The 144179-nt window shown below is 45.7% G+C and overlaps 1 protein-coding gene across 1 annotated transcript; it reads right to left on the bottom strand.

The window, feature by feature from the left end:
- Positions 1-40813: 40813 nt before the first annotated feature.
- On the bottom strand, positions 40814-136971 carry osbpl8 (oxysterol binding protein-like 8). The gene is given in 25 exon segments (XM_046296849.1): positions 40814-42324; positions 42485-42590; positions 45175-45280; positions 46115-46202; positions 46917-47102; positions 48252-48311; positions 48313-48342; positions 48344-48375; positions 54958-55047; positions 55741-55838; positions 57928-58026; positions 58335-58431; positions 59662-59760; positions 60020-60101; positions 60631-60815; positions 62389-62614; positions 64030-64192; positions 64788-64872; positions 69423-69626; positions 69898-69999; positions 70746-70826; positions 73377-73447; positions 94928-95173; positions 107481-107876; positions 136870-136971. Coding segments are annotated over 24 exon segments (3021 nt in total). The 5' UTR covers positions 107830-107876; positions 136870-136971; the 3' UTR covers positions 40814-42188.
- Between the last annotated feature and the right edge of the window lie 7208 nt (positions 136972-144179).

The following is a 144179-nucleotide window of genomic DNA, read 5'->3' as shown; positions in this document are numbered from 1 at the left end:
ATAATGAGCCTATCCTCCTATAGTTCCTCCCACCAGCCACCACTGCTGTGTGCATACTGTGTATCTGTGGGAATGCTACAGCAGGCCGACTTCTTTTTGAGCATTGAAGAAAAGAGACAATTGGCTTGATATTAGTGTGATGTATTTTTTATTATCACTTGGCACAGGATCACACAAAGGCCCTTCCTCTCCATTTCCCTCCCCTTTCAGATTATTATATAAAGGGCTCACGAAAAGTTAATACGCAACTTATTCCAGACACTTTGTTTCTTATCGCAGATGCCTTGGTCTTCTTCCGATGCACCAAAGCCACTCTGTAAGGAAATGGAGTCCTATCTGGGGAAACACCAACACCACAAACCACTGTTACATTGAACAATACCAACTTTAACCAGCTAAAGCATGTGTTCCAAATGTCCCCTTATTCCCTATATAGTGCACTACTTTGGACCTGTGGGCCCTATGTCGCACGTAGCAACACGCCAATGTTAAGTGCGGCAAGAGTTGACTTTCCAATGCTAATTTGCCTCCTCCGAATGGCTTTGCTGACAGTCAGTGATGAACTTAATCCACTTGTCTCCCGACACAGAGGATTTAGGGCATGCTCTGTTGTCTATCACAGCAGTACAAAGACATCTGTGAATTGGAGACTCATCTTGCTGTCAGAGGGGCACTCTGTCAGGCAGACACACTAGTGAAACCATGCACACAGTATGAGTTGAATGACTTGTTCTGTTGTTTTCTGTCTGTGTTCTATGTCCCTTCCAAATAATAAATACTATAATATTTGAGTAATTATTTTTATATGAAATCAATATAGAAATGAAAGAACATCTTAAAGGGATACTTGGGGATTTTGGCAATGAAGCCCTTTATCTGCTTCCCCAGAGTCAAATGAACTCATGGAAACTATTTTTATGTCTCTGCATCCAGTGTGAAAGAAGTCGGAGGTAGTTTCATCAGCCAATGCCAACTAGTGTTAGCTCAATGACTGGAAGTCTATGGTGTCTGCTAGAATGCTAACGTTAGAGAGAAACTTCCTTCAAACTGCACACAGAGACATAACAAATGGTATCCACGAGTTCATTTGACTCTGGGGAAGTAGATAAAGGGCTTCATTGCCAAAATCCTGAAGTGTCCCTTTAGTAACATATACCATTTAGCAGTTGCTTTTATCCAAAGCAACTTACAACAGTGAGGGCCTTTTTGTATGGGTATGAAACCAAATAATCTGGCATTGCTAGTGCCATTCTCTACCAGCTGAACCACACATCTTCAGGACAGAGGACCAAGTAATGACGCTGTATCAGGACAGGACAGAATACTACTGGTCTGGAATCATCACATCTGAGAGCTGATGCACACACTCCTCAACACCCACACACACAATCCTCAACACAGATACTCAGGGGGCACATGGTGGCTGGCTGCCTAGGGGAGAGAATGCTGTGCTGGCATAATGGGTCGTGACCTTCGAGTATCCTGTGTATGCACACACACGCTCTAAAGGAGAGGAAGAATAGAGGGAGGTTTGAAAGAGGAGAGGAGTGTGAGAGAGAAAGAGGTAGAGAGGGAGCAGAGGAAGCTGGCATCAGAGAGCCTGTCTGCCTGGCCTTCCCAGCTTACACAAGAGACTTGATAGATTCTTAACTAGGCTATAGCACATGATGTAAACCCTCATTACATAATTCCCAGTGAACATGTTTTTGGGAGGAAGAACAGTGACATGCAGATCTAGATGGGTCAGAGAGGGGGACAAACCATGTCCCTGTTACAGAGAGATTTAAGCCTAAACATGGACCCCTCTCATCCCCTCCCCCCAAATAATCAAGTAACATCTGGAGAGCTGGAGCAGTGAGATTCCCATAGGAACTCATCTGGGTTTTGAGATAGAGACAGACAGATACATAGACACACACAGAAAGACAGACAAAGAAAGGCCGACAGAGAGACAGAGACAGAGAGACAGTCCTCCCTAACAGCCTGATCACAGTGAGAACAGGACATAAACTCTTCCACCTCTGTCTTGACAGCCCTTAAAAATAGATGTGCCTGTCACACCCTGATCTGTTTCACTGTCTTTGTGCTCGTCTCCACCCCATTCCTCCAGCCTAGTGCCTAGTGGTTAGAGCGTTGGACTAGTAACCGGAAGGTTGCGAGTTCAAACCCCCGAGCTGACAAGGTACAAATCTGTCGTTCTGCCTCTGAACAGGCAGTTAACCCACTGTTCCCAGGCCATCATTGAAAATAAGAATGTGTTCTTAACTGACTTGCCTGGTTAAATAAAGGTTAAACAAAAAACAAAAAAATCCCAGGTGTCGCCCATCTTCCTATTATCCCCTGTGTATTTATACCTGTGTTCTCTGTTGCCAGTTCATCTTGTCTTGTCAGGTCTTACCAGCGTTCATTCCCGCCTTCCTGTTTCTTTTGTTCTGTTTCCTAGCTTCTCCCGGTTCTGACCATTCTGCCTGCCGTCCTGTACCTGCCTGACTCTGACCTTTCTGCCTGTCCTGACCCTGATCCTGCCTGCCGTCCTGTACCTGCCTGACTCTGATCACGAACCTTTGCCTGCCCCATGTTTGCCTGCCCCACTATTCTTCTTCCTCCTCTGCTTCCCTCACACCAAACACTTCTGTAATCCTTCTCACAGAGACAGGTTTTCATTAAAGTGTTGTGCAGCCAAGTATGTCCATCGCCGCTGGCCCCTAACCGATCAGCCACGTTCAGCAGAATTCAATTCAATTAGACCATGAAATACAAGCTCTCCCGAAATATATTTATATTTGTATATTTTCAAAATGTAACAAAACCTTTCTTACAATACAGAAGAAATACAACCAGTACACAACCTGACCATGACATCATAAAAGATGTCACTGCAACTAGTTTTACCTGCTGGGATGCAGTCCTCCTGACCCCCGACCTCCCTGTTTGATGACTTATTCATGTGTGTGTTCACCACCTCCCTTCAACACCTCTATCTAATTCCATCCAAATGCAGGAGACAAAGGCTGTATATCATTACTCTGTCATGGTTTCCTCTTCTCGCCTGCCCTTAATGATCACTGAATCAGATGAAAGCAATGGATAGACTCCCACCCTTTGGCTTTCACCTGGTTCTTACAGATCAGTGGTAATGAAGGGAAGGAGATGAGGAGAGGAAGCAAATGGAGCTTTCTTGTGAAGGGAGTAACTACCTATCCAACTCATCCACTGATATCCCAGTGAGGTTATAAGTGACTGTTAAAGTATCAGAGATGACAAGTAAACTCAACTTTCCATCTCCCCTAAAATAAACTCATTGTCATTTTGTGGCAGTCATTGACATTGTCACTCTACCTCTGCATTTGCACCACTCTCCTCTCTCACAGTACAGCAGTAGTAGCATGTATTGTTAGCTCCCAGTCATGGGCTGAATTGTATACCAACGATCTAAACTACACTTCCATTTCACAACAACAATACATGAGGTGGAATATTTAATGCAGCCAGATGAGAGAGGTACAGTGAGATCCGTCCAGTACTCTGTGTCCTCAAAAGTCACTGGTCTCCACATCAGGTACAGATGTAGGGCAGCAACAGGAAATGTGATTGCATATGTGAATTTTAATAGATTTGTGTAGGGGATGATAGGTTTTTTATTAGGGCTAAGTTGAATTTTAGAAGCCTTTTTAAAACTCAAAAACAGCACAAGTTTGCATTTTGTGCTGTGCATGAAAATTGTCAGGAACAAAAGAGTTATAAAATGAAGATCCTACATCTGTGTAGATAGAATCTGTGGGGCCACTGTGACCCTTGGCTGGCCCTGGGCCATGCAGGCTACCTACTCCCTCTGGCTCATATTTCGCCAACCGTCGTACAAAAATGAATATGACCCTGACCACCAGCTCGTCCAATAGGCAATCATCCAATTTTATCTTCATTCTAGTCTATCCCTCATTTTTAAGTCCTCCAGACTCACTGTTGTGATACTGAACGTTATGTTGTTCGACTACCCTTAATCACATTTTTGGAAAGCTTAACAAGACAAAAAACTAAAATATCATTGCTTTCAATTGGCAGTAGCTGATTGGTGGAGGCAGAACAAATCAAATCAAATTTATTTATTTATTTATTTCAAATTTATTTATATAGCCATTCGTACATTAGCTGATATCTGATGATATATGGAGATTATAACAGAACATGGCCAAGATGTTCAAATGTTCATAAATGACCAGCATGGTCGAATAATAGTAAGGCAGAACAGTTGAAACTGGAGCAGCAGCATGGCCAGGTGGACTGGGGACAGCAAGGAGTCAACATGTCAGGTAGTCCTGGGGCATGGTCCTAGGGCTCAGGTCCTCCGAGAGAAAGAGGGAGAGAAGGAGAGAATTAGAACTCACACTTAGATTCACACAGGACACCGAATAGGACAGGAGAAGTACTCCAGATATAACAAACTGATCCTAGCCCCCGACACAAACTACTGCAGCATAAATACTGGAGGCTGAGACAGGAGGGGACAGGAGACACTGTGGCCCCATCCGAGGACACCCCCGGACAGGGCCAAACAGGAAGGATATAACCCCACCCACTTTGCCAAAGCACAGCCCCCACACCACTAGAGGGATATCTTCAACCACCAACATACCATCCTGAGACAAGGCTGAGTATAGCCCACAAAGATCTCCGCCACGGCACAGCCCAAGGGGGGGGGCGCCGACCCAGACAGGATGACCACAACAGTGAATCAACCCACTCAGGTGACGCACCCCCTGCAGGGACGGCATGAGAGAGCCCCAGTAAGCCAGTGACTCAGCCCCTGTAATAGGGTTAGAGGCAGAGAATCCCACATAAAGGAAATAGCAGCTCCCTAGATGTATGTTTCAAGGTTTCAGCATGGCCCGCTTCAAATCGCATGGGATTTGTTTTCTCTGTATTTGCGTTCCAAATACTTCTTACAGATCAGTGGTAATGAAGGTAAGGAGATGAGGTATGGCAACTGCTCGGCATCTGACCGTAAGGCACTACAGAGGGTAGTGCGTACAGACCAGTACATCACTGGGGCCAAGCTTCCTGCAATCCAGGACCTATATACTAGGCAGTGTCATAGACTGTTTTCTCTGCTACCACACGGCAAGCGGTACCGGAGCACCAAGCTTTGGACCAAAAGGCTCCCCAAGCCATAAGACTGCTGAACAACTAATCAAATGGCCACCGGACTATTACATTGACCCCCCCCTCCATTTGATTTGAACACTGCTGCTACTCGCTGTTTATCATCTATGCACAGTCACTTCACCCCTACCTACATGTTCACATTACCTCAACTAGCCTGTACCCCTCCACACTAACTCGGTACTAGTACCCCCTGTATATAGCCTCCACACTAACTCGGTACTAGTACCCCCTGTATATAGCCTCCACACTAACTCGGTACTAGTACCCCTGTATATAGCCTCCACACTGACTCGGTACCAGTACCCCTGTATATAGCCACACCACGGTACCAGTACTGTATATAGCCTCCACACTAACTCGGTACTAGTACCCCTACTAGTACCCCTGTATATAGCCTCCACACTGAGTACCAGTACCCCTGTATATAGCCTCCACACTGACTCGGTACCAGTACCCCTGTATATAGCCTCCACACTGACTCGGTACCAGTACCCCTGTATATAGCCTCCACACTAACTCGGTACCAGTACCCCTGTATATAGCTCGGTACTCCCCTGTATATAGCCTCCTAACCGGTACTAGTACCCCCTGTATATAGCCTCGGTACTAGTACCCCTGTATATAGCCTCCACACTAACTCGGTACCAGTACCCCTGTATATAGCCTCCACACTAACTCGGACTAGTACCCCCGTATATAGCCTACCACTAGTACCCCTGGCCTACTACTCGGTACCCCCTGTATATAGCCTCCACACTAACTCGTACTAGTACCCCTGTATATAGTACCCCTGTATATAGCCTCCACACTAACTCGGTACTAGTACCCCTGTATATAGCCTCCACACTAACTCGGTACTAGTACCCCCCTCCACACTAACTCGGTATAGTACCCCTGTATATAGCCTCCACACTAACTCGGTACCCCTGTATATAGCCTCCACACCCCTAGTACCCCCTGTATATAGCCTCCACACACACTAACCCCGGTACTAGTACCCCTGTATATAGCCTCCACACTAACTCGGTACTAGTACCCCTGTATATAGCCTCCACACTAACTCGGTACTAGTACCCCTGTATATAGCCTCCACACTAACTCGGTACTAGTACCCCTGTATATAGCCTCCACACTAACTCGGTACTAGTACCCCTGTATATAGCCTCCACACTAACTCGGTATATAGTACCCCTGTATATAGCCTCCACACTAACTACCCCGTATATAGTACTAGTACCCCCTGTATATAGCCTCCACACTAACTCGGTACTAGTACCCCCTGTATATAGCCTCCACACTAACTCGGTACTAGTACCTAGTACCCTATATAGCCTCCACACTAACGGTACTAGTACCCCCTGTATATAGCCTCCACACTAACTCGGTACTAGTACCCCTGTATATAGCCTCCACACTAACTCGGTACTAGTACCCCTGTATATAGCCTCCACACTAACTCGGTACTAGTACCCCTGTATATAGCCTCCACACTAACTCGGTACTAGTACCCCTGTATATAGCCTCCACACTAACTCCACACGGTACTAGTACCCCTGTATATAGCCTCCACACCACTAGTACCCCCTGTATATAGCCTCCACACTCGGTACTAGTACCCCTGTATATAGCCTCCACACTACTAGTACCCCTATAGCCTCCACACTAACTCGGTACTAGTACCCCTGTATATAGCCTCCACACTAACTCGGTACTAGTACCCCTGTATATAGCCTCCACACTAACTCGGTACTAGTACCCCCTGTATATAGCCTCCACACTAACTCGGTACTAGTACCCCCTGTATATAGCCTCCACACTAACTCGGTACTAGTACCCCCTGTATATAGCCTCATTATTTTGTTATTGTGTTACTTTTTATAATTTTTTACTTTCGTTTTGTTGTAAATATTTTCTTAACTCTTCTTGAACTGCACTGTTGGTGAAAGGGCTTGTAAGTAAGCATTTCACGGTAAGGTTGTTGTATTCGTTGCATGTGACAAATAAAGTTTGATTTGAAATGGCACCCTATTCCCTACATAGTGCATTACTTTTGACCAATCCTTGGTTAAAAAGAAAAGAGACAGACATGCTAGTCTTTAATCCAGGGGTAAAAAGAAAAGAGACAGACATTTACATTTAAGTCATTTAGCAGACACTCTTATCCAGAGCGACTTACATGCTAGTCTTTAATCCAGGGGTAAAAAGAAAAGAGACAGACATGCTAGTCTTTAATCCAGGGGTAAAAAGAAAAGAGACAGACATGCTAGTCTTTAATCCAGGGGTAAAAGAAAAGAGACAGACATGCTAGTCTTTAATCCAGGGGTAAAAAGAAAAGAGACAGACATGCTAGTCTTTAATCCAGGGGTAGAAAAGAAAAGAGACAGACATGCTAGTCTTTAATCCAGGGGTAAAAAGAAAAGAGACAGACATGCTAGTCTTTAATCCAGGGGTAAAAAGAAAAGAGACAGACATGCTAGTCTTTAATCCAGGGGTAAAAAGAAAAGAGACAGACATGCTAGTCTTTAATCCAGGGGTAGAAAAGAAAAGAGACAGACATGCTAGTCTTTAATCCAGGGGTAAAAAAAAAGAAAAGAGACAGACATGCTAGTCTTTAATCCAGGGGTAAAAAGAAAAGAGACAGACATGCTAGTCTTTAATCCAGGGGTAAAAAGAAAAGAGACAGACATGCTAGTCTTTAATCCAGGGGTAAAAAGAAAAGAGACAGACATGCTAGTCTTTAATCCAGGGGTAAAAAGAAAAGAGACAGACATGCTAGTCTTTAATCCAGGGGTAAAAAGGAAAGAGACAGACATGCTAGTCTTTAATCCAGGGGTAAAAAGAAAAGAGACAGACATGCTAGTCTTTAATCCAGGGATAAGAAGAAAAGTACCACATCGGCTGGTCCGGGCTGGGTGTTGTCTGCCCAAGCCATTGTGGTGTAGCAGACACAGCCTGACATCACTACGTCAGTGGTTTCCCAACTTTCTTTGTGCCATGTGAAATTTTGTTAATGGGCAATTCAACGGTAACAGAATGATGCTCAGATTTTTCACTTTAAAATGTATGCCAAACAAAAACCAATGATTGTAAAATTAAACAAATCATACAACTATGCACAAGGATGACTTTAAACAATTTCTGAGTGAAGAATCTCAGCATCATTCTGTTCTGTGGAATTGCCTTCATGTCTTCTTAGTATAACAGTTCCACCCTGTTTGTTACATAAACAGTTGTAATCTGATGAGGTTACAACCAAAATATGACCTCTTGCGCATGACATCTTGACCTTGTTATGAAAAAGTAACCTGGTCTCAGAGCATTCTGTATAATTCTATATGTAAATTCGCACACAGTTAATCTTATCGACCGAATGCAGAATTCTTTGTTTTTCACACAGGAACAAAAGACATGCGAAATATCTTGCTGTGTTTTATAAAAAGCAGATATAAAATGCTTTTTCTTGGAATTTCAACTAATTTTGTGCTTCAGTTGAACTTCTCCATTGGGATGAGAACTCCCAAACTGGCATTCTATCAGCAGACAGCACTCTGACTGATGTGTAGCTACCGTTCTCCATCATTCTATCAGCAGACAGCACTCTGACTGATGTGTAGCTACTGTTCTCCATCATTCTATCAGCAGACAGCACTCTGACTGATGTGTAGCTACTGTTCTCCATCAGCAGTTCTCCATCATTCAGCACTCTGACTGATGTGTAGCTACTGTTCTCCATCATTCTATCAGCAGACAGCACTCTGACTGATGTGTAGCTACTGTTCTCCATCATTCTATCAGCAGACAGCACTCTGACTGATGTGTAGCTACTGTTCTCCATCATTCTATCAGCAGACAGCACTCTGACTGACAGTGTAGCTACTGTTCTCCATCATTCTCATTCAGCAGACAGCACTCTGACTGATGTGTAGCTACTGTTCTCCATCATTCTATCAGCAGACAGCAGACAGTTCTCCATCATTCTGCACTCTGATGTGTAGCTACTGTTCTCCATCATTCTATCAGCAGACAGCACTCTGACTGATGTGTACTGATGTGTAGCTACTGTTCTCCATCTGTTCTCCATCATTCTATCAGCAGACAGCACATTCTGACTGACTGATGTGCTACTGTTCTCCATCATTCTATCAGCAGACAGCTACTGTTCTCCATCATTCTATCAGCAGACAGCACTCTGACTGATGTAGCTACTGTTCTCCATCATTCTATCAGCAGACAGCTACTGTTCTCCATCATTCTATCAGCAGACAGCACTCTGACTGATGTGTAGCTACTTTTCTACTGTCCTTTAGTGGTATAGCCAGCTTACTTTTCTCCTGTAAAATACAAGATTAACTTTAAGAAAAACATGAAGAAATGTAGCTGGTTACATTCTTTCTATGATAAACATCCAAAAAAGACCTTGCTTTTTCATTGTAAGCTCATTTACTTGTGTGGCTGCCAGCCAAATAGTGTTGCATTTCTGTTGTCATCTGATAACAATGAAGCTGTTTTCTGTCGAAAGTGTTGCACTAATGTATTTTCTGTGAAGGAAAACTATAGCTGAACGTACCTGATCACTCTGTTGAAGCAAAAAAACACTGTTGACTTTCAAAATAAAACAACCCCTGTCAATACACAGCTGGTCTCACCTGCTCCAGCTTTCTCTCGCTATTTATAAACAAACATGGTTCAACTGTTCTGGAGAACCACGGTAAGCTTCATAACGTAAAATAATGTGCCAAGTGAAATGAAGAACACAATCTGCTTTAGCTCCTAATGTATTGCAAAGTTTACTGCACATATTGACTTAAAAACTGGACTGGAAAAATACATATTTTCTTGGCTGTATCAGAGACCAGTTGGATGTAACCTGGTTCTCAACCAGAAAACATCCAGTACAAACTGACCAGGACTCGCCAATGGGTTTAGACCCATCATTTTGAAACCAGAGACCAGTGCCTCTCAACTTATAAAGTCTGCTTGTGCCAAGTTAGAATTACAATGTCCAACCTGGCGGTAACCTGCCAACCTGAGGAGTAGAGGTGTGAAACATATGTGTTTAACTCTGGGAATAAAACTGAGCATCAGGTGCTATTTCACCTTCTCAAGGCTAACTCAACTCCCTGGCTGTACCATCAAGAGGCACTATTAGGCAGAGGGATTGAGGCAGGCATGGAGAGACCTCCAAAGCTAGGGGAGTGGAGAGCTCTCCCATTCCAGTGCACTGATAACAAACACTGCTTCCCACACAGTCTAGACTCTCCTCTCTCATCGTTCCATTGACTCACTCTCCCACATTATTCTCCTTGTACTTCCTCAACTCTGTCAGAAACAATATGGCCTCCTCTCCGATGAGGGCTGTCGATGTGGGCGTCCAGCTTATCCACAATGCAGAAACATCTTGTTCTACCCAGACATGAATTACTGGAAAGATGTGGATGGATGATGACATCATTGTGAATTAGTGATTATGTTTGTGAGCAGGAGGTCATGCAGAGAATATGATTTACCTAACTCCGGCTCTGTGTGTTGTGGGGATTGGGGAACACATTTTCCCCCAATTTGTTTTAGCCAGTAAGGATGCACCACAGGTAGCTTGGGTGCCAGTCTAAGAAATGTTCCCTCTGATAGGGGTCTGAAAAATACATCTCAGGCCTGCACCAGGCTGCACCACAAGTATCTCTTAAAACAAAAATTGACAACTGAAAATAACATATTTTTTGGGAGATTAGAGGCCCTGTCTGACTAGACAACAACAACAGCATCATCATGTTCTGGGTCTGAATAAACATCAGAACACACGTTACCGTTACCCCAGCAAGGTAACATCCCACCATCCACAGCAAATGCAAAGGGATCTGTTCAAAGCAGTCTGCAGCCAAGGGGCGGCTGCTCCTCTCCAGACACAATGGGTAGATGATTGTCTGCAGACTGTGGGACGTCAAGGAGTCCATGAGAGGAAACGATGGGGAGAGGGAAAGGATGGGGAGAAAGTGAAAGATGAGAGGAGGAGAGGAGAACCCACAGCTAGTGATGAGGAGGAGGAGAGACAGCTAGTGAGGAGAGAACCCACAGCTAGTGATGAGGAGGAGAGGAGAACCCACAGCTAGTGATGAGAGGAGGAGAGGAGAACCCACAGCTAGTGATGAGCTAGTGATGAGAGGAGGAGAGGAGAACCCACAGCTAGTGATGAGAGGAGGAGAGGAGAACCCACAGCTAGTGATGAGAGGAGGAGAGGAGAACCCACAGCTAGTGATGAGAGGAGGAGGAGAACCCACAGCTAGTGATGAGAGGAGGAGAGGAGAACCCAGCAGTGATGAGAGGAGGAGAGGAGAACCCACAGCTAGTGATGAGAGGAGAGGAGAGGAGAACCCACAGCTAGTGATGAGAGGAGGAGAGGAGAACCCACAGCTAGTGATGAGAGGAGGAGAGGAGAACCCACAGCTAGTGATGAGAGGAGGAGAGGAGAACCCACAGCTAGTGATGAGAGGAGGAGAGGAGAACCCACAGCTAGTGATGAGAGGAGGAGAGGAGAACCCACAGCTAGTGATGAGAGGAGGGAGAACCCACAACCCACAGCTAGTGATGAGAGGAGGAGAGGGAGACAGCTAGTGATGAGGAGAGGAGAACCCACAGCTAGTGATGAGAGGAGGAGAGGAGAACCCACAGCTAGTGATGAGAGGAGAGGAGAACCCACAGCTAGTGATGAGAGGAGGAGAGGAGAACCCACAGCTAGTGATGAGAGGAGAGGAGAACCCACAGCTAGTGATGAGAGGAGAGGAGAACCCACAGCTAGTGATGAGAGGAGGAGGAGAACCCACAGCTAGTGATGAGAGAACCCACAGAGTGAGGAGAACCCACAGCTAGTGATGTGAGAGGAGAGGACAACCCACAGCTAGTGATGAGAAGAGGAGAGGAGAACCCACAGCTAGTGATGAGAGGAGAGGAGAAGCCCACAGCTAGTGTGATGAGAGGAGAGGAGAACCCACAGCTGGTGACACAGCTAGTGATGAGAGGAGAGGAGAACCCACAGCTAGTGATGAGAGGAGGATAGGAGAACCCACAGCTAGTGATGAGAGGAGAGGAGAACCCACAGCTAGTGATGAGAGGAGGAGAGGAGAACCCACAGCTAGTGATGAGAGGAGGAGAGGAGAACCCACAGCTAGTGATGAGAGGAGAGGAGAACCCACAGCTAGTGATGAGAGGATAGGAGAACCCACAGCTAGTGATGAGAGGAGAGGAGAACCCACAGCTAGTGATGAGAGGAGGAGAGGAGAACCCACAGCTAGTGATGAGAGGAGAGGAGAACCCACAGCTAGTGATGAGAAGAGGAAAGGAGAACCGACAGCTAGTGATGAGAGGAGGAGAGGAGAACCCACAGCTAGTGATGAGAAGAGGAAAGGAGAACCCACAGCTAGTGATGAGAAGAGGAAAGGAGAACCCACAGCTAGTGATGAGAGAGAGGAGACCCACAGCTAGTGAAAGGAGAACCCACAGCTAGTGATGAGAGCTAGTGATGAGAAGAGGAGGAGAACCCACAGCTAGTGTGATGAGAGGAGGAAGGAGAACCCACAGCTAGTGATGAGAGGAGAGGAGAACCCACAGCTAGTGATGAGAGGAGAGGAGAACCCACAGCTAGTGAGGAGAGAGTGAGGAGAGGAGAACCCACAGCTAGTGATGAGAGGAGGAGAGGAGAACCCACAGCTAGTGATGAGAGGAGGAGAGGAGAACCCACAGCTAGTGATGAGAGGAGAGGAGAACCCACAGCTAGTGATGAGAGGAGGAGAGGAGAACCGACAGCTATTGATGAGGAGGAGAGGAGAACCCACAGCTAGTGATGAGTTCTCCCATCCAGCTTATCGCTGAAAGAAGGAGATACAGGAAGTGGAAATCAGCTAGTGATAAAGAGCAGAGTTGGGGGTCATCAGCTGCATCACTACAGGGTAGACCTGGGGGTTATCACTGAGCATCACTACAGGATAGAGCTGGGGGTCATCACTGCATCACTACAGGGTAGACCTGGGGGTTATCACTGCATCACTTCAGGCAGAGTTGGGGGTCATCACTGCATCACTACAGGGTAGACCTGGGGGGGTTATCACTGCATCACTACAGGGTAGACCTGGGGGTTATCACTGCATCACTACAGGGTAGAGCTGGGGGTTATCACTGCATCACTACAGGGTAGACCTGGGGGTTATCACTGCATCACTTCAGGGCAGAGTTGGGGGTCATCACTGCATCACTACAGGGCAGAGTTGGGGGTCATCACTGCATCACTGCTGCATCATTACAGGGTATAACTGGGGGTTATAACTGCATCACTACAGGGTAGAACTGGGAGTTATCACTGCATCACTACAGGGTAGAACTGGGGGTTATCATTACATCACTACAGGGTATAGCTGGGGTTATTACTGCATCACTACAGGGTAGAACTGGGAGGTACAGAGCTGGGGGCTTTCACTGCATCACTACAGGGTTGAGCTGTGGGTTATCACTGCATCACTACAGGACAGAGCTGGGGCAACAAAAATTCTGAAAAAATTCTGAAAAACGCATGTGAAAAATGTTATAAATTGATTTGCATTTTAATGAAGGAAATTCGAGATTTTGTCCCACTCCTCTTTGCAGATCTTCTCCAAGTCATTAAGTTTTCGAGGCTGACGTTTGACAACTCAAACCTTCAGCTCCCTCCACAGATTTTCTATGGGATTAAGGTCTGGAGACTGGCTAGGCCACTCCAGGACCTTAATGTGCTTATTCTTGAGCCACTCCTTTGTTGCCTTGGCCGTGTGTTTTGGGTCATTGTCATGCTGGAATACCCATCCACGACCCATTTTCAATGCCCTGGCTGAGGGAAGGAGCTTCTCACCCAAGATTTGACAGTACATGGCCCCGTCCATCGTCCCTTTGATGCGGTGAAGTTGTCCTGTCCCCTTAGCAGAAAAACACCCCCAAAGCATAATGTTTCCACCTCCATGTTTGACGGTGGGGATGGTGTTCTTGGGGTCATAGGCAGCATTCCTCCTCCTCCAAACACGGCGAGTTGAGTTGATGCCAAAGAGCTCCATTTTAGTCTCCTCTGACCACAACACTTTCACCCAGTTGTCCTCTGAATCATTCAGATGTTCATTGGCAAACTTCAGATGGGCATGTATATGTGCTTTCTTGAGCAGGGGGACCTTGCGGGCACTGCAGGATTTCAGTCCTTCACGGCGTAGTGTGTTACCAATTGTTTTCTTGGTGACTATGGTCCCTGCTGCCTTGAGATCATTGACAAGATCCTCCCGTGTAGTTCTGGGCTGATTCCTCACCGTTCTCATGATCATTGCAACTCCATGAGGTGAGATCTTGCATGGAGCCCCAGGCAGAGGGAGATGTTTTGTGTTCCTTCCATTTGCAAATAATCACACAAACTGTTGTCACCTTCTCACCAAGCTGCTTGGCGATGGTCTTGTAGCCCATTCCAGCCTTGTGTAGGTCTACAATCTTGTCCCTGACATCCTTGGAGAGCTCGTTGGTCTTGGCCATGGTGGAGAGTTTGGAATCTGATTGATTGATTGCTTCTGTGGACAGGTGTCTTTTATACAGGTAAGAAACTGAGATTAGGAGCACTCCCTTTAAGAGTGTGCTCCTAATCTCAGCTCGTTACCTGTATAAAAGACATCTGGGAGCCAGGAATCTTTCTGATTGAGAGGGGTCAAATACTTATTTCCCTCATTAAAATGCAAATCAATTTATAACATTTTTGTTGTTGTTATTCTGTCTCTCACTGTTCAAATAAACCTACCATTAAAATTACAGACGGATCATTTCTTTGTCAGTGGGCAAACGTACAAAATCAGCAGGGGATCAAGTACTTTCTTACCTCACTGTATATAGGATTGGAACATTTTACTCCATAGAAATTCAATTCCTAGAAGGGACATAGCACACCAGACCACAGTTCACCCATTGCCCACCCAAGGAGTTATATTTCTATGGTTGACTCATCCTCTCGAATCAGGTGTGTTACTGCAGGGCTGGACCAGGGAACCAAACCCTGCTGTACACAGACAGGGGTGGATGGGTTGCAACCATCCTCCTCCATGTCAGAGCAGACCAGCAAGGAAGCTGTAATAGTCTTCATTATTCTGACTACATACATCTCAGGTGAGATTGGGCCTCACATCAGACATGGTGAGTGTGTGTGCAGTGTTTGCACACTACCCAGTGTGTGTGTATGGATAGTGTTAGTACATTACCCAGTATGTGTGTATGGTTAGTGTTAGTACACTACCCAGTGTGTGTGTATGGATAGTGTTAGTACATTACCCAGTATGTGTGTATGGTTAGTGTTAGTACACTACCCAGTGTGAGTGTATGGATAGTGTTTGCACACTAACCAGTATGTGTGTATGGTTAGTGTGCGTGTGTGAGTGCGTGGAGTGGATGTTCCTTCCTTCCCAAGCTGGAGCTGCAATATGGTGAGTTTTTATACCGTAACGATTCACTTTCCCCAATTACAGCAACACAAAGCTATGGCTCAATCTCAGCAATTGGTTTCTCAGTTTCTACAATGGTAGAAAAGCATGTTTAAATCAGTGACAACCATTTCATTGTGCACAGTTCAACAATCAACAGTAATTATTAGTAAATGTGACTGGTTAAAGTGTCACAGATCCCTCTAGAACTTACATTACACACACCTGTCCCCTATTCCCACTGATTAGTACTAGTATAAGTGTGCCCTTTGGTTTCCATTGGGCTGTCCATTATTGTTCCCATTTCTGCTGATTGTGTGAGTACCTATGCATTGGTGCAGTTGTTATGTTGCATGCTTTATATATTGTGTATTACGGGTATCGCCCCGTGGCGTTCAACAAGGTTTACCCTCGCTCTTTTGGTTGGGTACAGCCCAGTGTTTTTGTATATGTGTTTGTTTTGGGTGTATTAAAAACCCCTATTGTGTATTCCTCCGTCTGTCTCCAAAATCCTTTATACCAGCGTGACACAAACTAGTCAAAGACAAAGCATTTTCAAAATGCCCAAACCCCTAATGGGGTAAAATAAATCAACTAAATGTAATGTAACTAAAAGACACTGGTGTAACTGGGTTGAAGTTAGGGTCTCCTGCATGCCACAAGACTGAGAAAGAACCTAAGCATTAGCTTGGGGAACTATTGCATGTCTTCAGATCTTAGGCAAGGCATCACTGGGGTGTCGTTCACCAAACCACCTCTGTTACATAAGGAAGTGCACAATCACTTTCTTTAATTTTAGCACTGCTAAACATTTAAATATACATTTACTGAATGTTTTCCATTGGCAGAGCAACACAAATGAAAGATGACATGAGAGAACAGGGAGACAACTGGATGCGACATACACACACCCCTAGTCTGTGTGACAGGTCTATCTTGGTGGGGCCAGAGAGCAAAAGTCAAATGAATAGATGAGGAGGGAGTCCCAAATGACACCCTATTCCCTCTTATTCTCCCTATGGGCCCTTGTCAAAAGTAGAACACTACAGTATATAGGGAAAAGGGTTCCATTTGGGACTCAGCCCATCTGAGCCACAGAGATGTCATTTAAAAGGTGGATCTTAACACACTGTTTTTATTTATCCTAGCTGCCTCTCCTGTGCTCTGTTTACATGTGGGGGAAAATATAAATCAGGTAACCTTAGATGATTAACATCAGGTAACCTAAGATGATAAACATCAGGTAACCTGAGATGATTAACATCAGGTAACCTGAGATGATTAACATCAGGTAACCTGAGATGATTAACATCAGGTAACCTGAGATGATTAACATCAGGTAACCTGAGATGATTAACATCAGGTAACCTGAGATGATTAACATCAGGTAACCTTAGATGGCTAACATCAGGTAACCTTAGATGATTAACATCAGGTAACCTGAGATGATTAACATCAGGTAACCTGAGATGATTAACATCAGGTAACCTGAGATGATTAACATCAGGTAACCTGAGATGATTAACATCAGGTAACCTAAGATGATAAACATCAGGTAACCTAAGATGATAAACATCAGGTAACCTTAGATGGCTAACATCAGGTAACCTTAGATGATTAACATCAGGTAACCTAAGATGATAAACATCAGGTAACCTTAGATGGCTAACATCAGGTAACCTGAGATGATTAACATCAGGTAACCTGAGATGATTAACATCAGGTAACCTGAGATGATTAACATCAGGTAACCTGAGATGATTAACATCAGGTAACCTGAGATGATTAACATCAGGTAAACTAAGATGATAAACATCAGGTAACCTTAGATGGCTAACATCAGGTAACCTGAGATGATTAACATCAGGTAACCTGAGATGATTAACATCAGGTAACCTGAGATGATTAACATCAGGTAACCTGAGATGATTAACATCAGGTAACCTGAGATGATTAACATCAGGTAACCTGAGATGATTAACATCAGGTAACCTGAGATGATTAACATCAGGTAAACTAAGATGATAAACATCAGGTAACCTGAGATGATTAACATCAGGTAACCTGAGATGATTAACATCAGGTAACCTGAGATGATTAACATCAGGTAACCTGAGATGATTAACATCAGGTAACCTGAGATGATTAACATCAGGTAACCTAAGATGATAAACATCAGGTAACCTTAGATGGCTAACATCAGGTAACCTTAGATGATTAACATCAGGTAACCTAAGATGATAAACATCAGGTAACCTTAGATGGCTAACATCAGGTAACCTGAGATGATTAACATCAGGTAACCTGAGATGATAAACATCAGGTAACCTGAGATGATAAACATCAGGTAACCTTAGATGGCTAACATCAGGTAACCTGAGATGATTAACATCAGGTAACCTGAGATGATTAACATCAGGTAACCTGAGATGATTAACATCAGGTAACCTGAGATGATTAACATCAGGTAACCTAAGATGATAAACATCAGGTAACCTTAGATGGCTAACATCAGGTAACCTTAGATGATTAACATCAGGTAACCTGAGATGATTAACATCAGGTAACCTTAGATGATTAACATCAGGTAACCTGAGATGATTAACATCAGGTAACATTAAATGATTAACATCAGGTAACCTGAGATGATTAACATCAGGTAACATAAGATGATTAACATCAGGTAACCTAAGATGATTAACATCAGGTAACCTTAGATGATTAACATCAGATAACCGTAGATGGCAAACATCAGGTAACCTTAGATGGCAAACATCAGGTACCCTAAGATGGCAAACATCAGGTAACATAAGATGATTAACATCAGGTAACCTTAGATGATTAACATCAGGTAACCTAAGATGATTAACATCAGGTAACCTTAGATGATTAACATCAGGTAACCTTAGATGATTAACATCAGGTAACCTTAGATGATTAACATCAGGTAACCTGAGATGATTAACATCAGGTAACCTAAGATGATAAACATCAGGTAACCTTAGATGGCTAACATCAGGTAACCTTAGATGATTAACATCAGGTAACCTGAGATGATTAACATCAGGTAACCTTAGATGATTAACATCAGGTAACCTGAGATGATTAACATCAGGTAACATTAAATGATTAACATCAGGTAACCTGAGATGATTAACATCAGGTAACATAAGATGATTAACATCAGGTAACCTAAGATGATTAACATCAGGTAACCTTAGATGATTAACATCAGATAACCGTAGATGGCAAACATCAGGTAACCTTAGATGGCAAACATCAGGTACCCTAAGATGGCAAACATCAGGTAACATAAGATGATTAACATCAGGTAACCTTAGATGATTAACATCAGGTAACCTAAGATGATTAACATCAGGTAACCTTAGATGATTAACATCAGGTAACCTTAGATGATTAACATCAGGTAACCTTAGATGATTAACATCAGGTAACCTAAGATGATTAACATCAGGTAACCTGAGATGATTAACATCAGGTAACCTGAGATGATTAACATCAGGTAACCTGAGATGATTAACATCAGGTAACCTGAGATGATTAACATCAGGTAACCTGAGATGATTAACATCAGGTAACCTAAGATGATAAACATCAGGTAACATTAAATGATTAACATCAGGTAACCTGAGATGATTAACATCAGGTAACCTGAGATGATTAACATCAGGTAACACAAGATGATTAACATCAGGTAACACAAGATGATTAACATCAGGTAACACAAGATGATTAACATCAGGTAACACAAGATGATTAACATCAGGTAACACAAGATGATTAACATCAGGTAACACAAGATGATTAACATCAGGTAACACAAGATGATTAACATCAGGTAACATAAGATGATTAACATCAGGTAACATAAGATGATTAACATCAGGTAACATAAGATGATTAACATCAGGTAACATAAGATGATTAACATCAGGTAACCTTAGATGATTAACATCAGGTAACCTTAGATAATTAACATCAGGTAACATAAGATGATTAACATCAGGTAACCTGAGATGATTAACATCAGGTAACCTGAGATGATTAACATCAGGTAACACAAGATGATTAACATCAGGTAACACAAGATGATTAACATCAGGTAACACAAGATGATTAACATCAGGTAACACAAGATGATTAACATCAGGTAACACAAGATGATTAACATCAGGTAACACAAGATGATTAACATCAGGTAACACAAGATGATTAACATCAGGTAACACAAGATGATTAACATCAGGTAACATAAGATGATTAACATCAGGTAACATAAGATGATTAACATCAGGTAACATAAGATGATTAACATCAGGTAACATAAGATGATTAACATCAGGTAACATAAGATGATTAACATCAGGTAACCTTAGATGATTAACATCAGGTAACATAAGATGATTAACATCAGGTAACCTGAGATGATTAACATCAGGTAACCTTAGATGATTAACATCAGGTAACCTGAGATGATTAACATCAGGTAACCTAAGATGATTAACATCAGGTAACCTGAGATGATTAACATCAGGTAACCTGAGATGATTAACATCAGGTAACCTAAGATGATAAACATCAGGTAACCTTAGATGGCTAACATCAGGTAACCTTAGATGATTAACATCAGGTAACCTAAGATGATAAACATCAGGTAACCAAGATGATTAACATCAGGTAACCTGAGATGATAAACATCAGGTAACCTTAGATGGCTAACATCAGGTAACCTGAGATGATTAACATCAGGTAACCTGAGATGATTAACATCAGGTAACCTGAGATGATTAACATCAGGTAACCTGAGATGATTAACATCAGGTAACCTGAGATGATTAACATCAGGTAACATAAGATGATTAACATCAGGTAACATAAGATGATTAACATCAGGTAACATAAGATGATTAACATCAGGTAACATAAGATGATTAACATCAGGTAACCTTAGATGATTAACATCAGGTAACATAAGATGATTAACATCAGGTAACCTGAGATGATTAACATCAGGTAACCTTAGATGATTAACATCAGGTAACCTGAGATGATTAACATCAGGTAACCTGAGATGATTAACATCAGGTAACCTGAGATGGATTAACATCAGGTAACCTGAGATGATTAACATCAGGTAACCTGAGATGATTAACATCAGGTAACCTGAGATGATTAACATCAGGTAACCTGAGATGATTAACATCAGGTAACCTAAGATGATTAACATCAGGTAACCTAAGATGATAAACATCAGGTAACCTTAGATGGCTAACATCAGGTAACCTTAGATGATTAACATCAGGTAACCTGAGATGATTAACATCAGGTAACCTTAGATGATTAACATCAGGTAACCTGAGATGATTAACATCAGGTAACATTAAATGATTAACATCAGGTAACCTGAGATGATTAACATCAGGTAACATAAGATGATTAACATCAGGTAACCTAAGATGATTAACATCAGGTAACCTAAGATGATTAACATCAGGTAACCTTAGATGATTAACATCAGATAACCGTAGATGGCAAACATCAGGTAACCTTAGATGGCAAACATCAGGTACCCTAAGATGGCAAACATCAGGTAACATAAGATGATTAACATCAGGTAACCTTAGATGATTAACATCAGGTAACCTAAGATGATTAACATCAGTTAACCTTAGATGATTAACATCAGGTAACCTTAGATGATTAACATCAGGTAACCTAAGATGATTAACATCAGGTAACCTAAGATGATTAACATCAGGTAACCTGAGATGATTAACATCAGGTAACCTGAGATGATTAACATCAGGTAACCTGAGATGATTAACATCAGGTAACCTGAGATGATTAACATCAGGTAACCTGAGATGATTAACATCAGGTAACATAAGATGATTAACATCAGGTAACCTGAGATGATTAACATCAGGTAACCTTAGATGATTAACATCAGGTAACCTTAGATGATTAACATCAGGTAACACAAGATGGCAAACATCAGGTAACACAAGATGATTAACATCAGGTAACACAAGATGATTAACATCAGGTAACACAAGATGATTAACATCAGGTAACATAAGATGATTAACATCAGGTAACATAAGATGATTAACATCAGGTAACCTGAGATGATTAACATCAGGTAACCTGAGATGATTAACATCAGGTAACACGAGATGATTAACATCAGGTAACACAAGATGATTAACATCAGGTAACACAAGATGATTAACATCAGGTAACACAAGATGATTAACATCAGGTAACACAAGATGATTAACATCAGGTAACACGAGATGATTAACATCAGGTAACCTGAGATGATTAACATCAGGTAACATAAGATGATTAACATCAGGTAACATAAGATGATTAACATCAGGTAACATAAGATGATTAACATCAGGTAACCTTAGATGATTAACATCAGGTAACATAAGATGATTAACATCAGGTAACCTGAGATGATTAACATCAGGTAACCTTAGATGATTAACATCAGGTAACCTTAGATGATTAACATCAGGTAACCTTAGATGGCTAACATCAGGTAACCTTAGATGGCTAACATCAGGTAACCTTAGATGGCTAACATCAGGTAACCTAAGATGGCAAACATCAGGTAACCTTAGATGGCAAACATCAGGTAACCTTAGATGGCAAACATCAGGTAACCTTAGATGGCAAACATCAGGTAACCTTAGATGGCAAACATCAGGTAACCTTAGATGGCAAACATCAGGTAACCTTAGATGGCAAACATCAGGTAACCTTAGATGGCAAACATCAGGTACCCTAAGATGGCAAACATCAGGTAACACAAGATGATTAACATCAGGTAACACAAGATGATTAACATCAGGTAACACAAGATGATTAACATCAGGTAACATAAGATGATTAACATCAGGTAACATAAGATGATTAACATCAGGTAACATAAGATGATTAACATCAGGTAACCTTAGATGATTAACATCAGGTAACCTAAGATGATTAACATCAGGTAACCTTAGATGATTAACATCAGGTAACCTAAGATGATTAACATCAGGTAACCTAAGATGATTAACATCAGGTAACCTGAGATGATTAACATCAGGTAACCTGAGATGATTAACATCAGGTAACCTGAGATGATTAACATCAGGTAACCTGAGATGATTAACATCAGGTAACCTAAGATGATAAACATCAGGTAACATTAAATGATTAACATCAGGTAACCTGAGATGATTAACATCAGGTAACACAAGATGATTAACATCAGGTAACACAAGATGATTAACATCAGGTAACACAAGATGATTAACATCAGGTAACACAAGATGATTAACATCAGGTAACACAAGATGATTAACATCAGGTAACACAAGATGATTAACATCAGGTAACACAAGATGATTAACATCAGGTAACCTGAGATGATTAACATCAGGTAACATAAGATGATTAACATCAGGTAACATAAGATGATTAACATCAGGTAACATAAGATGATTAACATCAGGTAACCTTAGATGATTAACATCAGGTAACCTTAGATGATTAACATCAGGTAACATAAGATGATTAACATCAGGTAACCTGAGATGATTAACATCAGGTAACACAAGATGATTAACATCAGGTAACACAAGATGATTAACATCAGGTAACACAAGATGATTAACATCAGGTAACACAAGATGATTAACATCAGGTAACACAAGATGATTAACATCAGGTAACACAAGATGATTAACATCAGGTAACACAAGATGATTAACATCAGGTAACACAAGATGATTAACATCAGGTAACACAAGATGATTAACATCAGGTAACACAAGATGATTAACATCAGGTAACACAAGATGATTAACATCAGGTAACATAAGATGATTAACATCAGGTAACATAAGATGATTAACATCAGGTAACATAAGATGATTAACATCAGGTAACATAAGATGATTAACATCAGGTAACATAAGATGATTAACATCAGGTAACCTTAGATGATTAACATCAGGTAACCTTAGATGATTAACATCAGGTAACCTTAGATGATTAACATCAGGTAACCTGAGATGATTAACATCAGGTAACATAAGATGATTAACATCAGGTAACCTTAGATGATTAACATCAGGTAACCTTAGATGATTAACATCAGGTAACCTTAGATGATTAACATCAGGTAACCTTAGATGATTAACATCAGGTAACCTTAGATGATTAACATCAGGTAACCTTAGATGGCTAACATCAGGTAACCTAAGATGGCTAACATCAGGTAACCTAAGATGGCTAACATCAGGTAACCTAAGATGGCTAACATCAGGTAACCTTAGATGGCAAACATCAGGTAACCTTAGATGGCAAACATCAGGTAACCTTAGATGGCAAACATCAGGTAACCTGAGATGATAACATCAGGTAACCTAAGATGGCTAACATCAGGTAACCTAAGATGGCTAACATCAGGTAACCTAAGATGGCAAACATCAGGTAACCTAAGATGGCAAACATCAGGTAACCTGAGATGATAACATCAGGTAACCTGAGATGATTAACATCAGGTAACATAAGATGATTAACATCAGGTAACCTAAGATGATTAACATCAGGTAACCTAAGATGATTAACATCAGGTAACCTAAGATGATTAACATCAGGTAACCTTAGATGATTAACATCAGGTAACCTTAGATGATTAACATCAGGTAACCTTAGATGATTAACATCAGGTAACCTTAGATGGCAAACATCAGGTAACCTAAGATGGCAAACATCAGGTAACCTTAGATGATTAACATCAGGTAACCTTAGATGATTAACATCAGGTAACCTAAGATGATTAACATCAGGTAACCTAAGATGATTAACATCAGGTAACCTAAGATGATAACATCAGGTAACCTAAGATGATAACATCAGGTAACCTAAGATGATAACATCAGGTAACCTAAGATGATAACATCAGGTAACCTAAGATGATAAAATCAGGTAACCTAAGATGATAAAATCAGGTAACCTAAGATGATAACATCAGGTAACCTAAGATGATAAAATCAGGTAACCTAAGATGATAACATCAGGTAACCTAAGATGATAACATCAGGTAACCTAAGATGATAACATCAGGTAAGGGGGGGACATTTTTTTTAGAACAGAAAGTAACAATACCTAGGTTTCCCATTGAGGAAGAAATGTGTTATCTAGTATTCAAAATACTTATCATTTGTTTTGTTTGTGGATAAAAAGCTAACAAGAGATGGAGAGTGGAGCTTATTGATATAACAGAAAGGTCTATGAGACAATACCGGTATCAAATGAGACGATACCGGTATGGAATGAGAAGACACCGGTATGGAATGAGACGATACCGGTATGGAATGAGACGATACCGGTATAGAATGAGACGATACCGGTATAGAATGAGACGATACGATACCGGTATGGAATGAGACGATACCGGTATGGAATGAGACGATACCGGTATGGTATGAGACGATACTGGTATGGTATGAGACGATACCGGTATAGAATGAGACGACACCGGTATAGAATAAGACGATACTAGTATAGAATGGGACAATACCGGTATAGAATGAGCTCATCAGGTTTTGAAAGAAATGTTGAGCTTCAGAAGCAGCCCTTCATTGTGCCCACAGAGGGCTGAAACTGACTGAAACATATCCAGCTAATCAGTTTGCTTGCCAGAGAAGAATAGACCTGAATCCAACACATATTCTATGTCCCAAATGGTATACTCTCCCATAGGGATCTGTTGAAAAGTAGTGCAGTCTATAGGGAATAGGGTGCCATTTGGGATGCACATTGCATACATAGTGAGCGGTGGTGTGAGTAAGTGCCAGTAGCTGTACAGAGGGGGTACCACCACGACACCACCCCATAGCTGTTCCTCTGGCTAAAAATAGCATCCGGCTCAATGAGATTTACAAAACATGCGGTCATCCAATGTAGGATTCCACGCATCAAACCTCACTGTAGAGGGAGGGAATAGAGATGCCCCTGTCAGGCAGAGAGAGAGAAGGGAGAGAGAGAGAGAGAGAGAGAGAGAGAAGGGAGAGAGAGAGAGAGAGAGAGAGAAGAGAGAGAGAAGAGAGAGAGAGAGAGAGAGAGAGAGAGAGAGAGAGAGAGAGAGAGAGAGAGAGAGAGAGAGAGAGAGAGAGAGAGAGAGAGAGAGAGAGAGAGAGAGAGAGAGAGAGAGAGAGAGAGAGAGAGAGAGAGAGAGAGAGAGAGAGAGAGAGAGAGAGAGAGAGAAAAAGGAGGAGGGGTGCAGTGTGAGTGAGCTGACTATCTAGCTGTATGGTCTAGATAGAACTGTCCGGCAGTCGCTGCATTGAATGCTCTGTGCATGTCTGTGGTGGGCCGGGGCAGGACTAGTAAAATGGAGTAATGCTGCGCTAATCCTGCTCTGAATGAGAGCCTCGCTGCAGCAATTCTTTTATGTGCTGGCGATCCCACAGGGGATAAATACACTGCTGAGCCAGCTCCCCGTCCCGCCCCAAACACCAACGCAAACGCTGCAGATTACCCTCTCTCTTTTATGTTGGTTAAGGGCATTCCTGGCTTTGGAGGGAGAGGGGGAAAGGTAGAGAGGAAGGGGAGGGCGCACCCCTGTCGAATGAGTCAATGGTATCAGGGGTCAGATACATAAAATATATGTGTGTGTGTACTGTATCCCAAAGTACTCTCCCAGCCTTTATATAGCCTTGTGTCCTTGTCACCTGTTGTGTGTTAATAAAAGTAAGAACGGTTGTGATGCACCATTACTTGAAAGCTCTAATTCTGCCTGTCCACTGCCAGGATGCTAGCTGGCAAGGAGGATGTTAGTGGAGAGTAGAGATGAGGAGGAGAGGGGGAGAGAGTAGATATTTGGAGCAGGGAAGAGGAGAGCAGGAAGGAGGAGAGGGAGTAGAGATGAGGAGGGAGGAGGAAGGAGGAGGAGAGAGGGAGGGAGTAGAGATGAAGAGGAGAGAGGGAGGAAGTAGAGATGAGGAGGAGAGGATTACAGAATCTTCAGCATATATATATATATATATATATATATAAAGGTGCTTCCCCATCTCCTTTCTTTTTTTTTTTTTCCTGCCATGTCCTCCCTCTCTTTCTCCACCCCACGTCCTCCCTCCCCCTCTTTCTCCACCCCACGTCCTCCCTCCCTCTCTTTTCTCCACCCCCGTCCTCCCTCCCTCTCTTTCTCCACCCCACGTCCCTCCCTCCCCCTCTTTCTCCACCCCACGTCCTCCCTCCCTCTCTTTCTCCACCCCACGTCCTCCCTCCCTCTCTTTCTCCACCCCACATCCACCCCTCCCTCCCTCTCTTTCTCCACCCCACGTCCTCCCTCCCTCTCTTTCTCCACCCCACGTCCTCCCTCCCTCTCTTTCTCCACCCCTCGTCCTCCCTCCCTCTCTTTCTCCACCCCCGTCCGTCCCTCCCTCCCTCTCTTTCTCCACCCCACGTCCTCCCTCCCTCTCTTTCTCCACCCCACGTCCTCCCTCCCTCTCTTTCTCCACCCCACGTCCTCCCTCCCTCTCTTTCTCCACCCCACGTCCTCCCTCCCTTTCTTTCTCCACCCCTCGTCCTCCCTCCCTCTCTTTCTCCACCCCACGTCCTCCCTCCCTCTCTTTCTCCACCCCACGTCCTCCCTCCCTCTCTTTCTCCACCCCACATCCCTCCCTCCCTCTCTTTCTCCACCCCACGTCCTCCCTCCCTCTCTTTCTCCACCCCACGTCCTCCCTCCTCTCTTTCTCCACCCCACGTCCTCCCTCCCTCTCTTTCTCCACCCCACGTCCTCCCTCCCTCTCTTTCTCCACCCCACGTCCTCCCTCCCTCTCTTTCTCCACCCCACGTCCTCCCTCCCTCTCTTTCTCCACCCCACGTCCCTCCCTCCCTCTCTTTCACCACCCCACGTCCTCCCTCCCTCTCTTTCTCCACCCCTCGTCCTCCCTCCCTCTCTTTCTCCACCCCCGCGTCCTCCCTCCCTCTCTTTCTTCACCCCGCGTCCTCCCTCCCTCTCTTTCTCCACCCCACGTCCTCCCTCCCTCTCTTTCTCCACCCCGCGTCCTCCCTCCCTCTCTTTCTCCACCCCGCGTCCTCCCTCCCTCTCTTTTTCCACCCCGCGTCCTCCCTCCCTCTCTCTCTCCACCCCACGTCCTCCACCCCTCCCTCCCTCTCTCTCCACCCCACGTCCTCCCTCCCCCTCCCTCTCTCTCTCCACCCCACGTCCCTCCCTCCCTCTCTCTCTCCACCCCACGTCCTCCCTCCCTCTCTCTCTCCACCCCACGTCCTCCCTCCCTCTCTCTCCACCCCACGTCCTCCCTCCTCTCTCTCTCTCCACCCCACGTCCTCCCTCCCTCTCTCTCTCCACCCCACGTCCTCCCTCCCTCTCTCTCTCCACCCCACGTCCTCCCTCCCTCTCTCTCTCCACCCCACATCCTCCCTCCCTCTCTCTCTCCACCCCACGTCCTCTCCCTCTCTCTCTACCCCACATCCTCCCTGCCCTCTCTCTCTACCCCACGTCCCTCTCTCTCTCTACCCCACGTCATGATCTCTCTCTCTCTCTCTCTCCACCCCACGTGGGAAAACAAGAGAATGTGGGTACTGAGGATGGATGTCATTGGCCTGCCAGGCAGCATATGTGGTTAGGATGGCAGCAGCCTTGCGAGATGCCACCCTTGCACAGACAAGCAGACACACAGAGAGAGAGAGAGAGAGAGAAGCAGCAGAGAGCTCTGCAGCCTTGAGCTGGCACGGTTGAGGAGCAGACAGGGGCGGGTAGCTTAGCAACAGTGACACAGGCTACACCAGGACGTGTGAAATATGCCTAATATGGAGATTTGGTTGGTAAAGAGACAGGAAGAGAGCCCAAAATAAACTATTCTCTACGCACTGATTCAGACAATGACCAAGCTCAGTGTATCAGGCATAGGTACTGGATGTGGGTCGGTGACTCATGTGATTAGTAATCTTGCCTGAGATCTGAAGACTTGCATTAGCTTCCCAATATAATGACCAGGCCTTAGCTCAGTGGTCTAACAGTGTTGTGGTGCACAGGAGACCTGGGTTGAAAACCCAGAGGGACATACAGACACATAATACACTATGAAAGTGACACGCCATTTTCTATGGAGTAACCTAGTAGTCTTCAGAGACAAAACATTATAAAAGCCATCTGGCAGAAGTAAATTCATCCACAAACACAAATATTATTTTATATGCATCTTTAAAATGACTGCGTTTTAACAAATTGTATGATATAATCGTCAAGCCTAATCTAAAGATTAGGGTATTGACTCTGGTAGAATGACTTTCACAGGATATCACCTGTAATAATAAAGAGGCATTTAATGCATTTTGCCACAACTTTGGAAGTATGCTTGGAGTCATTATCCATTTGGAAGAGCCATTTGCGACCAAGCTTTAACTTCCTGACTGATGTCTTGAGATGTTGCTTCAAAATATCCACATCATTCTCTTACCGCATGATACCATCTAGTTTGTGAAGTGCACCAGTCCCTCCTGCAGCAAAGCACCCCCACATCATGATGCCATCTACTTTGTGAAGTGCACCAGTCCCTCCTGCAGCAGAGCAGTCCCTCCCCCACATCATGATGCCATCTAGTTTGTGAAGATGCACCAGTCCCTCCTGCAGCAAAGCACCCCACATCATGATGCCATCTACTTTGTGAAGTGCACCAGTCCCTCCTGCAGCAGAGCAGCCCCACATCATGATGCCATCTAGTTTGTGAAGTGCACCAGTCCCTCCTGCAGCAAAGCACCCCCACATCATGATGCCATCTAGTTTGTGAAGTGCACCAGTCCCTCCTGCAGCAAAGCACCCCCACATCATGATGCCATCTAGTTTGTGAAGTGCCACCAGTCCCTCCTGCAGCAAAGCACCCCCACATCATGATGCCATCTAGTTTGTGAAGTGCACCAGTCCCTCCTGCAGCAAAGCACCCCACATCATGATGCCATCTAGTTTGTGAAGTGCACCAGTCCCTCCTGCAGCAAAGCACCCCACATCATGATGCCATCTAGTTTGTGAAGTGCACCAGTCCCTCCTGCAGCAAAGCACCCCCACATCATGATGCCATCTACTTTGTGAAGTGCACCAGTCCCTCCTGCAGCAAAGCACCCCCACATCATGATGCCATCTAGTTTGTGAAGTGCACCAGTCCCTCCTGCAGCAAAGCACCCCCACATCATGATGCCATCTAGTTTGTGAAGTGCACCAGTCCCTCCTGCAGCAAAGCACCCCCACATCATGATGCCATCTAGTTTGTGAAGTGCACCAGTCCCTCCTGCAGCAAAGCACCCACATCATGATGCCATCTAGTTTGTGAAGTGCACCAGTCCCTCCTGCAGCAAAGCACCCCCACATCATGATGCCATCTAGTTTGTGAAGTGCACCAGTCCCTCCTGCAGCAAAGCACCCCCACATCATGATGCCATCTAGTTTGTGAAGTGCACCAGTCCCTCCTGCAGCAAAGCACCCCCACATCATGATGCCATCTAGTTTGTGAAGTGCACCAGTCCCTCCTGCAGCAAAGCACCCCCACATCATGATGCCATCTACTTTGTGAAGTGCACCAGTCCCTCCTGCAGCAAAGCACCCCCACATCATGATGCCATCTAGTTTGTGAAGTGCACCAGTCCCTCCTGCAGCAAAGCACCCCCACATCATGATGCCATCTAGTTTGTGAAGTGCACCAGTCCCTCCTGCAGCAAAGCACCCCCACATCATGATGCCATCTAGTTTGTGAAGTGCACCAGTCCCTCCTGCAGCAAAGCACCCCCACATCATGATGCCATCTAGTTTGTGAAGTGCACCAGTCCCTCCTGCAGCAAAGCACCCCCACATCATGATGCCATCTGTTTTGTGAAGTGCACCAGTCCCTCCTGCAGCAAAGCACCCCCACATCATGATGCCATCTAGTTTGTGAAGTGCACCAGTCCCTCCTGCAGCAAAGCACCCCCACATCATGATGCCATCTAGTTTGTGAAGTGCACCAGTCCCTCCTGCAGCAAAGCACCCCCCACATCATGATGCCATCTAGTTTGTGAAGTGCACCAGTCCCTCCTGCAGCAAAGCACCCCCACATCATGATGCCATCTAGTTTGTGAAGTGCACCAGTCCCTCCTGCAGCAAAGCACCCATCCACATCATGATGCCATCTAGTTTGTGAAGTGCACCAGTCCCTCCTGCAGCAAAGCACCCCCACATCATGATGCCATCTATTTTGTGAAGTGCACCAGTCCCTCCTGCAGCAAAGCACCCCCACATCATGATGCCATCTAGTTTGTGAAGTGCACCAGTCCCTCCTGCAGCAAAGCACCCCCACATCATGATGCCATCTAGTTTGTGAAGTGCACCAGTCCCTCCTGCAGCAAAGCACCCCCACATCATGATGCCATCTAGTTTGTGAAGTGCACCAGTCCCTCCTGCAGCAAAGCACCCACACATCATGATGCCATCTAGTTTGTGAAGTGCACCAGTCCCTCCTGCAGCAAAGCACCCCACATCATGATGCCATCTAGTTTGTGAAGTGCACCAGTCCCTCCTGCAGCAAAGCACCCCACATCATGATGCCATCTATTTTGTGAAGTGCACCAGTCCCTCCTGCAGCAAAGCACCCCCACATCATGATGCCATCTATTTTGTGAAGTGCACCAGTCCCTCCTGCAGCAAAGCACCCCACATCATGATGCCATCTATTTTGTGAAGTGCACCAGTCCCTCCTGCAGCAAAGCACCCCCACATCATGATGCCATCTATTTTGTGAAGTGCACCAGTCCCTCCTGCAGCAAAGCACCCCCACATCATGATGCCATCTATTTTGTGAAGTGCACCAGTCCCTCCTGCAGCAAAGCACCCCCACATCATGATGCCATCTATTTTGTGAAGTGCACCAGTCCCTCCTGCAGCAAAGCACCCCCACATCATGATGCCATCTAGTTTGTGAAGTGCACCAGTCCCTCCTGCAGCAAAGCACCCCCACATCATGATGCCATCTAGTTTGTGAAGTGCACCAGTCCCTCCTGCAGCAAAGCACCCCCACATCATGATGCCATCTATTTTGTGAAGTGCACCAGTCCCTCCTGCAGCAAAGCACCCCCACATCATGATGCCATCTATTTTGTGAAGTGCACCAGTCCCTCCTGCAGCAAAGCACCCCCACATCATGATGCCATCTATCTTTTGTGAAGTGCACCAGTCCCTCCTGCAGCAAAGCACCCCCACATCATGATGCCATCTATTTTGTGAAGTGCACCAGTCCCTCCTGCAGCAAAGCACCCCCACATCATGATGCCATCTATTTTGTGAAGTGCACCAGTCCCTCCTGCAGCAAAGCACCCCCACATCATGATGCCATCTAGTTTGTGAAGTGCACCAGTCCCTCCTGCAGCAGAGCACCCCCACATCATGATGCCATCTGTTTGTGAAGTGCACCAGTCCCTCCTGCAGCAAAGCACCCCCACATCATGATGCCATCTAGTTTGTGAAGTGCACCAGTCCCTCCTGCAGCAAAGCACCCCCACATCATGATGCCATCTAGTTTTGTGAAGTGCATGATGCCATCCAGTCCCTCCTGCAGCAAAGCACCCCCACATCATGATGCCATCTGTTTTGTGAAGTGCACCAGTCCCTCCTGCAGCAAAGCACCCCCACATCATGATGCCATCTGTTTTGTGAAGTGCACCAGTCCCTCCTGCAGCAAAGCACCCCCACATCATGATGCCATCTGTTTTGTGAAGTGCACCAGTCCCTCCTGCAGCAAAGCACCCCCACATCATGATGCCATCTGTTTTGTGAAGTGCACCAGTCCCTCCTGCAGCAAAGCACCCCCACATCATGATGCCATCTATTTTGTGAAGTGCACCAGTCCCTCCTGCAGCAAAGCACCCCCACATCATGATGCCATCTATTTTGTGAAGTGCACCAGTCCCTCCTGCAGCAAAGCACCCCCACATCATGATGCCATCTATTTTGTGAAGTGCACCAGTCCCTCCTGCAGCAAAGCACCCCCACATCATGATGCCATCTATTTTGTGAAGTGCACCAGTCCCTCCTGCAGCAAAGCAGCCCCACATCATGATGCCATCTAGTTTGTGAAGTGCACCAGTCCCTCCTGCAGCAAAGCACCCCCACATCATGATGCTGCCAACCCCATGCTTCACGGTTGGGATGGTGTTCTTCGGCTTGCAAGCCTCCCCCTTTTTCCTCCAAACATAACAATGGTCATTATGGCCAAACAGTTCTATTTTTGTTTCATCAGACCAGAGGACATTTCTCCAAAAAGTACCATCTTTGTCCCCATGTGCAGTTGCAAACCGTAGTCTGGCTTTTTCATGGCGGTTTTGGAGCAGTGGCTTCTTCCTTGCTGAGCGGCCTTTCAGGTTATGTTGATATAGGACTCATTTTACTGTGGATATAGATACTTTTGTACCTGTTTCTTCCAGAATCTTCACAAGGTCTTTTGCTGTTGTTCTGGGATTGATTTTCACTTTTCGCACCAAAGTACGTTCATCTTTAGGAGACAGAACGCTTCTCCTTCCAGACCAGTATGATGGCTGTGTGGTCCCATAATGTTTATACTTGCATACTATTGTTTGTACAGAGGAACGTGGTACCTTCAGGCATTTGGATATTGCTCCCAAGGATGAACCAGACTTGTGGAGGTCAACAATGTTTTTTTTTTAAGTCTTGGCTGATTTATTTTGATTTTCCCATGATGTCAAGCAAAGAGACACTGAGTTTGAAGGTAGGTCTTGAAATACATCCATAGGTACAACTCTGATTGACTCAAATGAGGTTAATTAGCCTATCAGAAGCTTATACTAAAAAGCATATACTAAAAAGCCATAACAAAAGACATAATTTTCTGGAATTTTCCATGCTGTTTAATGGCACAGTCAACTTAGTGTATGTAAACTTCTGACCCACTGGAATTGTGATACAGTGAACTATAAGTGAAATAATCTGTCTGTAAACAATTGTTGGAAGAATTACTTGTGTCATGCACAAAGTAGATGTCCTAACCAACTTGCAAAAAAACACAGAAATTTGTGGAGTGGTTGAAAAACAAGTTTTAATGACTCCAACCTAAGTGTATGTAAACTTCCGACTTCAACTGTATTTTGAACTAAGCTAACGAGGCCTTTATAAGTTATGTGCTTCAATTATCAATGGTTACAAACCATACATTTTTGTAGCAACTGCAGATTGCCCTTTTAACCCAACTGAAACCATACCTAACCTCAACCCATAACCTTTGTTCCTAATCTAACTCTAACCTTAATTAATTCACCCCTATGATGATGATTCTTCTTCTAGTTGAATAAACACTTCCTGTACTAAAACAAAAGAGCAGCAGACTTCAGAAATATGACCAACTCTTACATATCATGGGAATGTGTTAGAAGGGGACAAGCACACCCAAACCTTGTGTTGGAGCTCAGACACCACAATCACATGGTGGGAAGATCTGAACCATTCTACAGGGACGAAGGTATAGCCAATTAGAGTCACTTCAACCAATCACATGGTGGGAAGATCTGAACCATTCTACAGGGACGAAGGTATAGCCAATTAGAGTCACTTCAACCACTCACTTGGTGGTCTCTTTCATCTCTTAACCAAGGGAGATATGTGTGTGTGTTTGTGACAGGTGGGAGGAGGGCGCTGAGCCCTCGGTCCGTGGGCGCTGGCCTCCCAGCATGCATCAGCAGACAGAAGGATTAAGACATAATATAGAGGTCCAGCTGTTCAAGCTCTGGCCTCAGCAGAACACCATGTCACCCAGACTGTGGACTGACTGACACACCGTGGCTGACACACCGTGGCACCGCTCTGCACAATGTCACCCAGACTGTGGACTGACTGACACACCGTGGCAGCATCAAGCTCTGGCCTCAGCACAACACCATGTCACCCAGACTGTGGACTGACTGACACACCGTGGCAGCATCAAGCTCTGGCCTCAGCACAACACCATGTCACCCAGACTGTGGACTGACTGACACACCGTGGCAGCATCAAGCTCTGGCCTCAGCACAACACCATGTCACCCAGCATCAAGCTCTGGCCTCAGCACAACACCATGTCACCCAGACTGTGGACTGCTGACACACCGTGGCAGCATCAAGCTCTGGCCTCAGCACAACACCATGTCACCCAGACTGAGGGACTAACTGCACCGTGGCAGCATCAAGCTCTGGCCTCAGCACAACACCACCTCACCCAGACTGAGGGACTGACTGACACACCGTGGCAGCATCAAGCTCTGGCCTCAGCACAACACCACGTCACCCAGACCGAGGGACTGACTGACACACCGTGGCAGCATCAAGCTCTGGCCTCAGCACAACACCATGTCACCCAGACTGTGGACTGACTGACACACCGTGGCAGCATCAAGCTCTGGCCTCAGCACAACACCATGTCACCCAGACTGACTGACACACCGTGGCAGCATCAAGCTCTGGCCTCAGCACAACACCACCTCACCCAGACTGAGGGACTGACTGACACACCGTGGCAGCATCAAGCTCTGGCCTCAGCACAACACCACCTCACCCAGACTGAGGGACTGACTGACACACCGTGGCAGCATCAGCTCTCACCAGTCACCCTCTGGCCTCATCAAGCTCTGGCCTCAGCACAACACCACGTCACCCAACACCACCATGTCACCCAGACTGAGGGACTGACTGACACACCGTGGCAGCATCAAGCTCTGGCCTCAACAGAACACCACCTCACCCAGACTGAGGGACTAACTGACACACCGTGGCAGCATCCCAAATGGTACCCTATTCACAATAGTGAACTATCTTTGACCTCAGCCCACATACAGTAAATTGCATCCAGCCAGCATCCAACTCTACCTCAGGTGTTCATATTACATTTTCACATAATATCCAGGTTGGAATTATGGACAGCCTCCTGGGGCACTCTGATAACCAATCAGGTCACCCCTTAAAATTAAGAGAGGCGATGCTTGGCACTTCCAAATCAGAGGTTGTAGAGTACGAGTGCTGAACTAGGATCAGGTGTCCTCTGTCCATGTAATCTTCATTGTGTTTTGAGGAAACACACCCAGGTCACCACGCCCCTAATCTTCGAGACACGTTAGACGGGTTCAGTCCACTTCCAGGGTAGTCTGGTGCTGATAGGAATTGCATATATTCTCAACACTCCGGGGTGAAGGTTCCTCTAGGTACTGACCTAGGATCAGCTTCCCCTATCCCAATCATAACATAAACATTAGTGGGGGAAATGCAAAAGTGATCCAAGATCAGCATCTAGGGGCAGGTTCTTAGTACCAATTGCGATCAGAGTGAAACTGACACAGGCAGTACAGCAGTGGAAGACAATATGATCGCCTCCTTAATTCTATTCCTCAAACCCATGACGCCCCAGAGAGTCACTGTGGGATCAGAACCCTGGTACACCACAAAGAACCAGCGGCCATTTTAGTGGAAGTGTGAGAAGAGAGCCTGCCTAATCTGTGTAGTACAGGTGTGGCCATGCTACGCTTCCGCCTCCATCTGAAATGATCACACCAACATCTGGCCCATTTTCAGTCTGGCAGCCTTTCCTCAGTCAAATAAAAGCCTAAATGTACACAGAGACAGTAGAAACGTGCACGGTGCACCCGTGCACGGCATTATAGCTGAGATTGAAAAGGACAGCCTTCCCGAACTATGACCCAGCATACGCTAAAGGGAAGCTAAAAGCTTCAGCGGCAGCATCAGTTACCCCTGTTACAATTTGATTACTGCATAATTCAGTGGGCACAGCTCTGAGCCCTACCGCCACTCAGTGCTCTATCAGCATGCATCCATCATTAGCCTTATCCACAGATCGGTTGGGCCTTCGTGAGTCATCCTCTGTGTCCCAAATGGCACCATATTCCCGAAGTAGTGCACTGTATAGGACATAGTGTTCCATTTGGGATTCACACATCATCACAGCCTGACTAATCTGTCACAGGAGCCTTAAGTCACCCTGCCGAGGCTTTGAGGTGACACGTTTGAGCGAATAGTTTTTTTAGGGTTTGTGTTAATGGTGGTTAAACGCTACTTAGAACGGCCGAATACAAACTATGATGAATGATGTGGTCAAAAGGTAGGACACACCCACTCATTCAAGGGTTTTTCTTTATTTTGTACTATTTTCTACATTGTTTATCCTTTTAAGCATGGAAAAAATACCATTTCAGACAGATGTTTCAAATCCTTAACCCGACTTGGACCACACACCCTCTCCACCGAATAGCAGGCAGGGGAAGCAAAATGGTGGTTGCTTTGCAACGCTTGCAGTTAGCCACTGATTCCTTCCAAACCACCCATTGTTGAGTTTGCAATTTCCGACTTGTTGAGTAATGTTTATGTCCAATGGCCGATGCGCAAGAAAACCTTTTATTTATAATTTATCTTCATATGACAAGGATTGAAAAGGATTTGCTAGTAGATTGTCGACGTGATTCATGATGACTGCTTGTCTAGCTTGCTAGCTAAGATTTTGAAAGTAACATCAGTTCAAAGCTGCGGTAGATATAACGTTATTTGACATTTTATCCGTGGCCAATGACCTTGAGCCTTCTTGGATGGGCACTTCTAATGTAAATCTATGGCAGCACCCAAGGGGACTTGAACTGCTTGGCTCTCTCTTTAACGATTTTGCGGTGACGTAGTGTCCCCATGAGTGACAGAACACTGAGCCAATCACGGCGCCACTAGACAAGATTACCAACACCTATTCCACTGGCTGTCCCTCCACCACAGAAAGTACTGTGCTAGGCCGAAACACCTGCATTTTGGAGCTGCCTTACTCAAGAGAGAGCATGTTCGTACTACAGTTTCTTCTTTTACATGGTTTGCAAACTGATATGTGACATGAATTAATGTGAAAATAACATGCAAAACAGGCACAACAAAATAATAATTTGTAGCTCAACAGGTGGGGCTCAAAAAGCCCACCTGCCCTGAATGTCGGGTCACCCCTGGTCCTAATACTCCTGAAGTGGCTTCCTTTTCTGGTGTCCTTGTCTTCACCACAGCCGAGAGGTGAGGGGTCTCTTTGGGGTTTCACCATAGTGCTGGCACCTGACAGGTCAAGTTATTAGTGTTTGTGAAGGAAAGATGAAAATGAAGACAGGAAGCTAGTGTATTTTATTGGGACATGGCCAGCCAGATGCTGGAATGGGAGCTAGCCACCGGCCTCTTAACTTTATGCTAGATGGGGACTGTGTGTGTACAGACCAAAGTTTAAATATATTTCTTATCTTTCATATACTTAAGTTGCACTTCATTGAGCTTGTCTGGTGCAACAGAACCAATGGAATAGTCCCAAAAGTGCAACCCTTCCCATCTGGCACCCAAAGCAGGTTAAAGGAAGTACCTGCTACTACACGTGTTGATATGCACTTCAAAGGATCTTATAACGGTTTGTTTTTTATTACCATGATGTTTTTACAACTGCCTTTTGTATTTATATTGATGTGTGTATTTTCTGTAATTCAGGTCTTATCTGTAAAAGAGACCATGGTCTCAGTATGACTCTGATCAAATGAAGGTTAAATACACATGAATACACTTGGACCTGAGTGAATAGTTGTTGTGTCTGACCTATAATCATCTCAGGCAAACGCAATGATGAATACATGTCTAGAGGTGGGTTATGCCAGGCAATGCCAATGGTCTGAGCAGTTTCAACTGTGCCCTCTAGTGACGACAGCCATCTGTTACATGGATATCCAGAAAGGTGTTCTAGCAGTTTCCACAGAACTCCTGTCTACAGAGGATGGATATATCCCATTTGGTGGATGGATACCCCATTTGGCGGATGGATACCCCATTTGGCAGATGGATACCCCATTTGGCTGGCGGATGGATACCCCATTTGGCTGGCGGATGGATACCCCATTTGGCTGGCGGATGGATACCCCATTTGGCGGATGGATATCCCATTTGGCGGATGGATATCCCATTTGGCGAATGGATATCCCATTTGGCTGGCGGATGGATACCCCATTTGGCGGATGGATACCCCATTTGGCGGATGGATACCCCATTTGGCGGATGGATACCCCATTTGGCTTCCAGGCGAAAATAATACAGCAAGGACACAGAAGCAGAACAAACACAGTAATAAAAACCCTAAATACATCTTCTGTTCTCACGATCATTATCTCAGTCATCCTCCCTCCCACCCTTTGTCCAACAGCGATCCTAGAGTTGTAATAGGTCATTATGTTTTGTCCCTGTTGGGATCTGTTACCACAACACTAGTTCACAGGTTCACAGACTACAGTACATGGTCTATTACAGATTATAAACTGGGTGGTTCGAGCCCTGAATGCTGATTGGCTGATAGCCGTGGTATATCAGACCATATACCAAGAGTATTAAAAAAACATTTATTTACTGCTCTAATTACATTGGTAACCAGTTTTTAATAGCAATAAGGTACTTTGGGGGTTTGTGGTATATGGCTAACATACCAGGGCTAAGGGCTGAATCCAGGCACTCTGTGTTGCGTTGTGCTTAAGAACAGCCCTTTGCTGTGTTACTTTGGCCATATACATCACACCCCGTGCCTTATTGCTTAAACATATCATCCCTCAAATGAGTTCACCAAAGTGTGTCTTTATAGCTGACCGGCAACATAGTTCACTGACCAGAGGTTATATAGTTGATTGGCCCCATACAGACAAGACAATAAAGACGTCATTTTGATTTTATTTGGGGATGTGGCAACATAACTTTCAGGAAGGTGTTATTGTCATACAAATACATACCAGAGAGACCAGGGATGTCCTGGTACAGAGAGACCAGGGGTGTCCTGGTACAGAGAGACCAGGGATGTCCTGGTACAGAGAGACCAGGGGTGTCCTGGTACAGAGAGACCAGGGGTGTCCTGGTACAGAGAGACCAGGGGTGTCCTGGTACAGAGAGACCAGGGGTGTCCTGGTACAGAGAGACCAGGGGTGTCCTGGTACAGAGAGACCAGGGGTGTCCTGGTACAGAGAGACCAGCGGTGTCCTGGTACAGAGAGACCAGGGGTGTCCTGGTACAGAGAGACCAGGGATGTCCTGGTACAGAGAGACCAGGGGTGTCCTGGTACAGAGAGACCAGCGGTGTCCTGGTACAGAGAGACCAGGGATGTCCTGGTACAGAGAGACCAGGGGTGTCCTGGTACAGAGAGACCAGGGGTGTCCTGGTACAGAGAGACCAGGGGTGTCCTGGTACAGAGAGACCAGCGGTATCCTGGTACAGAGAGACCAAGGATGTCCTGGTACAGAGAGACGAGGGGTGTCCTGGAACAGAGAGACCAGGGGTGTTCGGATACAGAGAGTCCAGGGGTAGGTCCCAAATAGCACCCTATTCTCTATATGGTACACTACATGTATTTTAGGGCTCTGGTCAAAAGTAGGACACTATTTTTGGAATAGGGTGCCATTTGGGATGCAAAAAAGGTCATTTGACAATGAACTCAAGTCATCGAGGGGTGACCGCAAAACGACATGGAACAGAATCATATCAGCGGTATCGTCTGTATAAATCAACACTGAAAAGTGAGGGGAAATAAAACAATGGAGCAAGAAAAAATGTGCCACATAGAAAACAAAAAACAGAAAGTGATTTTCATTATAATGCAACACAATGAACAATGACAAGGAAGAGGAGCCATGTTGTTCCCCTGGTTTTGGTGCCTTGTGAAGAGAGAGAGAGGGAGAGAAAGAAAGAAAGAAAGAGGAAATATGGAGAGATGATTTGGAGAGATAACCTCCTCTCTCCAAGTGGCAGGAATCAGCTTCCAGAATTCCCAAGGCAGCGTAACCACAGCAACGCTGGGAGGGGCCAAGCAGGACTCTTCTCTAAGGCTTGATATGGCACGACCACTCCAAAACACTGGCTATTGCTCGCCCTTACACTTCTACTGTACCCCTACCTACTCTCTCACTGTCCCCACCCCTCCCAATCACTACCCCCCCCCGTTAGCCCCAAATATCCATCCACCCACCAAACCCCTATCCTCACCCCATCCTTAACCTCCGTTAGCGCCCCCCAAAACCCCAGTCCCACCTCTAACCCCCCATTAGCCTCAAACTTCCACCCACCCCCAAACTCTCAGCCCCACCCCTCTCAATCCCTATCCCCCCATTAGCCCCACCCCCAAACCCCCACTCTAGAAGGCACGGGTGTTATTTTCTTGTGACCACATTCTAAACGTCTGGTTTGGATGAGTGAACGACAGTGACGAGGCGATGACCACAGACACACACAGAGTGGGCAGCCCACAAAGACACCGAGGTAATGGGGTATTGATAATGCCAGACTGGCTTGTTCCACAGAGGGTCTTGTCTGTGTGAAAGAACGTCTCTTTAGGAAAGAACACAACTGCTATGAGTGAGTCAGTCCGTTAGCTATGTACACAGGAAGTGGACTGACGGCCTATACTAGACCTGAAACACTGCATCTGGCAGATTTTCACTACATCTAGTTGATTTCTGACTGGCTGACAATGTTGAGTTACTATGTACAAAAGTCTATGAACAGCCTGGGGACTCTACTGTCTACTAGGTGTCATCGTGATGTTTACACACTATCGTGGAAAGGGATCAGCTGAACATTCATCCTACCGTACATGTTAACCACACAGCAACAATTCATGTCAAGCATCTAGTTTATACAATTGACCTTGTCTACAAATTTGAGTGGAACGATTCAAATCGATTGATTACAATTACCTTCTTTTTCTTTTGTTTGCCGATTCCCCGTCAAGCTAGGGAACTCGAGCCTTGTCAAAGCTTCAAAGGAACGTCACATATATTGGACCGCTTAAATCTGTTCTTCTCCCTTCTCGTATATTTTTTAACTAGAGGTTCTACTCACAAAGGACACACCAAACAAACAAAACAAATGAACATTCTTTAAAAATTTTTTTGAATGAAAGTAATTTTTCTTCAAAAGTCTCAGTGTAAAATGTTCCCTGTAGTTGGGGAGGCGGGTGAAATGGGGGCAATGTGAAATGCAAGGAGCGGTGTCCGTTAGCAAAATTAAAAATGGCCGCCAGATGTCAATGTCTTCTCCAAGGCCCAGTTGACGACATCATGACGCCGGCTAAGGCCGAACGCTGACCTCAACTTCCCTTCAGTCCTGGCCGGGGCCACTCCCCCTTTAAAAATACATGGATCTTTAAACAGGTACAAATAAATAGAAATTAAAAACTATTTCAGTTTTTTTTGAGGAGCCTCTTTCAGGAATGCTTGCTTTGAAGACGTGTGTGTGACAATGGTGGCCCGTCTGAGGACAGTGGAGCAGGGTCAACTCAGTAGAGAGAGAGAGAGAGAGAGGGTTGAGGCAGAGCTACTGGGTGCTCTTGAAGTTCATTCACTTCCAGACTGTTTCTCTTCCTTAGCCTGGACAAACCCCCCATCAGTCCTGTCTCTCTCTCTCTCCATCGGTCTCTCTCTCTAACTCCATCTGTCTCGCTCTCTGTCAGTCTGTCGGCTGCTACTTAAACAGGAAGTTGATGAAGACCTGAAGGAGGATGAGGAGGATGATGATGGCGTAGTCGCGCTGCTGCAGGAATCCGCCCTCTGCTGCCGCCTGGCCCGCTGTCGTTCGGGAGCGCAGCACACCGATGCTCCTGGAGATGTAGGCGCACACACACGCAGACAGAGTCAGTGAGGGCTCAGTCACAGGAATTATATGCACAACCACAAACTCACAATGCATAAGTTGGGAACAATTGAATCCTCACTCACTCAAAGACCACACGCACACACACATGTTTGAACGACCCTCACTTGTAAATGTTCTCCTGTGTCTTCTTTATAGAATCAATGGCACTTTGAAGTTCACTAAGGTCTGGGCCCTTTTTCCTTAACCGGCTACTGTGCTTGCTTTTGAGTCCTGAAATGCACAAACAGCAACAATCAGCTGTAACAAAGAGTTAATAACAAATGTTAAAGTAAATGTCCAGTGAAAATGTCACTTTTAAAAGTACATTTTATGTTAACTTACACCCAAATAATATTGTTGACTCGTCCTATAGTCGTATTGGAGGGAAAAAAACACTGAATACCTCCAACTTGCATCTCAAACAGACTTGATATTGCTTGTCATTTCCTCAGAGTATGATGTCATACTCCTGAGGGGGATGAGCTGGCCAATCAGCGGTCTACTCTCTCTATTGACTATTTTTTATGACTGGTATACGCCCACACCATTGTGCTGTTGGGGTACACCCACACCATTGTGCTGTTGGGGCGTATGAGTGTGTATATGTATTGGGTGTATGATTGTGTATGAGTATATATGTAGGGGGGTGTATGAGTGTGTATGTGTGTGGGGGGTGTATGAGTGTGTAGATGTGTCTGGGGGGTGTATGAGTATATATGTGTGTGTGTGTGGGGGGGGGTGTATGAGTGCGTATATGTGTGGGGGGGTGTATGAGTGTGTATATGTGGGGGGTGTATGAGTGTATATGTGTATGCGGGGGGGTGTATGAGTGTCTATGTGTGGGGGGGTATGAGTGTGTATAAGTGTCTGTGGGGGGTGTATGAGTGTCTATGTGTGGGGGGGTATGAGTGTGTATGTGGGGGGTGTATGAGTGTGTATGTGTGTGGGGGGTGTATGAGTGTGTATGTGTGTGGGGGGGTGTATGAGTGTATATGTGTGTGGGGGGGTGTATGAGTGTGTATATGTGGGGGGTGTATGATTGTATATGTGAGGGGGTGTATGAGTGTGTATGTGTGTGGGGGGTGTATGAGTGTGTATGTGTGGGGGTGTATGAGTGTGTATATGTGGGGGGGTGTATGAGTGTGTATGTGTGTGTGTGGGGGGTGTATGAGTGTGTATATGTGGGGGGTGTATGATTGTATATGTGGGGGGGGTGTATGAGTGTGTATGTGTGTGGGGGGTGTATGAGTGTGTATGTGTGGGGGGTGTATGAGTGTGTATATGTGTGTATATGGGGGGTGTATGAGTGTGTATGTGTGGGGGGGGGTGTATGAGTGTATATGTGTATGTGTGTGTGGGGGGTGTATGAGTGTGTATATGTGGGGGGGGGTGTATGAGTGTATATGTAGGGGGGTGTATGAGTGTGTATGTGTGTGGGGGGTGTATGAGTGTGTATGTGTGTGGGGGGGTGTATGAGTGTGTATATGTGGGGGGTGTATGAGTGTGTATATGTGGGGGGTGTACGAGTGTGTATATGTGGGGAGGTGTATGATTGTATGTGGGTGTATGAGTGTATATGTAGGGGGGTGTATGAGTGTGTATGTGTGTGGGGGGTGTATGAGTGTGTATATGTGTGGGGGGTGTATGAGTGTATATGTGTCTGGGGGTGTATGAGTATATATGTGTGTGTGTGTGGGGGGTGTATGAGTGTGTATATGTGGGGGATGTATGAGTGTATATGTGTGTGGGGGTGTATGAGTGTGTATGTGTGTGGGGGGGGGGGTGAGTGTGTGTATGTGGGGAGGTGTATGATTGTATGTGGGTGTATGAGTGTATATGTAGGGGGTGTATGAGTGTGTATGTGTGTGGGGGGGTGTATGAGTGTGTATATGTGTGGGGGGTGTATGAGTGTGTATGTGTGTGGGGGCGTGTATGAGTGTGTATATGTGGGGGGTGTATGAGTGTGTATGTGTGTGGGGGTGTATGAGTGTGTATATGTGTGGGGGGTGTATGAATGTGTATATGTGTGGGGGGTGTATGAGTGTGTATATGTGTGGGGGGTGTATGAGTGTGTATATGTGGGGGATGTATGAGTGTGTATGTGTGTGGGGGGGTGTATGAGTATATATGTGTGTGTGTGTGTGGGGGGGGGGTATGAGTGTATATATGTGTGGGGGGCGTATGAGTGTGTATGTGCGGGGGGTATGAGTGTGTATGTGTGTGGGAGGGTGTATGAGTGTATATGTGGGGGGATGTATGAGTGTGTATGTGTGTGGGGGTGTATGAGTGTGTATATGTGGGGGGGTGTATGATTGTATATGTGGGGGGGGGGGGGTGAGTGTGTATGTGTGTGGGGGGGTGTATGAGTGTATATGTAGGGGGGTGAGTGTGTATGTGTGTGGGGGGGTGTATGAGTGTGTATATGTGGGGGGTGTATGAGTGTGTATGTGTGTGGGGGGGTGTATGAGTGTGTATGTGTGGGGGGTGTATGAGTGTGTATGTGTGGGGGGTGTATGAGTGTGTATGTGTGGGGGGTGTATGAGTGTGTATATGTGGGGGGTGTATGAGTGTGTATATGTGGGGGGTGTATGAGTGTGTATATGTGGGGGAGTGTATGTGCGTGGGGGTGTATGAGTGTATGTGTGAGGGGTATATGAGTGTGTGTGGGGGTATATGAGTGTGTGTGGGGGGTGTATGTGTGTGGGTGGGGGTGTATGAGGGGTGGGTCGTTGTGTTGCAGCATTGGGATTGTATGTATATTAATGTGAGTGGTATTGTAATATTGTTGGTATGTGTGTGTGTGTGTGAGACATACGCTCGCTGCCGGAGGAGTCCTGGCGGTCAGGTTCTGGGGAGGAGCAGCCACTCTCAGGTTTCTTGGGCTTGTCACTGTGCTTGTGCTTTCTTTTGGTCCCTGTTACCTACACACACCAAGGACACACACATCAACACAGAGCCACACACACCAGCCACCAAATCAACACAAACACCACAGAGAAGACGACAAAACCAAAGATACCTACACAAAAACACTCACGCACCGCACACACACGCTTGTACACCTACGAACAAACACACAGAAACTACGTAAATAGCTGCAATTAGGAACATAACACAGACACAAACACGCGCATGCACACACGCGCGCACACACACACACACACACGCACAGGCACGCACGCACAATAACACTTGCATCACATGCTAATCAGTAGCACAGCAAAATGAGGCATGCGAGCCAATCGGCCACATCCAGTGAAACTCCAAAAACAACCAACAACACAGTCAGTTGCAACTCAAATGAACTAACCAACCAAATGAACTAACCAACCAAATGAACTAACCAACCAAATGAACTAACCAACCAAGCACCTATTAAAGCACTTAAAGCGCTCAGAGACATCAACAACCAGCCTTCTTAAAAACGAAAACAGAATTATCCAACATGGCGGTAGGTGGTGGGGAAACAGTCAAAACAAAATGGCTGTACGAGACAACAGGCGGGGCGGCGTGGCCCACACGGAACACAAGCAGCCACAGGCGATGGTTGTGAATGGAGCTGGAGAAGACTTTTAGAGCAAGCTGCAGTGGTGGCTGGTGACAAACTGAAGTGGAGGAGGTGGAATAAAAAAAAATCAAGAAGTATAAAAACAACTCAGGGAGCGCTGTTCGGTTGGCCAACCTACCTGGCACTTGCAATTGCCATCCCTCCTGGGGCCCTGGTTACTGAGACTAATTACACTGGCAGAACGTACCATAGGGGTGCGGTGCCGCACTTTAGTCTGGATCCAGCCGTCTTTCTCAAACTGAATCATATCATTCAGCGGATCCCACGGCCGGGTGCTGCGGACACACACACACACACACACACACACACACACACACACACACACACACACACACACACACACACACACACACACACACACACACACACACACACACACACACACACACACACACACACACACACACACACACACACACACAGAGAGAGAGACTGAGAACATTACATAAGCAGATATTACAGTCTGTTGGTAATGTTATACCAACATGTTGTTGTAACACCAGGTCCATCCATTAGGTGTCACAATCCTCCTGTTGATCAGCTCTGGGGTCAGTTCAGATGCAGAGACTTCACATATAAGGTTTTGATGCTACTTCTTGGTCGTCATAGTAATGGAAGCATTGATAAACTAATACAGTCGAACATCTCTATAAACGTTAAAAATAACCTCAAGTTATTCCTGGCTCTGCCTGTCAATAGAGAATTTAGTTACATAACATCCACTAGATGGCTCCTCTCCTTCAATATATCAACATGGGAGTAAGATGCATTTGACCACAGACAGGCATCGAAGGTCAGTCTCACATTTCACCCACTCATGGCTAACATACAAATATGAGGGAGATAAGCTGATCCTTGAACTGTAACTTCTACTCAACTTCAACTAATGGGTCACGTACCAAATGGCACCCTATTCCCTATATAGTGCACTACTTTAGACCAGAGCCCTATGGGGAATAGAGTGCGTGAATTGGAGATAAAAAACTCACTCGGCATATCTGTAATGCCACTCTCCGGTGACGGGGTCCTGTTCAAAGAGCCCGGGCGCCCAGTCCTCACACTTGGCCTTGCGCTCGCGGGTTGACTTCCTCTGAGCCTCCTCCAGGATAAACTTCTCATTGGTGGCCTCTGTCTGGTCCTTGTTGTTGATGGCCCTCGTTACATGCTGCCATAACCTGGGAGGACGGAGGGAGAGACATAGGGAGAGGGAGAGAGAGTGGGGGAGATAGAGAGAGAGGAAGATATTTTTATTTAGAGAGATATATATATATATATATAGAGAGAGATATAGATATATAGAGAGATATAGATATATAGAGAGATATAGATATATAGAGAGATATAGATATATAGATATATATATATATATATAGAAATATATATATATAGAAATATATATATATATAGAAATATATATATATATAATATATATATATATAGAAGGAATGAGATGGTGAATAGAGGACAGGAGGAATGAGATGATGAAGGGAGAGAGGGGGAATAAAGAGCCAACGAGGGAAAGGAATGAGATGATGAGGGGAGAGAGGGGGAATAAAGAGCCAACGAGGGAAAGGAATGAGATGATGAGGGGAGAGAGGGGGAATAAAGAGCCAACGAGGGAAAGGAATGAGATGATGAGGGGAGAGAGGGGGAATAAAGAGCCAACGAGGGAAAGGAATGAGATGATGAGGGAGAGAGGGGGAATAAAGAGCCAACGAGGGAAAGGAATGAGATGATGAGGGGAGAGAGGGGGAATAAAGAGCCAACGAGGGAAAGGAATGAGATGATGAGGGAGAGAGGGGGAATAAAGAGCCAACGAGGGAAAGGAATGAGATGATGAGGGGAGAGAGGGGGAATAAAGAGCCAACGAGGGAAAGGAATGAGATGATGAGGGGAGAGAGGGGGAATAAAGAGCCAACGAGGGAAAGGAATGAGATGATGAGGGGAGAGAGGGGGAATAAAGAGGACTGAAAGAAAAGAGTCTAATCAAAGTAATGACTGGGACGTCGGGTTTGAATAAAGAGCTTCTTTTAGTAAGAATACTTGTTCAATTAGATTTAAAACCTTTGTTTGGGTACAGAGCAATGCAGGTAAGATGCTGTCTGAAGATCAGCCACAATCACTAAGCACCTGCACATGAGGGGCGTTATCTCTCTCATTCCTCTCGCAAAGCATTCTGGAACTTGCAGTCAAAAAGCGTAATTCAATTCAAACCAGGGAAATTACATATGCAAACAACTGCAGGGGAAATATCTCCAGATACAGATCAATGAGCCAACTTAAACATGAACTCTGTAACACATGAAAGTTACAACACTTCATACCTCTCAGACTCATAGTCTCCCTGGTCCTCAGGAGGCACGGTGCAGCGTGTCAGCCTGGACGAGCTCTGCAGTGGGGTTCCAAAACGATCCACCACCCGGGATCGTTGATGAAGATTTCACTGTCCTGGAGGAGCCACACACACAGGAAGACCCAGTTAAAAGAGCCCCCCCCCACAAACACACCTTCAGGGAAAAAACATTAAATGATGAACACACACAGAGAAATACAAAAACATCTACACACCAAGCAGACAAACGTTCAATCACTCACCAAATTGTCTAACATCCTATTATCTGCCAACAACCACTGCTTCTTATTAGACACAAAGTGCTCCATCACCCTGACTTCCCAAAACAACCTGGCTATGTGCCCTGGTCAAAAGTAGTGAACTATATGGGGAATAGGGTGCCTTTATGGGATGGAACAACCTGGCTATGTGCCCTGGTCAAAAGGAATGAACTATGAGGGGAATAGGGTGCCTTTATGAAATGGAACAACCTGGAAAGTGCCCTGGTCAAAAGTAGTGAACTATATGGGGAATAGGGTGCCTTTATGGGATGGAACAACCTGGCTATGTGCCCTGGTCAAAAGTAGTGAACTATATGGGGAATAGGGTGCCTTTATGAAATGGAACAACCTGGCTATGTGCCCTGTCAAAAGTAGTGAACTATAGGGGGAATAGGGTGCCTTTATGGGATGGAACAACCTGGCTATGTGCCCTGGTCAAAAGTAGTGAACTATAGGGGGAATAGGGTGCCTTTATGGGATGGAACAACCTGGCTATGTGCCCTGGTCAAAAGTAGTGAACTATATGGGGAATAGGGTGCCTTTATGGGATGGAGGCAGTGGTAGTGATGTTTAGGTACAGCTAATCTGACTGCTGAGCCAACTCAGACAGTCCTCCTAAACAGGCTGATGAGAGCTGCATTGACCGATCTGAGGACATGGCTAACACACACACACACGCACGGACAAGGAATGCGCATGACACACACGGAACCGACCGGGGTAATTACCCAGAAAGCCAGGGGAAGGTGTGAGATAGAATGACTGAGATGATAGTTATGCAGAGGAGTGGTTGGTTGTAACATTGACCCATTTATCTGTCTGTCAGTCTGTGTCTGGTTGTCTGTCAGTCAGTCTGTGTCTGGCTGTCTGTCAGTCTGTCTGTGTCTGTCTGTCTGTCAGTCTGTGTCTGTCTGTCTGTCTGTCAGTCTGTGTCTGTCTGTCTGTCAGTCTGTCTGTCAGTCTGTGTCTGTCTGTCTGTCAGTCTGTGTCTGGCTGTCTGTCAGTCTGTGTCTGGCTGTCTGTCAGTCTGTGTCTGGCTGTCTGTCTGTGTCTGGCTGTCTGTCAGTCTGTGTCTGGCTGTCTGTCAGTCTGTGTCTGGCTGTCTGTCAGTCTGTGTCTGGCTGTCTGTCAGTCTGTGTCTGGCTGTCTGTCAGTCTGTGTCTGGCTGTCTGTCAGTCTGTGTCTGGCTGTCTGTCAGTCTGTGTCTGGCTGTCTGTCAGTCTGTGTCTGGCTGTCTGTCAGTCTGTGTCTGGCTGTCTGTCAGTCTGTGTCTGGCTGTCTGTCAGTCTGTGTCTGGCTGTCTGTCAGTCTGTGTCTGGCTGTCTGTCAGTCTGTGTCTGGCTGTCTGTCAGTCTGTGTCTGGCTGTCTGTCAGTCTGTGTCTGGCTGTCTGTCAGTCTGTGTCTGGCTGTCTGTCAGTCTGTGTCTGGCTGTCTGTCAGTCTGTGTCTGGCTGTCTGTCAGTCTGTGTCTGGCTGTCTGTCAGTCTGTGTCTGGCTGTCTGTCAGTCTGTGTCTGGCTGTCTGTCAGTCTGTGTCTGGCTGTCTGTCAGTCTGTGTCTGGCTGTCTGTCAGTCTGTGTCTGGCTGTCTGTCAGTCTGTGTCTGGCTGTGTCAGTCTGTGGGCTGTCGGTCAGTCCGTTTGTCCTGTCACCAGTCCGTTTGCCTGTCGTCTGTCCGTTTGTGAAGTCTGTCTGTCTGTCTGTCTGTCTGAGGCCCAGCTTGAGAACACAGTAAAAGCCAGCTGGATCCAGCAGAAACCCAAATAACAAAAGCATTAATTGATTAATTGATATTGATTATGATATACTGTGTACGCAGCCTGTCACCATGACAAACTAACAGATATTATGATATACTGTGTATGCAGCCTGTCACCATGACAAACTAACAGATATTATGATATACACGCAGCCTGTCACCCTGACAAACTAACAGATATTATGATATACTGTGTACGCAGCCTGTCACCATGACAAACTAACAGATATTCTGATATACTGTGTATGCAGCCTGTCACCATGACAAACTAACTGATATTATGATATACTGTGTACGCAGCCTGTCACCATGACAAACTAACAGATAATGATATACTGGCTATGCAGCCCTGTCACCCTGACAAACTAACAGATATTATGAATACTGGGTGCAGCCTGTCATGACAAACAACAGTCTCAGTTTGACCTTTGGGGTGGAAAATAACTTTCCAGTGAAGCTTTAAAAACTAATTCAACGCATGTGGGCTAGGGGGCAGTATTCGGAAGTTCGGATGACAGACGTGCCCAAAGTAAACTGCCTGTTACTCAGGCCCAGAAGCTAGGATATGCATAGCTGGTAGCATTTGATAGAAAACACTCTAAAGTTTCAAAGACTGTTAAAATAATGTCTGTGATATAACAGAACTGATATGGACAGGTGAAAACACGAGGAGAATCCACATTTCTTTTTTTAGGTCACCACCCATTCAAATGATTGTCTATGGGACATTCAAAGGAATTCCTCCCAGATTGCAGTTCCTATGGCTTCCACTAGATGTCAACAGTCTTTAGAAAGGGTTTCAGGCTTGTTTTTGAAAAATGAGTTAGTAATTTAAGTTTTTCAAGGTGGCTCTCATTTGGACTGTAGTCTTGTGGGGCGTGGATGAGGTTGAGCACTGTTATTGATCTGGTTTGAACATACTACATTGCATCTTAAATGTTATCGTTTCTTTACATATCAGGGAACCTGAGGATTGATTTGAAACGTTGTTTGACTTGTTTGGACAAAGTTTATTGTTAACTTTTGGGTTTCCATTGTGCATGTTCAGTCGGGTGGATTACTGAATCAAACGCCAACTAAACTGACTTTTTTGTGATTTAAAGGACTTTGTCGAACAAAACAACCATTTGTTGTGTAACTGGGACCCTTCGGATTGCAAACAGAGGAAGACCTTCAAAGGCAAGTGATTTATTTTATCTCTATTTAACTTTCTATTTAACTTTCTGAACATTCAGTCTGTAGTCCACTTGTCATTCAATCTCCTTTGCATTAGCGTAGTCTCTTCTGTAGCCTGTCAACTATGTGTCGGTTTATCCCTGTTCTCTCCTCTCTGCACAGACCATCAAACGCTCCTCACCGCGTGTCTGTCACCCTCTTTGTGGTCCCTGGCTGACCCACGTGGAGTTCAGGTCTGTAGCCTCTGGAACTGCCAATCTGCGGTCAACAAGGCAGAGTTCATCTCAGCCTATGCCTCCCTCCAGTCCCTCGACTTCTTGGCCCTGACGGAAACATGGATCACCACAGACAACACTGCTACTCCTACTGCTCTCTCTTGTCCGCCCACGTGTCTGCACACCCCGAGAGCGTCTGGTCAGCGGGGTGGTGGCACCGGGATCCTCATCTCTCCCAAGTGGTCATTCTCTCTTTCTCCCCTTACCCATCTGTCTATCGCCTCCTTTGAATTCCATGCTGTCACAGTTACTAGCCCTTTCAAGCTAACATCCTTATCATTTATCGCCCTCCAGGTTCCCTCGGAGAGTTCATCAATGAGCTTGATGCCTTGATAAGCTCCTTTCCTGAGGACGGCTCACCTCTCACAGTTCATTACTTTAACCTCCCCACGTCTACCTTTGACTCTTTCCTCTCTGCCTCCTTCTTTCCACTCCTCTCCTCTTTTGACCAGCCTGTCACCTTGACTCACAAGGCAGGCAATACGCTCGACCTCATCTTTACTAGATGCTGTTCTTCCACTAACCTCATTGCAACTCCCCTCCAAGTCTCCGACCACTGCCTTGTATCCTTTTCCCTCTGCTCTCATCCAACACCTCCCACACTGCCCCTACTGACAAACGTCCCAACCAGCTCTTCTGATATCTCTCCTCTTCCATCCTATCATCTCTTCCCTCCGCTCAAACCTTCTCCCACCTATCTCCTGATTCTGCCTCCTCAACCCTCCTCTCCTCCCTCTCTGCATCCCTTGACTCTCTATGTCCCCTATCCTCCAGGCCTGCTCGGTCCTCCCCTCCCGCTCCGTGGCTCGATGACTCAAAGCTCACAGAACAGGGCTCCGGGCAGCCGAGCGGAAATGGAGGAAAACTCGCCTCCCTGCGGACCTGGCATCCTTTCACTCCCTCCTCTCACATTTTCCTCCTCTGTCTCTGCTGCTAAAGCCACTTTCTACCACGCTAAATTCCAAGCTGCTGCCTCTAACCCTAGGAAGCTCTTTGCCACCTTCTCCTCTCTCCTGAATCCTCCGCCCCCTCCCCCCTCCTCCCTCTCTGCAGATGACTTCTGTCAACCATTTTGAAAAGAAGGTCGACGACATCCGATCCTCGTTTGCTAAGTCAAACGACACTGCTGGTTCTGCTCACACTGCCCTACCCTGTGCTCTGACCTCTTTCTCCCCTCTCTCTCCAGATGAAATCTTGCGTCTGAACAGCCCAACAACCTTTGACCCTATCCCCTCCTCTCTTCTCCAGACCATTTCCGGAGACCTTCTCACCATGACCTCACCTCGCTCATCAACTCATCCCTGACTGTTGGCTACGTCCCTTCCGTCTTCAAGAGAGCGAGAGTTGCACCCCTTCTGAAAAACCTACACTCGATCCCTCCGATGTCAACAATTACAGACCAGTATCCCTTCTTTCTTTTCTCTCCAAAACTCTTGAACGTGCTGTCCTTGGCCAGCTCAGCTCTCCCGCTATCTCTCTGAATGACCTTCTTGATCCAAATCAGTCAGGTTTCAAGACTAGTCATTCAACTGAGACTGCTCTCCTCTGTATCACGGAGGCGCTCCGACAAACTAACTCTCTCTCCTCTGCTCTCATCCTTCTAGATCTATCGGCTGCCTTCGATACTGTGAACCATCAGATCCTCCTCTCCACCCTCTCCGAGTTGGGCATCTCCGGCGCGGCCCACGCTTGGATTGCGTCCTACCTGACAGGTTCCAACCAGGTGGCGTGGCGAGAATCTGTCTCCTCACCACGCGCTCTCACCACTGGTGTCCCCAGGGCTCTGTTCTTGGCCCTCTCCTATTCTCGCTATACACCAAGTCACTTGGCTCTGTCATAACCTCACATGGTCTCTCTTATCATTGCTATGCAGAACACACAATTAATCTTCTCCTTTCCCCCTTCTGATGACCAGGTAATCGCATCTCTGCATGTCTGGCAGACATATCAGTGTGGATGACGGATCACCACCTCAAGCTGAACCTCGGCAAGACGGAGCTGCTCTTCCTCCCGGGGAAGGACTGCCCGTTCCATGATTCGCCATCACGGTTGACAACTCCATTGTGTCCTCCTCCCAGAGCGCCAAGAACCTTGGCGTGATCCTGGACAACACCCTGTCAACATTCTTAACATCAAGGCGGTTTCCTGTAGGTTCATGCTCTACAACATCCGCAGAGTTAGACCCTGCCTCACACAGGAAGCGGCGCAGGTCCTAATCCAGGCACTTGTCATCTCCCGTCTGGATTACTGCAACTCGCTGTTGGCTGGGCTCCTGCCTGTGCCATTAAACCCCTTCAACTCATCCAGAACGCCGCAGCCCGTCTGGTGTTCAACCTTCCCAAGTTCTCTCACGTCACCCCGCTCCTCCGTTCTCTCCACTGGCTTCCAGTTGAAGCTCGCATCCGCTACAAGACCATGGTGCTTGCCTACGGAGCTGTGAGGGGAACGGCACCTCAGTACCTCCAGGCTCTGATCAGGCCCTACACCCAAAAAGGGCACTGCGTTCATCCACCTCTGGCCTGCTCGCCTCCCTACCACTGAGGAAGTGCATCCCGCTCAGCCCAGTCAAAACTGTTCGCTGCCCTGGCCCCCAATGGTGGAACAAACTCCCTCACGACGCCAGGATAGCGGAGTCAATCACCACCTTCCGGAAACCTGACTCTTTTGTGAATTTAGGATAGGTTAAGTAACAAAACTAAGTTTTTGCACTATTGTTAAGTGACTGTCCCACTGGATGTCAAACAGGTGAAGACCAATTTCAAAGGCTCTGGATAAGTGATTTATTTAAATGTAAATGTAAATGTACTTTTGTGACACCTCCGCTGGTTTGGAAAATGTTTTAAATGCTTTTGTATACAGGGCGCTGTCCTCAGATAATCGCATGGTATGCTTTTGCCGTAAAGCTTTTTGAAATCTGACAAAGCAGTTGGATTAACCAGAAGTTAAGATGTTAAACAATGTGAGACACTTGTATTTTCATGAATGTTTAATATTACGATTTTTGTATTTTGAATTTCGCGCTCTGCAATTTCACCGGATGTTGTCGAGGTGGGTCACTAGCACCCCACCTAGCCCAAAGAGGTTATTAAAGAGAAGCGTAGGGTCGTGTTCATTAGGGCACCAACGTTTGCAACAGAAAACAAAAATAAGCATTTCTAGTCCCAAACTGTTTGTCAGTTTTCCTTCTGTTGGAGACATAATGAACTTACCCAGTGTCCCTCCAGCGTAGCCAGCACCTCCTTCCCCAGCTTGATCTTTCCAGAGACCTGGTTTACACTGTCATTGTTACCCAAGAACGGCTGAAAAGAGAGGGGGAGGGTGACGCTTTATGTTACAGCCCTGTTTAACCTGGTTCTTACCTGGTATTTACATGGCATCAAAGTGGAGACATGGTTACCATGTTACATGGCACCAATGGATCATTTCTGGTAATGACCTCAGAGAATCCAACCGTCTTGGTAACTTCCTGGTACCAAATGGGACATATTGATGCTTGTATCTTAAAAGAAACAACTGTGTACATAGCTACTAATCTAGCTATACTATTACTCTAGGAAGCTACCACTTCAACAAGTACTATATAAGTTTTACCTGGTAAGTAGAAGGCTGTAAAATAAAGTGTTCCAGAAAGGAGGATTCATCACATTAGTGTTCAAGATGCAGCACAGGGGTGGGTCAGGCAACCCTCCTCTTGGATAGGTACTGGGTATGCAGGCTTTTGTTCCAACCCCACTTTAAAACACCTGATTCAGATAATGAAGGTCCTGTTGAGCAGCTAATTAGAAGAATCAGTTGTGCTCCATTGGGGCTGGAGCAAAAGCCTGCAGGTGGGTCCTGTAGCTCTCCAAGATGAGGGTTGTCCCCCCTCCCTCCCATCTACAGCTTCATTAGAGTTTATAGGACTAAAACTGCTTAATGCAGTTTGAAGCTTTTGTTCATTAAAGACTAAAAGCCAAATGATTGAGGCTAAAGAACAAGTTATTTCCTCCTACCTTGAGTTTGAACTCAAGCTGGGCACTGTATCCTGTCTTCTCACAGGCAATGGTGATCTGGCCAGCCAGCTCCAGAGTCATGGTGCCATACAGGATGCCTGAGAGAGGGTGGATAGTTACTATACACTACAGTAGAGATGGTGCCCTACATAGGGAGGATAGTTACTATACACTACAGTGGAGATGGTGCCCTACAGAGGGAGGATAGTTAGTATAGACTACTGTAGAGATGGTACCCTAGAGGGAGGATAGTTAGTATACACTACAGTAGAGATGGTACCCTACAGAGGGAGGATAGTTAGTATACACTACAGTAGTGTGCAGTGTAAGGGTTTATTCAATTTAAATGAATTCCATTCAGGAAGTAAACTGACATTCTGATTCCAATGTTCCCCGTTCCTTTCATATTGACTGATGTGAAATGGTATTGACCCCAACCCTGGTAGTGTGTGAATCAGGACTGATTCAGTTAGTAGTGAAGTATATTTCCAGTATTACAGACTTTCCAGTCAGTCTGTATGACTAGAGACGTCATGTTGAATCTACTTCCTATGTAGAAGAAAGGGACGTGTTGCTTCAGGGTTGGGCTCAAGGCAGTCAATTCAGGAAGTGATTTGAATTGAAAATCCAAAATGTTTAATACTTCTGACATAAACAGCTTCTCCTTTTCAGATTATTAAAAAGTCATTAAAAATAGATGGACTCCTTTTAAATATTGAATTGTAATTTCAGTTTACTTCCTGAATTGACTGACTTCAATTTAGTTGGGCATATATCATTCTAAGGGTATTCATGTAATGTGTGTTGCTTTCACAGTAAGACTCCAGTCAGTAAAAGATGTCAGACCTTAATGCAATGTGTGTTGCTTTCACAGTAAGACTCCAGTCAGTAAGAGGTCAGACCTTAATGCAATGTGTGTTGCTTTCACAGTAAGACTCCAGTCAGTAAGAGGTCAGACCTTAATGCAATGTGTGATGCTTTCACAGTAAGACTCCAGTCAGTAAGAGGTCAGACCTTAATGCAATGTGTGTTGCTTTCACAGTAAGACTCCAGTCAGTAAGAGGTCAGACCTTAATGCAATGTGTGATGCTTTCACAGTAAGACTCAGTCAGTCAGACCTTAATGCAATGTGTGAGCTTTCACAGTAAGACTCCAGTCAGGTCAAACCTTAATGCAATGTGTGATGCTTTCACAGTAAGACTCCAGTCAGTAAAAGATGTCAGACCTTAATGCAATGTGTGTTGCTTTCACAGTAAGACTCCAGTCAGTAAAAGAGGTCAAACCTTAATGCAATGTGTGTTGCTTTCACAGTAAGACTCCAGTCAGTAAGAGGTCAGACCTTAATGCAATGTGTGTTGCTTTCACAGTAAGACTCCAGTCAGTAAGAGGTCAGACCTTAATGCAATGTGTGATGCTTTCACAGTAAGACTCCAGTCAGTAAGAGGTCAGACCTTAATGCAATGTGTGTTGCTTTCACAGTAAGACTCCAGTCAGTAAGAGGTCAGACCTTAATGCAATGTGTGATGCTTTCACAGTAAGACTCCAGTCAGTAAGAGGTCAGACCTTAATGCAATGTGTGATGCTTTCACAGTAAGACTCCAGTCAGTAAGAGGTCAAACCTTAATGCAATGTGTGATGCTTTCACAGTAAGACTCCAGTCAGTAAAAGATGTCAGACCTTAATGCAATGTGTGTTGCTTTCACAGTAAGACTCCAGTCAGTAAAAGAGGTCAAACCTTAATGCAATGTGTGTTGCTTTCACAGTAAGACTCCAGTCAGTAAAAGAGGTCAGACCTTAATGCAATGTGTGTTGCTTTCACAGTAAGACTCCAGTCAGTAAGAGGTCAGACCTTAATGCAATGTGTGATGCTTTCACAGTAAGACTCCAGTCAGTAAGAGGTCAGACCTTAATGCAATGTGTGATGCTTTCACAGTAAGACTCCAGTCAGTAAAAGAGGTCAGACCTTAATGCAATGTGTGATGCTTTCACAGTAAGACTCCAGTCAGTAAGAGGTCAGACCTTAATGCAATGTGTGATGCTTTCACAGTAAGACTCCAGTCAGTAAGAGGTCAGACCTTAATGCAATGTGTGTTGCTTTCACAGTAAGACTCCAGTCAGTAAGAGGTCAGACCTTAATGCAATGTGTGATGCTTTCACAGTAAGACTCCATTCAGTAAGAGGTCAGACCTTTGCAGTGGGCGTAGGGCATGTTCATGACGTAGTCTTCTCCTCTGTTGAGAAATGTGAGCCGAGCCTCTCCATCCAATATGGCCGACAAGGAGTTTCCTGCAAAGAGACACATCATCATGACAACACCCAGGAAAGGGTGTTAACACAGATAAAACATTTGTTGGGTGCTCCTTTATAATTATTATTATTTTTGTTTTCAGCAGAAATGTGTTACCATATATTCACTTCCCACTTTTAACTAGACATGCCCGACGTATCTATCTATATGCATTTGCTGTTTGGTAGGTGTGTGTGTGTGTGTGTGTGTGTGTGTGTGTGTGTGTGTGTGTGTGTGTGTGTGTGTGTGTGTGTGTGTGTGTGTGTGTGTGTGTGTGTGTGTGTGTGTGTGTGTGTGTGTGTTGTACCGTAGAACTTGGACTTGGCCAGGATGCTTCCGCTGAGACAGAAGCCGTCCTTCCTGTTACTGACGTAGAACGCTGACACTGGAGGATGATGGGACACCTGACAGGGAGAGAAGGTGATTGGTCTAAGGTCAGGAGGACAGGTACTGGAAGCTAGCCCTGATCATAGCCAGTCTACCAGAAGATGTCATGTTGTAGAGTCTAGACCTTCTGAGAACCTATCACATTCCTTCTTTCATCCATCCATCCAACAACCCATCCATCCACCAACCCGTCCAACCATCCATCCATCCACCAACCCGTCCAACCATCCATCCATCCACCAACCCATCCATCCATCCATCCATCCATCAACCCGTCCAACCATCCATCCATCCATCCACCAACCCGTCCAACCATCCATCCATCCATCCACCAACCCGTCCAACCATCCATCCATCCATCCACCAACCCATCCATCCATCCATCCATCCATCCACCAACCCGTCCAACCATCCATCCATCCATCAACCCGTCCAACCATCCATCCATCCATCCACCAACCCGTCCAACCATCCATCCATCAACCCGTCCAACCATCCATCCATCCATCAACCCGTCCAACCATCCATCCACCATCCACCAACCTGTCCAACCATCCATCCATCCATCAACCCATCCAAACCATCCATCCATCCACCAACCCGTCCAACCATCCATCCATCCATCCACCAACCTGTCCATCAATCCACCAAACAATGGATTCACCAACCCATCCATCCATCCATCCATCCACCAACCTGTCAAACTATCCATCTATTCATCCACCAACCCAACCATCCATCCACCAAACAATGGATTCACCAACCCATCCATCCATCCATCCATCCATCCACCAACCCATCAAACCATCCATCCATCCACCAACCCGTCAATCCATCCATCCATCCATCCACCAACCCAACCATCCATCCAAATCCATCCATCCATCCATCCATCCCCATCCATCCATCCATCCAACCATCCATCCATCCATCCATCCATCCATCCATCCATCCATCCATCCACCAACCCAACCATCCATCCATCAAACAATCCATTCACCAACCTGTCGATCCATCCATCCATCCATCCACCAACCCATCAAACCATCCATCCATCCACCAACCCGTCCATCCATCCATCCGTCCATCCATCCATCCACCAACCCGTCGATCCATCTATCCACTCCCCCACACATTCATAATTTATATACTAACTACAACGTGAATGAATTGCTCAAATGTCAGATTAAAAACCCCAATCAGACAATCACATACTAGGGAGCAGTCTCCCCTCCTGGCTCTGTTACCTGTTCAGAAATGTAGAATGTCTTGCTGTTGGTCTTGCTATGGAGCCACATGCAGCGGTAGGTCTCACCGATGATGGGGTTATATGGCTTCTTCAGGCCCTGGTTTTCAGAAGGAGGAAAAACTGAGCTTTAGATACGTCCGCTGAATGGTAGAGATACCGAGGGACATCTTGTCACATCCAGAACAGAGTCGTGTTCATTAGGCACCTAACAGAAGAAATGGACTGAAATAGAGGGACTACCAGGTCCTATCCAGTAAGAAACACTTACTTTTCTTTTTTAGAAAAATGTTTTCCACTGTTTTCCTAATGAACATGACCCTGCTGAAACTGTGATTTTAAGTGAATGTTCTAATCACCTGTGGCTTTTTGTAGAATCCAGAGATATACCACTTCACTACTTTCTTCATCCTGTTGTAGGCATTCTCCTCCACAGCTGCCCTGGAAATGATCAACAACAAATCGCAATGAGGACCTAAATCAAGTTAAAGATACATCTTTGAATATTTGTCTGTATCTTTGGCAGGTCTGACTATACTGTCCTACTATATAAGACCTTTGATTGGTCAGCTTGGTAGTACTGTCCCAGCAGGGAATACTAGTTAAAATTACATCATTACAACCGTAGTACTGACTCAGAGAGGAAGTCGGCATGGTAGCAGTACTGACTCAGAGAGGAAGTCAGCATGGTAGCAGTACTGACTCAGAGAGGAAGTCAGCATGGTAGCAGTACTTACTCAGAGAGGAAGTCAGCATGGTAGCAGTACTTACTCAGAAGTCACCATGGTAGCAGTACTTACTCAGAGAGGAAGTCAGCATGGTAGCAGTACTTACTCAGAGAGGAAGTCACCATGGTAGCAGTACTTACTCAGAGAGGAAGTCACCATGGTAGCAGTACTTACTCAGAGAGGAAGTCAGCATGGTAGCAGTACTTACTCAGAGAGGAAGTCACCATGGTAGCAGTACTTACTCAGAGAGGAAGTCGGCATGGTAGTAGTAGTCGGACAGCTTGTCCAGGAAGGAGCGTGGCTCCAGGATGAAGGTGGGCAGGACCACTTTAGACAGGTCCATCCCAGGCCTGACCTGCTTCAGCAGCGTCCAGATCAGAGACTTATTCTCCTCCGACACAGTCTCTGTCTGGGAGGCCTCACCAGCCTGGGACACACACATAGAAAGGTTTGGTGATTTACTGTACACACCACACACACTTTCATATTGCAATGAATTCTGGGGTTCTGACCGGGTCCTGAATTCTGGAATTCTGACCGGGTCCTGAAGCCGCTTCAGCAACTGTAAAGCCAACATCGTAGCTGTTGCGCCAAGAGATCCACACCTGTTGATGAGGTTTCTAGGTGATGGGCTATGTAAGGTCACAGTATTCACATAGGGTTGGAGTATATACCTATATGATACAAGCACATTATGGAGTTGCTCCAACGTGACATTATTCAGTTTGAACATCTCTCCTGTCTGAACAACTTCATCAGTTATCAATCAGTTCATTATTCACATCTTTGCTCTTCCCATTTTAGCATCTGCTGGCTGTATGATTCCAGCTATCGAAAATGACAATTCTAATTCACCACAGAACAGCTGGGAGGGATTTCACGCAGGCAGGCATACAAGCGCAAACATCCCCCTCTTTCAAATATAATTTCTTCAAGCCCTGCCTGTGGCACTTGGCTAAGGCTATATTAATAGTGCTGAAGATGTCAGAATCATGAACAAATGATTTACGAATCTCCATCAAACCTCTGAAGACTTGTTGTAAGTCCAATCCTAACGGAGTGCGGTTTTGTCACGTATAACATTCTACATACTGCAGCAGAACTGTGGCAGAAGAGATGCACATCCTGATTACTTGTCTATTGCAATTGAGGTTCCAACGTGTCAAAATAAAAGAGGTTAGACAATGGGACATGAGATAGAGGGTTAGAGAGAGATCACAGACAGGCTGATTTAAGGGCTGTCTGAGGCTTCACTCTGAAGACTGCTGCCCACACAGACACACACACGGACACACACACGGACACACACACACACACACACACACACACACACACACACACACACACACACACACACACACACACACACACACACACACACACACACACACACACACACACACACACACACACACACACACACACACACACACACACACACACACACACACACACACACACACACCACTCTTGATGGACGCCTCGACTCTGCTTCTTTCACTTCTCGTTCATAAAGTGTAGCGGCAGCTAGCCTAGCGGTTAAGACTGTTGGGCCAGAAACTGAAAGGACTCTGGTTCGAATCCTCGAGCTGGCAAGGTGGAAAAATCTGCCGTTCTGCCCTTGAGCAAGGCAGTTAACTGCTGCCCAGGCGCCGATGATGGTGATTAAAGGCAGCCCCCCACACCTCTCTGATTCAGAATTCATTCACTTCCCAGTATCATCTAACTCTTACTCATCTTAAACGAAGGTTTATCAAGTGTTCGCACTGTGTTCAAGGAAATGCCACTTATTTTCTCTTAAGAATATTCTCTGAGGTCTTAAATCTTAAACAATAACAAATCAAGCTGATTCTCTTCAATGTTACTGAGTCAAACTTTCCTTGGGGGAAAATTCTCACATCGCTTGTCCAATCAGATGCATCTATACAGAGTAAGCTGGGCTCAGTCCCCCTGACCAATAAGAGCCAGCGGTACTGACTACGCTCATCATCATTCCTCACCTCTCCCAGCTCCTCCTGGGACTGTTCCAGGTACGGAGTCTCCTGCAGGGCCTCGTTGGGGTCAAGGTCAATGTAGGAGTCATCCTGACGTTCCGACGTGTCACTGTCACTCTCCTCGCTCTTCCCCAGACCCTCCACGTCTGACTCCTCGTGGTCCTGCTCCCCCTCCCGGTCCGACTTGTCTGAGTACAGGTCCGGGTCCTTGAACTGGTCACTGTCGTTGAACCTAGTGGGAATAACAGGGAGGATGGATTCAAAGGACAGTTCACACTAAACACTTTTTCTGCTTAACACAATCATCACAGTTTTTGCTCTGCACTGAAAGTGCATCTAGAAAACCTGACTGCTGCTGAAATGCAAAACAAATTGGTATTGTACTAACAGTGGACTAATGAACAAAATACTGAAAGATAACTTGCCACTACCAATAGCACGGTGCATGAATACAGAGCTCCTCATGCCTTACTGCATAAAGCTCTTTTTGAGCAATCCCTGCAGAGTTGACAAAAGCACAGACATTCTCCACAGCAGCCAAATCCCCCAGTACAACACAGATCCTTTGAAAGTTCAAAGCCTCAAGAAGACAGTGCTCTCCTCTCCAAAAGGAGAACACATGCAATCTTTATAAACTACAATCAACTCCGATGCATTCACAGATAACAGATACAACCAGTCAGACAACCAGTCGTCTCAGGGGAAATGTATCCTCACAAAGCACATGGAAATAGACCACAAGAGCTCAAACAGACTGCAGACGAGAGTAGAATACAGATTTGCTGCTCCACATAGAGACACAGAGAGATGGGTTCAGACCAGGCTTGTAACAGCTCCACATTCAAATAGACAACTAATCACGGTTTCAGTCTGAACTGAGTCATGGGTGTTGCTGCAGAGGCTGGAACCAGAGCTTGCATACCCAGTAGCTCTCCAGAGGACTTTTCACACTACTGAGCTGTATCGCACTGGCCTGGTTACACATCCAACATAGATGAACCCTGCTGAGGAGGACAGTTTGGTATTAAAACATCTGATCTAGAAGAAAAAGAAACGCACACCTATTAAGATGAGGTGCTGGCTAGCGGAGTAGAAAACTTGAAAATAAAAGAGAGCCCGCTCAGTTTGACGAGGGTTGTCAGAATAGAGTTGGAGAGCCGTGGCTGGGCTAGAGCGAGAGACCGTACTGTAGGCTGGGCTAGAGCAGAGAGACCGTACTGTAGGCTGGGCTAGAGCAGAGAGACCGTACTATAGGCTGGGCTAGAGCAGAGAGACCGTACTGTAGGCTGGGCTAGAGCAGAGAGACCGTACTATAGGCTGGGCTAGAGCGGAGAGACCGTACTGTAGGCTGGGCTAGGCTGGACTAGGAGCAGAGAGTACTGTAGGCTGGACTAGAGCAGAGAGACCGTACTGTAGGCTGGACTAGAGCAGAGAGACCGTACTGTAGGCTGGGCTAGAGCGGAGAGACCGTACTGTAGGCTGGGCTAGAGCAGAGAGACCGTACTATAGGCTGGGCTAGAGCAGAGAGACAGTACTGTAGGCTGGACTAGAGCAGAGAGACCGTACTGTAGGCTGGGTTAGAGCAGAGAGACCGTACTGTAGGCTGGGTTAGAGCAGAGAGACCGTACTGTAGACTGGCAGACTCACTGGAAACCCTGCATGTTGTGGGCTCTCAGCAGGCTGTAGAAGTTAATTTGGGAGCTCTCCCCGGCCGTGCTGGCCAGCTCCTCCTTGCCCTCGCGGATCATAGTCCGCTTCAGGAGGCCGGAGCACTTCAGAGCCAGCTCCAGAGCATCCATCCAACAACGGCCTGGTGGAGAGGAGACAGGGGAGTTGACAGGCTACACTAGAGTCCTACACACATACAGATAACCACACACACATGGAAGAACACACATACAGATAACCACACACACATGGAAGAACACACATACAGATAACCACACACACATGGAAGAACACACATACAGATAACCACACACACATGGAAGAACACACATACAGATAACCACACACCACATGGAAGAACACACATACAGATAACCACACACACATGGAAGAACACACATACAGATAACCACACCCACATGGAAGAACACACATACAGATAACCACACCCACATGGGAACACACATACAGATAACCACACCCACATGGAAGAACACACATACAGATAACCACACACACATGGAAGAACACACATACAGATAACCACACACACATGGAAGAACACACATACAGATAACCACACCAACATGGAAGAACACACATACAGATAACCACACACACATGGAAGAACAGGAAACACACACACACACAGATTGCAGACACTAAAGCATTCAATCATTGGTGGGAGAAAACTATATTGAACCAATTTGAAAACACATCAGCATCCTGTCTCTTACCGTCTGACTCAGAGGTGGCACGGAAGATGAGATGGCTGCCGGGTAATGGCTGTGTGATGGAACCCACCGCCTCTCCTTTAGGACCCTGACACACAGAGAGAGAGGAGGAGGGGGGGGTCAGGAGGGGGAGGAGAGAGAGGAGGGGGAGAGGAGGAAGGGCGGGGGAGAGAGAGAGAGAGAGAGAGAGAGAGAGAGAGAGAGAGAGAGAGTGGAGAGGAGAGAGAGAGAGAGAGAGAGGACATGGAGGGGGAGGGAGAGAGAGAGAGGAGATAGGAGGAGGGGGGGGGAGGGAGAGAGGGAGATTGGAGGAGGAGGGGGAGGAGAGAGAGGAGGGGGAGAGGAGGAGGGGCGGGGAGTGAGAGAGAGGAGGAAGGGGGAGAGAGAGAGGAGGAGGGGGAGGAGAGAGGAGGGGGGGAGGAGAGAGAGAGGGGGAGAGAGGAGGGGGGGAGAGAGAGAGGAGGGGGGAGAGAGAGAGGAGGAGGAGAGGAGAGAGAGAGAGAGAGGAGAGAGAGGAGAGAGAGAGAGAGAGAGAGAGAGAGAGAGAGAGAGAGAGAGAGAGAGAGAGAGAGAGAGAGGCGGGGGGAGAGAGAGAGAGAGGGTTTGGTAAACATCCACTCTGGAACCTTATACTACCACTATGGCACTGACAGCGATCACCAAGCCAAAGCCCATGGGAAGGTGTGTGTGTGTGTGTGTGTGTGTGTAGCTGAACATGACTCCTCACATTCCCCTAGGGTGAAAGAATGGGTCCTGTTGGCAAGTCCCTTTGACAACACTGATGTTCAGTTTGGCCGTCCAATAGGGAGGGTGCTTTGTTTAACAACCCCTTTAATGATTGGTGGGAGGGTCATTCATATGGCGTACATGCATCCCAATGGCACCATAGTCTGGTTCTTATTATGTAAATATTCTGTAAGTAGTAAGCATGTGACAAATAAAATATGATTTGATATTCCTATTAAGTGCATTACTTTTGACTAGGGCCCATTGATTCCATTTGGGATAAACCCATAGTCCATTTTACAGTGGTAAGGGTGTTGTCACGCCTTGGTCATTGTATTTTGTGTTTTTGTTATATGTTTGGTTAGGCCAGGGTGTGACATGGGTTTATATGTTGTTTTCGTATTGGGGTTTGTATTATTTGGGATCGCGGCTGATTAGGGGTGTTGTATAGGCTTGGCTGCCTGAGGCGATTCTCAATCAGAGTCAGGTGATTCTCGTTGTCTCTGATTGGGAACCGTATTTAGGGAGCCATAGTTTCGCTTTGTATTTCGTGGGTGATTGTTCCTGTCTCTGTGTAGTGTTTACCAGATAGGCTGTAATAGTTTCACGTTCCGTTTTGTTGTTTTTGTATTTTGTATCAGTTATTTCATGTACCGCGATTACTTCATTAAAGTCATGAGTAACCAACACACTGCATTTCGGTCCGACTCTCTTCCTTCAACAGAAGAACGTCGTTACAGGTGTGACATGTCGTGCGTACTAAAGACAAAAGGTTTAGGGCAGGGTTCCCCAACTGGGGCCAGTGGGTGGTTTTATTTGGCCTCCCAAACATAAAAAAAAAAAAATAGACATATTCTTTGTTGGACATAAAATAATGGTAATCTCCAATTGATTTTTAATTAGGAAATCTGTTCTCAAGTATAAAATAGTTATGTGATCGTAAGCAAATGTAAGCAAGGTTTGAAATGATGATGTTTTAGTTAAATATTATATCTGTTTGGGCTTCTTGCGGTCAATTTACAGTCTACTAATTATTAGTAATTATGTTCCGACCCCCGACCAGTCGCTCAACAATAATAAAAGCATCCCAGGGCTGAATCTAGTGGATGATCCCTGGTCGAGGGGGTCTCGTTACACTGTCACTACTACCCTCACTACATACTTATCCCAGGGCTGAATCTAGTGGATGTATCGTTACACTGTCACTACTACCCTCACTACATACATATCCCAGGGCTGAATCTAGTGGATGATCCCTGGTGGATGATCCCAGGGCTGAATCTAGTGGATGATCCCTGGTCGAGGGGGTGTCGTTACACTGTCACTACTACCCTCACTACATACATATCCCAGGGCTGAATCTAGTGGATGATCCCTGGTCGAGGAGGTGTCGTTACACTGTCACTACTACCCTCACTACATACTTATCCCAGGGCTGAATCTAGTGGATGATCCCTGGTCGAGGGGGTATCGTTACACTGTCACTACTACCCTCACTACATACTTATCCCAGGGCTCACTACTACTACATACTTATCCCAGGGCTGAATCCGAGGGGGTATCGTTACACTCACTACATACTTATCCCAGGGCTGAATCTAGTGGATGATCCCTGGTCGAGGAGGTGTCGTTACACTGTCACTACTACCCTCACTACATACTTATCCCAGGGCTGAATCTAGTGGATGATCCCTGGTCCCAGGGCTGAATCTAGTGGATGTATCGTTACACTGTCACTACTACCCTCACTACATACTTATCCCAGGGCTGAATCTAGTGGATGATCCCTGGTCGAGGGGTATCGTTACACTGTCACTACTACCCTCACTACATACTTATCCCAGGGCTGAATCTAGTGGATGATCCCTGGTCTAGTGGATGATCCCTGGGGTATCGTTACACTGTCACTACTACCCTCACTACATACTTATCCCAGGGCTGAATCTAGTGGATGATCCCTGGTCGAGGGGGTATCGTTACACTGTCACTACTACCCTCACTACATACTTATCCCAGGGCTGAATCTAGTGGATGATCCCTGGTCGAGGGGGTATCGTTACACTGTCACTACTACCCTCACTACATACTTATCCCAGGGCTGAATCTAGTGGATGATCCCTGGTCGATCGTTACACTGTCACTACTACCCTCACTACATACTTATCCCAGGGCTGAATCGTTACACTGTCACTACTACCCTCACTACATACTTATCCCAGGGCTGAATCTAGTGGATGATCCCTGGTCGTTACACTGTCACTACTACCCTCACTACATACTTATCCCAGGGCTGAATCTAGTGGATGTTACACTGTCACTGTCACTAGGGCTACCCTCACTACATACTCACTATCCCAGGGCTGAATCTAGTGGATGATCCCTGGTCGAGGGGGTATCGTTACACTGTCACTACTACCCTCACTACATACTTATCCCAGGGCTGAATCTAGTGGATGATCCCTGGTCGAGGGGTATCGTTACACTGTCACTACTACCCTCACTACATACTTATCCCAGGGCTGAATCTAGTGGATGATCCCTGGTCGAGTATCGTTACACTGGGGTATCGTTACACTGTCACTACTACCCTCACTACATACTTATCCCAGGGCTGAATCTAGTGGATGATCCCTGGTCGAGGGGGTATCGTTACACTGTCACTACTACCCTCACTACATACTTATCCCAGGGCTGAATCTAGTGGATGATCCCTGGTCGAGGGGGTATCGTTACACTGTCACTACTACCCTCACTACATACTTATCCCAGGGCTGAATCTAGTGGATGATCCCTGTTACACTGTCACTACTACCCTCACTACATACATATCCCAGGGCTGAATCTAGTGGATGATCCCTGGTCGAGGGGGTGTCGTTACACTGTCACTACTACCCTCACTACATATTTACATGGTAGATGAAACAGTGCTGTCACTCTAACTGAGATTTATACTGTGACAATTTCACAGAGAGGAACCTAATGTGATAAAGCAGGTAAAACATTCAGCGATTATTATTTGAAATGTGAAGAACCTTCAGCTAGACTATTTAAATGTTAATTGTGTTAACATTATGTTAACATTCTTATTGACAGGGCAGGAAAAGGGGGAAAAAAAATCAACATTGAATTGTATTTAATTGAAATGAAAGAAGCAGAACTTTGACCCGGATGTGAAGGATGAAAGCACGTCTGGCTAATCAAAAGGTTTTATCTTGTGGTAATTGAATAGTCTTGAGCACCAGTCTCTTTAGCTAACCTTGCACTCCTTGTCATTGTGGTTGGAATTGCAGTATGTATTTAGTTGGAGAATTTAGATGTGAGCCAGCAACTTTTGAAAGACTGGTTTTGTTTGGACAAACAAAACACGGTTGCTTAGCAACAGGATACAAACAGGATACAAACTCGGCAACAGGATACAAACTCGGGTAGCTGTAAAAGGGATGGAATCAGGATCAAGAGAAAATGATTGAATGTTCACAAGTGAAGATGGCAGAAAGGCCATGGCGTAGGGAGTGGATTAGCTAAAGAGAGTGGTACTCAGGTTAGTCAGTTCATGTCTGAACAAAAATGTACTTAGGCAGTATTATACCAGAGTATTATACCAGAGTGCAGACAGATTGATGTTTTTGTTCTACATTATCCTGTCTGATCCAGCATTTGGGACAAGGGGCTTTTACAGATGTGCTCATACCACTCCATTAAATGAAATGATGTCTCCCTTACCTAAAGGCCATTGTGCAGGTCTGACTAGAAACTCTATCGCTCTCCATCTTATCATCATTATTATCTGAAGTTGTGGAAGCCATCGCCCAACAGATCACCTTGAATTAGTTGTTGTTGTTTTTAAAAGAGACTTTGAGACGCTGTTCTAATGAAAAGCTCTATATAAAATAAATGTACTATTTTTATTACCTTGACTGCCCAGATGGACTGCTCCAGAGGGTGGAAGAGTTTGAAACAGAAGCCGTCCTTCTTTGAGGGTCTCTCGATGAGCTCGCAGGCGTTGAGCAGCACCGTGCCCACCCACTGGCCGTTCTTATGGGTCTTGTAGATGAGAAGAACCCCCGGCTTCAGCACACACCACAGCTTGGTCCAGCTCTTCAGAGTACCCCGGATCTGAGGTGCAGACACGTGGCCAAACACACACACTCAGACATAAAATACACCAAATATCATCATGTCTAATAAACTATGTTCAAATATATATTTATTTTGTTGGAAACGTCTATCAACAAGGGCACTTGTGAAAATTCTGGAGAAACTTCAATAGATTATAGCAGATTCTTATGGCTTTATAGTTTGTTGCATACAAAGTAATATTCAAGTAATTGCAGCACATGGCCCACGTTGTGTACAGTCCAGAAACAAGAAGCAGGGCAAGTCGAACCTTGAGCCAGTCAGCCATGACAATAACAGAGGGGTCTGTGATGGTGCTGAGGAGCTCCTTGGTGGCTCTCTTCTTCTCCTCACGGTAGTTCTTCTTCTGTACCTGCAGGGGCCACACACAAACATCACGCTACAGTGTTTCCCCTAGCTGTACCTGCAGGGGCCACACACAAACATCACGCTACAGTGTTTCCCCTAGCTGTACCTGCAGGGGCCACACACAAACATCACGCTACAGTGTTTCCCCTAGCTGTACCTGCAGGGGCCACACACAAACATCACGCTACAGTGTTTCCCCTAGCTGTACCTGCAGGGGCCACACACAAACATCACGCTACAGTGTTTCCCCTAGCTGTACCTGCAGGGGCCAGGGGCCACACACAAACATCACGCTACAGTGTTTCCCCTAGCTGTACCTGCAGGGGCCACACACAAACATCACGCTACAGTGTTTCCCCTAGCTGTACCTGCAGGGGCCACACACAAGCATCATGCTACAGTGTTTCCCCTAGCTGTACCTGCAGGGGCCACACACAAACATCACGCTACAGTGTTTCCCCTAGCCGTACCTGCAGGGGCCACACACAAACATCACGCTACAGTGTTTCCCCTAGCTGTACCTGCAGGGGCCACACACAAACATCACGCTACAGTGTTTCCCCTAGCTGTACCTGCAGGGGCCACACACAAACATCATGCTACAGTGTTTCCCCTAATGTCTAGAGTCCTGTCCAGGGGTTGTACTTCTACATCAAGCTGCCTCACGCAACAGAAACAGGGCCGTTCTGACAAGCTACTTACTATAAGATCATCCTTAGGCTGGTCTCTGCTGTAAGTCTCCCTACTTACCTTGAGCGACTCCTTCTTGGTGAGCTTGTTACCGGACGACGAGACATCCTTGTCAGAGCCATTGTAGAGCTTGGACTCTGACTGTGGAGACATGGAGGAGGAAGTGAGCGTATAGTCAGCTGGGAATGGCTCACTAGTACCCTTCTAACCTGAGACAAACAGTCTCCATCTGGTGACACTAGGACAGAAGTCTTACTGTATTACTGGATGTGATGGGCATGTGGGGAGCTGTCTGGCCCAAACTGGGAATCTGTCTGGTCCAAACTGGGGAGCTGTCTGGCCCAAACTGGGGATCTGTCTGGCCCAAACTGGGGATCTGTCTGGCCCAAACTGGGGAGCTGTCTGGCTCAAAATGAGGTGGGTGGGTGCTACACATTGGCGGTTGGATGAGGTGAGTTACCCCTCTTACTATGTAAAGCACTTTGAGTCCCTGGGAAATCATTATTCCCATCCAATAGACTGCTGTATTAGAGTTGTCTGGGCGCCACTCAAACTTTAGCACCAGTCAGTTTGATTGACCCGATCATACTAGGTACACACACACTGATCTGGTGTCTGGAGGCACCCTTGGCATTTTTGGCTTCTGAAGTGAATGTCAATAAAGGAGCCTAGAGAGTATCCTGACACCTGGAAGACAACAACAGGCCTCCGATACCACCATGATAACAGCCCCCAATGGAAGTCCTGCAATAGTAATAGCAGTCTCAGTTGAGGCTACCACGAACAACGCTGTGGGCCTTACCTTATGCCCTGCTCAGCCTGTCAAGCCCTTTGTTTAGTCCTGCGCTAGGTTGGCTAACGCTAACCAAGGAGCTGGATTCTACACAGGCATGACTCTTAGCTGAAGCCAGGGCCTAATAGAGTTCTATTAGCAGAGAGTAGACAGAGAGAGCAGGGGGAGAGCTTCATGAGGCAGGGCCACTTAACGGCTCAGAAAAAAACTGATAGGTAGAGGAGAGGGGGGGAGAGGAGAGCAGAGCATAGGAGAGGACTGGAGTAAAGAGGAGAGAGTAGAGGACTGGAGTAAAGAGGAGAGGACTGGAGTAAAGAGGAGAGAGTAGAGGACTGGAGTAAAGAGGATAGGACTGGAGTAAAGAGGAGAGGACTGGAGTAAAGAGGAGAGGACTGGAGTAAAGAGGAGAGGACTGGAGTAAAGAGGAGAGGACTGGAGTAAAGAGGAGAGGACTGGAGTAAAGAGCAGAGGACTGGAGGAAAGAGGAGAGGACTGGAGTAAAGAGGAGAGAGCAGAGGACTGGAGTAAAGAGCAGAGGACTGGAGTAAAGAGCAGAGGACTGGAGTAAAGAGCAGAGGACTGGAGTAAAGAGCAGAGGACTGGAGTAAAGAGCAGAGGACTGGAGTAAAGAGGAGAGGACTGGAGTAAAGAGGAGAGGACTGGAGTAAAGAGCAGAGGACTGGAGTAAAGAGGAGAGGACTGGAGTAAAGAGGAGAGGACTGGAGTAAAGAGCAGAGGACTGGAGTAAAGAGCAGAGGACTGGAGTAAAGAGGAGAGGACTGGAGTAAAGAGCAGAGGACTGGAGTAAAGAGGAGAGGACTGGAGTAAAGAGCGGCGGACTGGAGTAAAGAGGAGAGGACTGGAGTAAAGAGCGGCGGACTGGAGTAAAGAGGAGAGGACTGGAGTAAAGAGGAGAGGACTGGAGTAAAGAGGAGAGGACTGGAGTAAAGAGCAGAGGACTGGAGTAAAGAGGAGAGGACTGGAGTAAAGAGCAGAGGACTGGAGTAAAGAGCAGAGGACTAGAGTAAAGAGCAGAGGACTGGAGGAAAGAGCAGAGGACTGGAGGAAAGAGGAGAGGACTGGAGTAAAGAGGAGAGAGCAGAGGACTGGAGTAAAGAGGAGAGGACTGGAGTAAAGAGGAGAGGACTGGAGTAAAGAGGAGAGGACTGGAGTAAAGAGGAGAGGACTTGAGTAAAGAGGAGAGGACTGGAGTAAAGAGGACTGGTATTTATGTATATATTTATGCTGTCACTGTTTTATTATTGGAAAAACAGAACAGCCGCTGCCTATAGAACAAATATACCATTGTAGCGTGGGTTCAAATCCAGCCCACTGCTATTTCAGCACACTCTCCTCTCTTTCTCTCTCCTATTCAATGGAATCCACCAACCAGGATTTCTATAAAACCTTGGATGTTTGGGAAATTAACCAGAATTTTGCAACCCTAGGCCTTAGTTTTCATTGGAAGTTGAACAGTGGGTTCTGTTGAGAGAGGCCTGGAATGGTTGGGTTTCTGTTTTTGATGATGGTTTGATGTACATGTGATTAATAATGAATGAAGCTCACAGCTGTGGCGAGGTTGAAATTGTTGGCTTGTTCTTTTACAGTAACTCCTTTACTCCCTGGTCTCATTAGGACTGTCTTACACACTGAAATGGGTTTCATCAGCACCCTCCCTTCCTACTCTCCTCTCCTCTACTACTTGCTCATAAAGAGTTGAAGGTAAAGCATGAGGCTTTAATGGTTGGGGACTTTGGCGAAATAAATAAAGTTGATTTCAAAGGTTTCTGCTTCAGAGTGAGTGGATGGGTATGTTTTCTGTCCTTGTACATCCTGTAAAGAGAGAAAGGAGAAAGAGCTGTGAGAGGAGAGGTCTGGGGTGTATTTTTGGACTGTACCTTGCTCTTGGATATGGAGTGAGACGAGTCCTCTTTCGGAGGCAGGGAATCTTCTTTCCCCCGATCGAAACCTGAAAAGAGAGAAACCAATCAGCCCAAACGCCCTCCATGTGTCCCCGAGGCAATGAAATGGTGTAGGGTGAAGTTGCCCCTAGATGCTGATCTTGGGTCAGTTTTGCATTTTCCCCACCAATGGTTAATCGGATTGGTGAAGTGGAAACTGATCCTAGATCTGTACCTAGGCGAAACTTTACCCCAGAGCCACCTTCCGTCAGCAAGGTCAGACTAAATGGAGAGTACTTTCCAGCAAGCCAACCACAGCTGAGCTCCTCCTTTAAAGTGGCTGTTGTGAGAGAACAGCAGAAGTCCCCTGTGTACAGGCCCTGCTCTTTACCAGAAGGCTCCAGGCCCTCTGAATATTTAATGGCCAGTGCCTCCTTCCTCACAGCCCATTTTGTAATGAGCGTCAGGAAGGACAGACACAGAGGCACACAGTTATAGACTGATAATATCATTTGGATTAGTGATGTGGGACAAAATGTATAGTTACATATCACAATATTATTTTGGATGATACATCAACATTTGACTCAAAGTAGCGCTACTGTAGGAAGAGTTTTTTTCATCCTATAGCTTGTTCTCCATCTTCTTTTGAAATAGTGAGCCAACATGTTTTCAGTACTTTCATTTCCCTGACCAATCGAAACTCATTTTCTCATGCTCTCTCTTGTTTCTGCAGCAGACATAAGGTGAGAAATATGTTTGGAATATCAAATCGATGGAAAATCAGTATCGAATCACACTACATATAAAATCACAATACATGTACACTACCGGTCAAAAGTTTTAGAACACCTACTCATTCAAGGGTTTTTCTTAATTTATTTACTATTTTCTACATTGTAGAATAATAGTAAAGACATCAAAACTATGAAATAACACATATGGAATCATGTAGTAAACAAAAAATGGTTAAACAAATCAAAATATATTTTATTTTTGAGATTCTTCAAATAGCCACACTTGGCATTCTCTCAACTAGCTTCACCTGGAATACTTTTCCAACAGTCTTGAAGGAATTTCCACATATGCTGAGCACTAATCCGACTAATCCCAAACCATCTCAATTTGGTTGAGGTTGGGGGATTGTGGAGGCCAGGTCATCTGATACAGCCCTCCATCACTCTCCTTCTTGGTAAAATTGCCCTTAACCAGCCTGAAGGTGTGTTGAGTCATTGTCCTGTTGAAAAACAAATGATAGTCCCACTATGCGCAAACCAGATGGGATGGCGTATCCCCACACCATAACACCTTCTCCTTAATGCTTTACGTTGGGAAATTCACATGCAGAGATCATCCATTCATCCACACTGAATCTCACAAAGACACAGCGGTTGGAACCAAAAATCTCCAATTTGGACCTCAGACCAAAGGACAAATTTCCACCGTTCTAATGTCCACTGCTAATGTTTCTTGGCCCAAGCAAGTCTCTTCTTATTATTGGTGTCCTTTAGGTAGTGGTTTCTTTGCAGTAATTCGATCATGAATGCCTGATTCACACAGTCTCCTCTGAACAGTTGATGTTGAGATGTGTCTGTTACATTTATTTGGGGTGCAATTTCTTAGGCTGGTAACTCTAATGAAATTATCCTCTGCAGCAGAGGTAACTCTGTGTCGATCATTCCTATGGCGGTCCTCATGAGAGCCAGTTTCATCATAGCGCTTGATGGTTTTTGAGACGGCACTTGAAGAAACTGACAAAGTTCTTGAAATTTCCCGTATTAACTGACCTTCATATCTTAAAGTAATGCTGGACTGTCATTTCTCTTCGCTTATTTGAGCTGTTCTTGCCATAATATGGACTTGGTCTTTTACCTAGTAGGGCTATCTTCTGTACACCCCCCTATCTTGTCACAACACAACTGATTGGCTCAAATGCATTAAAAAGAAAATCCATTACACAAATGATATTTTAAAAAGGCACACCTGTTAATTGAAATGCATTCCAGGTGATTACCTCATGAAGCTGGTTGAGAGAATGCCAAGAGTATGCAAAGCTGTCATCAAGGCAAAGGGTGGCTACTTTGAAGAATCTCAAACAAATGAAAATACATTTGATATTTAACACTTTTTTGGTTACCACATGATTCCATATGTGTTATTTCATAGTTTTGATGTCTTCACTATTACTCTAAGATGTAGAAAACAATAAAATAAAGAAAAACCCTTGAATAAGTAGGTGTTCTCGAACCTTTGACCAGTAGTGTATTTGCACATAAGTATCAAATCAAATGCACCAAATACAATTGGTGTAGACTTTATAGTGAAATACTTGCTTACGAACCTTTCCCGAAGATGCAGAGTTAAAAAATTATAACAATAAAGAAATACACAAGAATGGAGCTACACACAGGGAGTACCAGATCAATGAGGAGTTATATACAGGGAGTACCAGTACCAGATCAATGTAGAGTTATATACAGGTATTACCAGTACCAGATCAATGTGGGGCTATATACAGGAAGTACCATATCAACGTGGATCTATACACAGGGAGTACCAGATCAACGTGGAGCTATATACAGGGAGTACCAGATCAATGTGGAGCTATATACAGGGAGTACCAGATCAATATGGAGCTATATACAGGAAGTACCAGATCAATGTGGAGCTATATACAGGAAGTACCAGATCAATGTGGAGCTATATATGGGGAGTACCAGATCAATGTGGAGCTATATACAGGGAGTACCAGATCAATGTGGAGCTATACACGGAGTACCAGATCAATGTGGAGCTATATACGGGGAGTACCAGATCAATGTGGAGCTATACACAGGGAGTACCAGATCAATGTGGAGCTATATACAGGGAGTACCAGATCAATGTGGAGCTATATACAGGGAGTACCAGTACCAGATCAATGTGGAGCTATACACAGGGAGTACCAGATCAATGTGGAGCTATACACAGGGAGTACCAGTACCAGATCAATGTGGAGCTATACACAGGGAGTACCAGTACCAGATCAATGTGGAGCTATACACAGGGAGTACCAGTACCAGATCAATGTGGAGCTATACACAGGGTACCAGTACCAGATCAATGTGGAGCTATATACAGGGAGTACCAGATCAATGTGGAGCTATATACGGGGAGTACCAGATCAATGTGGAGCTATACACAGGGAGTACCAGATCAATGTGGAGCTATATACAGGGAGTACCAGATCAATGTGGAGCTATATACAGGGAGTACCAGATCAATGTGGAGCTATATACAGGGAGTACCAGTACCAGATCAATGTGGAGCTATACACAGGGAGTACCAGATCAATGTGGAGCTATACACAGGGAGTACCAGATCAATGTGGAGCTATACACAGGGAGTACCAGATCAATGTGGAGCTATATACAGGAAGTACCAGATCAATGTGGAGCTATACACAGGGAGTACCAGATCAATGTGGAGCTATACACAGGGAGTACCAGATCAATGTGGAGCTATACACAGGGAGTACCAATACCAGATCAATGTGCAGATGTAGGAGATATTTGGTATAGTGGTAACATTGTATCGTGAGGTCAGTTCCCAGCCCTAGTTTGGTTTTATGAGTCAGATAGTCAGGCTAAGTCCCAAATCACACCCTATTCCCTACACACTATATACAGGGTACCAGATTTTTAGGATGCAGATGGTACACACAGCGACATGACGCCCACAGGAGACAGGCTTCACCAAGTCCACAAGATACATTGGCATTTGGAAAGTTACGGCACTTTCAGAGATGACATGGGATTTCTCTGTCAGGGGCTAAACACCTGGCCCTGATAATATAACCTTATAGCCCACTAATTCTAATCCAGGTTCCCACTAATGCTCCCACTAAGATGAAAGTAGGGGAAGTTCAACTGTGTTCACCACATGTGTGAGTTCAATCACCTGCATGTTGCACGGCAAGGGAGCTTGTGAATAATTCATTAGGATTGCGTCCCAAATTCTCTTTAGGGTCCATATGACTCTGGTAAAATGCAGTGCACTATATAGGGAGTAGGGATGCATCCTAGATCTCAGCAGTCTGAAAAGCTGATCAGTATGACAGCTGTCTTAAAGTGTTGTTTCTGATTCACTGGTGTGAGATTGACAACATCTGATAGAAAATGAGCTGTGATTGACACAGCCCCCTGGTGCCAACCACACACACACACACACACACACAGAGAGAAATAGGACCTTGTTTGTGCCAAAGCAGATTGCCAGAACACTAACAGGAGGAGAGAGAGGACGTTCTCAATCTGCTGTACTCACTGCAGCCATTAAGAGACGACTATGAGAGATATCCAAGGTTAAGCTGCTCAAACAACCAGCCTGGATCCAAACAATGCATAGATCAACGTCAACATCTGATCTGAGATCTGACATTAACAGATTCTGTCGAACTTGACAGGTCCTCTTCAGGGATTTATCGCTAAATGCCTTTCGGTTGACAAACATCAAACTAAAGGGATTATTAAGTAGTCAACCCGTTACTCTGTGATAAGGTCCATTAGTGAGAAATTCTAAAGCTTTTAAAGATGGACTGCAGTGGTGTAGATAATCATTCATAGCCTACTGTAGTCCTGGGCTGGAAAGCAGCAGGGTATCACAGCTACCGCTCAATGCTATATATTACAATTTACGAGGAGAGATTTACTGCTCGCTCTGATCTCTTCACTGCTGTATTACAAGGATAAATCAGTGTGGTAACAAGCTCCAAATCATTGGGCTCCAGCACGAAGCAGCTCTCCTGCTGTAAAACAAACAGAGACAGGGCCCCTGTCTTTATCTGTGTCAAATTAATGCCCGCTGTAAAACGCACCTTACGTCATTAACAGGTGGAGAAGGGACACGTTGAGCATCAGAGGCCAATGCTCTGGTATGGATTCTACAGTTGTGGCCAAAAGTATTGAGAATGACACAAATATTAGTCTGCTGCCTCAGTTTGTATGACGGCAATTTGCATATACTCCAGAATGTTATGAAGAGTGATCAGATGAATTGCAATTAATTGCAAAGTCCCTCTTTATTTTATTTCACCTCTATTTAACCAGGTAGGCTAATTGAGAACAAGTTTTCATTTACAACTGCGACCTGGCCAAGATAAAGCATAGCAGTGTGAACAGACAACAACACAGAGTTACACATGGAGTAAACAATAAACATGCATTTGCCATGCAAATGAACTGAATCCCCCAAAAACATTTTCACTGCATTTCAGCCCTGCCACAAAAGGACCAGCTGACATCATGCCAGTGATTCTCTCGTTAACACAGGTGTGAGTGCTCGCGAGGACAAGGTTGGAGATCACTCTGTCATGCTGATTGAGTTCGAATAACAGACTGGAAGCTTCAAAAGGAGGGTGGTGCCTAGAATCTTCTTCCTCTGTCAATCATGGTTACCTGCAAGGAAACGCGTGCCGTCATCATTGCTTTGCACAAAAAGGGCTTCACAGGCAAGGATATTGCTGCCAGTAAGATTGCACCTAAATAAATAAAAAATCAGATCATCAAGAACTTCAAGAAGAGCGGTTCAATTGTTGTGAAGAAGGCTTCAGGGCGCCCAAGAAAGTCAAGCAAGCGCCAGAAGCGTCGCCTAAAGTTGTGGGATCGGGGCACCACCAGTACAGAGCTTGCTCAGGAATGGCGGCAGGCAGGTGTGAGTGCATCTGCACGCACAGTGAGGCGAAGACTTTTGGAGGATGGCAGCAAAGAAGCCACTTCTCTCCAGGAAAAACAAAAGGAACAGGGATTGGACTGCTGAGGACTCCGATTGTTTGGGGCATCCGGAAAAAAAGCTTGTCTGGAGAAGACATCAGTCCTGTGTCATGCCAACAGTAAAGCATCCTGAGACCATTTATGTGTGGGGTTGCTTCTCAGCCAAGGGAGTGGGCTCACTCACAGCCATGAATAAATAATGGTACCAACACATCCTCTGAGAGCAACTCCTCCAAACCATCCAGGAACAGTTTGGTGATGAACAATGCCTTTTCCAGCATGATGGAGCACCTTGCCATAAGGCAAAAGTGATAACTAAGTGGCTCGGGGAACAAACCATCGATATTTTGGGTCCACGGCCAGGAAACACCCCAGACCTTAATCCCATTGAGAACTTGTGGTCAATCCTCAAGAGGTGGGTGGACAAACAAAAACCCACAAATTCTGACAAACTCCAAGCATTGATTATGCAAGAATGGGCTGCCATCAGTCAGGATGTAGCCTAGAAGTTAATTGACAGCATGCCAGGGCGGATTGCAGAGGTCTTGAAAAAGAAGGGTCAACACTGCAAATATTGACTCTTTGCAACAACTATTTGTAATTATCAATAAAAGCCTTTGACACTTATGAAATGCTTGTAATTATACTTCAGTATTCCATAGTAACATCTGACAAATGTTACTATGGTCCTGATATGTCTCCTGAGATCTCCTACCACAACCACCTCAACATACGCAGCACAATCAAGAGCTACTATTGAGGGTTGTCAACAATTACAATATGTATTAGGCCTATGAAATAGAATGATTATTACAAGACTGATCGCCTCACAAGCAGAATCAAAAGCTGCTGTTGGGTTTGAAAAACAACACGCTATGTCATATATATGGACGTTTTAAACAACATGTCTCGTTTTGTGGAGATCCGGGGACAATGTCGTGGGATGAAAAGACAACAGACTGGAGAGGGGCCCTTGAGAGGCTCCTCCAGGCTCCACACATCCTCAGAACCCACTGAACAAGCTCATCTCCATGGAGACAAGGTCGATAAGTGGCCCCAAGTGCACTTAAAAGGACCCTTCCTATTTCCAATATATGGTCTAGGGCACTAGGGTTGGGTCGGGGAACACTCAGTGAGACTCTAGGGTTTGTCTCCTCCATCTTCAAAAAGGAAATTGGTTATGCAAGAACACCATGTCATTACCAAAACCCAGAGAAAGGGGAGAGAGAGAGAAGAGATATGTTTTTAGGCTTGAAGGAGAGGCTCTTGGGTAATCAGGCTACTCAAAGCCTATTCACTGCTATCTTGCCTGCCTTATTGTGCAGACGGACAGTTCACACACACACACACACACTAAAGGCATGGACAGACCGCTAGGATTGTCGAACATCCACCGGCCGAGATTAATCAGCACCTCTGAACAGAGTGCCGGTCGTAACTTGCAAACCGATTCTACATTTACAAACGGGCAAAAATGACGTCTGTCAGTCACCAACGGCTGGTAACTACAACACAAAGCTCCGACAACAAACAAACTAATGGCAAATGAAAAGGCTGCTTGGTTACTGTGCAAACTGACAATGGGTCTGGTGAGTTCTCCTTTAGACAACAGGACAAAGAGACCATTCAAAAATTTGACGTGCTGTTTAAAGTACTCTTAAACAACTTGTTTTTATTTACATTTTATTTAAACTTTATTTAACTAGGCAAGTTAGTTAAAGAACACATTCTTATTTAAAACGACGGACTACACCGGCCAAAGCTGGGCCAATTCTGCGCCACCCTATGGGACTCCCAATCACGGCCGGTTGTGATACAGCCTGGATTCTGTAGTGACACCTCAACCACTGAGATGCAGTGCCTTAGACCACTGCGCCACTCGGAAGCACAATCCCAATTCAATTCCTAGCCCCTACATCACTTTAACCCTGTTGCATACACCCATCCAATCTTTTCAGATCTATCAGGGGAAATGGGCTGGGAGCTAGGAGTTGATTTGGGACTGGGCCTATATCTAGGAGCTGATTTGGATCTGGGCCTATATTGAGTTGATTTGGGACTGGGCCTATATCTTGCCCTCTTTTGGAGAACCTTGTCCTAAAATAATGGCTGATTTGCAACTGGGCCTATATCGAGTTGATTTGCAACTGGGCCTATATCGAGTTGATTTAGGACTGGGCCTATATCTTGGAGCTGATTTGGGACTGGGCCTATATCTTGGAGCTGATTTGGGACTGGGCCTATATCTTGGAGCTGATTTGGGACTGGGCCTATATCTAGAAGTTGATTTGAGACTGGGCCTATATCTCGAAGTTGATTTGGGACTGGCCCTATATCTAGGAGTTGATTTGGAACTGGGCCTATATCTAGGAGTTGATTTGGGACTGGGCCTATATCTCGGAGTCGATTTGGAACTGGGCCTATATCTAGAAGTTTATTTGGAACTGGGCCTATATCGAGTTGATTTAGGACTGGGCTTTTGGAGAAGTTTGTCCTAAAATAATTGCTGAATTGGGATGTCCGTGCTAGTCTGTGTGTGGTGTGGTGTGTGTGGTCTGTCTGTGTGACGTGGATCTGAGATTAAAGTGAGCTGTGGTTTAGCAGCAAGCATTAAATCCAGAGGTGCTGACCACAGTGGCTTTCTTCTGTGATGAGTGTGGATGGTGTGGACGGAGAAAGACCCAGTGTGTGTGTGTGTGTGTGTGTGTGTGTGTGTGTGTGTGTGTGTGTGTGTGTGTGTGTGTGTGTGTGTGTGTGTGTGTGTGTGTGTGTGTGTGTGTGTGTGTGTGTGTGTGTGTGTGTGTGTGTGTGTGTGTGTGTGTGTGTGTGTGTGTGTGTGTTAAAGTGAGTGAGTGAGGTCATGCAAGATCAGCACAATCACTTATTTTCCTTTTACTGATCACATACCATCATGTCCTCAACAAGGGACTGGGTGATATTGATGTATTATCAAATGTCCTCAACAAGGGACTAGGTAATATTGATGTCTTATCAAATGTCCTCAACAAGGGACTGGGTAATATTGATGTATTATCAAATGTCCTCAACAAGGGACTGGGAAATATTGATGTATTATCAAATGTCCTCAATAAGGGACTGGGTAATATTGATGTATTATCAAATGTCCTCAATAAGGGACTGGGTAATATTGATGTATTATCAAATGTCCTCAATAAGGGACTGGGTAATATTGATGTATTATCAAATGTCCTCACTAAGGGAGTAGGTAATATTGATGTCTTGTCATGTATCACCAAATGTCCTCACTAAAAAGGCTAGTCAGTAGTCTACATGCTAGTCCTATAAAAGGCTAGTCAGTAGGCTACATTATATTAGTCCTATAAAAGGCTAGTCAGTAGTCTACATGCAAGTCCTATAAAAGGCTAGTCAGTAGTGTACATGCTAGTCCTATAAAAGGCTAGTCAGTACATTATATTAGTCCTATAAAAGGCTAGTCAGTAGTCTATATTATATTAGTCCTATAAAAGGCTAGTCAGTAAGCTACATTATATTAGTCCTATAAAAGGCCAGTAGGCTACATTATATTAGTCCTATAGGCTAGTCAGTTATTATATTAGTCCTATAAAAGGCTAGTCAGTAGTCTACATTATATTAGTCCTATAAAAGGCTAGTCAGTAGTCTACATTATATTAGTCCTATAAAAGGCTAGCCACAGTAGGCTACATTATATTAGTCCTATAAAAGGCTAGTCAGTAGTCTACATTATATTAGTCCTATAAAAGGCTAGTCAGTAGTCTACATTATATTAGTCCTATAAAAGGCATTATATTAGTCCTATAAAAGGCTTATAAAAGGCTATCTACATTATATTAGTAGTCTACATTATATTAGTCCTATAAAAGGCTAGTCAGTAGTCTACATTATATTAGTCCTATAAAAGGCTAGTCAGTAGTCTACATTATATTAGTCCTATAAAAGGCTAGTCAGTAGTCTACATTATATTAGTCCTATAAAAGGCTAGTCAGTAAGCTACATTATATTAGTCCTATAAAAGGCTAGTCAGTAGTCTACATTATATTAGTCCTATAAAAGGCTAGTCAGTAGTCTACATTATATTAGTCCTATAAAAGGCTAGTCAGTAGTCTACATTATATTAGTCCTAAAAAAGGCTAGTCATTATATTAGTAAAAAGGCTAGTCAGTAAGCTACATTATATTAGTCCTATAAAAGGCTAGTCAGTAAGCTACATTATATTAGTCCTATAAAAGGCTAGTCAGTAAGCTACATTATATTAGTCCTATAAAAGGCTAGTCAGTAGTCTACATTATATTAGTCCTATAAAAGGCTAGTCAGTAAGCTACATTATACATATATCCCTGGCATGTTACATCATTTATGCAGCAACATACAATACATTTTTGGGCTCCCCTTGTTGTGCTGTGCGCACTTGATTAGGAAGGTGGCGCAGCGGTCCTTCGTGGGCAGATTTTGTCATCAAACTTGTAACTCTATGGCAGCACCCAAGGGGCTTGAATTTTCAAGCTCTACCCGTAGATTTTGCAGTGATTTAGTGTCCCCGTGAGTGACAGAACACTAAGCCAATCACAGCACAACTAGAGAATGTTGTGTTGTGTCGTGGCTTTGCACTACTTTTGATAGAGCTTTGGTCAAAAAGCAGTGCAATACATCGGTTATAGGGTGTCACTTGGAAAGCTCTCATTCTGAAGGCTCTATGAAGAGATGTGCTAGAGAGAAATGGCTGACTGGTTGACAAAAAGCTCTCTGTAAACCTTACTGTCATCCATCTACCTTGTTAATAATAATAATAATAATATATGCCATTTAGCAGACGCTTTTATCCAAAGCGACTTACAGTCATGTGTGCATACATTCTACGTATGGGTGGTCCCGGGAATCGAACCCACTACCCTTTAAATGAAGACTATCTGTCTGGATAGGTTGAGTCAACTGTCTAGCAGGGCCAGACAATGTTTATTCATTCAAATGAAATCCATTTAATATATCACCTCCCTTTAAGGATATTGGACGTTGGAGGGATGTTTGGTTATTTGGCTGAGGAGTTTCAGATGAGGCATCTTTGTGTGCGTGTGCATGTGCGCGCGTGTGTGTGTGTGTCAGGGTTTTTGACCGGCAGCATTTTAAATTACCGGACATGCATTGGGTGCGGTGCTAACCTGATTAGGGTGTCGACCCACGGAGTTCAGAACGACAGAAATCACATTTCGTTTATGATCATTCATCTTAAGAGAACATGATCCAGGATGCAACGGCGTGCCTCCTTCTTACCGAATTCTGATGTGCACTTTGAAGATATCTACTTTTCCTCAGCAAACAAGACCAGCAATGGATCACTTGACTCACTTGCCTATGTTAGTCTACTATCCCCCATAGTGGAAAAGTTGATCTATTATAATGGTCAGCTTGTCGTTCTGTGTGAGAAAGAAATAGCCTATTCTAAACAGACTGGGGCCGTTGTGGGACGATAGATCCCAAATTCATACAACCAGTAGGCCTAAGATACATCCCAAAAAACGTTCAAAAGCAAAGATGTTCATGCAACAGATCGTTAGGGATATATAAACGCAGTAAGCTTTGTGCGAATGTTCCCTCCATAACGCAATTAGCGGAAAACAGTCAAAAGCACACCACACATGCACGTGGTTTCATGAGGCAGAGATTAAAATATCAGTTAGAAATGTGGAAAGAGGGGAGATCTAAAGGCAACCAGCCTGGGTTGATAATATAACAGGATTGTGTCTTTGGCTACCGCACAATGAAAGAAAGTTTCTTTGAAAAACAATAGAACATGAGAGAAAGAGGCTACTGGTTGCAATGGCACATGGAAGTCTATATAAAATAATTGCCTGCACGTTTGGTTGGATTTTGGCAACTTTGAAGCAAGGCAAGACATGCCTCACAATATGTAGTAAAACCTTCAAGGTTTCAAACCATTATATTCTATTGGTGGGGCAAACTCCCCTATTTTATTTTTCCCGATGCATGCCAGCAAAGCCACGACACAACACAACATTCTCTAGTTGTGCTGTGATTGGCTTAGTGTTCTGTCACTCATGGGGACACTAAATCACTGCCAAATCTACGGGTAGAGCTTAAAAAATTCAAGCCCCTTGAGTGCTGCCATAGAGTTACAAGTTTGATGACAAAATCTGCCCACGAAGGACCGCTGCGCCACCTTCCTAATCAAGTGAGCACAGCACAACAAGGGGAGCCCAAAAATGTATTGTATGTTGCTGCATAAATGATGTAACACGCCAGGGATATATGTATACTGTAGCTAAGAAAGTAATACTAAGTGAATGTTGTGTAGTAAGCTGTTAGGTGCCCAAGTGCCTCAACAGCCTACTGTTCTGACTTGGATATCCACATGTAGTGTCACGCCCTGACCATAGAGAGCCCTTGTTTCTCTCTGGTGTAGTAGGTCAGGGCGTGACTAGGGGTTATTGTAGTTTATCATTTCTATGTGGTATTCTAGTTTTCAAATTTCTACGTTGGTGTGCTTGGTATGGTTCCCAATTAGAGGCAGCTGGTAATCGTTGTCTCTAATTGGGGATCATATTTAGGTAGCCGTTTTTCCACCTGTGTTTGTGGAATATTGTTTTTGAGTTAGTGCATGTTGCACCTCAGTACTGCACGGTCGTTGTTTGTTTCTGGTTTTGTTTGAAAAGTTTCACTAAAATAAAGATGTGGAACTTTAATCACGCTGCGCCTTGGTCCGTCTCTCCACACGTCCGTGACATGTAGCCGGTTTTAGAGATATGTAATCATTGAATATTGTACGACCTTTCATTGTCTGCTGATATGCTCCCTTCATTTATCCTATGGTTCTGACTTGGTGTACAGGGAGAATACTGTAATAAGCCCATGTTTTGAAATGTACAGCAACAGATTTCAGAAGGGCTGAACAAATAGTTATTTTGACTACGTCTGTCCTAGCTCGCTATTGAATGTCTTAAAATCGAAATTACACATGGCCTTTTATCCGCTCATCATCCCCTTACTCCATAGTTTGTACATTCACATATCAGCTATGTTTTTTTAAAGGCAGTAAATGAGGCTGAATGAACTGTTTCCCTGCCAGACAAGGCTCCGCTGAGAGCCAGGTGTAGCAGTGGTAAGGATTCACTCCATGGTGCTGAAAAGAACGCTCTGCTGCTGGGACAGTTTTATGTCGGCCCTAACAGTTTGTGGGAACTGTTTGTCACCGTTGTAGTGCAATTAATGTATTGTTTATTGTTGTGCTGTGCTGTGTAAAGGCTTTGCTGGCAGTTTGCCCCACCAAGATTGACATGCTAAAATAAATGAATTCACAATAGGATCATTATATCTTTGGGGGACAAGGTCTTATGCTTCACATTTCTCTCTGCTTTTCCTCCAAAGAAACACTCAACATTCTCCCTACATAAACCTAGAACTTAGGCTGACAAGAAACCAAGAAAGCCAATGCTAACCAACACAAACCAATGCTAACCAAAATGGCTTTTCAACAGTGACATTTGTTTGTTTGTCGTTTGTCAGCTGAAACCGGAAGCAAAAAGTTCTCAGGCTTCACCTGTTCTCTGCTTTTCCCCTGAAAAACGGATGCTTGTGGTTTCTGACTACCCACTGAGGGTGTACCAACGCTAACCAAAATAACATTTCAACAGTCAGAGTTCTTTGTTCCCTCTTCTCCGTAACTAAAGTGAATATAAACACCCCTATGAAGATGTTTCTGTAGAACCAACCGCAAACATTCTGATGTTCTGAAAGAGCTGAAAAATCTGGACCCCTACAAATCAGCCGGGCTAGACAATCTGGACCCTTTCTTTCTAAAATTATCTGCCGAAATTGTTGCCACCCCTATTACTAGCCTGTTCAACCTCTCTTTCGTGTCGTCTGAGATTCCCAAAGATTGGAAAGCAGCTGCGGTCATCCCCCTCTTCAAAGGGGGGGACACTCTTGACCCAAACTGCTACAGACCTATATCTATCCTACCATGCCTTTCTAAGGTCTTCGAAAGCCAAGTCAACAAACAGATTACCGACCATTTCGAATCTAACCATACCTTCTCTGCTATGCAATCTGGTTTCAGAGCTGGTCATGGGTGCACCTCAGCCACGCTCAAGGTCCTAAACGATATCTTAACCGCCATCGATAAGAAACATTACTGTGCAGCCGTATTCATTGATCTGGCCAAGGCTTTCAATTCTGTCAACCACCACATCCTCATCGGCAGACTCGACAGCCTTGGTTTCTCAAATGATTGCCTCGCCTGGTTCACCAACTACTTCTCTGATAGAGTTCAGTGTGTCAAATCGGAGGGTCTGCTGTCCGGACCTCTGGCAGTCTCTATGGGGGTGCCACAGGGTTCAATTCTTGGACCGACTCTCTTCTCTGTATACATCAATGAGGTCGCTCTTGCTGCTGGTGAGTCCCTGATCCACCTCTACGCAGACGACACCATTCTGTATACTTCCGGCCCTTCTTTGGACACTGTGTTAACAACCCTCCAGGCAAGCTTCAATGCCATACAACTCTCCTTCCGTGGCCTCCAATTGCTCTTAAATACAAGTAAAACTAAATCCATGCTCTTCAACCGATCGCTACCTGCACCTACCCGCCTGTCCAACATCACTACTCTGGACGGCTCTGACTTAGAATACGTGGACAACTACAAATACTTAGGTGTCTGGTTAGACTGTAAACTCTCCTTCCAGACCCATATCAAACATCTCCAATCCAAAGTTAAATCTAGAATTGGCTTCCTATTTCGCAACAAAGCATCCTTCACTCATGCTGCCAAACATACCCTTGTAAAACTGACCATCCTACCAATCCTCGACTTTGGCGATGTCATTTACAAAATAGCCTCCAATACCCTACTCAACAAATTGGATGCAGTCTATCACAGTGCAATCCGTTTTGTCACCAAAGCCCCATATACTACCCACCATTGCGACCTGTACGCTCTCGTTGGCTGGCCCACGCTTCATACTCGTCGCCAAACCCACTGGCTCCATGTCATCTACAAGACCCTGCTAGGTAAAGTCGCCCCTTCTCAGCTCGCTGGTCACCATAGCATCTCCCACCTGTAGCACACGCTCCAGCAGGTATATCTCTCTGGTCACCCCCAAAACCAATTCTTTCTTTGGCCGCCTCTCCTTCCAGTTCTCTGCTGCCAGTGACTGGAACGAACTGCAAAAATCTCTGAAACTGGAAACACTTATCTCCCTCACTAGCTTTAAGCACCAACTGTCAGAGCATCTTACAGATTACTGCACCTGTACATAGCCCACCTATAATTTAGCCCAAACAACTACCTCTTTCCCAACTGTATTTAATTTATTTATTTATTTTGCTCCTTTGCACCCCATTATTTTTATGTCTACTTTGCACATTCTTCCATTGCAAAACTACCATTCCAGTGTTTTACTTGCTATATTGTATTTACTTTGCCACCATGGCCTTTTTTGCCTTTACCTCCCTTCTCACCTCATTTGCTCACATTGTATATAGACTTGTTTATACTGTATTATTGACTGTATGTTTGTTTTACTCCATGTGTAACTCTGTGTCGTTGTATCTGTCGAACTGCTTTGCTTTATCTTGGCCAGGTTGCAATTGTAAATGAGAACTTGTTCTAAACTTGCCTACCTGGTTAAATAAAGGTGAAATAAAAAATAAAAAAATGAAAACATCCTTTTTCCATCCAGTCCCAGTGAGACGGTCCGTACCATGATGCTGTGAGGGGGGTGGCATGGCACCGTATTTGCACCCTGAACAACAGATATGATGATCTTTAGGGATGGATCATTATATAAGACAGTGAAGTGAACATTGTGTGTGTGTGTGTTTTTGTCATGTCTATGGATGGAGTACACACACACACACACACACACACACACACACACACACACACACACACACACACACACACACACACACACACACACACACACACACACACACACACACACACACACACACACACACACACGGAATGACAGCTTTGATGAACACTGACACTGTCACCATGTTTTCGGGAAGAACCGAAAGGTTCCCTAGCAACAGCTGGCCTGACGACAATTGGGGAAGGGTGAAAACATTACCTGCTATACGCACTAGGACAAAGCCTCAATTTTGAGTTTTGTGGGCATAAATCAATGTGCAGTCAGGTATGCTGTTTGCTTTACATTTGCCATGGCAACAAGGTCACCACCACCATTTTGGTGGTAGATAGAGCAGCACAGAGCAGCACGGAGCAGGCTGGAGCAGCACAGAGCCAGATGGAGCAGAACGGGAGCAGGATGGAGCAGCACAGAGCAGCACGGAGCAGGATGGAGCAGCACGGGAGCAGGTTGGAGCAGCACAGAGCAGCACGGAGCAGGATGGAGCAGCACAGAGCCGGATGGAGCAGAACGGGAGCAGGATGGAGCAGCACAGAGCAGGATGGAGCAGCACGGAGCAGGATGGAGCAGCACAGAGCAGCACGGAGCAGGATGGAGCAGCACAGAGCAGGATGGAGCAGCACAGAGCAGGACGGAGCAGAACTGGAGCAGCACAGAGCAGCACAGAGCAGCATGGAGCAGCACGGAGCAGGATGGAGCAGCACGGAGCAGGATGGAGCAGCACGGAGCAGGATGGAGCAGCACAGAGCAGGATGGAGCAGCACAGAGCAGCACGGAGCAGCACAGAGCAGCACAGAGCAGGACGGAGCAGCACGGAGCAGGATGGAGCAGGACGGAGCAGGATGGAGCAGCACGGAGCAGGATGGAGCAGCACGGGAGCAGGATGGAGTAGAACGGAGCAGGATGGAGCAGAAAGGGAGCAGGATGGAGCAGAACGGAGCAGGATGGAGCAGAACGGGAGCAGGATGGAGCAGAACGGGAGCAGGATGGAGCAGGATGGAGCAGGATGGAGCAGGATGGAGCAGGATGGAGCAGAACGGAGCTGTGTGCCAAAGTGGTTGCAATGATGTCATTAAGACATCTTTTGGTAAACAGTCTATTTCACAACCAGAAAAATAAATCTCTATCTGGTTGTAATCTGACCAGATAACAAACTAAATATGCCATCTTTCCCTGGATGTAACAGAGACCAGTTGGCTATAATCTGCATGACATCATTAGACAATCTCAATCAGAAAACCACATTACAAACAGAAAAAATGGTCATGTTCTTAATTTTGTCCAGTAGGATAGCATGGTGCAGTGCTACAGTGGGATAGCGTGGTGCAGTGCTACAGTGGGATAGCGTGGTGCAGTGCTACAGTGGGATAGCGTGGTGCAGTGCTACAGTGGGATAGCGTGGTGCAGTGCTACAGTGGGATAGCGTGGTGCAGTGCTACAGTGGGATAGCGTGGTGCAGTGCTACAGTGGGATAGCGTGGTGCAGTACTACAGTGGGATAGCGTGGTGCAGTGCTACAGTGGGATAGCGTGGTGCAGTGCTACAGTGGGATAGCGTTGTGCAGTGCTACAGTGGGATAGCGTGGTGCAGTGCTACAGTGGGATAGCGTAGTGCAGTGCTACAGTGGGATAGCGTGGTGCAGTGCTACAGTGGGATAGCGTGGTGCAGTGCTACAGTGGGATAGCGTGGTGCAGTGCTACAGTGGGATAGCGTGGTGCAGTGCTACAGTGGGATAGCGTGGTGCAGTGCTACAGTGGGATAGCGTGGTGCAGTGCTACAGTGGGATAGCGTGGTGCAGTGCTACAGTGGGATAGCGTGGTGCAGTGCTACAGTGGGATAGCGTGGTGCAGTGCTACAGTGGGATAGCGTGGTGCGGTGCTACAGTGGGATAGCGTGGTGCAGTGCTACAGTGGGATAGCGTGGTGCAGTGCTACAGTGGGATAGCGTGGTGCAGTGCTACAGTGGGATAGCATGGTGCAGTGCTACAGTGGGAGGCAGGCATGTAGCAATCTCAGGAGTTTTTAAAGCGACCGGTATTGCTCCTAAAACCTGTTGCACCATTTACTTCAGAACATCAGAGGTCATTGTGCCACATCCACAGGACAGTGGGAGGGGTTAAAATACACATTTCCTTTGCTAAATGGAAAATAAACAGGAAATCTGCTGGATTAATGATATACAGTACCCGTCAAAAGTTTGGACACAACTACTCATTTATTTGTTCTATTTTCTTCATTGTAGAATAATAGTGAAGACACCCAGAGTGTGCAAAGCTGTCATCATGGCAAAGGTTAGCTACTTTGAATAATCTCAAAAATAAAATATATTTTGATTTGTTTACCACTTGTTTGGTTATTACATGTGTTTCTTAATAGTTTTGACGTCTTCACTATTATTATACAATGTAGATAAATGTAAAAGTAAAGAAAAACCCTTGAATGAGTATGTGTGTCCATTGATTGTTGAAGGATATAAATGTACAAATACGTCATGAGCATAGTTCAACTGTCTTACCCCATCAGAACCACAAATATAAGATGTTGGGTTCTAATGTATAGCCAGAAGACAAGGTTAAAACTTCTTATGGCTGGGTATTGAGTAGCTTGGATGAATAAGGTGCCCAGAGTAAATTGCCTGCTCCTCAGTCCCAGATGCTAATATATGCATATTATTATATACACTCAGAAGGTTCTAATACTGTTTGAATGATGTCTGTGAGTATAACAGAACTCATGTGGCAGGCAAAAACCTGAGAAATCTGAAGTTGGTCGATTTTCAACTCAGCCCCCATACAGTAGGATTTTGGTCATTTTTCACTTCCTAAGGCTTCCACTAGATGTCTTTAGTCTTTAGAAACATGTGTGATGCTTCTACAATGAAGGGGGGGCTGAATGAGAGGGGAATAAGTCAGAGGTCTGCCAGCAGTCACGCACTGGTGACGCGCATTTCACATGAGGGGTATCTCCCGTTCCTTTGCTTTTCTGAAGACAAAGGAATTCTTCGGTTGGAAGATTATTGAAAATTTATGTTAAAAACATCCTAAAGATTGATTCCATACATCGTTTGACAAGTTTCTACGGACTGTAACGGAACTTTTTGAAATTTCGTCTGCAACTAGTGAACGTGCTTCGTGAGTTTTGATTTGTTTACCAAACGCGCTAACAAAAGTAGCTATTTGGACATAAATGATGGACATTATCGAACAAATCAAACATTTATTGTGGAACTGGGATGAAGATCATGAAGATCGAAAAGGTAAGTGAATATTTATAATGTTATTTCTGACATCTGGTGACTCCAACATGGCGGATATTTGTATTTGTTCTCTGAGCGCCGTTCTCAGATTATTGCATGGTTTGCTTTTTCCGTAAAGCTTCTTTGAAATCTGACACAGCGGTTGCATTATGGAGAAGTGTATCTAAGGTTCCATGCATAACACTTGTATTTTCATCAACATTTATAATGAGTATTTCTGTAAATTGATGTGACTCTCTGCAAAATCACCGGATGTTTTTGGAACTACTGAACATAATGCACCAATGTATACTGAGATTTTTTAAATATAAATATGAACTTTATCAAACAAAACATACATGTATTGTGTAACATGAAGTCCTATGAATGTCATCTGATGAAGATCATCAAAGGTTAGTGATGAATTGTATCTCTATTTCTGCTTTTTGGGACTCCTCTCTTTGGGTGGAAAAGTGGCTGTGTTTTTCTGTGGCTTGGCTCTGACCTAACATAATCGTTTGTGGTGCTTTCGCTGTAAAGCCCATTTGAAATCGGACACTGTGGTGGGATTAACAACAATATTACCTTTAAAATGGTATAAGATACTTGTTTGTTTGAGGAATTTTAATTATGAGATTTCTGTTGTTTTGAATTTGACTCAACTGGCTGTTGTTATATCGATCCCACCCTAAGAAGTTAAAACTATCATTTTGATCTCATGAATGGGCTGTCCTTGAATCCACAGCTCTGTCGATGAATTTGAGAGTGGTTCCATTTCTCCAGCCCCATCCCTCAGCATTCTTACCAAAACAGTGGTGGGGTGCCCTCTTTGTTACTGTTTGAACTGCAGATGACCCCTTTAAGGAAGCAAGCGATGCAGCCTGTCATCACATGGCGAGAATGGCCCAAATGGCACCCTATTCCCAAATGGCACCCTATTCCCATATAGTGCACTACTTTTGACCAATTAATAGGGAATAGGGTGCCATTTGGGATACATCCCCTGTAATGACTTTGTAATGACGTGCTGCAATGGTTACTCTGACCCAGGAGTGATCCAAATTACAGGGATCATCTGCTGCAGGGCTCATCTGCTGCAGGGATCATCTGCGAAAGAGATTGTGGTCTCAGCCTGACTCCCTGCTTAAATAAAGGTTCATTAAAAATAAATCCGTACTGCCATTCTGTTGTCAACAGAGCTAGCAGAGCACTGCAATTCCACCCTTTCTCCATTTCCCCATTCATGACCTCCAAAACCAATTCATGTTCAGCCTGCAAACAACGGCTATCAACAACAGCAACACAAACACGGGAGTGTTCATTGGCAGTCGGCATGGACCGGATCCTCCTCGGCTACCCTGCCAGTGTTGCTGGCCAGACAAAGCCACTTCATCTTTGGGGAGGATAATATTTCAAACGAGTGGTCGTGGGCTAGGAGCTATTAGGACACTGATATTTTCTGTCTGTCTTTTTGGTGCACATGATTGGTCTATTAATAGGCCGCCACCCAGGTTAATCTGCTGAGTCATTGGCCCCTCACTGGCACCTCCTGTGGAAGCTAGAGAAGCTAGCCCCAGGTAACCCTAAAAGAGGAGGGGGTCTATTGGCAGAGAAGCTGGATTACTGATGAAACTGTGTGGAGATCGTCTCCAAAATGGCAGATATACTTATGATAGGTTAAGCTATATACAGCCTGATGATTAAATGTAATGTTGGTTGATAATAAGGAAATAGCGTCACGTACCTATTTTTATTGAGATTACATTTGGCTGAAGAGAAAGAGAGAATGCAACCAGCCTGTACCAGCTGTCTCCGGTGAATCGGCAATCTTTGTGAAAAGCCTGCGCCTCTCCTGGCAGGGAGAGAGCTTCTTAGACAGTCTTCAACAGAGATGAATGGAGGCTGTGTCGGCTCGGTGGCTGGGAGGCTGAGGCTGACAGGTTAAGAACATCACACTCACTACAGAAGCTTTAGGTCTAATTCACTTCACTTGACATTCTGTGAAAGCTCTGCTGATCTCACGCTCAGGTGGACGGCCACTCCAAAGCAGCGCACAGTTACTCGGGCTACAGAGTACGATATAATACGTTTGCATATGACCGAGTACATTTCTATACAAGGAAAATATGTATTAAATGTATGGTCTAATATAAGAATTCAAAACTCTAAGAAGAAATAGATATGACAGGTTCAACATCAGAATCTGCATCAGGCAACGCAAAAAGGACAAGCAAGAGAATAGCTCCAATACTGTGACAGTACACTGAAAACAATAACCTCCTGCACATGAGTATCTGAAATAACAGTCACAGTTCACAACCAGTATCTTGGGGTTACGACTCTGTCTCTACAGGGAACAAGCACACAGGTAACTCTGCCACAGGGACACCACTACAGCAACAGTGTACCTGTAGTTCCAATATTTCTTCAGTGTCCATCTAGAACACAATAGACCTTCAAATAACAGCACAGTCACCGTCCACAACCAGTATCTAGGGGTTACGACTCTATAGGGAACAAGCACACAGGCCACTTGGCTACAGTACAGAGGGTACTACTCAAAGCAACAGCTAGTCTACAACTAGCTGGGTGTGGAAGAGCCCGCGGCAGGGCAGGCTCCTCATCAGACTGGAGGGGAAGGGTGAGGGGTCCAACACCACCTCAACTACCACACCCACCTGGCAGCGAGAGGGGCGACAGCTCGTTGTAGCCCCCGAAAGAAGCGTTGCGGATGAGCTTGCGTCCGTCGGGGTGTGGGGGCCGCGGCGAGCTGGTCGTGCCGCACGTTGAGAAGCGGCGACGGCACAGGGCTCCCTCCTCCTTCATCATGGGAACGGTGAGAACCCGGGGGGGCCTAAGGAGGGCCTGCTGGGGATCAGCAGGGGCCAAGCAGGGCGAAGCCGCTGACCGCGAAATGCTCAGATCTGATCGCCCGCAGCCAGACACACACACAGGACACAGCAAGCACAGCAACTCAGTCTCAAGGCACTCAAAGCAGTGCAGCACAATTTATCGCTTTCTCCCTCCCTCTCCCTTGTTCCCTCTCTCTCTCTCTCTCTCTCTCTCTCTCTCTCTCTCTTCTGTCTGTGTGTGAGAGAGTGAGTGCAAGGGGAGGAGGCTCTGAGTACTACGCTGATGAATCAGCAGTCCCTCCCCCTGCTACTCCATGCACCAGCAGTGTACAGAAGAGTTGCATCTTATCTAGCCTACTCCTACCCTCTTTCTCTTTCCTTCTTTCAATGAATAGCTCTACTTTTCTCACTGCCAACCAGTCTCCCTCCTCCTGTCCTCTCTTTCCCTCTTGTTTTTTCTCTTTCATTTTCTCCTCTCTGTACACCGTGTATTTCTCAGTGTGGTATCTCCTCATTTTTACATTTACATTGTAATAATTTAGCAGACACTCTGATCCACAGCAACTCCACAGAAGCAAATAAGGCTAAGTGCCTTGCTCAAGGGCACATCGTCACATTTTTTTCACCTGGTCGGCTCGTGGATTCGAACCAGCGACCTTTCGGTTACTGGCCCAAAGCTCTTACCCGCTAGGCTACCTGCCGCTCTGTCGTGGTATATCCTCTCACGGTATCTCTCCTAAATCTCTTTCCCTTCTCCTTGAACAACACAGCTCAGATGAACATCACCCCTCTCTTCCTGCTCACTCTCTTTCTCACAGTGTGTGAGTGTGTGGCATAGTCCTGAACGTCTGACTGGCGACTCCAGCTACAGCACTCAGACACCTGCTACCACATAATAAACACACACACTAGACACTAACACACACACAAATGTAATAAAGCCAGTCTCTATTCACCCTGCCTGTGAGGATGGACAAACTCTCTACATGCCCTATCGTATTCCCCAGACACAAAGACCAAACTGGCCAGATGACTTCTCCAATGCTTGTATGGCCAATCAATTCATTTGAGCCCCTCAGGTAGAACACCAAACCTGTTACTGAGCACCTCAGGTAAAATACCAAGCCTGTTACTGAGCCCCTCAGGTAGAATACCAAGCCTGTTACTGAGCCCCTCAGATAGAACACCAAGCCTGTTACTGAGCCCCTCAGGTAGAACACCAAACCTGTTACTGAGCCCCTCAGGTAGAATACCAAGCCTGTTACTGAGCCCCTCAGGTAGAATACCAAGCCTGTTACTGAGCCCCTCAGGTATAATACCAAGCCTGTTACTGAGCCCCTCAGGTATAATACCAAGCCTGTTACTGAGCCCCTCAGGTATAATACCAAGCCTGTTACTGAGCCCCTCAGGTATAATACCAAGCCTGTTACTGAGCCCCCCAGGTAGAATACCAAGCCTGTTACTGAGCCCCTCAGGTATAATACCAAGCCTGTTACTGAGCCCCTCAGGTAGAATACCAAGCCTGTTACTGAGCCCCTCAGGTAGAATACCAAGCCTGTTACTGAGCCCCTCAGGTAGAATACCAAGCCTGTTACTGAGCCCCTCAGGTAGAATACCAAGCCTGTTACTGAGCCCCTCAGGTAGAATACCAAGCCTGTTACTGAGCCCTCAGGTAGAATACCAAGCCTGTTACTGAGCCCCTCAGGTATAATACCAAGCCTGTTACTGAGCCCCCAGGTAGAATACCAAACCTGTTACTGAGCCCCTCAGGTATAATACCAAGCCTGTTACTGAGCCCCCAGGTAGAATACCAAGCCTGTTACTGAGCCCCTCAGGTAGAATACCAAGCCTGTTACTGAGCCCCTCAGGTAGAATACCAAGCCTGTTACTGAGCCCCTCAGGTAGAATACCAAGCCTGTTACTGAGCCCCTCAGGTAGAATACCAAGCCTGTTACTGAGCCCCTCAGGTAGAATACCAAGCCTGTTACTGAGCCCCTCAGGTAGAATACCAAGCCTGTTACTGAGCCCCTCAGGTAGAATACCAAGCCTGTTACTGAGCCCCCAGGTAGAATACCAAGCCTGTTACTGAGCCCCTCAGGTAGAATACCAAGCCTGTTACTGAGCCCCTCAGGTAGAATACCAAGCCTGTTACTGAGCCCCTCAGGTATAATACCAAGCCTGTTACTGAGCCCCTCAGGTAGAATACCAAGCCTGTTACTGAGCCCCCCAGGTAGAATACCAAGCCTGTTACTGAGCCCCTCAGGTAGAATACCAAGCCTGTTACTGAGCCCCTCAGGTAGAATACCAAGCCTGTTACTGAGCCCCTCAGGTATAATACCAAGCCTGTTACTGAGCCCCCCAGGTAGAATACCAAGCCTGTTACTGAGCCCCTCAGGTAGAATACCAAGCCTGTTACTGAGCCCCTCAGGTATAATACCAAGCCTGTTACTGAGCCCCCCAGGTAGAATACCAAGCCTGTTACTGAGCCCCTCAGGTAGAATACCAAGCCTGTTACTGAGCCCCTCAGGTAGAATACCAAGCCTGTTACTGAGCCCCTCAGGTAGAATACCAAGCCTGTTACTGAGCCCCTCAGGTAGAATACCAAGCCTGTTACTGAGCCCCTCAGGTATAATACCAAGCCTGTTACTGAGCCCCCCAGGTAGAATACCAAGCCTGTTACTGAGCCCCTCAGGTATAATACCAAGCCTGTTACTGAGCCCCTCAGGTATAATACCAAGCCTGTTACTGAGCCCCTCAGGTATAATACCAAGCCTGTTACTGAGCCCCCCAGGTAGAATACCAAGCCTGTTACTGAGCCCCCCAGGTAGAATACCAAGCCTGTTACTGAGCCCCTCAGGTATAATACCAAGCCTGTTACTGTAAAATCCTGAGCCATAAGTGGCTATAATTGACTTCCCTATTTTCTCATCTGTAGCTCAGTGCACTGCAATCAAGGCCGTTTATGTTTCAGGACCACAGTCCATTCTACCTGTCAAAAACAGTGTGAGTTGAATGATCAAAAAGCCATTTTCTGACCTGTAGTTTGCCATCTGTGGCTTGTTATTTGTCAGTCTACTAGCAACCAGCATGACATGAGTAGCATTTGGAGAGAACTAATGGATAACAAACACTGTGAAACAGGGTCTTCTCAAGACAATACCCTCAGGGACACACAGTAAAATTGTAATAAAGTCAACTAATTAACATGCTGTTAATACCCATGCTCATAATGATACTGTGACAAGGTCACACAACAGAAATGGCTATGGGACAATTGATCAATATTTCCCCCGGCTCTAGATATTGATCTCTGGGACTGCAACCTCAAGGGGACAGTTCAGACGCTCAGCTAGGAGAAGACTGTCACCAGGAACAGGTTAAGAAGACTGTGCTGCCCCAGTCACCCTGACAACGCTGTCAGAACATATTGTCCATAAGAAAGGTCTGTTGCAGGTCCAGAACAAAAGGGTATAAGAGAAGTAGGTGTATTGAGAAAGGAGTCTCAAAGAGCACCAATGGTTATCTCTGTGAAAACCAATAGGCCCCACCTGGTCCTTATCGTCGGAATAGAATCTCCAGAGCATTGCTGTTTTTCCATCCACAAGATTCCTGGCATCCTCCCATCCCATTCAATTGACCCTTCCCTCCTAATGTTTCCTTGTTTGTTCTGTCAACAGCTGCGGCCCTTCAGTGCCCTCTGGCCAATTAAGAAGTGTTATCGTGTTATCTATATTTTCGAATGGAAGGAGTCATTCCATCCCTGTCTGTTTAGAGACGAGGCAAACAACAGCTTTGATAACAGCTCCCGAGTTCTGTGAGAGAGCAGGTTTGTCACAGCGTTGCTCGGCGACACTTGAAAAAAAAAAAAAAAAAAAAAAGTGTGTCCCCAAATGTTACCTTATTTCTGACATAGTGCACTACTTCTGACCAGACCCCTATAGGCCCAGATCAACAGTAGTGCACTTTACAGGGAATATGGAGCCATTTGGGACACAAACACAGATCCCTGAGCAAACAGGCTAATTAACACATGTAATTAAGACTTTCTGGAGTACGTATAATTCAAAATCTTAGGCCTAACCCTGCTGCCTCAAAGGAAAGTTCAGCTGGTCCAAACTAATAAATGGCATTTTTAAGAAACAAGTCAAACAACAGAGCGAAGAAACTTCACAAAGGTGTTGGGCCAACAATGTGACAAACAGTTGAGGTGTTTTGCATAACCCCCTGGGTTAGGTTCAGTCTCCAACCTCCATGGGGGTAAAAGTAGTAGTCTACTGGACCCGGAAGCATCGGGCATGTCGCTGTCATGTCAGGAAATAGTGCGTGAGGGTATTTAGGGAGGACCCACATTAGGTAAGTGTTTGCAGACAAATATTGGGCCAGCCAAACAAAGTCCCCAGGCATTCTGCATGTGTCCACCATATCCATACTACTGGCCTGGGTCAACATATCAGGAGATAAAGACAGTCCAGGTCAATAGCCTGGGTCAACATATCAGGAGATAAAGACAGCCCAGGTCAATAGCCTGGGTCAACATATCAGGAGATAAAGACAGTCCAGGTCAATAGCCTGGGTCAACATATCAGGAGATAAAGACAGTCCAGGTCAATAGCCTGGGTCAACATATCAGGAGATAAAGACAGTCCAGGTCAATAGCCTGGGTCAACATATCAGGAGATAAAGATAGCCCAGGTCAATAGCCTGGGTCAACATATCAGGAGATAAAGACAGGTCAATAGGTCAACATATCAGGAGATAAAGACAGTCCAGGTCAATAGCCTGGGTCAACATATCAGGAGATAAAGACAGTCCAGGTCAATAGCCTGGGTCAACATATCAGGAGATAAAGACAGTCCAGGTCAATAGCCTGGGTCAACATATCAGGAGATAAAGACAGTCCAGGTCAATAGCCTGGGTCAACATATCAGGAGATAAAGACAGCCCAGGTCAATAGCCTGGGTCAACATATCAGGAGATAAAGACAGTCCAGGTCAATAGCCTGGGTCAACATATCAGGAGATAAAGACAGCCCAGGTCAATAGCCTGGGTCAACATATCAGGAGATAAAGACAGTCCAGGTCAATAGCCTGGGTCAACATATCAGGAGATAAAGACAGTCCAGGTCAATAGCCTGGGTCAACATATCAGGAGATAAAGACAGTCCAGGTCAATAGCCTGGGTCAACATATCAGGAGATAAAGACAGCCCAGGTCAATAGCCTGGGTCAACATATCAGGAGATAAAGACAGTCCAGGTCAACATATCAGGAGATAAAGACAGTCCAGGTCAATAGCCTGGGTCAACATATCAGGAGATAAAGACAGTCCAGGTCAATAGCCTGGGTCAACATATCAGGAGATAAAGACAGTCCAGGTCAATAGCCTGGGTCAACATATCAGGAGATAAAGACAGTCCAGGTCAGGAGATAAAGACAGCCCAGGTCAACATATCAGGAGATAAAGACAGTCCAGGTCAATAGCCTGGGTCAACATATCAGGAGATAAAGACAGTCCAGGTCAATAGCCTGGGTCAACATATCAGGAGATAAAGACAGTCCAGGTCAATAGCCTGGGTCAACATATCAGGAGATAAAGACAGCCCAGGTCAATAGCCTGGGTCAACATATCAGGAGATAAAGACAGTCCAGGTCAATAGCCTGGGTCAACATATCAGGAGATAAAGACAGTCCAGGTCAATAGCCTGGGTCAACATATCAGGAGATAAAGACAGTCCAGGTCAATAGCCTGGGTCAACATATCAGGAGATAAAGATAGCCCAGGTCAATAGCCTGGGTCAACATATCAGGAGATAAAGACAGTCCAGGTCAACATATCAGGAGATAAAGACAGTCCAGGTCAATAGCCTGGGTCAACATATCAGGAGATAAAGACAGTCCAGGTCAATAGCCTGGGTCAACATATCAGGAGATAAAGACAGTCCAGGTCAATAGCCTGGGTCAACATATCAGGAGATAAAGACAGTCCAGGTCAATAGCCTGGGTCAACATATCAGGAGATAAAGACAGTCCAGGTCAATAGCCTGGGTCAACATATCAGGAGATAAAGACAGTCCAGGCCAACACATAATATATGATGCATGGCTATTCATGTATACAGAAACATCTGCATTAAGTGACTGGACAGTCGTCATCTAATGTGCCTTGAACAGATTAGCATTTTAGCGACTGACCACAATAGTCACTCTGGAGTGAAGTTTCCTTCCCCCTCCCCCAACCTTAGCCAGATAGTGGGGAAAAAGGCCAAACTGACCCAAGATCAGCACCGAGAGCAACTTTACCGTACACTGTGACCGGACCACAGTCTCCACTGTATTTTTACACAGACGGCTAGCTATCACATCTCCCTGTGTGTAACACTAGCCCCTGCATGCAGGATTAAGAAACAATGGTTCTCCATTACAGTACACCACATGGAATCTGCATATCAGGAAGTAGAGCAACAACAGGGAGCACTTTATTTGACAGTAGCTGATGTCTCCACTGGTACTTACCTGGTATTTAATATGAAATGGTGTGGCAACAATGGATACGTTCTGGTACTTAACCTCAAAGAACTCAACACCAAACATCTAATATGGTCATATTAGTGCTAATAGCTAAATACTGTGTCACGTTGGATGGACAATGCAATCCTGAGTAAATAGTGTTTCAATGGTTGGCATTTCATTCTGGGTAAGAGTGCTCTGCTATGTTTACATTCTGGCTACATTAACTAATGTCTAATGTCAACAAAGTATGTTTTTATTTCTTAAAAGGATAGTTCACTCAAAAACTATATTTTTGTATTTTGTTCATTAGTCCACTGTAAATACATCCCCGGGAAATGTTTCATGTCAGCAGTCAAGTTAGAGCACTTTCAGTACAGAGCAGAAACTGTGATGATGCGTTTTGCAGGTTTTGAGTGACCTAACCCTTTAATCAAGTAAAGTTGGGCAGTGGGGCAGGCTCATCTGCCACAGCTTCCGGAGAAGGAAGATATTGAGCAGCAGCAGGCATGCATAGCTCTTTGGGTGCTTGATGATCCCCCTACCCTGCCAAACAGGCCAACAGGCCAACAGAAAGGGCAGCGATGAGTTAATCCTGGTACACAGCCAAAGAACTACAGTCTGCAAAATGTGCAGGTAGATATACCACAGAAGAAGAAAGAATCAACGCTGTAGATATTTATGGTAAAGGTCAATGTGTAACACACTATAAATTGATATGCTATTCATTAATACTATTATTTAGATGCGTAGACGCAATATCCTCTATCAAGTACTTTACGACAGGCTTTTAATCTCCTCATAGGTCAACAGTGCTGTCATCGATTAACATCCATTTCAGTTCAGTGCTTTTAACTACAGATGTAAGATCTTAATTTGAGCCAGTTTGCTACAGCAAGAACATAATCCTGCAGCAACAGTAATGTAATAATGTGAATTATTATCTGGATTATAATTAATGGACATTTTTTGTGGGGGTTGAAACATTATTCATTAGCGCAAATCAAGTCTGACATTTTAAAGTGGAATTTAGAAGCATTAGAAGCTATTTTAACCCTTGAATACACGACAAGATTGCATTTCATGCTGTGCAGGAAAATTAACAGCAACAGAAGAGTTATCAAATTAAGATCCTACATCTGTAGCACTCAGACTCACCAGCATAACATTCTGACTAAATAACCACTGATTTCGGAGCAGAAATAGTGACATTTACCCTTTCTGAATGGGAACATTTAAAAGCCAAACTGCTGGTAAGTGATATTTCGTCAAATCTATTCAGATATGTTCCTGGAATGAACCATGGCAAGTTGAACAAGGGGGCGTATGGCTCTTTCTCTCAAAGCAACGTTAGTCCCCACAACCCTGGTCCCTCTGTAGACTATTGAATGAACCATGGCAAGTTGAACAAGGGGGCGTATGGCTCTTTCTCTCAAAGCAACATTAGTCCCCACAACCCTGGTCCCTCTGTAGACTATTGAATGAACCATGGCTAGACTATTGAATGAACCATGGCAAGTTGGGGGCGTATGGATCTTTCTCTCAAAGCAACGTTAGTCCCCACAACCCTGGTCCCTCTCTAGACTATTGAATGAACCATGGCAAGTTGAACAAGGGGGCGTATGGCTCTTTCTCTCAAAGCAACGTTAGTCCCCACAACCCTGGTCCCTCTCTAGACTATTGAAAGAACCATGGCAAGTTGAACAAGGGGGCGTATGGCTCTTTCTCTCAAAGCAACGTTAGTCCCCACAACCCTGGTCCCTCTCTAGACTATCTAAGCCTCTCTGAATACAACCTCTACGGCCCAGTTCACTTGATGTAGTCACTATGTAGCAAAGTCAAAGTTCAAATAGTGGGTGCTTATATTTTTCCTGTTTCACACATGTACAAGTGTGCAACCTGTGTGGTGTGAAATAGAAATGTATATATCCCATCCCCCCTGAGACATCCTTGGAGAGTACGGTCACGGACAGGGATCAGCCATTACTGCCGGCGACCATGGAGCAATTAGGGTTAAGTGCCTTGCTCTGTTCCAATACCTGAATGATCTAGACTGAATCCCAAATGGCACCCCATTCCCTAGAAAAGTGCACTACGTTTGACCAGAGCCCCATGTGCCCTGGTCAAAAGTAGTACATTATATAGGTAGGGTTCTAATAGGGTTCCATTAGGGCCGCAGCCATGGAGTGCATCAGGGCCGCGATCATACCAGTATCACTTTACTCCTTAGTATCGTGGCAAGGAAACAAAACACAGAGATGATTTAACTTCTTTAGGAAAACAGCCCTACTGTTGGAAACAAACATCATCATGTTGTCATCTAGAATCACATTTATTTATTTTTCAAACTACAGTACACAATATTTCAGATACATCAGGTCTGTTTCCTGACTTTATTTTAGCCAAATATTGCGATACTGGTATCGTCCCGGCCCTAGTATCAACATAGTCTCTCATGACAGACTACAAATTGAGTAGAAGGCTAGAACACGTAAGATTTGGGCCTGGGATCCGAGATAACCAGTAACACAACACTGGTGTTACTATTCATAGAGGGTCTGGGGGGTCTCTGTACAGCGAGCCACACTGTTCGCTCCTAATGCTACATCTCTCTGTTCGCTCCTAATGCTACATATTCACTGCCAAAGCTGCATATCTCCGTTAGCAGCTGCTTAGCTACAGAGACACTACCATATTAATATGACTCGGCTGTACTTGCCTTCCGCCGTCGTGGCGAAATAAGGAGAATGCCAACCAAGGTCAATTGGAGACAAAGGTCCTTACCAGTGAACTGAAACCGCTCTCTCTCTCTCTCTCTACATACATACATGTCTCCCCACCAGCTGTGCTTGCCCAGCCTACAGACATCCAGGGCGAGCCCAGGCCCAGAGACCCCCAGATCGTCCATCCGGGTCTCTTGATCTCCAACTGGCCCCGCAAAAACACTCTGAGCTCCCCAGACTCCGCCTCCCATTGGTGGATGGCCAGGCAGGAAGTAGGAAAGGGCTGCGATTGGTTCAGATGGGTGTCTCCATCCATGTTAACCCCGGGTGACAGGGCGTAATCCCTGAGAATGAGCCTAAATCCGGGTTGTCCCCACCTGCTCCCCCCTCCCTCCACCTTTCCTGCTGTCCATCTACCTGGCCAGGGTGAGAGAGGAGATAGAGACAGTTAAAGAGAGAGTATCTGGAAAGCAGATTTGTATTTCCATGAGAGTCAACATGGTGGGTCTGGGTCTATTTTAGTGTAAGTGCCAGGGCAGGGAGAAAGGCCTTGCTTAGTAGGCTGTCCATGTACAGACTGTCTTAGCTGCAGCACAGCAGGCACCTCCCTGTAGCCAGGCAGAGACTGAGACAGACTGCATTAACAAGCTCAGCATTTAGCTGTCCCTTATCTGCGGAGGGAATCTAGCCTCATTCAATATCCTACCATGTGTTTATGGCATTATTGCGGTCTATAGAATATCTAAACTTTGATTACCCAGGTCTGTACTATTCAGAATAAATATCAGTTTTGTGTAGGATCCAAATAACATTATTATTTGGTTATATCCAACTAGTGAGGTCATGAGACAAACACATGCCGACAACATGCAAGTTGGCGGACAGTCAACCGGTCAAGAGAAGCTGAAATGGAATGCATCTTGATCCACACAACATTGTTTGAGACCAATACAGCATCATTTCCAATCTTGATCCACACAACATTGTTCGAGACCAATACAGCATCATTTCCAATCTTGGTCCACACAACATTGTTCGAGACCAATATAGCATCATTTCCAATCTTGATCCACACAACATTGTTCGAGACCAATACAGCATCATTTCCAATCTTGATCCACACAGCACTGTTTGAGACCAATACAGCATCATTTCCCTCACAATACAACACTGTTTGAGACCAATAAAGCATCATTTCCCTCACTATACAACACTGTTTGAGACCAATACAGCATCATTTCCCTCACTATACAACACTGTTTGAGACCAATACAGCACCATTTCCCTCACTATACAACACTGTTTGAGACCAATACAGCATCATTTCCCTCACTATACAACACTGTTTGAGACCAATACAGCATCATTTCCCTCACTATACAACACTGTTTTTAAAGCATCATTTCCCTCACTATACAACACTGTTTGAGACCAATACAACACTGTTTGAGCATCATTTACAACACTGTTTGAGACCAATACAGCATCATTTCCCTCACTATACAACACTGTTTGAGACCAATACAGCATCATTTCCCTCACTATACAACACTGTTTGAGACCAATACAGCATCATTTCTCTCACAATATAAAGAAGCTACTTGAGGCAGTGGGGGTTACCATGGAAACCTGGACCAGGGCTTAAGAGTTCCGATGGTTTCAGAGTTTAACCTATCTGAACCATATTCTTCTCCCAGAGAACGTTTGTTGTGGAACTTGGATAGGAATTCACATCCCCTCTTTCAAGTAAGTAGGAACACTTGTCAGAATCTAAAGAGGGGAGGGACTTGTTGGCCTTTAAAGCCCCAAGTTTATGTTTCAGCCTGACGGCAGCCCCACCAGGGACAGCCCCACCATGAAAGACAAACAGTGGAGCAACGGTCCCTTTAATGCAGGGTTCTGATATGATGAGACGGCTGTACGAAGGTCAAAAGGCATTTCTAAGTTCTATTCTTCAAGAATCAACAGTTGGAATGGCCATTGAACAGCAGGAAATATTCTAAATTGTGAGACCTTAAGAAGAACACCATGATTATCTCTACTGATGCCTCTGAATAAACAATATCCGAGAAGGCTATATGAGAGAGTTAATGCCTGCGTCCCATTTAGTGCACTACTATGGCACTAAATAAAGAAATAGGGTGCCATTTGAGATGGATCCAATGTGGTGTCATGATAAATGGAGGGGGTAGTGACGTTGGACCAATAACAGACTGGTAAATGTCACGACGGCCGTCACAAGTGTTCACCACCTGCCTGTTCACACTGACTGAAGGATACAGATCACCGGCATTGTTGCCTCCCAGCCTTTCATCCTTATTGGATTCTCTGCCCTTTAGGACGGCATTACCTGTGAAGTGCTTACTTGTGAAGCGCTCGGCCTACAGTCTTATATTCAGAAGAGCAAACCAGCAATAACCACAACTGAGAAACTGACACTAGGAAAATAACACTGGATGTATTGGCTTAGAGTTAGCTAATAAAAGTAATTTCTGTCATTTACCAGCCTACATCTCAGAGCTGTATAGAGGCCTAGGTACTATCAATATCAATGCAACCATCTGCCCTTCTTATACTCAAGGCAGGGATTTTTTTATTATTATGGTTCTATCCCAGAATTATTTCCTTTTGTGCAACGACTGGTTGCCCAGTTGTAAAAGTCCCCCCAACCGCACCACTCAGGTCTCTTTTGAGAGAAGTGTTGCTTGTTCTGATAGAATGCAGACACATGATTTGAAGGTGCTCTAGAATGAGGAGAGAAAAATATTTGTTTTTCCTTTTAGCTTCTGCTCCCTCTGGTGGTAGATAATGGAATATTCCAGAAGGAAGGTACTGTCGTGTATTGGATGAACCATTTTTGACATTTGGAGGGTAAAACCTTCCAAAACCACCTTAAAACACTCCCAATGCCTTGTCATATACAAGTCTCAATAAAAACATCAGATCCTTTTGCTTCGAGCATTGGTAACCTCTGGGCTTCCCCTGGTATCTGCTTCAACCCTGAAGGTTGCATGGAGCCTAGCAGAGCCCATCAACCTCCAGAGGACACCGTGGTTCAGGAATATTGAGGTTAGTACAGAGATTGAGAGATACCTGACCCTGGGTCTGTGCTTAGAGGGCAAAGTATGCCTGGAAGAAGAAGGTGGTCTTACCATGGGTGTAGCTGAGCCCCGGGCTGAGGGAAGAGGGGCTGGCGAGGTGATCTCTGCTGGGGGTGTGGAGGCTCCCATCCTTCTCCTTCTTCTCCTCTCTGTCCTTCTCCTTCTTCTCCTCTCTGTCCTTCTCCTCCCTCTTCTCTCGCTCCTTCTCCTCCCTCTTCTCTCGCTCCTTCTCCTTCTCCTCCCTCTTCTCTCGCTCCTTCTCCTTCTCCTCCCTCTTCTCTCGCTCCTTCTCCTTCTCCTCCCTCTTCTCTCGCTCCTTCTCCTTCTCCTCCCTCTTCTCTCGCTCCTTCTCCTTCTCCTCCCTCTTCTCTCGCTCCTTCCCCTGGCTTCGCTGGCTCATTCTCCCTGGGGTCAATAGGACGGGGTCATCACTGGGAATTAAGGCAGCTGGAGGAGAGCGAAAGCGAGAAAGAGAGAGAAAGAGAGGGAGAAAAAGGAAAGAGAGGGGGAGAAAAGGGAAAGAGAGAGAGAGGGGGAGAAAAGGGAAAGAGAGAGAGAGGGGGAGAAAAGGAAAGAGAGAGAGAGGGGGAGAAAAGTGAAAGAGAGAGAGAGAAAAGGGAAAGAGAGAGAGAGAAAGAGGGGGAGAAAAGGGAAAGAGAGAGAGAGAGAGAAAGAGGAGGGAGAGAAGAGAGAGAGAGAGAGAGAGAGAAAGAGAGAGGGAGAAAAGGGAGAGAGAGAGAGAGAGAGAGGGGGAGAAAAGGGAAAGAAGAGAGAGAGAAAGAGAGAGAGGGAGAGAAAGGAGAGAGAGAGAGAGAGAGAGGAGAAACGGGAAAGAGAGAGAGAGAAAAGGGAAAGAGAGAAAGAGAGGGGGAGAAAAGGGAAAGAGAGAGAGGGGGAGGGAAAAGAGGAAAGAGAGGGGGAGAAAAGGGAAAGAGAGAGAGGGGGAGAAAAGGGAAAGAGAGTGAGAGGGAGAAAAGGGAAAAGAGAGAGAGTGAGGGGGAGAAAAGGGAGAGAGAGATATTAATTTGTATCTGCTGACCAACAGGCTGAGCAGCAGGGGTTCTCCTCCCCCACTGGTGATGACAGATGATGATGACACAGTGCCCTCTAGTGGCACGGCTGCAAAGATTCCATCTAACGAGGAGTAGGGTGAAGTTGCACCTAAAGTTGCATTTTCCCCACTAACGGTTAAGGTTAGGATTGGGAGGGTAAGCTGATCCTAGATCTGTACTTAGCGGAAACGTCACCCTGCAGCGTTATAACATATTAATGCAGAGGATATCTCAGTATAGTACGAACACTTCTTAACTCTATGGCAAAAGGTTAACGAGATTTGGTTTAGTGTATGTGAAGCACACACAGCATATTTAATGAATAACATCCTAGCTAGAGAACACATTGTGCCTAGTAGCACTCTTAAAGGGAAAATGCACAGAGAAACCATCTAGTAGTGCTCTTAATTAAAGGGAAAATTCACTCTAAGGTTTCCAGTGAGTCTTAGTACAGCAGTCTACTGTTACAGTGAAGCAGTCTACTGTTACAGTCCACCACTCAATAAGGTTGCCAGTGAGTCTTAGTACAGCAGTCTACTGTTACAGTGAAGCAGTCCACTGTTACAGTGAAGCAATCTACTGTTACAGTAAAGCAGTCTACTGTTACAGTGAAGCAGTCTACTGTTACAGTCAATAAGGTTTCCAGTGAGTCTTAGTGCAGCAGTCTACTGTTAGTGAGCAATCTACTGTTACAGTGAAGCAGTCTACTGTTACAGTGAAGCAGTCTACTGTTACAGTCCACCACTCAATAAGGTTTACAGTGAGTCTTAGTGCAGCAGTCTACTGTTACAGTGAAGCAATCTACTGTTACAGTGAAGCAGTCTACTGTTACAGTGAAGCAGTCTACTGTTACAGTGCAGCAGTCTACTGTTACAGTGAAGCAGTCTACTGTTACAGTCCACCACTCAATAAGGTTGCCAGTGAGTCTTAGTACAGCAGTCTACTGTTACAGTGAAGCAGTCCACTGTTACAGTGAAGCAATCTACTGTTACAGTAAAGCAGTCTACGGTTACAGTGAAGCAGTCTACTGTTACAGTGAAGCAGTCTACTGTTACAGTCAATAAGGTTTCCAGTGAGTCTTAGTGCAGCAGTCTACTGTTAGTGAGCAATCTACTGTTACAGTGAAGCAGTCTACTGTTACAGTGAAGCAGTCTACTGTTACAGTGAAGCAGTCTACTGTTACAGTCCACCACTCAATAAGGTTTACAGTGAGTCTTAGTGCAGCAGTCTACTGTTACAGTGAAGCAATCTACTGTTACAGTGAAGCAGTCTACTGTTACAGTGAAGCAGTCTACTGTTACAGTGCAGCAGTCTACTGTTACAGTGAAGCAGTCTACTGTTACAGTCCACCAGTCAATAAGGTTTACAGTGAGTCTTAGTGCAGCAGTCTACTGTTACAGTGAAGCAGTCCACTGTTACAGTGCAGCAGTCTACTGTTACAGTGAAGCAGTCTACTGTTACAGTCTACTAGTCAATAAGGTTTACAGTGTGTCTTAGTGCAGCAGTCTACTGTTACAGTGAAGCAGTCTACTGTTACAGTGAAGCAGTCCACTGTTACAGTGAAGCAGTCTACTGTTACAGTGAAGCAGTCTACTGTTACAGTCCACCAGTCAATAAGGTTTCCAGTGAGTGTTAGTACAGCAGTCCACTGTTACAGTGAAGCAGTCCACTGTTACAGTGAAGCAGTCCACTGTTACAGTGAAGCAGTCCACTGTTACAGTGAAGCAGTCCACTGTTACAGTGAAGCAGTCCACTGTTACAGTGAAGCAGTCCACTGTTACAGTGAAGCAGTCCACTGTTACAGTAAGCAGTCCACTTTACAGTGAAGAGTCCACTGTTACAGTGAAGCAGTCTACTGTTACAGTCCACCAGTCAATAAAGTGAGTCTTAGTCCAGTCTACTGTTACAGTGAAGGAGTCCACTGTTACAGTGAAGCAGTCCACTGTTACCAGTCCACTGTTACAGTGAAGCAGTCTACTGTTACAGTGCACCAGTCAGCAGGTAAAGGTGTTCTCGAGAAGCTAGATGTTCTTTACCATTCGGCCATCAGATTTGCCACCAATGCTCTTTATAGGACACATCACCTGACTCTCTATTCCTCTGTAAACTGCTCATCTCTGTATACCCGTTGCTATGCCAACCCTAGGAAACGCAACGCCAACCCTAGGAAACGCAACGCCAACCCTAGGAAAATCAACGCCACCCCTATGAAAGTCAACGCCATCACTAAGTCAACGCCATCACTAAGAAAGTCAAAGCCACCCCTAAGAAAGTCAACGCCATCCCTAAGAAAGTCAACGCCATCCCTAAGAAAGTCAACGCCACCCCTAAGAAAGTCAACGCCACCCCTAAGAAAGTCAACGCCACCCCTAAGAAAGTCAACGCCACCCCTAAGAAAGTCAACGCCATCCCTAAGAAAGTCAACGCCACCCCTAAGAAAGTCAACGCCATCCCTAAGAAAGTCAACGCCACCCCTAAGAAAGTCAACGCCACCCCTAAGAAAGTCAACGCCACCCCTAAGAAAGTCAACGCCACCCCTAAGAAAGTCAACGCCACCCCTAAGAAAGTCAACGCCATCCCTAAGAAAGTCAACGCCATCCCTAAGAAAGTCAACGCCATCCCTAAGAAAGTCAAAGCCACCACTAAGTCAACGCCATCCCTAAGAAAGTCAACGCCATCCCTAAGAAAGTCAACGCCATCCCTAAGAAAGTCAACGCCATCCCTAAGAAAGTCAACGCCACCCCTAAGAAAGTCAACGCCACCCCTAAGAAAGTCAACGCCACCCCTAAGAAAGTCAACGCCATCCCTAAGAAAGTCAACGCCATCCCTAAGAAAGTCAACGCCATCCCTAAGAAAGTCAAAGCCACCACTAAGTCAACGCCATCACTAAGAAAGTCAACGTCATCACTAAGAAAGTCAACGCCATCACTAAAAAAGTCAAAGCCACCCCTAAGAAAGTCAACGCCATCCCTAAGAAAGTCAACGCCATCCCTAAGAAAGTCAAAGCCACCCCTAAGAAAGTCAACGCCATCCCTAAGAAAGTCAACGCCATCCCTAAGAAAGTCAACGCCATCCCTAAGAAAGTCAAAGCCACCCCTAAGAAACTCAGACATACGAGACACAGCCAGCCGTAGGCCTAGATAGTGAACTCAACAACTGCAAGTGACATTTCAGTGAGTCAGTGACTATTGGAAATATTGTGGCTCACCAAAACAGGGCACTGTAGAACCATAAAGCTAGTGTGAAACTAGATCAGCACTGTTCAGCCATACATGTGATGAACAATATCATAGTTACAGACAACTTTCACCCACTCCAAACTTTTGGCCTACCCAGAGAAATCCTTTCCTATAACTTGGAATTCATGACATTTGTTTAAGGTAAACACAAACTACTGGCTACTGTAACACAACCTTCCAATGCATCCCTGTCCTGTTGAGGTGTTGAGTTGGAGGACGTGAGCCTGTTGCCCCTGTGAGCCCTCTCACCCCTGCCTCTCCCCGCCTCCTCACCCCTTCCTGTCCCTTTCAAAGGTCAGTGGCTTACCTGATGTGGTGGGGTGCTCTCTGATCTCTGCATGGAGCTGGTATGGGGAAGGGTGGGGACAGGTAGACAGAGATGGGGAGAGAGAGAGAGATGGGGAGTGAGAGTTGGGTAGCGAGAGTTGGGTGAGATTGAGAGATGGGGAGCGAGAGAGAGAGATGGGGAGCGAGAGAGAGAGATGGGGAGCGAGAGAGAGAGATGGGGAGCGAGAGAGAGAGATGGGGAGCGAGAGAGAGAGATGGGGAGCGAGAGAGAGAGATGGGGAGCGAGAGAGAGAGATGGGGAGTGAGAGAGAGAGATGGGGAGCGAGAGAGAGAGAGATGAGATGGGGGAGGGATGGGGACAGAGAGAGAGAGAGATGGGGAGCGAGAGAGAGAGAGATGGGGGGAGAGAGAGAGAGATGGGGAGCGAGAGAGAGAGAGATGGGGAGCGAGAGAGAGAGATGGGGAGCGAGAGAGAGAGAGATGGGGAGAGAGATGGGGAGCGAGAGAGAGAGATGGGGAGCGAGAGAGAGAGAGATGGGGAGCGAGAGAGAGAGAGATGGGGAGGAGAGAGAGAGATGGGGAGCGAGAGAGAGGAGATGGGGAGCGAGAGAGAGAGAGAGGGGAGCGAGAGAGAGAGATGGGGAGCGAGAGAGAGAGAGATGGGGAGCGAGAGAGAGAGAGATGGGGAGCGAGAGAGAGAGAGATGGGGAGCGAGAGAGAGAGAGATGGGGAGCGAGAGAGAGAGAGATGGGGAGAGAGAGAGAGAGATGGGGGGAGAGAGAGAGATGGGGAGAGAGAGAGAGAGATGGGGAGCGAGAGAGAGATGGGGAGCGAGAGAGAGATGGGGAGGGAGAGAGAGAGATGGGGAGCGAGAGAGAGATGGGGAGCGAGAGAGAGATGGGGAGCGAGAGAGAGATGGGGAGCGAGAGAGAGATGGGGAGCGAGAGGGAGATGGCGAGAGAGAGATGGGGAGCGAGAGAGAGAGATGGGGAGCGAGAGAGAGAGATGGGGAGCGAGAGAGAGAGAGAGAGAGAGATGGGGAGCGAGAGAGAGAGATGGGGAGCGAGAGAGAGATGGGGAGAGCGAGAGAGAGAGATGGGGAGCGAGAGAGAGAGATGGGGAGCGAGAGAGAGAGATGGGGAGCGAGAGAGAGAGATGGGGAGCGAGAGAGAGAGATGGGGAGCGAGAGAGAGAGATGGGGAGCGAGAGAGAGAGATGGGGAGCGAGAGAGAGAGATGGGGAGCAGAGAGAGAGAGAGATGGGGAGCGAGAGAGAGAGATGGGGAGCGAGAGAGAGAGAGATGGGGAGCGAGAGAGAGAGAGATGGGGAGCGAGAGAGAGAGAGATGGGGAGCGAGAGAGAGAGAGATGGGGAGCGAGAGAGAGATGGGGAGCGAGAGAGAGATGGGGAGCGAGAGAGAGAGAGATGGGGAGCGAGAGAGAGAGAGATGGGGAGCGAGAGAGAGAGAGATGGGGAGCGAGAGAGAGAGATGGGGAGCGAGAGAGAGAGATGGGGAGCGAGAGAGAGAGATGGAGAGAGAGAGATGGGGAGCGAGAGAGAGAGATGGGGAGGAGAGAGAGAGATGGAGAGAGAGAGATGGGGAGCGAGAGAGAGAGATGGGGATGGAGAGAGAGAGATGGAGAGAGAGAGATGGAGATGGGGAGAGAGAGAGAGAGATGGGGGAGAGAGAGAGATGGGGAGCGAGAGAGAGATGGGGAGCGAGAGAGAGAGATGGGGAGCGACAGAGAGAGATGGGGAGCGAGAGAGAGAGATGGCAGAAAGAGGGGGAAAGAGGAGGGGGGTAGGGAGTCCATCCAGGTAGTCAAGGTGTCAAGGTGACCAGAGTGATGTTGGTCAGTTTGTGTGCAGCAGTGGTGGTGGTGAAGGACACAGCAGCAGAAACAGAGGATGATGAAAAAGAAGAAGACAAAAGACAAAAAAGGAGAACAGACGTTAGTAAAAAAAAAAAAACACAACACCCTACTGACAACACCCTACTGACAACACCCTACTGACAACACCATACTGACAACACCCTACTGACAACACCCTACTGACAACACCCTACCGACAACACCCTACTGACAACACCATACCGACAACACCCTACTGACAACACCCTACTGACAACACCATACTGACAACACCATACCGACAACACCCTACTGACAACAGACCACAACACCCTACTGACAACAGACCACAACACGCTACTGACAACAGACCACAACACCCTACTGACAACAGACCACAACACCCTACTGACAACAGACCACAACACCCTACTGACAACAGACCACAACACGCTACTGACAACAGACCACAACACCCTACTGACAACAGACCACAACACCCTACTGACAACAGACCACAACACCCTACTGACAACAGACCACAACACCCTACTGACAACAGACCACAACACCATACCGACAACACCCTACTGACAACAGACCACAACACCCTACTGACAACACCATACCGACAACAGACCACAACACCCTACTGACAACACCATACCGACAACACCCTACTGACAACAGACCACAACACCCTACTGACAGCACCATACCGACAACACCCTACTGACAACAGACCACAACACCCTACTGACAACACCATACCGACAACAACACCCTACTGACAACACCATACCGACAACAGACCACAAAACCCTACTGCAAACAGACCACAACACCACACTGACAACACTATGCAGATCACAACACCATACTGACAACAGACCACAACACCACACTGACAACACTATGCAGATCACAACACCATACTGACAACAGACCACAACACCATACTGACAACAGACCACAACACCATACTGACAACAGATAACAACACCACACTGACAACACTATGCAGATCACAACACCATACTGACAACAGATCACAACACCATACTGACAACAGATCACAACACCACACTGACAACACTATGCAGATCACAACACCATACTGACAACAGATTACAACACCATACTGACAACAGATCACAACACCATACTGAAAACACTATGCAGATCACAACACCATACTGACAACACTATGCAGATCACAACACCATACTGACAACAGACCACAACACCACACTGACAACACTATGCAGATCACAACACCATACTGACAACAGACCACAACACCATACTGACAACAGACCACAACACCATACTGACAACAGATAACAACACCACACTGACAACACTATGCAGATCACAACACCATACTGACAACAGATCACAACACCATACTGACAACAGATCACAACACCACACTGACAACACTATGCAGATCACAACACCATACTGACAACAGATTACAACACCATACTGACAACAGATCACAACACCATACTGACAACACTATGCAGATCACAACACCATACTGACAACACTATGCAGATCACAACACCATACTGACAACACTATGCAGATCACAACACCATACTGACAACAGATCACAACACCATACTGACAACACCATACTGACAACTACACCATACTGACAACACTATGCAGATCACAACACCACACTGACAACAGATCACAACACCATACTGACAACAGATAACAACACCACACTGACAACACCATACTGACAACACCATACTGACAACAGATCACAACACCACACTGACAACACTATGCAGATCACAACACCATACTGACAACAGATCACAACACCATACTGACAACAGATCACAACACCATACTGAAAACACTATGCAGATCACAACAGATCACAACACCAAACTGACAACACTATGCAGATCACAACACCACACTGACAACAGATCACAACACCATACTGACAACAGACCACAACACCATACTGACAACAGACCACAACACCATACTGACAACAGACCACAACACCCTACTGACAACAGACCACAACACCCTACTGACAACAGACCACAACACCCTACTGACAACAGACCACAACACCCTACTGACAACAGACCACAACACCATACTGACAACACCATACTGACAACAGACCACAACACCCTACTGACAACAGATCACGACACCATACTGAAAACACTATGCAGACCACAACACCATATTGACAACAGACCACAACACCCTACTGACAACAGACCACAACACCCTACTGACAACACCCTACTGACAACAGACCACAACACCATACTGACAACAGACCACAACACCATACTGACAACAAACCACAACACCCCACTGACAACAGATCACAACATCATACTGACAACAGCATGGTGACTGAATGGATGAGGAGGAGGAGTCTGCTCAGGTCACCAGAAGGGGTGGGGTAACATAACACCCAGTGACATATTAACACATGCACGCACACACACCAGTGGCGCCGACCACAATCCACACACACCGGGAGCAGCCTGGATTAGCAGAGATTACAGGAGTACCAGGGATGAGGAGGGATCATCCAGAGACAACACAGCACTGGGTGGGCGGGTTTGGCGTGTCTCCTGCTAAGCACCAATCGCCCCCCATCCCCGCCAGTCAAGAGAACAAATAGCAACCGGTGCATTCCATTGGCTCTGACCTCAGGGAGAGGCCACAGCTGTGCTGTAATAGGTTGAGAGTATGTACACTGAGGCTGTGTCCCTAATGGCATCCCATTACCATTATAGAGCACTATTGTTGACCAGGAACCATACAAGGAGAGCTGATTAGAGAAAGGCGAGGGGTGGCTCAGCTTTGATTAATAACGCTTTAGAGGCAAGCGGCCTTAGATTGGATTTTTAATTCAATCAAAGCTGACTGAGTGGTGAGTATATTGTCTCTCTGCAGCTCAATATGATTCGCTACATGATCAGTCAGTCCCATCAACTACCTGTTTAGTGATAAAGCACAAGGCCAGCTAAGAGGAGTTAAAAATATGTCTTGTGGTTAATGATAGTGTTATAGAGAGGAGTGATGGATGATACAGTTATAGAGAGGAGTGGTGGATGATACAGTTATAGAGAGGAGTGATGGATGATACAGTTATAGAGAGGAGTGATGGATGATACAGTTATAGAGAGGAGGGATGGATGATACAGTTATAGAGAGGAGTGATGGATGATACAGTTATAGAGAGGAGTGATGGATGATACAGTTATAGAGAGGAGTGATGGATGATACAGTTATAGAGAGGAGTGATGGATGATTCATTTAGAGAGAGGGGTGATGGATGATTAATTTAGAGAGAGGAGTGATGGATGATACAGTTGGATGAGAGAGGGGTGATGGATGATACAGTTATAGATGGATGATGAGGGATGGATGATACAGTTATAGATAGGATGGATGATGGATGATGGAGTTATAGAGAGGAGGGATGGATGATACAGTTATAAAGAGGAGTGATGGATGATACAGTTATAGAGAGGAGTGATGGATGATGCAGTTATAGAGAGGGGTGATGGATGATACAGTTATAAAGAGGAGTGATGGATGATTCATTTAGAGAGAGGGGTGATGAATGATACAGTTATAAAGAGGAGTGATGGATGATTAATTTAGAGAGAGGGGTGATGGATGATTCATTCAGAGAGAGGAGTGATGGATGATTCATTTAGAGAGAGGGGTGATGATGATACAGTTATAAAGAGGAGTGATGGATGATTCATTCAGAGAGAGGGGTGATGAATGATACAGTTATAAAGAGGAGTGATGGATGATTAATTTAGAGAGAGGGGTGATGGATAGATCACAGATACACATCTGCTTGCCCTGGCACCTTGTCAAACACTTCCTCTGACCTGTTTCACAGTTTTAAAAGCCTTTAAGAACTTGGTAAAACAACAGATTTCTCAATATAGACTATCACATGGGTCTGGGGGAACATCATGACCCGGGTCACGTTTATAAGGCACGAAACGGAAGAAAACAGTCCGAAACAAAGTTTAAATGGGCAGTAGCACCTAAACTTGTCCAATAAGACATTTTTTGTTTTCCGATGCAAAACGTTTTGCTACGGGGTTCCCTAATGAACACCATCGTAACTTCCATTCTAATCAGACATGAAATAGGAAATAATAATTTTCTCTGAACCGACCACATCAGACAATGATCCATACTAAACATGGACAGAACTGTATCAACTGAAACATTTCCCATTCACATAACACTGTATGGATCAAGTCTGTGTCCCAAATGGCACCCTATTCTCTATATAGTGCCCTATTCTCTATATAATTGCTCCAGGGTCACCGTTGATGATGGCTGACCCTGGCCGTGACCCTACTCTCCAAGGGTGTCTTATACGCAATTCACACAAGTATAATACACACTTGTGAAACAGGACAAATATCAGCACCCACCAAATTATTATTATTAGCAGTATTATTAGTAGTAGCAGTATTAGTATTAGTAGCAGTATTAGCAGTATTATTATTATTTAGTATTATTATTAGCAGTATTATTATTATTAGTAGTAGCAGTATTAGCAGTATTATTATTATTTAGTATTATTATTAGCAGTATTATTATTATTTAGTATTATTATTATTTAGTATTATTATTAGCAGTATTATTATTATTAGTAGTAGCAGTATTAGCAGTATTATTATTATTTAGTATTATTATTAGCAGTATTATTATTATTAGTAGTAGCAGTATTAGCAGTATTATTATTATTTAGTATTATTATTAGCAGTATTATTATTATTTAGTATTATTATTAGCAGTATTATTATTATTAGCAGTATTACTATTATTAGTGGTAGTATTAGTAGTAGTATTTTAACAATTATTACTTGTCTTTGGCCACCCTGCCAACAACCATTCACATCCTCTGTCTGAAAAGGCTAGAGCGGCACTGCAGGGCATACTAATAGTGCCTGCTGCTCTCCCACTGCAGGGCATACAAATAGTGCCTGCTGCTCTCGCACTGCAGGGCATACAAATAGTGCCTGCTGCTCTCGCACTGCAGGGCATACTAATAGTGCCTGCTGCTCTCGCACTGCAGGGCATACTAATAGTGCCTGCTGCTCTCGCACTGCAGGGCATACTAATAGTGCCTGCTGCTCTCGCACTGCAGGGCATACTAATAGTGCCTGCTGCTCTCCCACTGCAGGGCATACTAATGGTACCTGCTGCTCTCCCACTGCAGGGCATACTAATAGTGCCTGCTGCTCTCCCACTGCAGGGCATACTAATGGTGCCTGCTGCTCTCCCACTGCAGGGCATACTAATGGTGCCTGCTGCTCTCCCACTGCAGGACATACTAATGGTGCCTGCTGCTCTCCCACTGCAGGACATACTAATGGTGCCTGCTGCTCTCCCACTGCAGGGCATACTAATGGTGCCTGCTGCTCTCCCACTGCAGGACATACTAATGGTGCCTGCTGCTCTCCCACTGCAGGGCATACTAATGGTGCCTGCTGCTCTCCCACTGCAGGGCATACTAATGGTGCCTGCTGCTCTACCACTGCAGGACATAGTAAGGGTGCCTGCTGCTCTCCCACTGCAGGACAGAGTAAGGGTGCCTGCTGCTCTCCCACTGCAGGACATAGTAAGGGTGCCTGCTGCTCTCCCACTGCAGGACAGAGTAAGGGTGCCTGCTGCTCTCCCACTGCAGGACATAGTAAGGGTGCCTGCTGCTCTCCCACTGCAGGACAGAGTAAGGGTGCCTGCTGCTCTCCCACTACAGGACGTAGTCAGGGTGCCTGCTGCTCTCCCCCTACAGGACATAGTAAGGGTCCTGCTTCTCTCCCCCTACAGGACATAGTAAATAACACAGTGGGCTCTATATAAATAACGCTGTGGGCTTTATATAAATAACACTGTGGGCTCTATATAAATAACACTGTGGGCTCTATATAAATAACACCGTGGGCTCTATATAAATAACACTGTGGGCTCTATATAAATAACACTGTGGGCTCTATATAAATAACACTGTGGGCTCTATATAAATAACGCTGTGGGCTCTATATAAATAATGCTGTGGGCTCTATATAAATAACGCTGTGGGCTCTATATAAATAACACCGTGGGCTCTATATAAATAACACCGTGGGCTCTATATAAATAACACCGCGGGCTCTATATAAATAACACTGTGGGCTCTATATAAATAACACTGTGGGCTCTATATAAAAAAAACACTGTGGGCTCTATATAAAAAACACTGTGGGCTCTATATAAATGAGCTCATGGTGTTGCCAATATATTCAGATCCCATATGTACAATACAACAGGCCTGATACTGTCAATGCACTATCGTATATGAGTAATCCACAATAGACCAATTACATCTGTCTAGAATCACACCCCATCTCATTCTGAAGTGAAAGCTTGTTCCTGCCTGATATGATGTGAGAGAGAAAACATGAAAGCCATATTTTCCCAGACACGGTGCCATTTTCTATGTCTGTTTTTCGAGCTTTCATCTGAAGAGGGAGTGGGGTGGTTCAGTGACCGCCAGGGGAGGAAAGAAATGTCATAAATAGTACTGTGTCCAAAACAGCACTCTATTTCATATATAGTGCACTACTTTTGACCAGGATCCATATGGTAGTGCACTATAAGTAGTGCACTATAAAGGGAGCAGAGTGCCTTTTAGGGAAAGTGGGTTAGGATGCGGAACCAAGATTTCCCCTGCAGAGATAAGCAGAATAACAACATTCTGTGCCGACACAGACAGATGCCAAATTAAATATTGAATAAAGTCCGTTGTTAACCCTATCAGTCCAGGGATGCCAAATTAAATATTGAATAAAGTCCGTTGTTTACCCTATCAGTCCAGGGATGCCTAATTAAATATTGAATAAAGTCCATTGTTAACCCTATCAGTCCAGAGATGCCTAATTAAATATTGAATAAAGTCAGTTGTTAACCCTATCAGTCCAGAGATGCCTAATTAAATATTGAATAAAGTCCATTGTTAACCCTATCAGTCCAGAGATGCCTAATTAAATATTGAATAAAGTCCGCTGTTAACCCTATCAGTCCAGAGATGCCTAATTAAATATTGAATAAAGTCAGTCGTTAACCCTATCAGTCCAGAGATGCCTAATTAAATATTGAATAAAGTCCGCTGTTAACCCTATCAGTCCAGAGATGCCTAATTAAAGTCCGTTGTTAACCCTATCAGTCCAGAGATGCCTAATTAAATACTGAATAAAGTCAGTTGTTAACCCTATCAGTCCAGAGATGCCTAATTAAATATTGAATAAAGTCCGTTGTTAACCCTATCAGTCCAGAGATGCCTAATTAAATATTGAATAAAGTCCGTTGTTAACCCTATCAGTCCAGAGATGCCTATTTAAATATTGAATAAAGTCCGTTGTTAACCCTATCAGTCCAGAGATGCCTATTTAAATATTGAATAAAGTCCGTTGTTAACCCTATCAGTCCAGAGATGCCTAATTAAATATTGAATAAAGTCCGTTGTTAACCCTATCAGTCCAGAGATGCCTAATTAAATATTGAATAAAGTCAGTCGTTAACCCTATCAGTCCAGAGATGCCTAATTAAATATTGAATAAAGTCCGTTGTTAACCCTATCAGTCCAGAGATGCCTAATTAAATATTGAATAAAGTCCGTTGTTAACCCTATCAGTCCAGAGATGCCTAATTAAATATTGAATAAAGTCCGTTGTTAACCCTATCAGTCCAGAGATGCCTAATTAAATATTGAATAAAGTCAGTCGTTAACCCTATCAGTCCAGAGATGCCTAATTAAATATTGAATAAAGTCCGTTGTTAACCCTATCAGTCCAGAGATGCCTATTTAAATATTGAATATAGTCAGTCGTTAACCCTATCAGTCCAGGGATGCCAAATTAAATATTGAATAAAGTCAGTCGTTAACCCTATCAGTCCAGAGATGCCTAATTAAATATTGAATAAAGTCCGTTGTTAACCCTATCAGTCCAGAGATGCCTAATTAAATATTGAATAAAGTCCGCTGTTAACCCTATCAGTCCAGAGATGCCTAATTAAAGTCAGTCGTTAACCCTATCAGTCCAGAGATGCCTAATTAAATACTGAATAAAGTCCGTTGTTAACCCTATCAGTCCAGAGATGCCTAATTAAATACTGAATAAAGTCCGTTGTTAACCCTATCAGTCCAGAGATGCCTAATTAAATATTGAATAAAGTCCGTTGTTAACCCTATCAGTCCAGAGATGCCTAATTAAATATTGAATAAAGTCCGTTGTTAACCCTATCAGTCCAGAGATGCCTATTTAAATATTGAATAAAGTCCGTTGTTAACCCTATCAGTCCAGAGATGCCTAATTAAATATTGAATAAAGTCCGTTGTTAACCCTATCAGTCCAGAGATGCCTAATTAAATATTGAATAAAGTCCGTTGTTAACCCTATCAGTCCAGAGATGCCTAATTAAATATTGAATAAAGTCCGTTGTTAACCCTATCAGTCCAGAGATGCCTAATTAAATATTGAATAAAGTCCGTTGTTAACCCTATCAGTCCAGAGATGCCTAATTAAATATTGAATAAAGTCCGTTGTTAACCCTATCAGTCCAGAGATGCCTATTTAAATATTGAATAAAGTCCGTTGTTAACCCTATCAGTCCAGAGATGCCTAATTAAATATTGAATAAAGTCCGTTGTTAACCCTATCAGTCCAGAGATGCCTAATTAAATATTGAATAAAGTCCGTTGTTAACCCTATCAGTCCAGAGATGCCTAATTAAATATTGAATAAAGTCCGTTGTTAACCCTATCAGTCCAGAGATGCCTAATTAAATATTGAATAAAGTCCGTTGTTAACCCTATCTGAGACCCCAGAAAACAAATCTGCTTTTCATTCATCTGCATGTCCAGCCCTTAAATACTAAGCAAAAATATAAACGCAACATGCAACAATTTCAAAGATTCTACTGAGTTACAGTTCATATAAGAAAATCAGTCAATGGAAATACATTCATTAGGCCCTAATCTATGGATTTCACATGACTGGGAAGGGGCGTAGCTATTGGTGGGCCTAGGAGAGCATAGGCCCACCCTACTGGTGAGCCAGGCCCAGAAAATCAGTGTGTTTTTCCCCCACAACTACTCCTCAGTAACATGTGATCTGCAGTTGTGAGGCTGGTTGGAAGTACTGCCAAAATCTCTAAAATGACGTTGGAGGCAGCTCATAGTAGATAAATTAACATTAAATTCTCTGGCAACAGCTCTGGTAGACATTCCTGCAGTCAGCATTCCAATTGCACGCTCCCTCAAAACTTGAGACTGTTTTGTAGCATTGTGTTGTGTGACAAAACTGCACATTTAAAGTGGCCTTTTATTGTCCCCAGCACAAGGTAATGATCATGCTGTTTAAACAGCTTCTTGATATGCCACACCTGTCAGGTGGATGGAAATGCTCACTGGCATGAATGTAAACTAATTTGTGCACAACATTTGAGGGAAATACGCTTTTTGCGAGTATGGAACATTTCTGTGATTTTCTTTTCTCCAATTCATGAAACATGGTCCCAACACTGTGCAGGTTGCATTTATATATTATTCAGTGTATTTAGCATCAAAATGAAGTGTTTAACAACATCAACAACATCTCAGGAGAATCAGGGCTACATGTAAAACACTAAACAATTTGGCAAACAGTTACATCCATGAGTTTTATTGACAAAGAAACTATAAAAAAAACAAGGGCCGCCAAAGCAAAAAACAGAATTGATATGAAGCTGGAAGTACAGAAACTGTTTGCTCAGTGGGAAATGAATATCCAACTAGTCAGTGACAACTGTGTGGAGTTTGGAGTTTGTGACAGCGACTATGTGAGCGTATTACAGTATTATAGACAGTATGTCCTGGGATTTCCTATGATCTTCTACGTAGAAGAGCCCATTACCCATGAATCACTCTTCTGTAGCTTGTGAGCATCATAGAGCAAAACATGTTACATGTGCGTGTCGTGAGAATCGTTTTATTAGATGGCTTTTAATAGTTTGTTGCTCAAACCATTCAGGCTCTACTGTTGTTCCTGTAAAAAGATCTTGTCTCACAAACACCGCTCTAACTCAGCCCCCGTTAAATCACAGACTAATTAACGGTTGGTACCAATGGATGCAGAAGAAAGTTACTAATCCAATGGTACCCAGAAGTCTGTAGCTGAAGCTTTAAAAGGGGTTAGAAGTCCAAATGGAGCCGGCATCGCGGTGGGACTCATTGGGTTAACCTTTCTGGTAGGATTTATCAGCTACTGAAATGCAGCAAATAAGAGAGAGTGATATTGAAGAATTACTGAGTAGAGTTTCCCCTCGGTACAGATCTAGGATCAGCTTCCCCTTCCCCAATTCCTAGAAGTGGGAATTAAAAACTGACCCAAGATCAGTGTCTAGGCCTAGGGACAACGTTACCTTACTCATGAAAACAGTACCACCTCTACCTGTGGTGTTGCTTCAGGAGACTATTTAGACACATTCCTGTAGCTTCTAGACTTTTTAAAATCTTCCATCACAGTATTTTCTTTAAACTTGACATTTCATCCCGATGTGAAGCCTAGCATTTTCCCAAGCACAGGGAGAGAGTGAATATATCAGGGCTTAGGCTTGAACTGTTTTCCTCCATCCTGCCCCAGAACAGATGAACAGGCACTTGTGTGAGACAGAACGCCATGGCATATTACATCATGTTTAAACATGACTCTGAGCACATCTCTGACCCATTTCCCTTGGTTCAGTATGATCACCCACTGAGGCATCTTTTCACTGTATCTTAAGGATGCACATCTTTTCTGAAAGCCAAGTCTAGTGGTTTTACAACAACAACACAGAGATGATCCACCGACAGTGTGAGAGGTAGTCTTTAAAATGTCACGCTGTAAGATGTTCATACCATCAAACACAGGGCTGCCAACAAAAAGGTAAACCACAGAGCGAAGTAAACAATCGAGTGATACAAACAATCAAGTGAGGTAAACAAACAATCGAGTGATGTAAACGCGGAGCGATGTAAACAATAGAGCGAGGTAAACAATAGAGCAAGGTAAACAATAGAGCAAGGTAAACACGGAGTGAGGTAAACAATAGAGCAAGGTAAACAATAGAGCGATGTAAACACGGAGTGAGGTAAACAACAGAGCGAGGTAAACAATAGAGCGAGGTAAACAATAGAGCGAGGTAAACAATAGAGCGAGGTAAACAATAGAGCGAGGTAAACAACAGAGCGAGGTAAACAATAGAGCAATGTGAGGTAAATAGAGTGAGGTAAACAATAGAGCAATGTAAACACGGAGCGAGGTAAACAATAGAGTGAGGTAAACAATAGAGCGAGGTAAACAATAGAGTGACGTAAACAATAGAGTGATGTAAACAATAGAGTGATGTAAACAATAGAGTGATGTAAACATGGAGCGAGGTAAACAATAGAGTGAGGTAAACAATAGAGCAATGTGAGGTAAATAGAGTGAGGTAAACAATAGAGCAATGTAAACATGGAGCGAGGTAAACAATAGAGTGAGGTAAACAATAGAGCGACGTAAACAATAGAGTGATGTAAACAATGATGATGTCAACAATGGTGATGTACACTTGGAGTGATGTGGCCTATTGCACTATTCATATGAATGCTATTGTCCATCATTCAGTCATTATGTATTGTGTCTTTAGTTTTTTTATTTGACCCCCTGATGGGATGATAATGTTGATCTAATCTAAGGATTGATACATCCCACCTGATTTCCTTCCTATATAGTGCACTTTGTAGGGAATAGTGTGGCATTTGGGACAAAGCCATTGTATAATCGTCTTAGACTACCCACGGCGGACCGTCCAATGACACACCCCTCACTTTCATCAACAGTGGCCCAGGATGCACCATATCTCCTATATACTGCACTATCTATATATGGGCCTGGTCAGAAGTAGTCCAAACACTGGGAATAGGATGAAAAAGGGAGAAAGAAGAAAAGGGAGAGAAAAAGAGAGAAACGGAAGGAACATTTCTAGTTCTTCTCTGTAGGAAGGTAGGTCAAACGAAGCGCTATGGATGAGGGGTAGGTCAAATGAAGCGCTAGAGGTGAGGGGTAGGTCAAATTAATCTTTAGAGGTCAAATGAATCTTTAGAGGTGGTAGGTCAAATGAAGCGCTAGAGGTGCGGGGTAGGTCAAATGAAGTCGCTGCACACATGACTGGTGCTTTGGATAAAAGGGTAAAGGCATATATTATTATTATATTATTTTTCAAATGAAGCGCTAGAGGTGCGGGGTTCGCTAGCAACACAGAATGCTACAACCAGCAGACTGCAGAGTCATCAGCAGCTGTTTGCTACGGCAGAGCCCAGTGAGAGTGATAGGGCATGGCTACTCTTCCTCCCAGGGGCTGTGTACCAGTTAACAGTGTGTGAGTCCCTCCAGGGAAGAAAGTGTGTGTGTGTGTGTGTGTGTGGGAGCAAAGCCAGAGGAGCATCCATCTTACTCAGCCAGGGTTGTGTGGCGTTTCTTCATATCGGCCAATGGTTTGTTGTGTGGTTCATGTATTGTAACGTAGATAACTTGGACCATAACATATTTGGGGCTCGTCCAGGATCAAGGAAACTAAACAAGTCATTTGTCAGATGTTTATCAGGCACCATTACTGTGCATGCTCCGGTTTTAAGTTTCTCTTAGGTACAGGTCTAGGATCAGTGTCCCCTCCCCCAATTCGAACCTTAACCATAAGTGGGGAAAATGCAAAACTGACCCAAGATCAGTATTTTCACTCAACAGCTAACGTGCACCCTATCCAGAGCAGGGATACCTAACAAGGCGGTATGGCTCACAGAAAGGCTTGGTTCACTTCCTGTCTCTCTCATTCCAAAATGTCCCTAAACACCTCTAAAATCACATGAAAGAAGAGGTTCTACTAAAAATGGTCATGTGCTTTAGTTTCTGAGTGGCTGGAAACACCAGAGGCCCTGGTTTTTCTCATGCCTCTGAACGGAGGACTCAGTCATCACATGCCTGCAGCCAGATAGTATTCCCCTCTGGGTTCGTGTCATTAATGTGTAATGAACTTCCTGTAAACATTCCTGGACAAGGAGGCAATAAGGTCAGCAGCACAGCTTGTACTTGTACTGCTTTCAGAGGCTGGTGAGGGGAGGACAGCTCATAATGATGTCTGGAATGGAGGTATCGCAACATTATCAAACACATGGAAACCATCTGAAGGACTCGTCCTGATGTGGCTTGTAGAAAGACATTTCTGACAAAGTGTCTTTCATTTGGTTAATCAGTAGCGGTGCTGCTCGCCAAAGTCAAAATAGCGTGTTATTGTCACGGTTAATGTCCTCGGTGTTATAAATAACTTTGAGAGCATGCTATATTTTCTGGGAGATTGTATGAGTCATGTGAGAGAGAGCGAGAGAGAGGTTTCTTAGGGACTGGAGAGTGCCAGCGGGTGAGAGTGTTCGATTGATGTACATTCCCGTGGCTCTGCTGGTCAGGTTTCCACCGCCCGTTCCGATTGAATGTTCTGAACGCCATGTTGGTTGGGGGCCTATCGACCCTATCTATCCCAGGATCCTTTACTCAGAGTCCTGACCACTTTCCACTGCTTCCTGTGGTGCTTCCTTTGTCTCTCCATGCTGGAACGCGGGCTACGGAGCCTGAAAACACACCCCATCAAAGTAGCAAGACTCCTTCCCAAATGGCATCTCATTATATTCCCCTTAAGTTAACACTGTCAAACGTTTCGCTATACTGTGGGAAATGTGATCGAATCAATGCAATTAGTCACTTTCAAAGTAATTTTCTGAAAAAAAAAAAATATATGCAAGACTTAGCATGCAAAATTAACTGTGCAAGAGATTTAGTTGTAGGGAGAGTTGGAGTTGGATTCTGTTGCAGTATGGCTCAGGCCCTTATTCTACATAGACCTGTGCACCAATCAGAACTGCAGTAGGCCTACATGCAAATAGCCATTGCCATATATGGATCTGTGCCACTCACTTTGAACTGGACTGTTTTTTACGTGTTAAAAGGGGAAGTGTTTTGAGACAGTTTTGAATGAGCTAAGTAGCCAATAAGCAAAAGGTAGTATAATTTGTAATAATGGTATGGGAAAATGAATATATTTTATTTTGTAAAGTGGTTTCTTGCATCAAACAACATCAGTAAAGGTGCGCCGGAAGTTGCACAGAATTTTCACAACGTTCAAGTTTGCACTCAGTAGACAGGAGGCACCTGATCCTAGATCAGCTCTTCTACCGTAAGAAGCTTGATACATACGGCTCCGTGAACACCTCCCAGGACCATTCTGTGTATGTGGTCTAACAGGACATTTAGAGCTGTGGTAACGACCTCAGAAGGCCAAACAAAGCAGACAGACTGTGCCTGAGGTCGCTAGTTAAATGCTAGTCAAAAGCCTGTCTCAGCAGGTTCATGTGCTTTCCAGACTACCGCTGTCAGCCTCGTGAAAAAACACTCAAGAAGCTTCTCTGTCAAACATTAGACAAATGGATCCACATGGGTCAGCGATCCACACAACTGCAAAGTCAACACTCTGGCACCGCAGTAAGGCAGGAGAGGCATTGGAGCCTGGTCAGCACCACCAGACTAACCATTTACATCAAGCCTGGTCAGCACCACCAGACTAACCATTTACATCAAGCCTGGTCAGCACCACCAGACTAACCATTTACATCAAGCCTGGTCAGCACCACCAGACTAACCATTTACATCAAGCCTGGTCAGCACCACCAGACTAACCATTTACATCAAGCCTGGTCAGCACCACCAGACTAACCATTTACATCAAGCCTGGTCAGCACCACCAGACTAACCATTTACATCAAGCCTGGTCAACACCACCAGACTAACCATTTACATCAAGCCTGGTCAGCACCACCAGACTAAACATTTACATCAAGCCTGGTCAACACCACCAGACTAACCATTTACATCAAGCCTGGTCAGCACCACCAGACTAACCATTTACATCAAGCCTGGTCAACACCACCAGACTAACCATTTACATCAAGCCTGGTCAGCACCACCAGACTAACCATTTACATCAAGCCTGGTCAGCACCACCAGACTAACCATTTACATCAAGCCTGGTCAGCACCACCAGACTAACCATTTACATCAAGCCTGGTCAACACCACCAGACTAACCATTTACATCAAGCCTGGTCAGCACCACCAGACTAACCATTTACATCAAGCCTGGTCAGCACCACCAGACTAACCATTTACATCAAGCCTGGTCAGCACCACCAGACTAACCATTTACATCAAGCCTGGTCAGCACCACCAGACTAACCATTTACATCAAGCCTGGTCAGCACCACCAGACTAACCATTTACATCAAGCCTGGTCAGCACCACCAGACTAACCATTTACATCAAGCCTGGTCAGCACCACCAGACTAACCATTTACATCAAGCCTGGTCAGCACCACCAGACTAACCATTTACATCAAGCCTGATCAGCACCACCAGACTAACCATTTACATCAAGCCTGGTCAGCACCACCAGACTAACCATTTACATCAAGCCTGGTCAGCACCACCAGACTAACCATTTACATCAAGCCCGGTCAGCACCACCAGACTAACCATTTACATCAAGCCCGGTCAGCACCACCAGACTAACCATTTACATCAAGCCCGGTCAGCACCACCAGACTAACCATTTACATCAAGCCCGGTCAACACCACCAGACTAACCATTTACATCAAGCCCGGTCAGCACCACCAGACTAACCATTTACATCAAGCCCGGTCAGCACCACCAGACTAACCATTTACATCAAGCCTGGTCAGCACCACCAGACTAACCATTTACATCAAGCCTGGTCAGCACCACCAGACTAACCATTTACATCAAGCCTGGTCAACACCACCAGACTAACCATTTATGTCAGCAGGTACAAAAGGGCAGGGACTGTTTTAAAGCCTAGAAGGCAGGGAACGTCTAAAAGGCTAAACTGACCTCTAAAGTTAGAGGTCAATATAGTCAAGGGGAACTCTAAAGCCAGATAATAGTGATTTGGAAAGGTTTGGAGATACAGAAGTGCATCCACTATGCAATGATCTCTCTACCCATCTTTCTCTGCAGTGCTTTACAGTGAGAAACCAGTGGAAGAGCAAGCATTAAAGTAAGGGACGTGTTCTCTTCATGGGAAATTACAGATATCCTGTTGGTGGAGGAGGGCTGGAGCCTGGGGAGAGGAGGGCTGGAGCCTGGGGAGAGGAGGGCTGGAGCCTGGGGAGAGGAGGGCTGGAGCCTGGGGAGAGGAGGGCTGGAGCCTGGGGAGAGGAGGGCTGGAGCCTGGAGAGAGGAGGGCTGGAGCCTGGAGAGAGGAGGGCTGGAGCCTGGGGAGAGGAGGGCTGGAGCCTGGGGAGAGGAGGGCTGGAGCCTGGGGAGAGGAGGGCTGGAGCCTGGGGAGAAGAGGGCTGGAGCCTGGGGAGAGGAGGGCTGGAGCCTGGGGGAGGGCTGGAGCCTGGGGAGAGGAGGGCTGGAGCCTGGGGAGAGGAGGGCTGGAGCCTGGGGAGAGGAGGGCTGGAGCCTGGGGAGAAGAGGGCTGGAGCCTGGGGAGAAGAGGGCTGGAGCCTGGGGAGAGGAGGGCTGGAGCCTGGGGAGAGGAGGGCTGGAGCTTGGGGAGAGGAGGGCTGGAGCCTGGGGAGAGGAGGGCTGGAGCCTGGGGAGAGGAGGGCTGGAGCCTGGGGAGAGGAGGGCTAGAGCCTGGGGAGAGGAGGGCTGGAGCCTGGGGAGAGGAGGGCTTGAGGGTCTGATTCAGGTTGGCTTGGCCACTGAGCAGGGGGAAGGGCTACTCTCCTGATTTACAGCCGTTGTAGAAAAGCACTGACAGCCCCCATAAATAAAAGCACTCAACACACATTGACAGGGAGGCCCTCAGAGTCACCGACACCCAGCCAAGATACTGTCCACAGCCAAGATACTGTCCACAGCCAAGATACTGTCCACAGCCAAGATACTGTCCACAGCCAAGATACTGTCCACAGCCAAGATACTGTCCACAGCCACCACCAGAGCCAAGCACCAGTCAACAAACACAATAGACAAAACACAACTAAGGACAAAGTAAAAACAATCTCTGTTTGACTTTGACTGGACATGGCGGTACTGTACCATTATATCAAATGACATTTCAACGTCCCACACAATGGTGAGGAACAAAACAAGTTGAACAAGCGCTGACTCATTGGAGGAACTCCTGTAGAATTTGAATAATCTCTCACTGAGAAAGTCCAGAAGTGGGAGCTCACTTTAAAATGTTTAGAAGAGCTTCCTGACTGTGGGGACAGGCCTACACAGGAAGTCCAGGCAGGGCCAGAAAGAGACAGATAGGTGTTGGCACTGTGGTGATGGAACTAGTACTTCATCTCAAATCGCACCCTATTCCTTACGTAGTGCACTACTTATGGCCAGGGGCCATGGGGCTCTAGACAGAAGGGAATAGGGTGCCATTTCAGATGCAACCTGGGACTGCTCATGGCCGTAAGAGAGAACTGATGATTGACTCCGCTGTCCTGGCGTCGTGAGGGAGTTTGTTCCACCATTGGGGGGCCAGGGCAGCGAACAGTTTTGACTGGGCTGAGCGGGAGCTGTACTTCCTCAGTGGTAGGGAGGCGAGCAGGCCATGAACGCAGTGCCCTTGTGGGGATGAACGCAGTGCCCTTGTTTGCACCATGGTCTTGTGACGTTCTGATGAGTTGAAGGGGTTTAATGGCACAGGCAGGGAGCCCAGAGCGAGTTGGGACAAGTGCCTGGATTAGACCTGGTGAGGTGTCAGCAACAATCTCACTCCACACGTCTGACAACCCAGAGGAGAGCTATCACACAGGGAACAAGCCGTGGAGAGCGAGCAGAGAGCTCCACACTGTCTACTCTGAGGGAGACAGAGATGAACTGGATATTAAGGCCTCATGCCAACAGGGAGGGATGCTGGCAAAGTGGAAATTGGGGATGTGCCTGAAACCGCCTTGCGGAGGAGGTGATGCATCATCGCATCGACCTGCTTCCCAGGGTGATAGATTTAGGTCATGGTGCCTCGGCTGAGAGGTGTTGTCCGTGTTTCACGGGCTGTGGGTGTCAATCACTAAATGGCCAATGCTACCAAGGACAGGAGTTATGAGTTACTGTTAGGGACTGTACTTACTAGCATGGCCAAATAGTGAGGATACAGTTATCTGGAATGTATTCCTAGCTTGGAACAGTGTTTATCAGATTGCAGACAGAGGCATGTTATCATTGACCTCAGAGCAACTGGGACAAGGCGGTGGAGGAAGCAAAATCAGCCCAACATGGTGGAGCAGGAAACCCACAAACAGACACAGTAGCTCCAGGAAAACCAGAATAATCTAGTACACGCCAGCTAACAAACCACAAACGTCTCTCTTCTTAAATGAACCTAAATATGTCAGGCCTCTTGTTCAGGGTTGTGTTTATTAGGGCAGGCAGCGGAGAATGCTTCAAAACAGTTTGCAACAGGAAACAAAAAGGAACGTTTCTTATTGGAGAAGTTCAGGTAGTCCCTCCCTGTTTCAGTACGTTTTCTTCCGTTTGGTGTATAATGAACACGAGTTATGACCCAGGCTCTGGGGAAGGTGGAAGGGGAGACCAAGAGGCCAATGTATAGAACATCCCTCCCTGTGAGACGGGGGTCAGTTCCTCCTCCGGTGTTCCATCTTTTATGAGGGACGAGTGGAGGGTGGTGTCTTCAGATCTACACCCGCCGCCATAGGGTGCCTGGTGAGGCTCTGAGGTGAAGTTCCCCCTAGGTACAGATCTGGGATCAGCTTCCCACTCCTAACATTAACCAAGTGTGGGGGAAATGCAAAACTGACCCAAGATCAGCATATAGGGGCAACTTTACCTTAATCCGCCACCTAGTGAGACAGCCTCGCCATTTCCTGGACTATGGCCAGACCTCAAAGAGGGAGAACAACCTCACAGGTGGACCGTCTCAGACCCAGAATAGACTAGAGTTTCAGTTCTGCTGGGGGTCCAATGCTGGGGGTCCGGAGGGAGAGGCTCAATGACAGTCTGGAGATGACAGACACGTCCACCCTGGAGGTAGAGGGTGATGGGAGGGGCTGTAGCGATAAGAGAGAGATGAGGGAGGAAGAACTGGAGGAGGTTGAAGAGAGGATGAACAGCCATGGATGACAGAGGGAATGACAGGGGGATGACAGAGGGGATGTGAACAACAGAACAAGGCCTGGATTCAGGTGTCTATGACGATATGGACATTTTGACAGGTTATTACCTCTGGACTGTTGAGCTTCCTCTGCTCGCATTCAAGCTTATATCAAATGCAAACTGAGATAATGGCTTGATATCCATCAAAGGCTTCCTGATTCTATCCCCTTGGTTCTCGGTTCTTTCTGATGATTGGTTTGATTGTTAACTCTCACAACAAAAGGCCTGACGTAGCTGGAAACATCAGACAGGAAACTTCACACCAAAACCCCATCTCACCACCTGTTTCTGTCTTGCACATAGTACGCCCTTTAGTTGAATGTAGAGGAGTGCTTATAGACGAAGCAGTTGTGGCTTTGCAGAGTCAACACAAGATAGGAATCAATATAAAGTCCTAAACTGCTATCTAGACTTTCAGTTAAAGTACCACCCATCCAGCTTCAGCAGAGGACACATTTCCTCTGGACATTTCTGCATGACTTCAAAATGGTTTCAGAAGCCTATCTTGGGTCTGTGTTTACTAACGCAGTTATATGGTCACCGTTACAACCCTGTTGGTCAGCAAGAGCTCTGCCAGGTCACCGTTGCAACCCTATTTACAACCCTATTGGTCAGCAAGAGCTCTACCAGGTCACCGTTACAACCCTATTGGTCAGCAAGAGCTCTGCCAGGTCACCGTTACAACCCTATTGATCAGTAAGAGCTCTGCCAGGTCACCGTTACAACCATATTGGTCAGCAAGAGCTCTACCAGGTCACCGTTACAACCCTATTGGTCAGCAAGAGCTCTGCCAGGTCACCGTTACAACCCTATTGATCAGTAAGAGCTCTGCCAGGTCACCGTTACAACCCTATTGGTCAGCAAGAGCTCTACCAGGTCACCGTTACAACCCTATTGGTCAGCAAGAGCTCTACCAGGTCACCGTTACAACCCTATTGGTCAGCAAGAGCTCTACCAGGTCACCGTTACAACCCTATTGGTCAGCAAGAGCTCTACCAGGTCACCGTTACAACCCTGTTGGTCAGCAAGAGCTCTGCCAGGTCACCGTTACAACCCTGTTGGTCAGAAAGAGCTCTGCCAGGTCACCGTTACAACCCTATTGGTCAGCAAGCGCTCTTCCAGGTCACCGTTACAACCCTATTGGTCAGCAAGAGCTCTGCCAGGTCACCGTTATAACCCTATTGGTCAGCAAGAGCTCTGCCAGGTCACCGTTACAAACCTATTGGTCAGCAAGAGCTCTGCCAGGTCACCGTTACAACCCTATTGGTCAGCAAGTGCTCTGCCAGGTCACCGTTATAACCCTATTGGTCAGCAAGAGCTCTGCCAGGTCACCGTTATAACCCTATTGGTCAGCAAGAGCTCTGCCAGGTCACCGTTACAACCCTATTGGTCAGCAAGAGCTCTGCCAGGTCACCGTTACAACCCTATTGGTCAGCAAGAGCTCTGCCAGGTCACCGTTACAATCCTATTGGTCAGCAAGAGCTCTGCCAGGTCACCGTTATAACCCTATTTGTCAGTAAAAGCGCTGCCAGTGCTGTCACCCAATCCAAAGACACCCTACTCTCAGAAAAGAAGAGTGATTTGACCAATCCCCTTACGCTCCCAATCAATGTACACAGTGCAACCGGCCTAATGCTAACAATCTGATTACACACACTCAGACCCAGACTGTACAATGGTAGCGTCCTAAATGACACCCTATTCCCTACATAGTGCCTACAGACACCGGTCAAAAGTAGGGCACTATATTGGGAATTGGGTGACATTTTGAAGGTAACCAATGTCTCTGCTGAGCCAAAACTGACTCCCAGTTGGGTCTTAGCAGCAGCCATTGCTGGGAAAGCACTAATGAACGGCATTCGTGAGTAACGGAGACCCCAAAACTACTTCCTCATGGTGATAAACTCCTTATAAAGTAACTGATTGACACAGAGTAAATAGTCTTCTAGATACTTCCCAGAACTGTGTGGACACCCCTTCAAATGAGTGGATTCGGCTATTTCAGCCACACCGTTGCTGACAGGTGTCTAAAATCGAGCACACAGCCATGCAATCTCCATAGACAACCATTGACAGTAGAATGGCCCATACTGTTGTGGCTGCTTTGAGTGATGTATTGTTGTCTCTACCTTCTTGCCCTTTGTGCTGTTGTCTGTGTCCAATAATGACTGTACCATGTGTTGTGTCGTCGTCTAGGAGTAACAGCGGCTCAGCCTCGAAGTGGTAGGCCACACAAGCTCACAGAATGGGACCGCTGAGTGCTGAAACGCGGAGCGAGTAAAAATAGTCTGTCCTTGGTTGCAACACTCACTACCAAGTTCCAAACTGCCTCTGGAAGCAACGGCAGCAAAATAACGGTTTGTCGGGAGCTTCATGAAATGGGTTCCATAGTCGAGCTGCCGTACACAACCCTAAGATCACCATGTGCAATGCTAAGTGTCGGCTGGAGTGGTGTAAAGCTCGCTGGAGCAGTAGAAACCTGTTCTCTGGAGTGATGAATCACGCTTCACCATCTGGCAGTCTGACAGACGAATCTGGGTTTGGCGGATGCCAGGAGAACGCTACCTGCCCGAATGCATAGTGCTAATTGTAAAGTTTGGTGGAGGAGGAATAATGGTCTGGGGCTGTTGTTCATGGTTCACGCTAGACCCCTTAGTTCCAGTGAAGGGACATCTTAACACTACAGTATACAACTTTGTGGCAACAGTTTGGGGAAGGCCCTTTCCTGTTTCAGCATGTCAATGCCCCCGTACACAAAGCGAGATCCATACAGAAATGGTTTGTCGAGATCGTGTGAATGAACTTGACTGGCCTGGACAAAGCCCTGAACTCAACCCCATCGAACAACTTTGGGATGAATTGGAACGCAGACTGCGAACCAGACCTAATCGCCCAACATCAGCGCCAGAACTCACTAACGCTCTTGACTGAATGGAAGCAAGTCCTTGCAGTAAATGTTCCAACATCTAGTGGAAAGCCTTCCCAGAAGAGTGGAGGCTGCTGTGGCAGCAAAGCGGGGTACAACTCCATATTAACGCCCATGACTTTGGAATAAGATGTTCGACAAGCAGGGGTCCACATACTTTGTACCTGGGAGTATCTCGTCTTATAGATAGTTCTGTAAGGTATAATACTCTCTCTGTTTCTACCTTGCATCCATGACCCTCGCTAGTAAACAAGCCACAGGGAAGCTCAGTCTTTGATTAATCCACAACTTCGTGGCAATCTGTTCTCTGCCCAGCAATCCCCATTCAGCATTTCCCCAACAGCATACAAAGGAAATGGACTGAACAGAGTGATGCTAACGTTGCTACAAGATAACACTGATAACATTGTTAGCGCACAGCTGTGCTGTCCAGATGACAGGATAGTATCGCTGTTAGCTTCAGATGCTAGCAGGGTACACATACTAGCATGCTGAGCACTCTTCCAAGTTTGTGATCTGAAGGCAGTCAGTGTCCACACAGTCATCAACAAACAAGCAGATACAGTGGAACAACTCAACTCCCCATGTTCAGTAGCAAAATAATAATGACATTACCAGTGGAACTACAATTCTCAGTATGTGGCATACAAACTGCAAACAAAGAAAACAGAGGAACACACCCACTGATATATCAATCCAAGACAACTCAAAGCTTCCGCTAAGCTTCAACCTCCTCCACCCACTGTTCTTTCTTGTGTTTCTTTGACAGAAAGGCAGTGTTAGTTTTGCTCTGAGAGAGGAGAGGAAATGCATACCTTGTGACGGCTGCCTGGCGGTGACGTGGCTGCTGCGTGACAGGACTAGCCCTGGTACGACCAACAACTGAGCTCTCTTACACACACTGGAGAGAAGGGGGAGAGGGAACGAGAGACAGCGTGCTGGAGAGCACAAGTCCCTCCCCTCTCTCTCTCTCTCCCTCTCTCCTGCTACCCTGGTGAGCATTCTGTTCTGTCTTTTGCTCTCTCGTACACACACACACACACACACAACCCCTCCCTCTCTCCCCCTTGTTTATTCTCCCTCCTTTTATCTTCCTGTGTATGCTAGCTCTCTTTTGAGAAAGCTCCTTTGGTTTTCCCGCAGTAACTCTGATTCTCTCTAATGTATCCCTTTTGTCAGTTGTTTTGCTGCCACTCATGCACACACACAAAATCAAAACAACACTGTCTCAGACACCATGAGTCTCTGTTCATTCCAAGCCTTTCTGCACCAATAACTGCCAGCAGCCCACCTGATTTACCCAGACATCAAAAAGCAAAACCAACACCCTAGCAAGCGACCAATGGAGACACAACAACCGACTCAGACCATCACCATGTTATTCCGGCCCGACTAGGTGTTCAGCCTCGCTTCAGCCTCATTAATGCTTCCGTTTTCTCGGTTGCTGAGTCAAAGACCCAGCATGGAAAACAAGTTAAGATGGGACGATGAGGGGGCGATGAGGGGACGTGGAGGGGACAATGTCTTAAGTGGTTTCACAAAGACAGTGTGGCTTTCTTCTCCTCCCGATACGTTTTAATTTGCCAGCAATGAAGTGATCAATGGGGCAACTAAAAAAGCCATAAAAGAAGTGAACTTGGAAGAGTGCCATCTGGGTTAAAGGAAAGGCCATTCATTTGGGCTGGTCTAGACGAGCCTCTGGAGGAGCGAGTGAAGCAGGTAGAGGTACGGTGGACAGATTCAACCATGGTGAATCTGTAACTTGGACAGTGAAGGCCCTGTTTTATTTTATTATTCTTTAAAGGGATCGGAATTTCAAGGAGAAAAGAGACCGATAGTAGGAGCATAGACAGATGGCCTAACGTGGTCTGGTGTCAGGGGCTTAAGACCACATTGAAGGCCCTGTTTTGAAGTCAGGGTTACACTAAAGGCCCTGTTTTGAAGTCAGGGTTACACTGAAGGCCCTGTTTTGAAGTCAGGCTTACACTGAAGGCCCTGTTTTGAAGTCAGGCTTACACTGAAGGCCCTGTTTTGAAGTCAGGGTTACACTGAAAGCCCTGTTTTGAAGTCAGGGTTACACTGAAAGCCCTGTTTTGAAGTCAGGGTTACACTGAAAGCCCCGTTTTGAAGTCAGGGTTACACTGAAAGCCCCGTTTTGAAGTCAGGGTTACACTGAAAGCCCTGTTTTGAAGTCAGGGTTACACTGACAGCCCTGTTTTGAAGTCAGGGTTACACTGAAAGCTCTGTTTTGAAGTCAGGGTGACACTGAAAGCCCTGTTTTGAAGTCAGGGTGACACTGAAGGCCCTGTTTTGAAGTCAGGGTTACACTGAAGGCCCTGTTTTGAAGTCAGGGTTACACTGAAGGCCCTGTTTTGAAGTCAGGGTTACACTGAAGGCCCTGTTTTGAAGTCAGGGATACATTGAAGGCCCTGTTTTGAAGTCAGGGTTAGACTCCAAGGGTACAGAATGAGGCATCATATTTTCTCAGGAGGCGTCATATGACAACAAAAACATCTACATTCCACATAATCTAATTGTGATCACATGGGAGAAAACTGGGCTATTGTTATACACATTTTGTTTTCAGACTTTTCTACATAGGGCCAGGCTGAACACTAGCTGGCATGATGACACAGGCTGCATCCCATAGGGCCAGGCTGAACACTAGCTGGCATGATGACACAGGCTGCATCCCATAGGGCCAGGTTGAACACTAGCTGGCATGATGACACAGGCTGCATCCCATAGGGCCAGGCTGAACACTAGCTGGCATGATGACACAGGCTGCATCCCATAGGGCCAGCCTGAACACTAGCTGGCATGATGACACAGGCTGCATCCCATAGGGCCAGCCTGAACACTAGCTGGCATGATGACACAGGCGGCATCCCATAGGGCCAGGCTGAACACTAGCTGGCATGATGACACAGGCTGCATCCCATAGGGCCAGGCTGAACACTAGCTGGCATGATCACACAGGCGGCATCCCATAGGACCAGGCTGAACACTAGCTGGCATGATGACACAGGCTGCATCCCATAGGGCCAGCCTGAACACTAGCTGGCATGATGACACAGGCTGCATCCCATAGGGCCAGGCTGAACACTAGCTGGCATGATGACACAGGCTGCATCCCATAGGGCCAGGCTGAACACTAGCTGGCATGATGACACAGGCTGCATCCCATAGGGCCAGGCTGAACACTAGCTGGCATGATGACACAGGCGGCATCCAATAGGGCCAGGCTGAACACTAGCTGGCATGATGACACAGGCTGCATCCCATAGGGCCAGGCTGAACACTAGCTGGCATGATGACACAGGCGGCATCCCATAGGGCCAGGCTGAACACTAGCTGGCATGATGACACAGGCGGCATCCAATAGGGCCAGGCTGAACACTAGCTGGCATGATGACACAGGCTGCATCCCATAGGGCCAGGCTGAACACTAGCTGGCATGATGACACAGGCTGCATCCCATAGGGCCAGGCTGAACACTAGCTAGCATGATGACACAGGCCCTGATCAAAAGTAGTGCACTATATAGGGAATAGGGTGCCATTTGTGATGCATCCATAGAAACAACAAGCCTGCATGATTTCCTGTATCTGGCGTGGGTTGTGCCCAGAGAGGAACAGAAGGTGTGAGAGGGGTCAGACAAGTGGTTGGGATGACAGCCACTTCAATAGATGTTTGCACTCCTTCAATGGCTTATTGCTGACCTTCCAAACGAGCTAAATAACGCTGGGCGATATAGCTACTGTTTGCTTCCACAAGGTGTATTTCAGGAAAGGTAATTGCACCTTTGAGACCGGGCTGCAAGTATCGTCCAAGGACAAATATTGCAAAACGTTGTTTTGAGAGCGGTTTGGAAACCCGCCATCCAGAGACTGGGTCTAGACAGAAACGCTCCAAAAGTGATCAGCTTTAAAAGCCCATAGGGCGGCGCACAATTGGCCCAGCGTCGTCCGGGTTTGGCCTCCATTGTAAATAAGAGTTTGTTCTTAACTGGCTTGCCTAGTTAAATAAAGGTTAAATCAAAAATGACTGGTACAGTATAAATGTAGCCTGCTGAGAAGGGTCATGATTCCTGTGAAGAGGGAAACGGGGCCTGGGGGTTCGGCCTAAGCAGAAAGAAAGTTGGATTTCCACTGCCACTGCCACTGATTTCCACTGCCACAAAACCTAGCCGGTTTCTCACACTCTGCTGAGGGAGGAGACAACAGAAGAACAGAGAATTGCCTCTACTAAACTCCAGACAAACAAACATTTCGTACTCACCATAATAACGAGTGATCAGAGGCTCATTTTCAGCTGAGATGAGTCCAGATACCATTAGTCTAGAGGACTCTACCAGCCCAGCTGAGATGAGTCCAGATACCATTAGTCTAGAAGACTCTACCAGTCCAGCTGAGTCCAGATACCATTAGCCTAGAGGACTCTACCTGTGTATCTAAGTATCTGACTGAGCGGTGGTAGGCAAAAGCAGGCGAATAAACATTCATTCAAACAATACTTTCGTGTGTTTTGCCAGCAGCTCTTCGTTGTGCGTCAAGCATTGCGCTGTTTATGACTTCAACCCTATCAACTCCCGAGATGAGGCTGGTGTGACCGAAGTGAAATGGCTGGTTAGTTAGCGCGCGCTAATAGCGTTTCAAACTTTACTCGCTCTGAGCCTTGGGGTGGTTGTTTCCCTTGCTCTGCATGGGTAACGCTGCTTCGATGTGGTGGCTGTTGTCGTTGTGTTGCTGGTTCGAGCCCAGGGAGGAGCAAGGAGAGGGGCGGAAGCTATACTGTTACACTGGCAATACTAATGTGCCTATAAGAACATCCAATAGTCAAAGGTTAATGAAATACAAACGGTATAGAGGGAAATAGTCCTATAATAACTACAACCTAAAACTTCTTACCTGGGAATATTGAAGACTCATGTTAAAAGGGACCACCAGCTTTCATATGTTCTCATGTTCTGAGCAAGGAACTTAAACGTTAGCTTTCTTACATGGCACATATTGCACTTTTACTTTCCAACACTTTGTTTTTGCATTATTTAAACCAAATTGAACATGTTTCATTATCTACTTGAGGCTAAATTGATTTTGTTGATGTATTATATTAAGTTAAAAAGTGTTCATTCAGTATTGTTGTAATTGTCATTATTACAAATACTTTTTTTATTTTTTAAATCGGCCATTTAGTCCTCCAATAAACGGTATCGGCGTTGAAAAATCATAATCGGTCGACCTCTAGTCCAGATACCATTAGTCTAGAGGACTCCACCAGCCCAGCTGAGATGAGTCCAGATACCATTAGTCTAGAGAACTCCACCAGCCCAGCTGAGATGAGTCCAGATACCATTAGTCTAGAGAACTCCACCAGCCCAGCTGAGATGAGTCCAGATACCATTAGTCTAGAGAACTCCACCAGCCCAGCTGAGATGAGTCCAGATACCATTAGTCTAGAGAACTCCACCAGCCCAGCTGAGATGAGTCCAGATACCATTAGTCTAGAGAACTCCACCAGCCCAGCTGAGATGCGTCCAGATACCATTAGTCTAGAGGACTCCACAAGCCCAGCTGAGATGAGTCCAGATACCATTAGTCTAGAGAACTCCACCAGCCCAGCTGAGATGAGTCCAGATACCATTAGTCTAGAGAACTCCACCAGCCCAGCTGAGATGAGTCCAGATACCATTAGTCTAGAGAACTCCACCAGCCCAGCTGAGATGAGTCCAGATACCATTAGTCTAGAGGACTCTACCAGCCCAGCTGAGATGAGTCCAGATACCATTAGTCTAGAGGACTCTACCAGCCCAGCTGAGATGAGTCCAGATACCATTAGTCTAGAGAACTCCACAAGCCCAGCTGAGATGCGTCCAGATACCATTAATCTAGCAGAGCAGAGCAGACCAGACCAGCACCAACTTCATCATAATTACAGTTGACAGACTGACAGGGAAACTGCGTCCCAGATGGCACCCTAAAAGGGACACATCCAGACTGTCTGATGCACTAGGTCCATGGAAACAGGATACTGGCATTTTCTCTGTTGTCCGACCAGTAAAGGGTTAAGACCTGAACAAACCAGAAGGCCTCACATCACTTGTACTGACACACAAAGGAGTACAAGCACACTCCCAGAACTGACCTCAGATCAGTGAACTTGTGAAAATTCCCATGAAATACAGGAACAAAACTAAACCTGTCAGCTTCTTTTAAACCGACCAGTGGTTATTGTGGGCTGCCTGGTGTGAGTACCTTCCCTTAACAGCGACTACCTCTCAGCGGTGTTATCTTAACAGTCTCTACCTCTCAGCGGTGTTATCTTAACAGCGACTAACCTCTCAGCAGTGTTATCTTAACAGCGACTACCTCTCAGCGGTGTTATCTTAACAGTCTCTACCTCTCAGCAGTGTTATCTTAACAGCGACTACCTCTCAGCGGTGTTATCTTAACAGTCTCTACCTCTCAGCGGTGTTATCTTAACAGTCTCTACCTCTCAGCGGTGTTATCTTAACAGTCTCTACCTCTCAGCAGTGTTATCTTAACAGTCTCTACCTCTCAGCAGTGTTATCTTAACAGTCTCTGCCTCTCAGCAGTGTTATCTTAACAGTCTCTACCTCTCAGCAGTGTTATCTTAACAGTCTCTACCTCTCAGCGGTGTTATCTTAACAGCGACTACCTCTCAGCAGTGTTATCTTAACAGTCTCTACCTCTCAGCGGTGTTATCTTAACAGCGACTACCTCTCAGCAGTGTTATCTTAACAGTCTCTACCTCTCAGCGGTGTTATCTTAACAGCGACTACCTCTCAGCGGTGTTATCTTAACAGCGACTACCTCTCAGCAGTGTTATCTTAACAGCGACTACCTCTCAGCGGTGTTATCTTAACAGCGACTACCTCTCAGCGGTGTTATCTTAACAGTCACTACCTCTCAGCAGTGTTACCTTAACAGTCACTACCTCTCAGCAGTGTAGGAACAGGTATCTCCTGAACTGTTCACCCACTAAGATGGTCTTTCATCCATTGCCTACAATGGACATAAATTATCTTAGTGCTATGAAGGGAGGGGGGGGCATTGATATAATGCTCCTAAAGAAGGGCCTAAGCCCACAGAGGATGTATTAGGAGAGCATGACACAGCCCACACCAGGCTTATTCCCTACATACTTAACTACTTTTCACCTGGGCCCAGAGAGTACTTGTCTAAACTAGTTCACCAGCCTGTACAGGGGACAGGGCACCATTTGGGAGGCATCCCTAGACTGAGACATTCAGCTGTAATAACACTGTCTGAGGGAGGCATCCCTAGACTGAGAGACATTCAGCTGTTATAACACTGCCTGAGGGAGGCATCCCTAGACTGAGACATTCAGCTGTTAAAACACTGCCTGAGGGAGGCATCCCTAGACTGAGACATTCAGCTGTTATAACACTGCCTGAGGGAGGCATCCCTAGACTGAGAGACATTCAGCTGTAATAACACTGTTTAAGGGAGGCATCCCTAGACTGAGACATTCAGCTGTAATAACACTGCCTGAGGGAGGCATCCCTAGACTGAGAGACATTCAGCTGTAATAACACTGCCTGAGGGAGGCATCCCTAGACTGAGAGACATTCAGCAGTAATAACACTGCCTGAGGGAGGCATCCCTAGACTGAGAGACATTCAGCAGTAATAACACTGCCTGAGGGAGGCATCCCTAGACTGAGAGACATTCAGCTGTAATAACACTGCCTGAGGGAGGCATCCCTAGACTGAGAGACATTCAGCTGTAATAACACTGCCTGAGGGAGGCATCCCTAGACTGAGAGACATTCAGCTGTTATAACACTGCCTGAGGGAGGCATCCCTAGACTGAGACATTCAGCTGTTATAACACTGCCTGAGGGAGGCATCCCTAGACTGAGACATTCAGCTGTAATAACACTGCCTGAGGGAGGCATCCCTAGACTGAGACATTTAGCTGTTATAACACTGCCTGAGGGAGGCATCCCTAGACTGAGACATTTAGCTGTAATAACACTGCCTGAGGGAGGCATCCCTAGACTGAGAGACATTCAGCAGTAATAACACTGCCTGAGGGAGGCATCCCTAGACTGAGATATTCAGCTGTTAAAACACTGC

The sequence above is a fragment of the Oncorhynchus gorbuscha genome, linkage group LG14, assembly GCF_021184085.1.
Source record: "Oncorhynchus gorbuscha isolate QuinsamMale2020 ecotype Even-year linkage group LG14, OgorEven_v1.0, whole genome shotgun sequence".
NCBI lineage: Eukaryota > Metazoa > Chordata > Actinopteri > Salmoniformes > Salmonidae > Oncorhynchus > Oncorhynchus gorbuscha.
Note: the sequence above shows the minus strand (reverse complement) of the source record. Positions and strands in the feature narration are given on the sequence as shown.